Source organism: Zosterops lateralis (genome assembly GCF_965231275.1).
Source record: "Zosterops lateralis genome assembly, chromosome: 13".
Lineage (NCBI taxonomy): Eukaryota > Metazoa > Chordata > Aves > Passeriformes > Zosteropidae > Zosterops > Zosterops lateralis.
Window position 1 is genome coordinate 12,185,217 of NC_139773.1, and position 127,116 is coordinate 12,312,332.

General features: G+C 41.0%; 1 protein-coding gene across 2 annotated transcripts; it reads right to left on the bottom strand.

Annotated features, from left to right (window-relative positions):
• Window positions 1-3,999: 3,999 nt before the first annotated feature.
• Window positions 4,000-101,659, bottom strand: ARNT2 (aryl hydrocarbon receptor nuclear translocator 2). Of its 2 annotated transcripts, XM_083871174.1 has the most exons (20): window positions 101,551-101,659; window positions 76,744-76,855; window positions 71,036-71,083; window positions 67,994-68,038; window positions 65,229-65,442; window positions 63,132-63,345; window positions 45,799-45,901; window positions 43,742-43,807; window positions 43,258-43,343; window positions 36,076-36,152; window positions 33,993-34,127; window positions 33,133-33,207; window positions 29,123-29,274; window positions 23,272-23,344; window positions 22,990-23,113; window positions 18,797-18,896; window positions 16,099-16,237; window positions 13,530-13,695; window positions 10,797-10,933; window positions 4,000-8,500 (listed from the first exon to the last, which is right to left on the bottom strand). In XM_083871174.1, the coding sequence occupies exons 1-20, from the start codon at window positions 101,579-101,581 to the stop codon at window positions 8,402-8,404; spliced, it is 2,196 nt and encodes a 731-aa protein (XP_083727300.1). In that variant the 5' UTR covers window positions 101,582-101,659; the 3' UTR covers window positions 4,000-8,401. The 2 variants fall into 2 exon arrangements, with proteins under 2 accessions (XP_083727300.1, XP_083727301.1); XM_083871175.1 differs by lacking the exon at window positions 67,994-68,038.
• Between the last annotated feature and the right edge of the window lie 25,457 nt (window positions 101,660-127,116).

Below are 127,116 nucleotides of genomic sequence, written 5' to 3' on the forward strand. Positions count from 1 at the left end.
TAGCCTTATTTATGTAATTGACACTTCCTTCAGTGGGTTTGCTCCAGTATTTTGTTGCCAGCTGATGTATCCAGGTCAGTCTTGGCAGGTTAGTGCAGAACCCCACTCCCTCAGCAGGATCTGAAAATTTAGGTCAATTCCCATAACTTTGATGAACCTTTAGAATTACAATGATTAAAGTGACAACTTCCACTGACTCCCTGCTGAGGTCTCTGACCTTAAATCATAGAGGTCAGAAAAAAAATGTGAAGAATCTGAATAAACTCCAATTCAGAACTCCATTAGATTAAGCATCTCTGTTGCAGTGGGGGTATCAATATGGCTTAAAAGAAGTGCACAATGCCTTATAGTTTTTCAATAATTAAAATCTTTCATAGGAATTACATAAATTTAAATGAATACTTTTTTCTCAACCCCATCAAATGCAGTTTTTAAACAGAAAAATGGAAAGATAAGCACTTCAAGTTACCAAAGTATCAATTCTGCAAATTTTTCACAAAACTGCAAAAATGCTTTCAGGGTTTCATAGATTGAAACCCAAACTTTGTTTAGTCAGAGGGTTTTGGCAGTTTTCTGTGCCAAATCAGAATGGATGCAAACGTTCAGTGTTTAAATTTTGTGGGTACAATGACAAAGATCCCTTCCTACGTCACCAAATAAATCATCGGGCAGGAACTTTTCCTGACTGCACAAGACAACCACGATGACACATGGGCTTGGTATGGAAGAGGCCATGACTCCTTGACACTGCACAAAATCACTGTCCAAACCTGGACTTTCTTTCACTGTGGCATAATTTGTTCCATTTTGGAACAGGAGCCAGGCAGGAGCTCTGGAGGGCTGAGCAGTCACATACTGGAGAGCACTTTGGGGAGGCCCAGGAATGCAATCCCACCTCTGCAAGGGGACACTGTGGGGAGGTCACGAGCTGGTGTTTCCAGGTACCTCTTACACAAGGGAGCTCCATGTCACTCCCATTTCCCAGAGCAGAGCATGCTGGAGCAAGCTGACTCCATCTGTCCCTCACATCCAGGGACCAGCCCTAAATGTTCAGAGTTCTCTGCACTCTCTTGGTGGCTGGAGAAGGCAGCAGCAGGTAACAGAAGAAGGATGAGACATATCATTAACAGTCCCATTTTAAAATGAAATGTAATTTAATTCAGCAGCAGCAGCACTGTACAGTGTTGCCTCCTGATGACTTTTGCTCCGAATTATGTGAACCAGAAACAATGTAACATTTGTTTGATTTGTGTGATTTACATGAAGGAAGGAATCCCACAACATTTACAAGGACTCTGTGAGTCAGGCTTTGCTATGTCCATCACATCCAGGAGGTGTTGAAATGACATGCAGGGAGAGAAGGGCTGCTTCTGAGATAATTCCACTGGACAAACTCCTTCCCTGAGTGGGAAGTATTCTTATTCTTATCTTTGCCCCCTGCTACATGCACTGCAGTGAAGGCAGTGGGCTGTGTTCACAAGTGTCAGAGCAGCATCTTCTCTTGTGTGTTCATTTAGCAAATTGGAGGCCTCAGACAACAAGGCAAACAGCAACTCGAGTGTTCAAAATCCTTCCTCCTCAGTGGCAATGGATCCATCAGGTCAGTAATTCCAGTGCTAAATGGAAAATAACTGTCCTGTGATTTTATTTTGTAGACTGAAGCCGCTTCCCATCAGGCCACACACAGAACTGCACTGAGCTCCAAGAGAAGGGTCATCCCACAGCACAGCCAGGGATGGGCAGTGACTGGGGAAAGGCTCTGAGAGCCACCCAAAACATGTTTGGGATGACAGAGTGCACCAAAGTAGTTCAACCTTGCATTGCTGCTTGTTTTTAAAAACGTTCCAAGTATTTAAAACCTCACCTTCCTAACTGAATAGAGGCACTATCTTTAACAGGCAGCAGGACAAAGTCTTGGGGGGATCTCTATCAAGGGGTGTGTGTACTGGGGAAAGCTGCAGCTGGGGATGTCTCCTGTCCCCAGGCTCTGTCTGCACAGTTGTCATTGCAGTGGTGTGTGTACAGCCCTTACACTTTTGTCTGCAAAAGCCATGGCAATGCACTTCTGCACTGTTCAGGGTGAGCCTCACAGTGATATTTTTTTCAACTGGGTCCCAAATGGCACATTTTGTATATTAGTATTTAGTGCCAGTCTATAATTAGAAGATAATTTTTTCCAGGGCTAATGAAAAGATGCCCTAGCAACCCCTGGATATGATCCCAAGTCCATTAATACAGCTCAAGCAATTCCATTTCATTTTATGTGGGACAGACCACAAAGTTTGAAGAAAGATGCTGCCAAGTATTTTCAACCAGGAATATGTTGAAACTTGGTAAAAAAGGATGGAAGAATTCATCCTGTATCTGTCCCTGTTATATACAACTTGGAGAGAAACAGGGAAAATGAAATGAGTAACACTTCCTGAACCATGATGGTATTTTGATAGAAATGTGGCTAAGAAATAGCTCCCATGGAAAAATAAAGGAAAATGTATTTCTATCATCATAATGAAGACTCAACCTGTTGTTATGAATCATTAGTGCCATTTGATAGAGGCAAAGATGGTGAGTGTGGCAGCACAGTGAGCCTTAGCTGCATTTTTTCCCTTCATGCCAGCCTGGATGCATTTCTAGCCCGGTGTCCTGCTGAGACCATCAGTGACCATCAGTCACCAAACACGTGGCTCCATTCCACAGCCAGCACCTCCAAACCCAGATTCCAAAACAAGATCAGTATCTCCCAGCACTCCCACACCCAGCTGTCACCACGGTGCCCAAGAGTACACTTGATTTAGCACGTGAGAGCACAGCTAATGATGACCCACATGAAAGGAGTGCAAGGAGGGATCTTAAAACAGCCCAACCACACCGTACCCTGCTTGGCATGGGTGCAACACTCATTCTCTGTGTGCCTTTCTGTTTGGATAATGTTCTTCAAAAGCAACTACAAGCCTATTAAAAAGCACCGGAAAAGCAGCAAAGAGCTGCCAGGATTAAAGTGGCTGCATTTCCAAACGGGGCTCAAGGTCCAGCACATGCCCATTCATCAAAGGTGCTCACCAGCACCTGAGCAATTGCCAGAAGAACTTCACTTCATTGAAAACCCAATTTTCACAGCAAACCAGCAGGAATGGCCCATTTTCACTGACCAACCTGTGTCTCTGGGATGGGCACACAGAGAGCAGAGCCCAGCAGAGCAGGGGGGGCTGGTGGCTGCATTAATCCCATCCCAGTGCCCCAGTTCCCCACCAGGTCCCAGCAGAGCCCACACCTGCTCTCCACAGGCAGAGCCCTAAAAATGGAGTATGAGCTGTGGAAACACCACCGACCCTGTGCCAGGAATGTAAGTCCTGGAGCACAGTGTCCTCAGCTCCTGCCATGGCACACTCACCAGCTTTTTGGATTTATGAGTAAGGTAAATCCCGCTCACAAAGTGTCAAGTCGACAAAGAAGTAACACTATAAATGCAATGAAGACCCACAGTGAAAAAGACAAATGTGCCTTACATAGGCAATCTGAAAAGGTCACCAGAATGTTTGTGGCAAGGATACAAGTATTTCTAACTTTGAACAATGAGACTAAAAAGTAGACAAGGAAACCACTGTCATAACACCCCAAGGAGTGAATAAATACTGCCCCATGAATTAGCTCTAAACCAATTGTGTTCTAATGAAACCCTCTACAATACAGATAGCAATTCACCTCAGCATCATCAGTAGAACAGGCTGTTAATTAATGTTTTTCTGGAGCACTTTTAAAAGCTGAGCTCTTAAACTATCTTTCTTCACCTGCTCCCTCTGGAAAGGCTTTACAAGACAGATAAAAGGGGAACATCCTGTCCCCAGCCACACAGCACCGGAGATTTCAAAGACAAAGATCAATGCCTCATCATCTGATTTTTGGCATGGATCTTAGAATTCAGGGCTATTTCTTACTTGACAATTCCCAACAGCATATTTTACTTATTTACAGAAAGACAGGAATTAACAACAGCTCATGACATTTTTATTTTAATGAAATTTAAAAAGGCAGTTATTAGTTATACATACACACAACTGATTCTGTACTTGTTAGTCATAAATATAGAACATTCAGAAGTACAAAATACACTTTATCCACAGCACAATTTCACATCAATATGAAGAGTTTAAACAGATACGTAACCAAGTGCCTAACAATGACAGAAGCCCATTTTTGGAGTTGTTTTCTTTTTTTTTTTTTTCTTTCCCTTTTTTTTTAAAGACCATTAATCTACACAAAGTAATCAGTGCCCACAGTCATCAGTTTCATGAAATGCACTCTGGTTTAGAGTAGGAAAAGACTGAAAAGACTGACCTTTTAAAGACAATTAAATGCCATCACCTTTTCTTTGCTCCATTAACAGCAACACACCCAAGCCCACATTCTCTTCTTCTCACAGTTAACAACTGTGAAAAATGGGGCTCTGGCAAAAATCACCTGAAGCCAAACTTGAGCACTGCCAGAAAAAGTGAAAATATCTGAACTAGAAATTAGTCCACTCGATACCTTGCAAACAAAGAGCAACAGCAGTATGACACCAGTAAGGCATTAATGACAAAATGGCTGTATTATTCTCGAAAAAAGAGTACACCTATGTATAAAAATATATGTCATAGCAATTGGGTAAATCCAACACTATTTAACACTGTGCCAAAAGTAATTAAGAGTTAAAAAGGCAGTTCTGCAAGAAGTATTTACAGTTTCATACTGTACTTCAAAAGAAAAGAAAAGGCAACAAAGCTACAAATGGAACTATCTGGTTAAAGCATCACTGTAGGTACTGCCAGTAGCACTTGTACAAGTAATGTGATGAAGTCTTGGATTGTTTGACTGAATAAATGAATATAAACATTTTAGTATCTAAAACTGTCTCAGCCTACATGTCTGCTCCTTGAAATAACTCACCCAGACCATCTTTTGCAGTTTCTTGCTCCATTAGTTTGAAACCTGAAAGATTCAGTTTCAAGAATCACCATGTTTGCAACAATTCCATCAGAAATCACAGCTTTATTTCCAGCTCAGGAAAAAAAAAGCCACAAAAGGAATGAGAAATCCACCACCTATGAAATTCTGGAAGCTGGAAGCCGAAGTGCCAAGAAAGCTACACCGACAGCACGTAACAATAAAAACATCAGCATTCCCAATGCACCTTATAACTGCAGCTAGAGGATAAGTTAAGTGGCTTTAGTAACCAAACACGAGATACAGCACAGCCAAGGCTACACGGAGCTCTGTCAGCCACGAGGCTGTTTGGGAGTAGCAGCACCAGCAAAGCCTCACCTGCAGCACCCGCCGGATCACAAGCACAAAGTTGCCAAACTCCTCGAGTTAATTGCTCCCTCCTCGATGGCTCGGGCAGGGCAGCCCAAGGCTTCCCCACCCGGGCTGGGGGAGATGGGATGGCCAGGAACGGGAGAGGAGCAGGGCAATGGGGGGAAATGCCAGGAATAAAGCACTGGCTTGGGATGGCACAACAAAAACTGACAGGGAAAACCCAAACCTGGCGCTATCCAGGCTGCCCTTAAGAGAGCAACCATCACCTTCCCCAACCAGAAATGGCAGGAGGAGTTCACAAGGTGAGAAGCAGTCCATGCTCTGATCCCTCAGGTGTACTGACTTCAAAAAAAACAACAAGAAAAAGAGATGTGCTTAAATTTCTTCTAACAGTGCATTTTGAACTGCATGACCAGAAATCTGTACACGGGAAGCCTTTTCCAGTAGTAAAAAACCCACAACACACTAAGGAAGTTATCGTTGCTGATGTCAGGAGAAAGAAAATTACTTTAAAAACCTGATTTTTAAATTGAATTCAGGAAGTAAAATAAACTATAAATATACCTAGAGCAGATTGTTGGGTAAAATAAAACACAGAAACAGCACTTTTTTGCTGAATTCATTATTCGCTTTATGGAAAAATGTATAAAAATTTCAGAAAAACTGTCATTTATCATGTCAAGAGTCTTCTGTGCAGAGACATAAACTGCTCACCTACTGCTCCCTCCCTCATAAGCAGCTCCTTTCAAAGCCCTGCACAGCCACTGAACACCTCACTCATCCAGGCACCTCTTAGAGACACCAGTGAACTTTGCTCTGAGGCTGCAGAGCTTTGCCTCTCCAATTCCATGAGCAGTCATTCATTTGAGCAGTGTGAGGGGAAAGGGAGATGGCTCCAAGAGAATAAACATCCATGTATTTAAAAGGAAAGTGCATAAGCACATGGCTTGCTCACCCAAGATGGTATTTTCCTGATCTCTGGGGGAGAAGAGATAGGAGGTTTTTTGTTTGTTCTCAGTGTGGTTTGGTGAGGCAAGTGCAGACCAGGAGATCTGAGGCCTCTCTAATACCATATCTAGAGATATACAAAACTGTCCTAAAAAAAAAAGACTCCCTAGCCCCACTTGCACATAGGGTAAGAGATTGGTCCCAGATTTAGTAAGAGAAATAGTAAGAAGGACTCTTCCTGGCTACTGAACACTACATGCTGATCTGGGAGAAGGCTGGGACAACAGTGTCAGATGGGCACAGCCCCACCTGTGCCAGCTGTGTCCCTGGGCCACGCTCACCTGAAACCTGCATGGCCAGAGGGGGCTCTGCAGGATGTTATCCCAAAAATATGGACTGTGGTGATGTGCACCGTGTCCCCACTCTCAGACACCCCAGAATTCAAGAGGGGCTATGAGAAGGCAGAGCTTAAACCTGTGAAGGATAAGCATTGCTGCCCACACTGAGATCTTCTGGATGGGGACCATGCCCTGGGGCTGCTCTTTCAAGGTCCATGACGGCCCCTGAATGTCCAAAAGCTGAGGGAAGCTGCCCCTTCCTCCTCTGCCTACCAAAACCCAACCTCAAAGGTTATGAACAACCTGCATGCAGGACCCTTGGGGTTTTGTGAGTGATTCCTTCTCCTCCCATCCCAGAAGAAACGATCAGGATAAAATCCTTACAATCCAATTTCCGTAACTCATCATGCATATGAAATACTGAAAAGAAAAGATTCCTACCACATCTCTGATGAAGAGATATGGCAGGTGACTCGCCCAAGAGGAAGGTGATTAACTTACCTCTGTGGAAAAGCAAAATGCAACGTGGCATTCAGAGCAGTCAAGAGTCCTCGACAAACTTGGTAAGCTGAAAATCCCATATTTAACAGAACAGGGTTAACAGGGTTTACCAGAAGCATTTGCTTGGGAATCCAAGCAAAAATTCAAGTTATCACTGTGTATGCAGTGGACAATAGTCCAATCAATATCTATTACCAACTCACTCTAAAAAAATTATGCACTACAAAACCAACTCACTGCTTGCAGCAAATGAGCTCGAATGATTTTCTAGTAACAGGCCACCACCTTGCACTGTTAAAACGTGAGGTTTCACAGTATAAAAAAGTACTTCGCAGAAAGGTAATGCAGCTAATATAGAAAATGCAATCTCGATGTGTTTACAGTCATTTTTTAAGAGGCAATATTTTTGGGAAAGCAAGAACAATAATAATTAAAGCAGCCAGTGAGAAATGTACAAGGTTATAGGCCTCAATTCAGTGCAAAACCAGACTAATAGCTTATGTAAGTAAATGTTTGTTCTGAATAGAGAACCACCTGAATTAAAAGTAAGAACATCTATGTGAAGTGATGGAGACTCCCACGATACTCAAATCCTTCACATACATCATCAACCTTTTCAGTACACTCCAGAATGGACCCTTTGTAAAGGCAAAAGAAACTAGTACAGGAAATCACTTCATACAGCACAAGATATACATAAAGTACCAAAATGTACACACATTCAAGTTTAAGTTAGAAAAGGCAGAGCTGAATCTTCTGGTGAGAGAGGCCTACATTATGTTGCGTAATCTCAACATTTAAAGTGACCTAAAACCTACAAGAATCAAAGAAAACAGAATATTGTGTCTGCTTTCAGAAACTTAAGCTTAAAGCAAGGCATCGAAATTGCGCGGTAGGCACTGTAACGAGACATGACCTTACCTTTTCTCTGTTAGTCTTTGTTACTTTATCTATTGAAAAATTACCATTCAAAGGAAATATTATGTACCATTCACATTCAAATATCTGAGACTCAGAGATTTAAAAAAAAAAACAAAAACCAAGCAAAATTTTTATCTCTGAGGTAGATGACAATAAAATAAAAAAAAAAACCAAACAAACAATGGAGCTGTCAATGAACACTAACAAGTGCTGGAGCTCCTCTGTCGGCACTGACGCACCCCAAGGAGGAGAGAGCAAGCCCTACACCACTACCTGAAACGTGAGAAATGTGTCTTCTGGTTTAGTAGCTTCTACAGAAATGCAACACAGAAAAAGCAGCGCCAAAATTACACCAAAATGGCCTCGGAGAAGAAGAACTTCCATTTCTGCTTTGCGAGTTACTCGGAAAATGGTGGAAACATGCCCAGGTCAGCAAAATCTTCAATGTTGTAATTGCCAGTTCCCTGTGTCGGATCCCCTGGCATTGGCAGCATGTCCTGCATGATAAGGAAAAATCAAAGTGAAGTCTCACTTGCCAACACATTATCCAGACACAAACTGTTTCCTGTTCATCTTTTCAGTGTAAAACCAGAGAAGGCCAAGTTTAGATAAATAAAGTGGAAACCAGGCCTGTGCAGGGGGCTGGGCTAAGGTTTATGTGCTACTTATGTTTTGCTGGAGTGTTTCTGAACACTGAAGAGGTGGGATTTAAGCAAGGGAGAAGTTTTGGATTGCTCCTCTGAAATAAAACACTTCTGAGCTGCCTCCCACTCCTCCCAGACTGAAACAGCTCCTCTTGGAACAGGAGCTACATATGGAAAGAAGCAAACTCTCTAGTTTCACTGCATGAGAGTATACAACATCTGACACACTGGAGCTCCAGCTGTGGCAGGACGGGTTTGGGCAAGGTCTCACCCCCTTGCCAGCACTCTCTAGGTGAACACTGCTGTGCAGAACACTCAAGACTGGACATCCACCCCAGCTAACAAGGTGCTCAAGCAGCTGTCATGAATGAACAGAGACAGAGGAAACAGCAAGAACTTCTCAGGAGAAATGGGATTTCTTGGTAATTGCTCTCATGTGTCTTGAGCCAAGTGAGGTCTCTGCAGGAGGCTTCAAAAAACACTCAACCTTTCCTCTCAGTGGAGACTGAAGCCACAGGGAAAATATATCCCTTGCTGGGAAAACCAGAGTTTATGCTTGCTTTTCCTGTCAGTCCTTACAATAATAAGCTCTTACCACAAAGCCAAGTCTTGCCAGGGATGGCTCATTATCCTCACAAGAAAACAAAACCAAAAAACAAATAAGAAAGCTCACGGGATCTGCTCTGTGAAAGAACTGAGAGCTGCTGCATACTGGGAAGTTCCTCTGAAATCTTCACAGCATCCTTGTCAACGTGGTGAGAGACACTGTGAACACAACTGGCAGTGTCTGAGCTGCCAGGGTTAGCCTTCATTTTCTGATGAAAACTTGGACTTACCAGATATTTTCCCACATTCTCTCCCAGCCAAAGGGAAGTGTAGCTGCCCCCTCCTGTCTACATTTCCATCTCTGAAGGCATTTCTGCTGCTGGGGCCTCTGTGGCAGAGCCTCCTCAGGCACAGATCCAGCAAAGTCTCCTCTTGAGTCTGTCTCTTTCCTTAAGCACAGCTAACCCAGGGCTGACTTTGGGCACAATCCAAGCAACTTCTTGGAGGCCTTTAAACTCATCCAAGTTTCTTAATTCCCTCCAAATGCACGCTCACCTCCAAGAGCTCTGATCTCCTTTTATCCCATGGTCCTCCTTTCCACTAACTTCATGAGTAGTTTGTTAAGAAACAAGCAAGACACTGCTTGGAGCCCCAAGTCTCTGCTGGCCATCAAACCATGCTGTCATCAGCTCCACTGGAATTACCCTGAATATCCTCTTGGATAGCAATTAACCTTTGCTAGCACAAAGAGATGCAACAGACCAATCTTGCCTGGGCCGTGGGCTAAGAGCATGCAGACAGGCAGTTATTCCAGATGAAGTGCTGTTGTTTGATCTTGTGTGAAAGCCATGGTTCATCCACACAGGAGTATTCCCATGCTCACAGCTCTTCTGCAGCATTCTTGCGAGCAGCCGCGCACGAGCCCAGTCCTGCAGGTGAACTTACTTTCCAAAAGACAAGGTGCCCCACTTTTAAACCTTGCTTGGGGCTTGAACTGTCTCTCCTGCATTTATCTGCATTGTTTTCTTGTAAACTGTATTCTTCATCTAAGTTAAAAACCAGTTATACAAGGACAGATATGTTATTAGGCAACTTGACTTTGCTATCTGCTCAAGACTCAGAATTATAGTTCATTAGGTAGTTGAAGATGATCATTTACCACCTGATATCTGACTGGGTTTAATCTCAAAAAATTATTGTCCACTATCTTCTATGCAGTATCAGACTCCTTTCCTGCTTGAACAGTTAAAGAGAATGACATTGATATCTAACTGAACTTGAGATGTCAGAAGCCAGCACCAGGGTAAGAAAGACACTCCACTTGAGAATACTTCATGGGTTCTCTACAGAAGACGAAAGCCCTAAGAAGAGGATGCAGGGAGAAGGGAAAACAGTGTTTTACATCAGCAAAGATGCTGTTGTGTGGCAGAAACCCAAACCACCTACCTAAGGGCAGCTAAAAGCAGTGCAGGCCTATGGGAGCACACAGCAGCAGCAGGGAAGTGCTCCAGATCCTGCTGCACCCTGATCCTCAAAGGCCACAGCTCTAAGTCAGAACTGAGGGCTTCTCAGAGGGACTGTGGGCTCACTGACCACTGCTCACCTGGAACACCTCGGTCTGGTTGGGCTGTGGGTGTGAGTGCTGGTCGCTGCTCTGCTGGTTGTGGTGTTGGCTCTGCCACTGCGACCACACCTCGGAGGGTCTCCCCTGGAACTGCCCACTGCTCTGGCCACCTTCAGCTGCATGGGGAAAGAAAAGGCAGAAGTCAGAGAGCAGCTCCTCCAAAACATCTGCCTGCTTTGGGGTGGCATCCATCAGTGCCTGGATTTGCAAAGGAGCCTTGAGGAAAGGCCCTGAGTGACACCAGCCCTGGGAGGAGGAAGCTGGAGAGAGTTTCAGCCCCAGAGCAAAGCTCAGGGCCATGTCTGCACGGCCATGAACTGCCCAGAGCAAAACGCAGTGACACTGTGAGCCAGGCACTGGAAGATAATTTTCAAGCATCCCCCCCTCCATTATTTTTTAATCAATAAAAAACAAAGAGTGTTTTTCATTTCACTTAAAAACCAAACTTCACCATCTGAATGCTGTTTCTCTTCCAAACACTGAATTCTTGTGGAGCAGTGGCTGCAGAGTTTGCTACTCATCTAAGAAGCATGTAAGCAGATCCAAGATTTTTTTAAGCAGATGTAGAAACCATATGATCAACAGACAACAGCCTTGCTGATTAAACACAGGCATTGCTGGAGTGTCTTGTCCTCCAGTGATACGTATGCAAAGTGACTGATTTAATATGCAGTTCATAGCAAATTATTATCCTGTCAATATGGTGATACTTTCCTAAAAGTCTCAGGCCATTTACATTTGACAGAGTAACATGAATAGCAAGGCTTTATTGTAAATACACTTAAAACAATTATTTCAAAGAGATTAATTTCTTCTAAGTGGCCTACCAGGAAAAAAGCATGTTGCCACACAATAATTTGGTTCCCTATTACACATACATTTTTCATGAGTACAGTAACAGATTACACTTAAGCTGGACTCATTTTACCCTGCATTTCTACTGACTGCCACTGAATTATAATATTTTTGGATAACTTTCCATTCATTAGTTACAGCATCTCTTTCTAAGAATTAGCATTTTAGAAAGCTTGCCACCAGGCTTATGCTTTTCCTCCAAACATTTCTTTCTCTTTCTCCTTGTTAATGTTTTTCTCTGTAACCGCTCCAGCTATTTTTGCCTATTTCCCTCTCACAGCAGAGGACCAAGCTGTGCATGTCTGGTTCTTCCCGATCACCAGCATCCTCTGCCAAGGGTGCCAAATTTCCTGTGCCTAACTTCCATACCTGTGCTATGCCAAGTCTTTGATAGCCAGACTCAATCATGCCAAATGCCAAATCAGCCACTACTCACAGTCATGACTTCAGAAAATACAGACACATATTTAACCCAATCCCTTTGGCTACCAGCTAAGCCATGCAAAACAGATAAAGGAAAGGTTTTACAGGAAAGTAAACGGGCTGCAGTGATGCATTTCTATCACATCTGAAGTAGATGATTACAGTTCATCCCTTACTGACATTACTACAACCAGTAATACAGCTGACTCAAAAACCTCGCGGACATTTTAAGAGCCAAAATAAAATTCATCTAAGTTATCCTATAAAAGCAAGCTGCAAGTTTGTTTTGTTTTTGGTTTGGTTTATTTTTCCCCTCAGAACAACACATTGGAATTAACTGAGTGAAGCAAATGATGCTTCTTTTCAGCAGAACAGCTCCTGCCAGCCGGCGGCCGAAGCCGTTCCTCTCCATCAAGGCTGGGTTATTAATAGCACCCAAACTGATGTAGGTCAGGAGATGTTTCTCATTAAGTGAAAGGGTTCTTGCCAAGTAGCTTAAGCCTGAAATACAAGGCTGTCTCATAAACAAATGTACAATGCCTGGTGGAAATGGAAATGGAGGGAGGAATAAGCTGTGTGGGAAGAGCTCCACCTCAGTGCCCTGTTTCTAGGCACAGGTCTGCGCTGGTGGGGCCCGTCTGCCACAGGTCTGTGCCAGAGCTGTTCCCTGGGGACAGCAGCAAACAACACCCATGAGCACACTGCTAGCCCTGCTTTTTGGGATTGCACATTATTATCACCCCATGACATTTTTCATGGAATCCATTATGTTTTTAACTCCTAAATATTATTCTTCTGGTGGAGTACAGAAAACTTACCAAGGGGTTACCTACAGGGTCACGGTCTGAAAACCATCAAATTAGCATGTAATAGAAAAAGAAAACCATTTCAAAACACGGCACCTACTCTGATTAGGTTAGTAACACTGGGTGTACAAAATAAATCCTGTTTTCAGCCAAACTCAAACATAAAATCTCAGTGCAAGGGGACACCACCATGAAGAGGAAGATAAATGAAAAAAAAAAAAAGGCAAATTTGTGCCTTTTGGGTGTTCTCCTGAGAAGTAAAAAGAAATTGAACCAGCTGACCACAATTTGGGAGGATGGTTACTGGTGATATAAGCAAATTTTGACTCTTTCAGGACACCATTTGCTGGGAAAAAATAGAGAAGTTTCCTCATATCATAAAATGACAATATTTTGAAGTGTGTTGGATGTGGAGGAGATGCAGCATGGAGGGAATGGGTCAGTTCTCCCCTCTCTAAGCAGTAGCAGAAAACAAAATCCTTTCACCACCAGGGCTTCCCAACTGACCCACTGAAAGAACAATAAAAACTGATTTTTACTGATTAAATATTAAAATATTTTTAATGAAGTTAATGTCGAAGACTTTAATTTCTATGTGTATTTCTGTGTTACACCATTTAAAACTCACCAAAGCCTGCACTTCGGTTTGCTAAGCTGGAGTAGGCATTCCCACTTGGAGAAGAGGTGGCAGGGCTGGACAGGGGGCTGTATGATGATGGATCAGCTGGGTAGGTGTGACTTGTTCCAATGCCAAAGGGAGATGACTGAGCCTTGCCAGACTGAGATGGAATTTGCTGAGGAATAAAGCATAAAAGAAGGGAAAAGTTTTATTGTTGGAGAACAGCACAGCAGAATCACTTTTTACAACATAAAGCAAAGACTAAATAAACTGTGGATGCCAACAGGCACGTTTCTCCTGTCTCAGCCATATTTCATTTTTGCCCAAGCCAGCTTACGGCTGCAAAAGGAATACAGCAGACTATAAACCAACACTAACAGCTCTCCTGCTGATTAGCTCACATGCACCCTGTATCAGAGTTATTTGGAAAACCAGGATTTCCTTCCCACTACTATGAGGATTCATTTCAAACTCAATAGGTATGAAGAATTCATCTTTATTTTCCAGGTGTACTGATTTTGGAGTGCCACAGCAAAATCAGTTATCTGAATGTCTTGCAGGGGTCAGATGAGCAGAGTCTCTAGTGCTTGGGACTAAACGGCCAAGGAAGTTTCAAAGCTAATGAGCTGCTTTCTCCCCCTGCCTGTAAAGTATAGGCAGCAGTTATTTTGCTTTGTAAAAGGCTTGGAAGGGTGAATCACCAAGTTCTGGCAGAAGGGAAGAAACAGTCTAACACTGCTTTAACTGGGCAGCTGAGTTAATTCAAAGGTACTAAAACCCAGCTTGCTGTCATTTCACCTACATAATGGCTCTGTCACAGGATCTCCCAGAATGTTACACAAATGATTAAACACTGCAGAGGCTGCTTTGAGAAACATACAGTGGGTACACTGAGACTCAAGGGAGTGAAGTGTTCCATCCAAAGTCATGTGCTAATGTATGGTGCACAGACAGAATCTGATTATAAACCATATCCCACACTATGAGTCAGTCCAGCAGTCCCAAGAAAAATCCACTGGCTAACCAACCCCGCAAACAGAAATTGAAGGTGATTACATCTCTGGATACCTGAAATGATGTGTTACTGGCAATCAATGCATGCAAAGGAAGTTATTCTTTCCTGGAGGAGAGGAACAGGGAGCAGAATGAAGCTCCCACAATCCAAGGGGAAAAGGTCAATGACCTGCTACACCACTCAGACACACACAGGTCCATGGGTTGGGCAGGATCCACCCAAGGGCACTGCGGTAGCTGGCAGAAGTGCTCACTGAGCCACTTCCAATCACTTCTCAGCAGGAAAAATTCCTTCATCAAAAGGGTTGTCAAGAACAGAAAGAGGCTGCCCAAGGAAGAGATTGAGTCACCATCCCTAGAGGTGTTTAAAAGATGTGTAGATGTGGCACCTGGGGATGTGGATTAGTGGTGAAATTGGCAGCAGTGGGTTAATGGTTTGACTTGATGACCATAAAGGTCTTTTTCAAACGTAATGATTCTATGATTTTTGGGCAAATGCAGGGGAGCTGGGGGAGGAAAACAGATCCCAACAGGCATATAACATGTGGAAGATGCTATTAAGTCTTCAGTTCAGTTCCAAACTAAGAAATTGTACATTTCTGAAGGTTTCCACAATGGCAGTGGGAGCTTGGCATGTAACTTTTGCAAGGCTTAGCTCCATTCTACTTTATTTAAGATGGAAGAATTAATTCCAATTTCCTTACACTCACATACAAACTCAGTTGACTTGGACAGCATTTGTGCAGTAAGAGGGATGAGTAATTTGTTTTAGTCATTTTCAGCACCTTCCACATAATTTGGAGAAATGAGTTAATGTTGCAACTGGATTTCATTAACCAGGTGTGAGAGATAACCATGACACCCTGGGGGCTGGGAATAATCAATGATTAATGTAGAAGCAATTCACTTATTGAAAATTTATTTAGTGACCTCCCCAACATGCCATTCCAGCCTGCCAAACAACGGGAAATCAGGATTAAGAGCAGCACTATTAAGATCGAACTTGATTATTTCATATTATTGTCTTTTAATAGAGTTTTAAACCATTTTTAACTGCTACACAGAACAAGAGGTGATTCCTGGGCTAACACTGACAAGCACAGTGCGTCTGATGGAGGTATGTGCTGTTTCCTCCAGCACACAACAGTGTGAGCTACACTGGGCAGTGCTAATGGAGGGGCAACAGGCTGAGCAGCTCTGCTCTCTGTCCATGACTGGATTTGTAGCTGCCCCCTCTGCCCACCCTGACAATGGTGGGTAACACTGCTGGGTGCAAAGCCCTGGTCCAAGAAAGATTTAATTCACAAGCTTAATACTAAAGCAGAAGATCTGTCCTTTTTCCTTCATCCAGTGCACACATGGAACAAATGCAGGACAAAACCTTCCAGTGGGGTTTGGATCAGTGCAGCCACTGCCACTCCAATGACCTCCATCCCAAAGTGCTCACACAGCTTCTCCCCAACCACAAATTAATTACATAAATGGGTTTACTAACACTCCTGTAAAAAGCACAGAGAGTGGAAATCTTTTATGACCATGAAAATGAAGCCCTTGGGATCAATACCTGTCCTGGAAAAGGAGGGCGATTTCCTGTCCAGGCCACCTGACTCTGGTTGAGCTGCCGGGAAATCTGTGTCAGGTTCTGGCCTGTTGAGGAGGAAGACTGGATGTCGTTGACACCAGGCACGTGCACCACAGATGAGCTAAGGGTTCAGAACAGACACAGAGCCTCATTTGTAGGGCGTATTCTCAATGCACAAATTGTATCCCAGATAAAGAAATATTGACAATACATTAAAACTAATTATTCAATCTGTCTTGATAAGAAAAATGAGTGAAAATCATCACAAAACTATGAAACGTACTGACATTCTAAATGTCAGTCCTAATAGACACAGGAGGCAAAATTATTTTGAATTAGACTCCAGTAATCTCTTGGAAAGGGCTTCTGAGAATAAAAACAGTCTCACACATGGTGCATACGCACTTAGCCTCACACCAGTTTAACACTGAATGCATTAAAAATCCGGCTTGCAGAGAGCATTCAAGCAGGTACTTCATCACAAATTTGTGCTTCAAGACAACAGTATTTAAGCATTTAAGTATTTAAGCATGCTTAAATGCCATTCTAAATGAAGATGGGCACAAAGTATGATACTTATAAGCACTTCCTTATTTGTTTCCTGCCTGGGAAATGAAGGATCACTTGCTACATATTAAAAATAAGGGCTTTTAATTCCTTTTTTTTCACCAATTGATGCTAAAGAAGAACAGGCAGTTATATACACAGGCAAAAGAATAGTCAAGACAGAAAAGTTGAACTCATGTAGTAACTGTGGAACGCTAACAATAATAAAAAAAAGTATTTTAAAGGAACTTTTTTATATGTGAGCTGTTTTCTACTTACTTACTGAATTTCATTATAGAGAAATACCCAGAAACTCCTAATTATAAGAAAAGTTTTATGAAGGAACTGCTCCACTTCACCATTTTATTCTCATGGAAATCTACAGCCACACATTTTGAATGTACTTTTGTATATAAAACCGTATTTTTTACATGTCACATATAAATGGATAGAAATGAAGACAGTACACAAAACCACTTTTGTGGATCCACTGAAACAGCTTGTTCTTTTTTCCCAATCCCTTCCCTATTGTTTATTTTCACAATCTTACAGAGAGAGAAGAGGGCAGAATGGGGAAAGAAGTAAACAAGGCTGAGCAGAGAGAAAGCAGGAATCTGAATCCTTGGAAAAGGCTGACAGAATCCCTCCCAGAGTGTAAGCAAAACGTGGCAGGCATTTGAATATGGGAATTGTTATTCTGGATTTCTTACTTTGCGTAAAAGCAAAGTGTATGTTTAGAAATTCTTTGTAGAGCTTTCTAATTTTTTAAGAATCTGTTTTATTTTTATTTTATGCTATCAAAGAGTTTCCAAAGAGGGAAATGTAGACCAGAAAGTCCATCTAAATCTGGCTGGAGCAAACAGCAGCTGCTGGGGAGGGCTGGCCCTACTGCCAACACCTTCTCAGCTGGACTGGCAAGTCCCATCATCTAAGGAGCTTGGACTGCATGTGGAGCTGTACTTTGAAAGGAGGATTCTGCACAACAGTGCCTAGAGGCTGCCAGGCTGTGACTGAATGGGGCAGGCTGGAGACTGTACAGAGGTCAGTTCACTGAGAGTGGAAGTGCTGGCAGAAATGCAAACTATCACTTGATGTAACAGAATAGCAGTAGGAAAAAAGCTATAGTTAAACATCAGGAACTAGCAAAGGAAATGAACAGAACACAAGCCAAACCCCCTGATGGCAAATCAGTCATCCAGCAATACACAATATCCAATTAAAAGACATTTTAATTTTACTGTCATATCTCCCCAAGTTATACTTGGGTTTAATTTGACCACTTTCAAAAACACACTCACATGGATCTTATTTCTCTTCATTGAGATTATTAGCAATTACGACTTTAAGAGCACATTCGTTTAAATAAAATCAGTGTTGGCCAATGTCTTCTGTCAGAACTGTCAGATTCTGAGTGGCTGTTCCTTCACTTTCACAGTCTTGGTTGGTGTGAACAGGAGAATGAAACTCCAGTAAGACAATGGTGATATCATAAGGCACTAAGGTAAATACAATTGCTGTTATCACTCTCCAAAAGCAACTGGAACTTGTATTGCCAGCTGGCAGGCAATGACACACGCTTAGAATAACTCACAAATGCCTTGGAACATGCCAGACCACCACCTTACATGTATTTGGAAGCTGCCTTAGAAGAGTATTCATGCCCCTGTTCCCGTTCCCACCTGGACTATGGAGGCAGCATCCCTCAGTTCCCTTTGATACCCACATCAGTGCCCTTCAAGGCAGCCTGCAGTAGTGACAGCTCTAAGTGCAAAACAAATCTTTGCACCTTCCTAGCTTGGTTGAATGTTCCTCAGATCTCTGACCCTGTCCTGTCACCTCTCAGAGTTATTTCCCTTCAGAATTTGTTGCTGCTTCTTTGTTTTTTTTTCCAATTACAGTATCACAGCAATATTTACAAGCCAATATTTTTAGGAGAGATACCCAAATCATCAGAGCTTGTAAACCCTGTGTAAATGCTGAAATATCACCAGCAGTGAAGTGTACAGGAAGTAAAACTCATTAATGTAAGGAAAGCTCTTGCACCTTGGGTTGGTTTTGTTTCCACCACACTGAAGGGGGACAGTCCCCCCCGCCTCAGACAGAAACTGATACATTCAGGATCTGCACCAAATACCTGAAAGTCTTTCCCGAGTGTCCTGGCTGAAATGGGCTTCCCTGTGAGTAAAGCTGCTGGTTTCCTGCTGTGGATGCAGAGGCCATCATTTTTTTATCTGCTACAAGAGAAAAACAAATCACACAAAAAGAATTAATCTAGGGGATGAGATAATGAAGGAAAAAATATTTAAAGACAATTGTAATATATGTTTTCTTCCCTCCTTCAAGCTTCATGAAGGAGCCCTGTGGAACACATTAGGAATGAGACTAAATGACAAATCAGTGTGAAACCAGAGGCACAGCTGGTTTGTGTCTCCTCCATACTCTCCCCACAGGCTGTGCCTCCTTAATGTCATTGTTTGCATGGAATATTGTGCTGGTTGTGCCCTCTGGCCACAGAGCCCAGACCTGCTGGAAGCTGCTCCTGACTGGACAGAGCACAGCTCCAGCGAGGTGGGGAGTGAGGGGTGTGCCCAGGCACAGACTGGAGAGGGGAACAAAACTTTTCTGCAAGAAAGGTGTGAGGGTCTGCCCAGGGGATGGAGGGATGGCACATGAAACAAGCCTGGCCAAAGAAGATGTGATGCACGTACACCTCTGTGGCTCAGCTGAGGGCACATTTCTGGCACCAGGAAAAGTCCTCCAGCCCCACTGCTGTCAGCACGGACTGTCTGCACTGAGGTGGCAGCTGAGGGCTCCCACCCTGCTGGGTTTAAGAATCCAAGGAAAGGTGTCCAAGAGCTCTCTCCTATCCAGGTGACAATCTGCTTCCAGGGACAGCCCAAGGAGCACCCACCTCCCCAGCAGCCTGGTGGCATTGCCTGCTCATCTTGGGGTGACAACCTGCAGCCCCAACTGCATCACAAGCACTTTGCTTCTGAGTGTCACCAGAGCTGCACACCTGAGCTGTGGCAAGGCAAAACACAGCTCTGTTGGGGAATTTTCTGTCCTCAATAGCTTGGAGGAGCCATGAAATGGGATGGAAGCACCTCAGAGGGGTGGAAGACAAATGAGCATACTGAATAACTTGCACAAAGAGATGCCATTAGCTTTGATAGCCTACCTTTAATGTGGCAACTGGAGATCAATCTCTAATGGAATGAAATGAACAGCACCATTTGGTCCCTTAATTTACTTTTCTGCTACTGGATTATTCTAAAGCCCAGGGAAATCTCACTACTACTTCTCTTAAAATAATTTACAGGTCTGCTACACCACTCTTTTTTCACTTTCTCCATTTCCCCTCTAAGTGTGAAACACCCTGCAACTCACTGATGGTTTTGTAACCATTTGTTGCTATGTACCTGACAGGCCTAGAAATCAAGTCTGCCCCCTCACTTTCCCCTTTGCTCTTTTCAGATTCCCACTCATTTCACAAGATGCTCTCTTGGACAAAAGGCCCACTCAACTCACAAGTAACAAGTATTTTTTAGGTGTTGGAAATTTTTTTAGCTCTCCCTAGCTTTTAGAGACCTCCTGAGTGTGACTCACCAAAGGCCTCCAACACACACCAGCTCTTCTCTGTTACCTAAGTTGTTCTTACATTATGTTCCTATCAAGAACCTAAGCTTGAAAGCTAAGAAAAAAGTCACCTCAAAATCCCTCACAGGAGCCTCAGAGAGGGAGTGTGGATGCCACTGATGCAAGCTGGCATTGCTTGTCCTCTGTAATGCAGAAATTTGTAGAAATTCCTCCCTGGCTACCTACTGCTCAGCACAGAAACCAAGGCTGGGCTGCAAAACTCATATTTAAAAAAAAAACAACAGGGAGAAATTGGGACAAGGTGTAGAGAAGGCTGTGTATATACTAGGAAGAATTGAGAATGGGTTGGCTTATATCTAAGAAGGACAGATGAATTTGTCTTTTTCTGCAATAATGTCATTCTTGCATGAGATGCCCCATTTTCTAAGGCCACCCTTTGCAGGGACACCAAATTCTCAGGGCTGGAAGAGACTGAGCCCAAATCCTGCGGGTGCTTTAGATATTTGGAACAACTCACCAGAAAAATTGAGAGTGCCCCAAATGAACTGGAATTCCTCAAGTGCAGCAGAGTTGCCATGGCAGCTACCAGGGTCTGTGCCACAGGATGAGGCCAAGACAAAGGGAATAGCTCAACTAATAGCAAGCAGCTAATTCTCCTTCCTGAGTTACCCTGAATGCTCTTTAGCCTCTGAATCTGGCCCACATCTCTCCCAGCTGTATTCCTGCTTAGGATTTTTCACACAATTCTCTCCTCTTACCTTTGGTAAAAGCACTGGCTTTTTTTTTTTTTTTTTTTTTTTTTTTTTTTTTTTTTTTTGTTTTGTTTTGTTTTGTTTTTTGGTTTTTTGGGGGGTTTTTTTGGGGTTTTTTTTGGTCAATTTTACCTATTTCTCTCTAAACTCTACCACTGTACTGGTCAATTATGTCCCTTCCCCCAGCAGGAGCAGGATTTCCAACATTTCCCCCTCTTGACTGAATCTCTCTCTAAGAACTGCATCATCCCATGCTTCAAATCACTTGCATGAACCAGTAAAGCCAGGCTTTCCCTCTCAACTTTTGGGGTTTTAATTAAGTGTGGCCACTGCATGCAATTATAGCAGCAATCTCCCTGTGTCAGCCCATGTTCTTACAGAATGAGATCGGGTATCAACATAACACAAATGTCTGGCAGGCAGCACGCAGGCTTGTCAATATTGGTTTTGGACAGGGTACCTCATCCCTAACTGGGAACCATCCTTTACCATTCAGAGGAGACCTTGATCACAGCTCCCATGAGAAATTCAGAGAGGGAGAATGTCCCAAAAAAAGCACAGCCTGTAAATTGATAAGAATGAAAAGAGAAATGGCATTTCCAAGAACATAACCTCCCAGCTACCTCACAGCTTGCAACACCCTTAACCCTAACCCCTCCCCACAAACAGCTGAGAGCTGCCTGAAAAAGAGCCAGCAAGGCAGCAAAAAAGCAAGATGTTCTTGCCTGGAAAAACATATTCTGGTGTTCAGGGTTGGAGTCTTGCTACCTTCTAATGGACCCCTTTTATGGCCTCAGCTGTTGACTCCACTGTTCAAGTAAACAGACAAGGATGAACAGGAATAGCAGAGAAGTCCCATCAACAGCAGGACAGAATATCAAGTATATATTGCAGTTACAGTGTCTTCTCCAATTGAAAAAGCCAATCCAGACATAAGCAACCAACAGTGAGGTCACCTTCCAACATCCCTGGAGTCAAACCCTGTGGGTCGTTTCCTCCCTGCACTGCAGGACACTTGCACATTGATTTATTTAAAACAAATGTAAAAATTCCTCTTTTTCAGTGAGGACAGTTAAGAACAATAAACAATCAATGAGCTCTTCCACAAGCCATGGCATTAACGAGTCTGGTTTACTACAGATATATTTCAGATGATCCCTTCAGCTGCCAGTCTTAGTGGTTTCTGTCTGTTTGGGCAACAGGCAGCACAGGCTGGGGTTACTCTGAGACAGCTCCATCTCTCTGACTGACAAGTTGGCTGTTACCTCTTAGAACAGGGCTGAGAAATCCTTTGGTGAGGGCATCAGTATGGACTCTGTCCTCACTGTAATTTCCAAGGAATATAGAATAACATATTGTTTCTGAGACTTCTATCACTCTCAGAAGAACTTGCTAACAAATTTAAAAGTTGTGGGAAAAAGAGCAAGGACTCCTGACAACCAAGTAACATGAGTGGAGATGCCTCAACTGACCAGAGAACAAATACATTGCTGGCAGCATATGACTCTGAAAGCATTGATACAAAAGCGGGTGATTTGATAAAAAACTGCAGCCTATCTTAAGACTATATAATAACTTTCTTGTCCCTTTTCAGAGAAATAGGTCCCTATTTAGAGAAATAAATTTACATATGCTGTTTAAGAAAAAAAATATACACTTAGAAATGGAATGTTCTGCTCAGTATATTTAAGATCTAGGAGCACTGCCTAAGGTGCCCCTGTGAAATGAAAAGAGAATCAAAACCAGGCAGTTTCTGGTGACACAAAAGCCATTCTTCCCTCTTTGAATTTATTCCTATCATCTTTAGGGGAAACACCAACTAATGACACATGCTAGGAAGTGCCCCAAAGACTGATGCTGCTTAGAAAATTCTCTACCACACAGCAGTTCCTCTTCATTCTCTTGAAGCTGTGCTCTACATCATGTAACCAAGCTTTAACACAGTATTATAAATTAAACATCGGGGACATTCACTTACAAGCAGTTATTCCAGCAAACATCTCAGCAAATCTAGGATCTCTCTCTTGGGAGAAGATAGCATCAGGCTTTTCCACAGACTTTCCACCCTCGTGAACATTAGCTGATATACTTGGAACAGGCACCTGTGGAGATACACAGAGGAAGGTAATTCCCTCTACTGTATTTGATAAAAAGGAATTCAGGGACAGTCACTATGTACTTTTAGTTTTGCTGAAATCTGCTGTTGTTTTACATCTTAAATGATCAGAGGCACAAAAAAGAAAAATCTGAGAAATTTCACCTGAGATAAGTCATAGGATGACAGCCCATCTCTTTGATGTACTTCAAGTTCTGCTTGCTGTTGCTGAAGTTGTCTGCAAGGGAGACAAAATGACTTTCTTACAAAAAACAATTAAGATACAAAAAGGAATAGTCATGGTCTCCTATTTTACACTCCCAGTGAAACACGTCTCAGATGATTTACCAAATCCTTTCCTGTGAGATCCATCTGTTTTTACAGCTTTTTATATTGAGAAAACCTGCACCACAGGAATGCAACAGGGCACAGGAAGAATTCTGCTGGGATATCACAGAAGGGTAAGTGGGTGGGTAAGTAATGGAGGATGGAACACAATCTCTTTATAAACTATTTAAAAATTCACTGTTCTTAACTCCTCGTCTTCTTCATGTTGATGATGAACAGACCAGACCCCCCACCTCTGATTCTGCTGAAGGGAACAGTAAGCCTGCTCTCCAGGAAGATCTCTAATGACAGAACACTTCAGCAAATAGAAAGTTATCCAGATGTTTTGCACCTCTGATTAACAGTCACTTTCTGTTGCTTGGTCACAATAAGCAAGAAGACTTCTGGCCTGGAGATGCACAGGGAGAACACTCATATTCATAGGGCTCTTGGCTCAGTTAGAAAAGAAGATATAAACCCTCACAATTATGCTAGAGCTCAGAGATTAGGAGAGGATTTGAGCTGAACTGACAAAATACTTGGATTTGATACTTGTAAATGATCCTTGACAGTGCTCACAGTTTTTGTATATTTCTGGCTTCCTTCTGAAGGAAGAATCACCCAGAAAACGGGAATTACACACCATGTGTGTCTTTACTCAGAGAGATGATACTTGGACAGGCAAGAATAGATGAGATTTTGCAAACCAGCAAGATCATGGATCTGAAACGCTGGAAAACTACAATATATTTTTAGCCACAGTCTTAAATTTTAGGTTTTCATCCAAATCTTCTTTTAAATTTTGAAATAGATTCAAACGCCAAGGGACTGAGAGACAAACTTGCAGACAAAGTCAAATGACAAACGAGACACAAACTGGTGGAAATGTGAGGAATCACTCAAACAAGCTACTGAAATAAGTAAAACATTTTGCTACTCCTTGAAGCTCTTCCAGACGACACTTTGGTCAGTTTTTATGCTCCACAGCAAAAATCTTTCTCCTGCAACAAACAGCAGGTCAGAGTAAGTGACCAAAAGCCTTCTACAAGCCTTAAGGTGTGAGAACACATAATACAGGGAATAACTTTTGTCCTAGCAAGTTACATGGGAAAAAAGTCAGTCTTCCATGCCATTAGAGAGCCGTGGATTTTCCCTATTATTTTTGGGAACAGAAAATTCCTAAAAATTGCCTCTGGAATGCAAAGACATTCTTTGTTCCCAAGCACAAAATGCAAACTTTTTCCAAAAGAACTACGGGAGGCAATTTAATCGTGGGGAATCGATGGGGAAGTTTCTAAATACCACCCCATGGACAATAAACACCCATTAAATCCCGTTGTTAACGTGAAAGCTAATTACACTGTTTCATTTGTTTTTATTACCACCGACTTGGTGCGTGTGTCAATAAACAGCACATTAGGTTCTCCTCTGTTCCTTATAAAGAATGTTTTCTTGATTCAGCCATATACATAAATATGAGCCAAACCAAACAGCACATTCACTCATTATTTGTTTTGTAGGCACTTCTCTAGCTTAGTGCTCCTTTACCCCTCTCTATCTTTCATCTCTAATACTCATTAAGCTGCAGTGCAATATAAACACCACATCGTGTTAACAGCACTGAACTTTGGGAACAACCTCCCAAAATCCATCTCCTATAAGATCCAAATAGTTGCGTGTATCTTTATTGAACTCCGTGCAAGCTATGCTGCACTTAATTAGGATTGAAATGCAAAGCCAGGGTAGCATCTTCTGTTGCTGTTGGCTGCTACTGCATAAATGGTTTAAATGGTGCTTGAAACCTGAAAGAAACTGTGCAGCAATTCATGGAGCAGCCGACCAGGGAGAGCTCAGTGCTGCTGCTGTGGCTGCTTCACTCCCTGCCATCTCACCAGCCCCTCTGCAGCCAATACAAGCAGGTCCCCTCAGTCACCCAACTGCTGCACAGCAAAAATTAAACACAACAAGGGATTATCATCAGTTAAGGCAAAGCTCAGAGTTGCCTTCTAGCTTTGAACCCCAAACCTGTCCTTAGTTTCACTTTTAGTTTCAGGGGTTCAAGGAGCAAATGAACAATTTCTTGGCTCTACAGGATACCCAACACAGCAAGTGAGGCATTGTCTGGGTCAACAGTGGATTCTGTCTGTACTGACCCATAGGTTCAGTATGAAACTGGGAAAGCACTTGGCTTGAACAAGGAATGGTTCAGCAAATCTGAAGGCTTGGACTGTTACTCCAAATTTACTTTAGTAAACACACATGGAGGAAAAAGGAAGATAGAGTGGAAGTTCTTCTGACATTCAAGAGGATGTTAAGCTCTCTCTATGAAAACTGAAGTCACGGATTCCCTTTCCAGGCATCAGAGTAAACAAAAAATGATCTGAACTTTAAAATTAACAGGCTCTTTAGTGGGAGAGAAACAACAGTACTGCACCCCTACCAAGCTATTTTTATATAATACAGGCACACGTGCTTCCTGTGTCTGGTTTGGACAAAAGCAGACCAGTAAAAGCCTTGGGCTGTGGTTGTAAAACCCTCTTTCAGAAATTCTCAATATCTCCCTCTTTTAGCCTAGAGCTTCAACTCAGCCCTGCAAAAGGGTCTGTCTAACCATTATCAGACAGACCACAGATGACAGGACAGCACGAGAAAGTCTTTACCACCACTTCCACCAGCTGGAATTTTATCAGGATAGTTGATCTCGTTAGTGTTTTGGCCCAGGAGCATCCAGAGCAGAAAGCATCTCTCCCACAGGCTGACTCATGCAGCACGCTGCTTCCAGCAGTGACCTGTGCCAGCTCCCTGCAACACGAAAAGTCTCGAGACTCAGGACAACCACAGGACTCATAAATTCACACAGTGCAGCACAGGATTTGTGGCTTCCAAAAATGAAACATCAGATATTCCACACAGGTCAGAAAAAGACCTCTCTTCTTTATTTTGATGTATATGTATATATATATAAACATATATACATACAAGACCTTTATATAACCTGTCACCACAACATTCTTTTATTCAAATACTGCTCTATCTGTGTAATAAACAAACACTGATAACAATTATTTTTTTCTCTTTGGAAATCAAACAGTCCCAACTACACAGGAAGACGTGGTCAAACAGGGGACTCTTCTTTTCAGCCCAACACAGCACAAAAATGAAATGTTAAATGCTTCATTTCTCCAGGAAGTTTCTCTTGGATGACTACACCCAAGTGAAACTGAGAGAAGTTTTCTTTTCTTTTTTTTTTTTTTTTTTTTTTTTTTTTTTTTTTTGCAAAGAACTAAGTGAACATTTGAACCTAATGTTTCCTTATCCTTCTGTACCTAGTGCAAGTTTGGACATTTGACTGTTTGAAGCTCCAAAGGAGTATCTTTATTTAAAAAAAAAAAAAAAAAAAAAAAAAAGAAACAGTACAACCAAATCAAGTCAACAAATAATATAAAAATCAATGAATCCTTCGACAACTGGAATCATCACTGCCCTCTACAGTCCTTTGGGAAAATGCTGTTCACTGACCAACTTGAGCTATTCTATTAACAGATGCACACGGTGGCTTTAAACGATCCTCAGTTACAAACTGATTTAAACCCAGATTTTTTGGCTACACTGCCTTTACAATTTCATACTGAATTTTTAACTACTTCAAGCCTGTTTTTTATGGGGCTGCCTAGGTTACCACAGTGACAGGCAGATCAAATCTGTCTCTGTGCCTTCAGCTGGGCAGAGCAAGTCATCCCTGCCTGGTCTCCATGGGAAGCACCTTGCTGGAGCCAGAGCACCTTCCAGGAACACGTAAGGATGGCCACATACACCAGGGCTGCTGCCAAACCACCAGTCCCAGCAGCAGCTTAATGAGGAGTTGGAAATCACCAGCTACACATGACATACAACTCTTCAGGGCAGCTAGGAAATCAGAAGTCAAAACATGACCCTAAAAAAAAAGAAGCCAGGAACAGGCAGGAACTGCAGTACTTTACAGTAAGTCCTCTTTGGAAATCTGAGAACTGGGAGAGAATAAGGAGAAAAACAAAACCAGTCTAAATAATACATTCTTTCTACTATTCAAAAGCAGGAGTATAATGGGCTGTATCTTGCCCATTTCAGAACATTTTCAACATGACAGGAAAGAGGGAACATCCTCTGTCAAAGTAGCAGCAGGCAACTTCCATATTAGGTCAGTATTTCTGGGTTGCTATTCAAACCTAGCAAGAGGGATGGAAGCAGAGCCAGGAGCTGGCACAGTCCTGCTCATCACAGTGGTGCCAAGCTGAACTGTACAGTGCAGGCTCAGAAAAAAGCATTCCCAGAGTCAACACAACATAAGCTCCAGCCCCACTTTTTCATCCGTGGCCTCTTGGGAACAAAGCACAATTAAATCAGCCTGGGACAAACCTCAGAAGATGTTTTTTACTTTGCAGGCCTGTTTTTGCATATACAAATTATTTGGAAAAGTATTGTGGGACAGCAGAAATGTGGAAACAGCTATTTTGATGCACAGTGCAGACAAACTGTCTGATTTCAAGACACACTTGCCTGTTTTCAATGAGCTTAACTATTCAGTTTAAGCCCAACTTTTTGGGTAAGCAGAAAAAAAAACAAAGAAGAGGAAAACAATTGTGATGCTGGGTTTCATGTAAGTGAATGCACAGCCTTTCCAGGTACGTGCCATGTCCAAAGAAGCAAGACAAGGAACACCCAGAGGCACTTCCAAACTCCAATGCCAAAGCCCCAGGGGTTTGGTTTTGCAGTGGAGCTCTCAGCAGGCACCTCCAGGAGCAAACTGCTCATTCAGCATTTCCGATACACGGTCTAACGGGCTGACATCTCAAACCCAGTCATTTCCTCTCAGATAAAGACTTGGCAAAAAATCTCTGGTCAGACCAGAAGCAGATTTAGTTTTAAGAATAGATTAAGTTTATATTGAAAAAGAAAGATTTATTAAAAAAACTCACAATATAAAGCAATCAAGCCAGATTAGGTTCTGCAGTTACTGGTTGAGAACTGAGCAGGCTCCAAAAGCATCTCTGCTCAGTCCACAGAGATCAACCTCCATCACTGTGACCTCCTCCTAAGAAGCCAAATGAAAGATTTTTAAAAATATTAATTCCAAGACAAGATGATTTAATTTCCCTCTTAAGATAAGAAGTTGGATCACCCCCATACTTGGGGATATTCTATCAAATCCAAACTATCAGGAACCCTTCCCAATCAAACCTACTAGGAAATAATTCTGCCAGCTTCATTAGATCGTAAGAGTAGACACAGCTCAAGCAGAAGAGCCCAGAACTACAGAATGGTATGATCACAATGAACATGGACACGGAATTCTCTTTTGGCTCAGGAGTCAGGCTAACCTTCCTCCAGTATCAGGACAGCTGTTGTGCTGCTGGAAGCTCTGCATTAGTTCAAGGCAGCCTGGACTGAGATCAATGGCCTTGTCTAATGACATAACAGATAAGTGACATTTCCCCCCTGTGCAGCCAGGCCCTGGAAGCATCACAGGATAATGACACAGAGGAACAGCTACACTGGGAGATCTCCTGATGCAGCAAAACCCTTTTACAGCCCGCACTGTTACAGAGAAACAAAAGGTATCTGTTAAAAAACCAGGACATGCTTTACAGGGAAAAAGAATGGTTACAATTCCTTCAAAACCACCGAGGTGAGCACCCAGAAAGGCACATACTTTACGTTAGTGTTGGTGCAGATGATGTACTCGATCTCATCAGAGTAAGGATTCTGAAATGTGAAGCTGCTGGTTCTGATCAGCATCCACTCCCGGTTTTTGGTGCGAAAACGATACATCACAGACAGGACTTGACCTTTCAGCTTCACCACCTGCAAAGCCATTTGGAAAGGTTAATAACAGGAGATTGCTATCTGCTGTGCAAATGAATAGTCAACAGCAGCAACTGGTGCATTTTAAACCTGAATTCCAGAAAGCTAGGGGCACAGCAGAGCAATTTTTAATTTGGAGAGAATATGCAAAATCCTATCCATGTTTACAGCTATCTCTTACAGAATGAAATCCTCAAGCTTTGTCATATAAAATGTCAATTTCCAGCCTGCTTATAGAAATAATACAGATTCAGGACAATCATCAGGTTGTGCTGTCATCCCAACACAGAAACTTTAAGAACATTTGACAGAAACCAAACTGAGGATCTTTTAAATGCTTATATGTAAACCATAAACCAATCACTGCAGCTAAACAAAAGCCTACAAGAAAAGCCATTTTGAGGATCACTGCTTTTCTGCTTGGATACCCAGCTATACAATTAATACATGTAGTAACCAGGATCAAAATATAGGACAGTGCTTAAACACAATGGTATTTATTTTTTGGTTTTTTTAGAAACCACCAGGGGTTGGTTCCCCCCCACCCGAGACATACTAAAAGACTCTCTAGGATGGGAAATTGCTAACAAGAAACACTTGCTTCTGGATTTCAGAAGGAAAAAAGAGCGAGCCAGTGTTTGGAGAGAATGCCACTGTCCACTTTAATAGTATAAATTCCGTGCTTGCACAGGCTATTTGTTTGTTAACTACAAATTCAGATGTCTGGGTTTGGTAGCTGAAGTTTTGTTCAAGTCAACAGTTGGGCACCAAGTGAGGATTAAGAAGTAGCCAACTAAAGTACATTCAAAGCAATCTTCTCACACTGCATTTCATGTGTTACCCAACAATCTGGGGTTAAGCCAAAGGAAACTTTCATGGTTTTAAATCATTCAGCTGGCACTTACCTGGCCTATCCCTGTTTATATTTTACAGCTTTTCCACCAGACTATCTCAGGGTTGCTTCAAGGAAGGAAAGGGAAGGTCTACTGCAAATAAATGCACCATCTTGTGGATTCTTAATCATTAACATCTGGAATTTACTTTTTATTAGCTATCTGCAGCCTGTATTCTCTGAAAGTAGAAGTCCCACTATGGGACCACTTTATTGACAAGAAGTTAGATTAAGAAAAATGTTCCAATCCTGTTTTTTTCAGAGATTTGCACTTCAAATTAATCAACTGGACATAGGAATAAATGGAAAGAATGCAAATAGAAGACACAACAAGCTTTAACAAAGCCCAGGAAAGTTCAAAATCCTCCTGAAGTAAATGACTTTTGGTTGGTTTTGTTGGGGGTTTTTAAATGTTTTTACAGGGTTTTTCTGAGCTCAGTGAGCAACATTCTTTTATCAGCTATTTTCTACTACCACACCCAGGCTAGAAACCAGAGAACTGGTGTAGAGTGTGCAATCTGAATAGTATCCTACTTGGTATCCAACAGCTGTATACTGGACCCTTTGATATTAACCTGTCTTTGTTGGTCTTAGCCTTCAGGCTATCTTATTCTGGCCTGATTTTTCCCACCCTGATGAATGAATTTATCTTCCCAAGGAAATAAAGCTCTGAGATAGATACTGGCAATTAACCAAAAATTGCAAAACCCCTCCCTCCCCCTCCCTCTCTCCTCTGTTATGCACCAGCCTGGTTCTGATACTGTCAGCAAATCACAAGTGTCAAGTTTTCAAGTTTTAGGAAAAAAAAAAAGAAAAAGGAGTTTATTTAAAATCACAGTTACCTTTTTAATTAAGAGATTTCTAAGTCCAAACTAACAATAATAAAACAAATGGCAGTGATCTATTACCCTGAAACACTGATTAAGCAAACAGTAATTCTGTAATAATATATAAAGCAGAGAGATTGCTGGTGGGAAAATCCTGAACTGTCTTAAGACAGAGCACACAAACAAACCAGCACAAAAAATTTCAGAGCTAATGATTAAACTTTACTTTCTTATATTCTTTGGAAATAAAAACCACCTGGTGCAAAGCTGAACTGTTTACTTCAGTCTTTCATTGCATGATGGGAATAACAGCCCCAATCACACTGCTACTGTACTGAACAAAAACACTCCCAAGAAGGCATTGCCTGCTAAGGAAAAAACACAGTATTTTCATAGACTGGACATAGATTGAGTGAGCAGGAACTTTCACTTCTGATTGCATTTTTCCTGCTGTCTTTCTGTATGACCTTAAGCAAATCACGCAGGTCCCTGATCCAGCAAATCACTTATGCACATGCCTAGCAGTGAGTGGTGACAGTGGAGTCCCCAGCAGGTGAGTTCAGGGACACACTGGCAGCCTCCCACAGCCTGATCTCCCTCCAGTGAACACAGGCAGGACCAAGCCATTAACTGCAATGTTCATCAGTCAGCCCTGCTGAGATCCAGGCAATCCCTGGATGGATTCACTGCACACAGATCTTTGACGGGCCATTATCCAGCAGCTCTCTGTCACTGTCTCTTGGACAGATGAGTGGAATCAATCATTTGGGCACCACTGAAAAACAGCATCTGTGTTCTCACTGCTCCTGCGCCGCTGACACCATCAGGCACCAGTTCAGGGAGCTGAACCAGCCCCAGGCTGGAGGTTCCATGGAAAAGGAATTAGTGCCTCAGCCTTCCCAGCAAGTCCAACCGTGCCAGCCCCACGGCAGCAGGAAGGTGGGGAGGAGGGCAGGCAGGAGAGAGGAGGGGAAGCAGGAACTGACTCCTGGTGACAGATCCCTATCAGGAGGATTCAGCTGTATCATCACATCCCCAGCCAAGGTGGGGCAGAGGAGATATTCTGGGTGTGGTGACCTGTTTAAAGCAGTGAACCCTCACACCCTGTGAATCAACATCTTGAATTTAAAAAGGCTGCTGTTTGCACTCAGTCTGTGCAAGGGAGGTACAGCTGACCAGAGGGGGGATGGTGAGAAACAGCTCAGGAGGACTGATATCTTACACTATCTCCAACACTTCTGCACAGACCATAACCTCAGTTTCACAATCTGTTCTAGGGACACAGCATTTAGTTGTTTTCCCCAGAGGCTCTGTCTGTGCGTGCTATGCCTGAACAAACACTTGGCTATACAAATTATTTAGAAGTCACCTCATATCCACATTTCACAGCTGAAAATACATCTCAGCATCCAATGCAAGATGGATCAACACAACTTGGTTGAGCTACTGGCTGTTGTTAGAAAATCTGTAACCACTTAGATCAACTGAGCCCCAGCAATTGGTTAAACATCCTGTGCTGGGTGTTCTGGTACAGCAGCAAAGGCATTGAAAAGTCCAGCAATAAATGTCACTGATTCAGCTGATGTAAATACGGCCCACAGTAAAAATGAATCCAAACCAGTAACTCTTCCTTTCATTACTTCCCTGGACATTTCATTTTCTAATAGAGAAAAAGGGCCAAATTACATGTTGATGTGAAGTGGTGTAACTCCATTAAAGTACATGAAAAAGCAAATCATCTAGGCTAGCACAGAACTCAGTTACAAACAATCCAGCGTCACAGAGGGCTGTGAGAGCCCATCTTGGAAGGTAAATCATTTTGGTTATCACTTAACATAGTGGGATCAATACAGGCATCTTCAAAACAGTTCACCCTGTTCAGTGAAAACAAAACAAAACAAATATATATAAAACTAGATTATTTATTTCTGAAAATACTATCAACCCATGCTGCAGTTTAAGCCACCATTTATTATGCAGCTTAACTGACTGATAACTGACCAACAAATTTTTTCATATCTGGCCACTCCTTCCCCTGCATAACGGAAAAAAATACCTTGAACTATAAAATAAAAACTACTGTGGTCAAAATAATAACAAAATAATGAAGTGTGGAACAAAAGAAGCAGGACACAGCACCTGTTGGAAACTCTCTCGCAAATGGCTTTGATCTTCAGGATGGCAGAATTCTAAAATATCTTTCCCCAGAAGATCCTAGAATAAAACATAAAGCCATGTAAAAAACCCAAAGCACAACACAAATCCACGTGCAGACCTGCAAGTAATTCTTGCAAACACAAGATCTATCCCACTTAATGGGACTACTCAGTTAATCAGGGATGAATCACACAAACAAGGTTTGTAGGCACCATGCCCCATGTTTTTACAAAAAAGTGGAAGTGATTTTCTAATACCTGTGAAATAGTGTCTTGAAAAGACTGATATTTGCTTCTAGAGCTCATTTTAATGGCACTAATTTTTGTAAAAATAGTTATTATAAAGAAATTCAAAATAAAAAGATATTAGTAAGAAAATGAACAAGGGACTACTTTTGCCTCTAAATTACAACTGTTGGGAGTTATCTGAGGGAGCTGTGGTTCATTTACTATTCTACTCAGTTCTGTACTAGCCTCCTGTTCAGAGGAGCAGATGTAAGCCTAAAGGAAAATAGATGCTGCAAATTATGTTTGCTTACTGTTCAAGAGATTGGCAGAATCAAAAGTATAGAGGACTGAAACTCTCTCCAAGCACTGTTAACTTTCTATCATAGAAATGTCTTTACTGGAAAGCTGTGCAAAGATCAGAGCACTCTGCTGTTAGAATTTTAATCAGATCTAAAGGTATAAAAAGACACCCCACACAGACGCATGGACAGCAAAGAAAAACAAACAGCATTTCGTGCATGATGTACGAATTATCAGCTACAAATACTTCATGCTTGCAAATGGGATTTTCTGCATTAGCTCGACCCATTGTCCCCATTCCCAGTGGCCACAGACCTGGGGCTGGTAGCCAATGACACTGATGCACCTTGGGTCCACAAAGGTGATGACTCCATCGGAGTTGTGCCTGGACAGGAACTCCGTGGGGACCGACATGCCGTTCATGTCCATGCACACAGGAGAGCTGGTCACCTAGGGACAAGCAAGCCCACACCACAGTCACCTTGGGCCAAATCTGAGCCCACAGCTGAAGAGCAGGATCTGCTGGTAGACTGCTAATGACTGAAGGAAGTAAAATAAAACAACAGCACAGAGAGATGACAGAACAGCCTTTAGTCCAGTTTGCAAGGCAAATATCTCACCCCATGGCATCTATTAAGGCTTAACAGCACAGCAGAGAAACAAACACACAGAAGTTCCCAAGAAGGGGGGATATAGTGACGAGGTAAGTCCAGCTGGATTCATCTCACTTTGCAGCACATCAGGCATTTTGGTTCCTATCTCTGTCAACCAGGAACGAATGACTTACAGAGGACAACATAGTCCACTCATTTTAGGATAGGAAACCAACCCATTCTCTGTAGACCTAACCAACAGGACTGCTCAGACTGAACACTCATGTTTCAGGTGACATGAACCTCACCTGAAGCACCTATAGAACCTGAACCAAGTCCTCCAGAGACTGAGGTAGTGGATATTAGACCAGCAAGCAGCTGCTCATAATGAAAAATATAGTTCTCTAAATATTTCTCAAATCTCACCAGAGAGAACTGTGTTTTCAGCTCTCTGCCTGAAATCTGTACTATCAGGCCACTTCATATCCATTCTTTCCCACTGGAGGCGCAAAGGAGACCACTGATTTTCTTACAACTTCCAGAGCTATCTCTGCTAACAACGCCAAATGAGCAAAATCTCACTTTTTTGCTAACTTGGAGCTGGTTAGCCAGCTACTATGGCAAGATTTCAACTTGCTGTTACAGAGCAAGAGCTTTTCATTTGTGCACTCTGACTCCTTTCTGAATTAACCCACCACAGAGCTTCCTCCTGCCCTCCCTCACATACCACAATGGCTCTTCTCATGCAACAGGTGTTTTAACACTACTTGGAAATCATCTTTCTTTGGAAGCTGTAACACATGAACCCCCTAAACTTCCTTCTTTCCATTATTGGAATGTATTACTCTTGATTGCAAAAGCACGATTAACCTAAACCCCATCCTGCAGTACTTCTGCAGCTCTGCCATGGCCATGGAGAGTCTGCAGACGTGCTGACACTTGCAGGCTGCTCACCTTGGGTAAGATGGGTTTGGCACCTGTGAAAGGATCATTCCACCTTCTCAGGAGGAGTGATCCCCTCCTAGCAGATGGCAGCGAGTGCAGGGGATCATGCAAGAGGCTCAAACATGTTTCACCCATGGCAGAATTCCCAGACCAGGAAGATAAAAACTGTCCTCCCTGCTGTGGTGAAGGAGATTCACCACGACTGCTTTAGCTCAGAGCTCTGAACTCTGTTCAGCAATGCACAAAGGAGGAAATGCACTACAATTGCAACTCTCTGCACAAAAAGGAAGGAAAATTTTATTCTCCCTGTTCCTTCAGCTCACATCTCATCTGAATGCATAACATAACACATGCTGAGAATAAAGCTATGATTTCTGAAGTGCCTCTTGACTGCTTTATCTTTACCATTTTCAAAACAAATCCTGCAATCACAGTTTTTTAAGCAGTTGATTAGTCAGAGAGTGAATGACTGGAAAAATGGCAGGGAGCATTATCACTGGCTTTGGGGATAACTTTAATCCATACCTGCAGCATCTCTACTGCCACATTTCTCACCAGCTCCAACAGCCCAGCCCTACACAACCTAAAGAATGGCAGGTCTGTGCACACTCATCTTCAGGAGCATCTCTGCTGTTGTTACTGGATTAAGTACACATATGCACAAAATCACAGTTTCATATTGCTCTGCTGACAAGTTCTAGACGAGTCACTGACTGCACAGACATCAAGGCACTTTATAAACTGGAGGCATGTCAAAAATTATGCTTTAGTAGCAAAACAGTGTGCAAATCATTTGTAACCACACCAGAACAATGACCATGCTTTCAAAAACAGTTTGTATACGGAAAGACTGGCATTACCTGAAGCCTTCCTATTGCCACGAGGCAGTATTTACTACCTTGTCCCACATCAGCATCTTCTTCTGGTATAGTCATTCCTGGAGTAAATGATAACAAATACTGTTATAATTAGGAAATTTGGATTAACAGAGATGCTGCTGTCCTGGCTCTGTACTCTTCCAGATGCTCTAAATCTTACAAAATAACCTCATTTTCTTCTCCAATATTCAGTCACTGTTTCTGGGTTCAGATCAGATGATCTTTCTCAGTTGTGCTCAATCCCACATACCTCACATGCATACATTGTACCCATAGCAGCAATTTTGGCTGCTGAACACAAAGCAGGTACTAAAATTCCATTATACCACAAGATGGACAGTAACATTTCCTCAAGTTCTGCTCCACCAGCATGTTAGGGAACCATTGGGTCACCTAATTTGGTCAGTGAATGTTCAGTTTTCTTTGTGAATAATATTTTATAAATGACCCTTATAAACAATCCCCAGCCTAAATTAATCACTAATTCTGTGCTCATATTTAACAGCTGGTTTTAATTTTTTTCTATAATGGACTAAACCTGCGTCATTACGTTGAAAGACTGAAAAAAATACGGATGCTTTGCTAACACTGCTCCTTCCACTTGTGTAACCGGAGTGACTACTATAAACACAGGAATAGTTTCAAAACATACATGTGTACTGTTTTCCATCTCAGTGTTTCATAAATAGGAACATTCAGATTAGCATTGTTTACTTGCTTGTTGGCTAAGCCTTGAGTTAAGGCTGTTTCCCAACTCCAGTACTGAGATATCAAGTTCCTATAAAACACTCGACAAAACGTCTTCCAGGAGTGACACCACTGACCTATTTTAAGTGACCTGTAAACTCTTTCACAAGGATTTTTAAGGAATTCAGTCATAGCAGGCAGTGAATCATTTAAGAGGCACTTAAAAGCATTAATGAAAATAATTTCAAAGCAGCTACCATTTCTGAAATGACAGCCACTTTATTTTTTAAATTTATAATCCCCAATGTAAGTCAATCTTTGGACAGTCCAGAGGATGACAGCACACCACTTTCTTAAATGACACCTCTGCAAAACAACTAAAAATGCTGCTGAATGAACTGGACTCATCTCTAAGGATGTTATTTTGTATCAAAACAGCTGAATCTTATCTGACAATCCATTTCCAAACAGCACTTTACGGGCATTTTTTGGCCCTCACTGAACTAGATGATAAAATAAAAATATGAAACACCCCCCACCCCCTCCATGTTTTTGTATAATATATTGGAACTTGTTCTATAATAATTTCACAGTCTGGGGTGTACACATTATTTGAAGCTCCCTACTGATAACTAGAACTTTATCAAGAGCTTTACAAAGGAGGAACATCATTGTCTCATCTAAAGTGCTGTTTCAAGGACATAATTCCAAGCATTCTAGTTGTTAGTTGGATAACCTTAACCAAAAGGTCCCTTTCAAATGGAGTTTTGCATTTGAGAAGGACACATTTGAAGTATATTCTCCCGACTTCAAAAGCTTTTCCAATCATTTCCTTAGTGGCACAGAGTATTGCAAAGGACAGCAAAGATACAGCTGGACAGCTTCCACTTTGCATAATCTTTTCTTCTCCAGAGCTTTCAACAACGTTTTCCTTTTTAGGAACTTGGTCCATGTGTGCTACTGCTCAAATAAAATCAAAGTAACATAAACAACCTCCAAAATTAAACCTAGCTAAGAAACATTGTTTCTGATGTCACTCTGTTAACAAAGGGAGGCTGTTGTTCTAATTTTCATCTTTTTTTCTCCCCTTTTGCCCAAGATGGATCACATTTGGTCTGTATAGCACGATGGAAAACGTCTTATTTGGGTTATGCCACAAGACACTGTCAATAAAAACCAATTTGCCTGGAATTAATCAATATATGACACAGTGGATTGTTACCCCCTTCCCAAAGTTCCTAGAGCAAAAATATGACAAAAAGAGTGTCTGTTTCTCTGCAATGCAGGTGCTATTACTGGCAGCATTCTATAGAGAGAAATTATTTTCTTTATTTTTCAGCTGATATTTCCAAAGATTCAGCTCTGGCTGTCTTTATATGGGAGGGTGCATCTGTAGACGAGATTTACTTTTGCTTTGAACACATTCCAGTATGGACAGGTAAATGAAGATGTGCACTGCATTTTCTACCAGTTTTTCCAGCTCTTAACACAATGTAATATTGCTCCTTAATATTGCTCCTTAATGTCACCAAGCGCCATCATTATATCTAAAAAAAAATTGTAAGAGCTTGGAGGAAAGCAGCCACGAAACTGATCTTTAGGGGGCATCAACAAAATAAACATACTTCAGTCATTCACATGCTTTATGTGTAACCCTGGGAGAGGGTTTATTTCTCAACATCAAATATACACCCCTCTCAAATAATAAATACAGTGCTGTGCTTGCCTGAGTTCATATCAACAATTGGCACAGCTAAGCTGCAACTGAGCATCACAAATAGAATGCTGTGCCGTCAGAGGTTATATTTAATTTCCAAGTGTCCTTTATACCAGCAAACAGTTTCCCACAGGGCAATAGCATGTGTTGGTGTGGACATAAGGAACTTTTTAGTTTTCCCAACAAGCTTCCAGTTGGCTCTGGCAACAGAAAAGCTTCATTTTCTGTTTTTTTTTCTCTGCCCTTCTGCCCTGCATTTTCTGCGAGACACAGAACAGCGTTAGTGGATTTATGGTTTTATTTCATTACACCAAAAAATAAATTATTTATAATTCTCTGGAAAGATGGAATTTAGGTGTCCAGTGGTCACTAGCAATCCCCTGATAATGCCTGTCTCCACTAGAACCATTTCTGATAGTTACTTGCCAGGGAAGGAACTACACTGCGTGACTTTATCTCATACAAAACAATGGAAAAAGGCTTTCACAAAGGAGGCTGTGGATAGCATACTAAGGATAAAAATCTCATGAAAAATCCCAATAAAAACTAAATTAAACATTATTTTAAAAAAATAAATAAAGCCTTAAAGATGTCAGCACTGCAAGGAATATTCAAGCAACTATTTTGTTTTGTATTGGAAGAGGGAGTACTTTGCACAAACGTCCACATTCTGGCCAAAACTTTAAAATAACCTAACAGCTTTGGCATGCTGTGGTTAAGATGTTACCGTAAGTCTGACTTGGAAGACTAAAATGTTTCTTTTTTAACTCAAGAGAAAAAGAAGATTTCAACATTATCTGAATTTAACATCATTTTGTGACACTTTATTTGAAGTTTTCGAAACACATATCTATCTCTTTCCTTCACTATGTGCTTTTCTGCAGATCCTGGCTTTGATTTACAGAAAACTACCAACATCCTGACAGACTTTATCTTCTCTCTCCACCAAATCTTATGGCATGAAAAAAAGCAAAACAAACCTATTAGGAAAATATCAAATGGACCACAGAAGACTCATTTCCTTCCAGGAATGAGATATTCAGAGGGGAAAAAAATAGAAGAAAAGCAAATCTTGCTTAAGTTGAAAACGGGAAACAAACCCGTCAGCACTTCTCAGCTTTATGAGTGGCTATGAACCTGAAGCACTGTCTAGGCTGAGGATCACAAGTTCCATCTGTGCTGCTTTGCTGAGAACAAGGCTGGGATTGCTGCTCAGCCCATTTCAAACAAGGGATCCTTTTACCTCATTCAAAATAACCCAACACCATGCTCTCATTATTTAACCAAACATGGCTGGAACTTCCATCTGAAATATCTGACTCCTTCTTCCTTTGACTTCCACACCAAGTTTACACCCTGATTACTTGAGGCCAGCACATAACCCATGGGGATAGAAGTGTGCAGGTGTCCCACGCCTGGTTCTGCACTTGATCTTAATTTTACCTGTCTTTTTAGGCATAATGGAGGAAAATGAACAGACCATTAACAGACAGCCTGAAGAGAGGGTGAGGCGTGATGCTTCCTCTGATTTCCCTCCCCTTTCTCAGTGAAGAAAGGGCTGAAGACAGTCAGAATGTGAGCCTTGCTGCTCCACACAAGTGAGAAAACCCACAAAGGTAGGCTGGATGCGCCAAAGTGTTCTCACACTGAACACAGACCTGAGCCATAACACAACAAACCCAGTCCTTAAAATATGCCACCAGCTGTCTGTAGTTTATTCATTTTCACCTGTTTGAAGTACTCAGATTACTTCAGATTTGCAGACTCCTCCCTGTCAAATACTCTATCACACCAATAATGATCACAAAGCAATTCTTCTCTCAATGCTTCTGTATCAACACTAATCGTTTTATTCAGTGTGAGACTAAAAAAACTGAACAGTGGCCACAGACAATGCAATTCAACCCAGAAAGAGAAAATACCAAATGCTAAACAAATGAGACTAAGTAGAGATTAAGGGCATCTGATAATATTGCTTCTTTTGCTTGTGAAAGTACACTTTGTATGGTATATTAGCTGTATAATGCACATGCCACACTGCATGCTTTGAAAGAAAAGGATCTGGAGTTTATACCAGTGTCCACTTGGCAACTGAAAAATAAATGAAAATTATCTTTAACTGCTGAATTTTTTAACAGCTGTGATTTAGCACGAGCCCATTTATTCCCAAAAATCCAGAGACCATGCAGAGCTTGCTGATTTGAACAAAGTAATTTTATTACAGGGTAGAGAAGCCTTGGCATATTCCATTAGTGCTGTGGTTATCTCATTTGCTTTGCAGATTATGGTCGGATTACCACTGGAGATGAGAACAAATAGAGTGATGTTGTCACTTATTTACTCAAACATATAGGGGAACAATTCAGCCCATGGATATTCCCTTTCAAGTTTCAAATGGATATATGGATACATGTATACAATGGATACATGACAATCACCAACACAAAGTGGGGATGACTAGAAGGACAAATAAACACTCATGAAAAAGGCCTCAAATCAGTTCTGTGTGCCCTGAAAAAGGCACTCAGACATGACTAATAGGAGTAACAATTTGGATGGTAACATAAAAGACCAATGAAATTCCACATAAGGCTGTCAAAATCAAAAACATCCCTCAGGATTGTGCTATAGTTTGGAGACACTAACATTGTGGAGGAGCACTGGGATATCATAAGGGAGTACCATGTGATTTTGAGGAGTGGAGTAATAGAAATAGGATGAAATCCAACATTACTAAATGCATAAGCATGTACTTGGGGAACAGTAACAGTCATAAGCTAAAGCAACAGAAATAGAATGGAACTTGATATTACTAATTGAAACATCACACAATTCAAAGCAAGTCAAAGCAAGATTTGCAGCTGACAAGTGAGAAAAAGGCAACCTGGAAGACATAAATTTGTATCAGATGTCTTAGGATGCCTGCAGAATGCACCACACAAAAGAGAAAGATGCTGTATCCTACATGGCCAGGCAAGACAGGTAATATTGTTTGCGTTATCCATCACTACAATCTCATCTGAAATAAGAATGCATAGTGCCAGTGACCTACATTTTGAGAAGTGAAGTGAAAACATGAACAATTGCAGAGAAAACTCACAAGGGTAAAGAGAATGCATTGTGAGAATGGAAGGCATTGTCTTTGTCTGGATTGTCTTTGCAAAGTCCAGGCTGATAGGATATAACCTCCTTCTGGAAACACACCAGAACACTGGAGAGACACAGAGGCACAAGGCAGGAAAGCTGCCATTTGACCTTCAGTGAAATAAAAATGTCCCATAAAGTAATGAGGACTGAAAACTAAAGAAGATGTTAGGCATGGGAAAGCATCAAGGCTTTGGAAGAGCTGAGATGGGGAAAAGACCTCACGAATGACAACTGGGATTTGCAATGTGATTGATACTTGGCCACTGGGCACTCAAAGACCCAGAAGATCCTTTTAATCCCACGCTGCTGTCCTGCAGAACTGGTGGCTGAAGGGCACACACGGCCAACATCAGGACCTAGTGCTGATATCAGTTCATGCATCTGTAGCTCTGCATAGCAACACACACCCCCTGAAGAGTCAGATCTCTTTAAACACCCCATAACATGCAGCAAGATTCTCATTCAAGCTAAACAAAATCTTATTTGACCTACACCTTCTTGAGGAGACAGCCCATATATCAAGGTCCAATTCAATTACATTTAGAATTACCACTAGAAAAGTAAATCTCTTTGTAGAAGAAAACAAAACAGGAAAAAACATCCGTTTTCAGAGCACTTTATAGACACTGTGCTCTCACACAAAGATATACACAGATTGAGATAGAAGCAAAATTGAAACATCTTGACTTCTATTAAATCCTATTAGTAACAAGAGGGGGAGTTTTCCTCTGCTTCCAAAACCACATTTTAGCAGAAAACCAACAAGAAGTTCACATCTGCATGCTGATGTCTGCACACATTTGGTACAAATCACCTCTTAGGACTCATAATCCCCAAATCAATGTGATTTATGGCCGTGGCATACAACCACAAAAGGGCAGGACAGCTCCTGGTTTGATTTGTGCCAGCAGGCGCTGTCACATTGCAAACAACTTCTTCAACGCCAAGGTCAAGTCACCCCGCTCATAATGAGGTCTGGATGAGCTCCACTGTCTCCTCTTGGAATTTTTCAAAGGTAAATATTCCCATATGTAACACTGAGTTCCAGCAGGTAAATGTTTTTCTCTGCAGATCAAAGTGATATGCCAAGACTTGATTCCCAGAAAAACAGCCCCAAAACAGAATTTATCACAAATACTGAACATTCTCAAGTAACCATTACTGAGATCATCCATGTGTCTAAAGTGAAGTTACACGTTTTAGGTGCTTGCAATTCGGTACTTAAGTGTAAAAGCATTAATTGGTGTTTTCTAGAGGTACACAATCCTTTGCATCCACATTTATTGCTTCTTAAAATCAGACAATTTTTATGTTGGTTTATCAATATAAGTTGGAAACTTTTGGCCCCTGTTTCCAGAATCCTGTATTACTGGCAATTCCTACAAGTCCTCTGTGACAACAGAATGGAGAAGGGTGTCACACAGAACCCCGGGGATGTCCTGAGTGAGTAACAGCAGCTGATTTCTTCTTATCAAAAGCTTCTCAAGTTGAGCTTTAATCAGTTACCCCACTACAATTCTCCCTGTTTTTCCAGCAGCAAAGAAACCTGAGCCAGGTTTTCAGCAGCCCTAAGGACAGTTTGGTGTACACCACCTTCCACAAGGGATACAAACCTGCTGGTGGCCAAGCCTTGATATAGCCAGTGCAATGGACAACAGCATATTGTGCTTCACCTTCTTTCACTGGGCCCAGGCCATTCCTGAATGAACAAGAAACACAAAAACACCACATTGACTGACATGCAGAATAGCTTCATGCTTTCAAACTATGACTACTAATGATTTACCAGTATTTGTAAGTTATGCTGTAAACCCAAGAATCAGCCTAAGGCTCTGGACACTGCCAGCTCTGTTATGTTGCTATTCAAGCTGTACCTGTTTTCTGTAGTTTCTCTCTGAGAAAGATATTGAAGATTGATTCAGAGATGGAGCTGGTGTAAGACAAAGAATCTGAGTGACACATGCAAAGAGATTTTGTTTGTAAAGGATCCAGAGTGTGCAGGACCAGGTAACATTCCTGAAATGAGCATTAACCCAGTGGCAAATGAGAGGGCTTAGGGCAACCACAGCTGTTTTGTGGTAAATCAAGTAATAGTACCTGTATCTTTTCCTCATGGTGGTTATTCTGTTCAGGGGTAAATGATCCAGAGGAGCATTTCCACACCTAAAAGTAAATTAATATTTTAAAGGGCTCAAAAACGAATATAAATACACATGATGAAAACGCATTTTGACATCTTTACTACCATATGTAAGTAGACAATAATGGATACTTATTTTTGGCAAAAAGTTTGCATATTCATATTTATTTAAGAACGTGCTGCTTCCACAGGCTGAGCTTTTTAGATGTGCTATAAAAATCTTCTTTATTTTAGAAAAATAAAAGAGACAAGAAAAATATTCCTTTCCATACTCCCCCAGTACAGAGACCGTTTGAAATTGATATCCCAAGGGTGGCAAAAGAATAGACACACTTCAAAATGCCATAAAACAGGGGTGAAAACTAGAGAAAAATATGTTAGGCCCCCAAATATCCACACAAACCAATCTCAGTGTCCCTGTAGCTTCCCTGGACAGAAAAATTCCACTGCCATACACCAGCTACAATGTCTGTAGACATTAAGATAATGTTTGCAAGATCGAACTATTTACACTGTCAAGTAACTTTGTTTAACACTTGTTCATGTGTATTTTGTGATATTTATAAGTATGCCTAACTGTAAAATTTCAACAATCCATCTGAAGCTGAGTAAATAGTTTGAAGGGTAAAAGCAGTTCATTTTTAATGGAAAAATAATAACAACAATGAAAGAAGGAACCACAAGGAAAGTTCACGTTATCTGAGGCTCATCCTTCCCAGAAGGTTTTCTTTTTATTCCCTTAATATTTTTTTTTAATCAGTCACTGCCAAGGAGAAGAAACGAACAACTAAAAGAAGATTTAGAAATACAAAAACAGTGGGGTTACAGTCATGTGTAAAATCACTGTCATGCACGGGAGTTTAGAGAATCAGGGTGCCAGGAAATAACTGCAATCTGAACTGTTTTGAAAGCTGGGGAAGAACTGCAAACTGGACACTAGGCCTGGTTTTCTTTGCATAAACAAGTCCTCCTAACACGACGTGCATCTTGGGAGGAAGATAAAGCCATGTTCTCAGTGCTGCTCTGCTGGGCTGTATTTCTTCCCTCCCAGTAAAGGGGAGAAAAGGTTCTATAGCTCTGAAGTCTGACCTTGCAGGTATAAAGACTAAAAACACCTTACAAAGGCACCCAAGAGCCATACATTCAGCACCCTCACAGGACTGGAGAAAATCCACCACCTTCCCAAAGTACAGGTATCTGTACTTTAATATGTCAAATACTGTGCTTTATGTCTTTCATTCTGTAATGAATTTTGTGTGCTGTTACCAGCATTTATAATGGATATCACCTACAGATGCAATTATGTACTTTCCCCTCCTAACCACAGACAAAAATTTATTGCAATAGCAACAGGCATTTTAGCCTGTTAGCACTAAAACAAGAGAAGTGCTCACAAGCCCCAGAAAAGAACTGGGCAGACAGATCTCTTTAAAGAAGCCCAAACAATGCAAAAGAAGTTGGAAAACTGCAAATCAAAAACCCTCTAACAATTGCTCATTTATCTAGCATCAGCCAGCTGACATCTGGTTAATTCATACCAGGCTTAGGTTAATTCCTACATAGCTGGCAGGTTTGCAACTGAATTCTTGTTTATTTTCAAGATTCCTTTAATATTCTTGGTTTGCTGAAAAAATACACAGAGCTGGATGTTCATTACACTTGCGAAAGTTTTGTTCCCAAAGTATCGATTTGAGTAATCTCACTAGAAAAGACAACGGCTAAAATTCCAGGGATGAAGCTGTCATGAAGTTCTCTGGAAAAAGGAACCTACACTCCAGACTGGTAAGAATAACAACAACAGAAATGAGCTCCTGTTTTGTCACTAACTGTTAAGGAAGACTTAAGTTTCAGTTTTGCTTCAGCTTCCTTCCTAAAGCAAGGATTCTAGAAATACTTCACGGGAGTGTGTGTCATTACAGCTTTAGTTTGTAATCAAGGCCAAATGCAACAAAATGTCTGAGGTCTAAGCTGAGACAGGACTGGAACCATTATGGGAATACAGGGTAAATCATACCTCATCCTGCAAATGAAAGAGCGCCTGGATCCCATGCACATTCTCATTGAGGACTGCTGACCTTCCTTCTTTACTGTCCCCGTCTTCAAGTCCAGGATTCGCCCTAGAAATGCCAGGGAGAGCAACTGGTGTTCAGTACATTAATTCAATTCCATCTACTAGAAACTAAGATAACAAGAAATTCATGAGCTGAATGCCATTAGCCCAGTTAGGGGAGAAAACACCAACAAAAAAAATCTTGATGCTGGTCTCACAGGGGAGATCAGTTATGTGCTGGTTTAACCAAGGATTTCAGCAAAGCTGACTCTGACTCACAGAGTGATGGCTCTTTTCTTGGCTGGCCCAAGACCAACTTCCAGGGCAGAGTCAAATGCCTGGAGGAAAACAAGGCAATGACAGCAGGCATAGCTTTTGACTTGATCTGCTTGCTCCACTCTTTACCAGAACTGTGGATAAAGCAGTATTTATCAGTCCCGACAGCTGCTCCTCTTTCCCTGCTTGTGCCTGTCCAAAACACTCTCACCACAGCACCACCTCTGTCAGAGCTGTCAGGATGGGGAGATGCACAAAAGACCAAACTTTTCTCCTTGATGAGGAGATATAGGATTTGTCACAACAGCCCTTCTACTGGGGCCCTTTTAAAGTTGCTAAAAAACCTGACATGTCAAGAGCATTTCTAAAGGCTATTTTCAGACAGATCAGTGAGATGGTCTGATTCACCACAGAGCAACAAAAGCCAGTCCAAGGTCCAGGGCCAGACTCTGCTCCCTAAAACCCTCAGAGTCACACACCACAGGCACAGCTTGGAAAAGGGATGACAGACACCAAGCTAACTCAAAAGAGGACAGAGGGAATGCATGAAAAGATAGGAAGCGGGTAATAGATTAATTTTTTCATTTAAAACAGAAGACTCATTACTACACACAGGTTCAGATCAGGGATTTCAGGGCACTGGGTATCACCCAGAATCCTTCTGCTTATCACCAAAGAACTAACAGAATGGATTTTCACATCTACAGCTCAAGTGCTAAGAGATGACAACAAAACCTAGCACAGAAATGAATCACTGGACCAGATCCACAATGCTCAAGGGCTGGATGCAGCCACAGAAGTGACAGTGGGCCAGAGAAATCCAGTGTAACAGCTGCCAGGCAATTAAATGACAGCCACCAGTGCTGACAGGACATGGTCATGAACAGACCCGCATGTTTAAGGTCAGTATCTTTCAGTAACTGAAACTATAAAAGCCTAAGTCTTCACTGTGGTATAAGTAGCCAGGTTTACAGCAATATAAGGCACCTATTCTGTCTGTACTGAATTGAAGAAAACATGCAGAATACATTCAAAGTCTCCCTCACCAGACTGACCTAAAAGTCTCTGTCCAAAAATTAAGTTCTGAAATACACCTACTGCCAAACACTAAGTTTAGAGTTACTCTACCTCTAAATATTTTCTTCCATCCATGAATGGGAATGAAATCATTATATAACAGTTTTAAGATAAGGAACTAAGCAGCAGCATTTTAGTTTTAAGGAACACTCCAGATAACTCCTGGAAGAAAGCAACCCCTGCCAACAGAAGGCCAGACCTCAGTTGGTGTTATCTCCAAGGTGTATCTCAGATGGTTAAGAAGTCAGCAGGCTTGGGAAACAACTCCTAAAGGTGCTTCAATTTAAAGCACTGGGCTATATATTAATCTTGGTCTATGATTCAGGTGTGAGCTGGGAAGAAATCACACATTTCCTAGCTCAGCTGTGCTGACCCCACGATGGAGGATGGATGGGAAGTTCTAATACACTTCCCCTCCCTGCACTGGACAGTTTGTCACATTTTCTAAAGCCAAAGTCAAAGTCTATTTCCCTATCCCCTCAATCAATCAGACAATTTAAAGAAATAAAATACCATCAGGCAGGAGGCAAACTCATTCACAAATAAAGGCATTATACAATAAAGCACATAAAGACAGAATATATGTGCAGCATCCAATGGCAGTCCATGCCAACAGGACAGTCAAATCAAACCACTAATAGCAATTTTCTCTTAGGGCAAAATAACTTCGTCACACACACAGACAAAAAAAAAGTTGTTTTCTGTGCACTTTCTTTTTTCATTCCAGTACAAATTCTTGAAGATACATCAATATTCATCAAAAAGCACTGACAGTAAATGTAACTCGAACAGCTAATAGAAATTTCTCTGTTTTGATCATCCAAAAGCATCTCTTACAAGAAAAAAAAAAAAAAAAAAAGGACATTTCACAATTACGTGGCCACTAAGCCTAAAATTGCTGACACATGTTCCTTTGGCATGTCTGGAACCCCTGAAAAAGTCAGAGTCCTTAAATTTAGCTTTTTGTTTGGAAATTTCTTTGAAATATGTACCAGATAACAAATAGAGTTCTAAATTTTGCCCTGACTTACAAAATCGCTGCAGGGGGTTATGTGAGTCAGAGAAATGTTTGCTGTACTGATATTATGACAAAGCTCTCTCAGCAGCTTGTTTCAATAGTCCAGCATGCATATGTCAACCTTGTAGAGCTCTAACAACATACCACAGATTCTGAAATAGAACAAGCAGTTCATGTCTCATCTGTTAATAGAATCTTATGATCAAAAGAATTATAGGTTAATCACAGCTAACTATAAATATATAGAATTATAATTAATTATAGATTAATAGTAAAGTAAACTGGCATAAATTGCCCCTTAGTCACACTGGCAGCTCAGTTCAAGGAGGTGGCATGTCCTGATGATAGCTCTGTCATAGAATCATAAAGTATTCCTATCTCAGTTTGTTCCAGCATCCTCGGTGATAAATGCTCATTTAGGTTTCTCCAGGGGACAACCACAAAGCACATCTGATGTTAAACTTGGAAATTATATTCTTATTAATAAGAAATATTCCAGGATGCTCTGACAAGTTCTGTTAACTGAACTGTGCATGTGTGTATTTTTTTTTAATTTCTCCTTCTAGTTTCTTCAGAAGAGCCATTTAACAGCCCAGTGCCACCACCAGCTGGATCCTTTATGAGCTTCTCCATAAACTGTTAATTGCATGTGGCTCATTTTCGTGTTAAACTTTTCCCCTCTCCAGCTCCAGACACAACCCTGGGATGCAGTAAGAGCTGGAGCACTGCTGTGACTGCCACTGCTGTCTTATTGCCCTTTACAGCAGCTGCACAACCCAGAGGAAACCACAGTTTGCTCTGCTGAGAAAGGAGAAAGCAAACAAATGAGCACAATGCTGATTAAAATGGGCACATAAATCTCTCTGGCTGGTCTGGCTATAATTGGTAATTTGCTGAAATCTCCTCACTACAGTCCCCATCCAGAAGGCAGTATTGCTTCAACCTGTAATAAAACAGTTGTTTTCTGAGCAAGAAACCACTTTGTGATCCAGAAACCTGATATCAGGAAAGGGCTGGCACACAGGCATATGGAGCTGAGGACAATGGGCAAGTTCATTATTTGGATAGAATTAGAGAAGTCACATAAAGCTCTTACCAGTAAAGAGATAACAGATTCGAGTACTGAGGACACATGCCAGAAATTATTTCCTGTAGGATGTTTTCAAAGATGCTCTAAAAACATTCTCATGATGATCAAGGGGGCAAATGTTCATGTTGGCACTGATGTGCCCTTTGTGTGTGCAAACAGCAACTGGATTATGCAGAATAATGAGAATTTGGATCTCCAGTTGCTACTGGGAATGTTCAAACTTGTGATCTGTGCTTGCAATGTTCTGAGATGAACCTGAGCCAAGGATTGGCCTGGGCCTACTGAAGTTCATGGGGTTTCAAATCTGGGAATTTGGCTCAAATCCACTTTCACACAATAGCATCAGCCTGTCAGAAAATGTTCCTCCATGTTTATGCACTGCATGCTAAGGTTTATTGCCTGGTAATCAAACAGTCTGTTCTTTTTACTTTTTCAGGGTTATTTTGGGGGTTTTTGGGGCTTTTTTTTTGGGGGGGGGGTTGGTGGGTATTTGGGGGAGGGGGTGGTTTCAGGGGTTTTTTGTTGTTGTTGTTTGAAACTCCATAAACTTCAACACCTAATTCTACCACAAATACTTTCTCTGCCAGATTCCCAGTTCCTAAGAATGCTACAGTCTGTAACTAGAAAGAAGGGCTGTTACATAAGGGAGTTCTTAAATTTCAGCTCAAGTTGAAATGGTTTAGTCTAAAACAACCATACAGTGCCCACATCTAGTCTGCAGCATGGAAAAATCCAGCTCATAGATCTCAGAAGGAATTTGGTTTGGCCTCATGTGCACAAAAATACTGTTGGCAAAAGTACATTATACAATTTTCCATTTCCCTCTAACTCATCAGTAGATGGACTCCTGTCTTGCACAGAACCATGGACCTGACAGGGAAACAGTCTGAATTAATATATGGACTCTCACCTTGACCTCAATACCTTCAGCAACCCAACAAGTTTCACCTTCTAGATGATAATGTCTTGTCTTCCAAAGACAAAGCCAGATATTTCATAATTATTCTCAGCCACCGATTGTCCACGTATTTCTTTCCAGGCAAAATAAAATAAAGGATAAACTAAGTTTGGTTTGGACAAGATAACAAAAGATGACTTTGTGCTCATCAGAAATACTCCACAGGCTGCTCAAGGAAGACAAACAGAAAACAGGAATACTGCACCCAAAAATCCTTATGAAAACTAAAGCCATCTTTATCTTACTATAAAATTGGAAAAAGCAAGACCAGGATGGAGGAAAACAAGAGGAAATAATTAAAAATAAAAACAAAGAGATGGTCAAGGTACTGTTGCTGCTGAACACAGCTCCAAATGTAAGCTCACCCTCAAACTGAAGGGTCAGAGAACAAAGAATTTCTGTGGTGATGTTCTGTACTAGTACATTAAGTTTTGAGAAATTAGCAGAAAATATCAGCTTAAAAATCCTCGAGTGTTCTACAGTTTGTAGAGACTCAAGATCCAGGTCACTGTTGGGTATAAACAGTCAAGTTCAAGAAAACAAGGTGAAACTCTTCTTGAAACTGCCATTTATCAGTTTACACACATGCACTGACTAAAGCTGGGCATTCAGTTTTACACCAGCTGAGGTGGTCAGCTGAGAGAGCTCCTCTTCAAAGCAACAGATGCATTACAAATGCATAAACAAAATCTCTCCAATAAAACTAAATAGCCTAAATTTGATCAATTTTATTAAATTACTCTTGATAAGCTTATGCCAGAGCAATTATTCTACATTAATTCAACAATTAAACCAAAAAAATGCTTTACAATGTATGCCTCACAACTGCAAGGGATACAAGTTTATCTCATGTTTAGTGCAGCTCAGCAAGTGCTTTAAGCTCTATTAAGTGTAATAAATATACATCCACCCCGTGGATTCTAACATAAAAAAAATCACAGAACACATTAGGAGTCACAACTGCCTTGCAAACACAGTATTTGAAGACGCTCCTTCCAGGAACTCATATTTACATAAACCAGAACAAGTTTGCAATATACAAATAGAACAATATACAAATTAAAAAAAAAAAAAAAAAAAAAAAAAAAAAAAAAAAAAAAAAAAAAAAACCCACAAAACATGGGCAGCCTTTTTTTAGCATTCTGGCGTTTATCATTTACATAAAGGCAAGGCTCATAAAAGCAAAGACTTATCTACCATGCAGCCACCCATATCAGAGTACACACTAAACAATACAATCCTAATAAAGCTGTTCTGACAAAAAGTGCATCCCTCTGCCCCCTCATTGAGAGGAAAACAAACACATGAGCAATAGGAACAGCATCAATACTCAAAACGCAGGTGAACTTAAGACCATCCTAACTTAAAATTACAAACTAAGGGCAGAACCACAAGACTGGCATCAGTTTCCCTGTGCACCCAGAGCCAGTGCTGGTTTTTACAGCCTGCCTCTCTCGCTCACATCAAGGTTACAGTGCAGCTCCCAGGGCAATACCCACTGAGCTGCTGTCTACTGTAACATCCCTCCTTCATATCTGTCAGAAAGTGAATGGTCTGTTCTCTAGAGTGTCTCTCCCGTGGTGCAGGAGCCCCTGGTTCTGCCTGGAAGGTGTCTGGTAGCACAGGTCATCCCTTAGTGGTACCACAGCCTTTATGGACCACCATCAGCACCTCCATCCCTGGCTTAGGGGAAACTGAGCACATGGCAGGGGTGAGGTGGGGGACAATGACAAAAAGGGACACATTCCTATCATGTGGAGATGGTTGAGGCAATCTAAATCTTCTATCATATTAAAATCACGATCCTTTCAGAAGTTTCAAGCACCAAGAAGCACTGCAGGTGGAAATAAGGTCACTCCATATACTTTCCACTCTTGCTTCCCAGCTGGCCTGACTCTACAGAGGATGGGACCTGCCCCCATGGGACTGCACCCTACCAGCCTGCTGTACAGCAGGACAACACTTACACCTCTCCTGTGCCATACAGGATTGTGTGCCTGGCAAGTTCTCCACAAGAACAAAGTCAAGAGGACAAATATCCCTTGAGAATACAGTAGAACTGTAAAATCAGTCAGCTCACACAGCCTGGAACAACATGAGGGACCACACAGGATTTCCCAGCTGTGATTATACTGCACACATACCAACCAAGAAACTTGTGGGATGGCAGGGATAAAACGCAGTTGCTCTTGCTCTTTGGCTCTTGCTCTAAAGCTGGCACTGCCTTCTACCCAGATGTTATGAGACTGCTTTAGATCTCCCAGGCTGGGGCTTCCCTGGCCTCACATGCTTGTTTTATCCTGCAGCAGGAAGCTGCCCCACAGCCCTGCCCCAGTGCACACACCACCACATTGCAATACACTGATAAATAAATGTATCGGCATACAAACTAAATAACTGCCTTGGAGCACCTATTTGCTGTTTGCAGACATCAAAGCAACTTCTTCAAAGGACTTCTACACCTTTATTGTTATTTTAAAGGTGAGGACACTGAGCCCAAAGGAATGATTTCTCCTGCCTGCAGTCAGTCAGCAGCAGAGGTGCAGCCAGAACAGGGTCCAAGCTCACACGACTAACAAGAGTTCTCAGCATGCTGTAGCTGTAGATAAAAATACTCAATAATACAATGCATAGTGATTCTCAGTAAGTCCATTTAAATCTCATGACACCTATATGCTTAACAGGGCACAATCAGATTAAATTTATGCTTCCAGGAGACAACTACAGGCTGAGTGTCCTATTTATATGCAGTGGTAATCTCTGGATATATCAGTATAAAACCTGAAACAATGATGCTCAGAGGGCAGGACCACCTTTGCCATAGAGACAGGCTGGGAGAGCTGGATTGTTGAGCCTGCAGAAGAGAAGGCTCTGGTGGAACCTTAGAGCCCCTTCCAGCACCTGAAGGGAGCTTCCAAGACAGACGGAGAGAGATTCTTTATAAGGGCATGGAGTAAAAGGACAAGTGGCCTTACGCTGAAGAAGGGCAGGTTTAGATTAGGCATGAGGAAGAAATTCTTCACTCTGAGGGTAGTGAGGCCCTGGCACAGGTTGCCCAGAGAAGCTGTGAATGCCCCTTCCCTGGAAGTGTTCAAGGCCAGGTTGGATGGAGCTCTAAGAAACTTGGTCTAGTGGAAGGTGTCCTTGCCCATGGCAGGGGGAGCGTGGAACGAGATGATTTTTAAGGTCCTTTCCAAGCAAAACTATTCCATGATTATAAATATAAACCATCAAAGCTCACTCTCCTCACTAGCCTAGCTTCTCAGGGGGATTACTTGAACCTCTCTAAATATGTTAAGGTTTACATCATCTAATTGCAAAAGGCGTTGTATAAGCATTAGAGTCAAGTTATGACATTCCTACAATAGAATGAAGAGTTGATCCAATCAACAGCAAAGTAAAAAAAAAAAAAGTTTAAAAGAAGTAATGCAATTGAAATGCACCTATTTTTAAATATCTGTCTGTTCCCTACTTACCAACTGGAGACACTGACCCACAAGGGGGAAATTGAAAAGCTTTCTCACCCCCTCTTGTTTTTCAATAAGAAACCCTTCATGTTACACAGTTGTTTGCTTAATACAACTTGTTATTATAAAAGCTCACTAGGCCAAAAGGTCCCTGCTGTGCCTGCCTTCATGTTTGACTAACCAGCCTGCATCATGTCATTCTCCACAGTGCTGGGCAAATATGCATCATTTTAATTAAATTAAAAAGGAAACTATGTGGGATTTGAGCCTTGCTATTCAGTTAATTTTAAGGGACTATCTGAAGGGATAGTGTTACAGATCACATGCAAGTCTCTCTGCTGATGGACCTGGAAAAACTGGACTTGAAACTAGAGCAAATAATTCAAAGCATATGTTGAAAGTTAATAACACCAAAAAAACCTAAAAAAATCAACCCATAAAACATTTTAACAAAATGTATTTTGAACTCTCAAGAATGGTTACTGAAAGTATGGGGCATATTCAGAATACTAAGTAAAATGGCTTATTGAAGCCCATACAGATGTGTAAGCTCTCTGTAGACATAAATACACAGCATCTATCTGTGATCTCTGCAGGCGTTTTGATTCCCAAAACAAGTACCTACAATGAAGTCCATGGCTCCATGATTTGGGCAGCTGGGGGAGTCCTTCTGTCGCAAGTATCAGATGTACCTGAAGGAAAAACTGAGCTGGAAAAAACTATACAGTAACACCTGCCAGTGATCCAAGGTACAAACAGCTCCTCAAAAGACACCTGGACTTTCCAGAAAAAGGGATGGAAACCCCAGAAACTCCAAAGCACCATCAGCAGATACTCCCAGGATAGAACAGCTATTCAAAATAACATTGGAATACATAATTTATTCTTTTACCATTCGCAGCTGCATAATAAATCAATACATTAAGGTTGTAAGTAGCTTCTAAACTAACCTATTTGTTTCACTTGGATGCTCAGCAAGAAGCTTCACTGAAAAGGCCTTTTGCCAAAAAAGCTTCAACTCCTGGCATTTTATGTTATTTGTATTTCATTATCAAACTCAAGTAATCGGGATTTATGCTTTGTTAGTAAATACTAGTATTGTCTGGTTCTGAAATGTGGCTGTGGTGACACACCATGGAATAGCTCATTAGAGGAAAAAATGACCCCAAGATGACCTTGTAAGATACTTTGCTGTGGACAGAATTAAATTTAAACACATGAGAAGGGAAAGAGAGGGAGGAGAGAAAGGCCCCAGGATGCTGTCTGGCTGTTTTTACAGGCTACTTCTTTAGCTCAATTAAAATAAGGTGGGTCAGGCAAAACATCCATTATAGGCTTTAATTCTCTTTTTGAAACACCTAAAAATCACATGCAAAATATGAAAAAACACTATGAAAATAGAAAGAAGAATGTCTGAAGATATAAGTTCACATCCCAGGGACTGCATAAAACAGACCAAACTAAAGAACACTGCCTCTGGGCCATGCTCCCACTGCGGCTGTGAGCTGCCACAGGGAGGCTTTTCCCTCCCCACAGCTCTGTGCAGGGAATTAGAGAGGAGCAAGTGAGAGCTGTGGTCTCAGCAAACTGGTGGGAGGCCAAGGAAGGATCAAACACCAAGAAGTGCTGTCTTTGCTGCCAGAGCTGAGCCTCAGCTAAGGATGGAGAGAAGACAGCAGCAGGGGATAAATCAATTATGGGTGGAATAGTAGTGCACACAAGGCACCCCTCCTCCCCATGCCTCCCTAGGCTGCTACTGCAACTCATCACCAATAATAAAATATTTTAGTGCCTTGTATTGACTTCACTGAGGCAACACAACGTTCAAAGCTCCTGTTCCACAGGCAGATGTTAAGGCTGCATTCTCCCAGCATCTGTTGCCATCAAAGCACTGAACCACCTGAGAGGGTCACACGTTTGACAGTGCCAAAACCCTCCAGGCACACTTGGACTGTTTTATTGCCAATGTGTTAACCAAAGAAGTTGTTCAGGTATTTGTAAAACAGCAGTATTTTTGAAAGGGGAGAAAACCCCACTAACTCCATATATCTCATCGTGTTTAACAAAACAGAAGAGGTTGAACAAATATTGAACATTAAAGAAGTACCCACCACCCTTGAAACCCAGCAAGTGAAAGTGATCTGGTCCAACATCTGTGATAACAGACCCAAGAATGCAGCAGTTTCCCAATGGGAAACTCAAGGTGGAGACTGAATAGAAACAGCAACCACAAAACCCACTTGCATGTGCATGTCCAAACACCTGAAAATTCACCCTAAAAGCATTCCCTAATGCTAATCGGGTGTAGTAAGTTTGTCTCAGGAGTACTAGGCTAAAACTGTTTCCTTGTTTTGGTAAAAGCATGTACTGACCCTCTTTAAACCACCATTATAATTACCAAAGTAATTTTCAAAAAATGCACTTTATTATCACTGCTTTTCCCTCCAGTACTATCCACCCAAATGGAATGTGTCAGCAGCAGGGAGACCACTGGGTCACTGTGTTTGTGTAGGAGTTGCTTTTGAACTGCTTTATACATAGTTGGCTTCTCCCAATATTTTGCATTTTTTCCCCCCCAGAAACAGTCCTACAGACCAAAGGAAAACAAAATTCTCTTGGAATGTTTGAGAGATTAAATGTACCATACATTTAAAATATCATCATTTGAAAATACCATTTTTTTGAGAGCAGACTGTGTTTTTTCTTATTTCTGTGTTACTGTCTAGTGTGTCAAAGGGCAGGAATGGCACTCTAGGATGCCCTACAGTCACAGGTTGCTTGTTTCTGCACTAATTCACTTACTTGCAAACACAATGGGTATGGGAAAAGCAGGACATTCATTTCCTCCATCCTGCATGTAAAAATCCTGCAGGCTAAACAGACTAAAGCTGAAAATCCACAAATTCCTATGCTTGACACTGCCCAAGTTCTAAGGCCATCTCTGGCTGGCACTGTGACCTTCCTGCCATGAGAAGAAGCAGTTCACAAAAATGTGGGCAGGTCTTTTTCTCTGGAACAACGGCATAGCCATGGGCTGGTGTGGATGGAAAGTCTCACATCTGAAACACCCTCTTCACTCTCCACAATGCCAGTGGGACCACATAACTCTACTGAAAAACAGGTATCACATGATGATTTGGTAGTTGTCAACAACAAGGCAAATCTCTCTCCAGATTTCACACTTAAAAGACAAAAAGATGCCTTGCCAAAATGGGCTTTTTCTACAGTAAAAACAGCCTGGAACCTGAAATATGCTGTTCACATCAATCACTCCTATACATTCTATACATGGCAGTATGTTTCAAGAATTCTTTCTTCTTTCTCAGGGCAACCACAGTGTCAAAGCATCTATTTTCAGAAATCTCTCTGTTACCTTCCACTGCAGGTACAATAATCCTGACACAGCTGTCTCCAGCCTCCAGCCCTCCAAGGAATAAAGTGGGGGCTGTGTGGGTATGTGTGGGTGGGTGGAAAATCCCATAAAAAATTGAGTCAAGTCTTGGACAGTTCTGCAGAGACATAAAAGAATTCGGGACATATCATGTCTATGGAAACTTCCTCTCCTCCCCACCCCACCAGCTTTGCTGTGTGTTGTGTACTGGGTGCCTGCTTGTCTTCAACTCTACAGGTTGTGATGCTTCGTGGACACTCAACGAAAACCTCTGTTTTATCCTGGGATAAAAAGCACAAGTAGCTATTAACTCTCTATAAACAAAGTATTATACAACTCATTCCCCACCTGCCCAGAGGCAACAGTCTTACTGGGTCAGTCATTCTGTACTAAGATGTTAAAATCAAAAATGCTGGGATCTGGTTTTAATTCTCTGTTCTCTGACTCCCTAATCTGCAGGGCTGGGCACGTTTCAGAGACAGATGGTTCTTTAGGGTTCATGTACTTAAAAGAGCTCACAGACAGAAGTAAAAAAAAAAAAAAAAATAAAGAAATCAAGTGCTGTCAGTTGAAACAGCCCTTCACATGCAGAGTACCTTTCTGATGCATAAACCTCTAACAAATGTGCTCTTCAGAACCAAAGGCTACAGAACAAAGTCCCAAAGGAGCTCTATGACAGCTTCTTGTTTAGTCAACTATCTCAGCAAAAATATGCTTCCCTGAAAAAAGGAATTTTTTATTTCTCTTCATTTTTTTTCCAGGGAGTTTTAAAAGCTCTGAGAAGAAAAGTATCAATCTTTGACAAGTATTTTAATGTCTACAAAAGAGAGAAGAAAGACAGACTTTCTGACAATATATTTTTGGTATAGAACTTCTGGCACAAATACCGCCAATAGATTTTTTACTCTTTTTTTAATAAATAGGCTGATTCAATTTTTAAGTGGATATGGGGAAACTAATACAGTGGTTTGCCAACAGAGTGCAGAACTCAACCCATTCATTGTTTAGATAATATATTACTTTTCCATTAGACATGAGTTTTACTATCACTGATGATGACGTTTAAGGCAGAACACGATTGTATTTGCCAGTACTGTGTTTCTGCTCATGCCTCAACTCAGTCTTTGAATTTCTTTGGAGAATTTTATATGTGAAGCCAAATAGGAGTCCCATCCAACTCTTCTCAGTATCAGCTGGAGCTCTAAATAATTCATGGAAAGTCAGAGTTCAAAATATTTGCATTCACTTGGCTGGTTGTCAATATGAGAACCGCCCCCTCCCTTCTAAGAAAGATCATGCAGAAATCAGAGCTGGAAAACAGACATGGCACTATAAGGCAGCTCACAGCACAAAAAATCCTGTGCTGATTTTCAGGAAGATTATGTGTTGAGGAGAAAAATTATGCCTAATCTTCTCTTTCACATGGTTATTTATCATCTGTTCAGTGCTGTGGAATGCCTTACTCTGCTCCTGCACTGGTGAGCCCCTGGTTGCTGGCACTTCCCTCTTTCGAGCTGAACACTAGTTTTCTCAATTTTTACAATTTGACTCTATCTACAACATCTGGATTTTGTGGCTGTGTCTACAAATTGCTTGGTAACAAGGGTTTGCAGCTGCATAGAAAACTGCCTAAGCTGAAATCATCACTGCAAGACGACATGTTATTATAAGGTTCTGGGAGACAGGTTCCCCAGTCCAAATCTATGCTCGTATGACATGGAGTGATGCTTCCATAATATACACAAACCACAGAAAATTGTCACACAATGCTCTTTTCTTCTCAAGGGATACCTATCAGCTCCACTTTTGCTGTGGTCAGTCACCATTTCCATCATAAAGTTCTACTTTGTCACACTTAGAAAATATGGCAATAAAAGATCATGCCAAGACTAAACTTGGCACACAAGTTCTGTCCAGAAGTAACCTCAACTAATCTTTGTCAGCTAGCAAGTGAAATGACTAAGTCATTTTTAAATCACTTGAAAATGAAAGCTGTAGAGGTTCTGGTTCTCATCATTTTCTTGTAGTCACTGCCCTGCACTTTCAGCACCCTTTAACTGTGCAGATGGAACAGTGTGGAAGGACTCCTGGGGAACCCAGCTGTCCTGAGGAGCCTTTGTGACATGAGTGGGATGGCATATGCTGCTCCCTGCCTTGCCTAAGCAGAGAGGGGGAGGTTGAAGGGAGGTGTTATAGCTGATTTCTACGTGCCCTGCTGCCTGCAGCCCAGCATTGAAGATACCAAACCTGGGTGTTTCCCATTTGCACCACTGGAGATGCTGGGTGCAGGAACAGGGATCTTACAGCCCTGACAGGCACATCTCAGACACATCAGGGAATCACTGGGAGGCAACCATACAGAGGTGTCTGTATTCATCACTCTATTCTTTCATGAACTGCTTATGGAGAATTAGATTTGTAGAAATCAGTCTTGCAAAGTGCTCTGGAGCACTGTATTTTAACAGGACAGCCTACTACAATACTTGCTCAGTCATTTTTTTGAAAGCTAATGTAGCAGAGGAATTCTTCAGAAGTGGTTTTCCTCTGCACTTCAATCTAAGTTCTGTCTGTCCCCTGTACCATTAGAGATTTGCTGTCTGCAGCAGACAGGCTCTCACTTGCACTGGGACTGAGCCTGCACCTGAACCCAACATCCACCAAGTTCCACCACTGCACCCTAAGCACAAAGAAGTCTTTGCTAAGGGATTCTCCCATGGCATCTGATCTTCATCCATATTTGAAGTGATTTACTTTGACATCTGCAGATTTTCAAGAACAAAGAGGAAAAATGAATTATCACTCTGAGTATCTGCCCCATTCTGATTAATCATGCACATGACGCACATAAAGAATTCTTGGGAGCTCAATTTTTGCCATCATCAGGGCTCAGCTGCTCTTTTCTAGATCATTTCTAACCATTCATACACTTCACAGATCAGCTTTCCTGTTGCTACAATGTGTTAGCAATTAATGCACAATAAACAAGCACACAATTGTTCCATTCCCAGGGAATAAAATCTCCAAGGACACAAAATTAAATAGAAACTATCCAACCTTCCCCATATCCTAAGATTTCAAGGAAGAGCAAGCAATTAACTCCCCAAACACATCACATGGTTGAGGCCATAGTTAACAGGCACTTCAATTTGACATACATTTTACAGCTCCTTAAGTCCTGTCTCCTCCTAACTATTCACTTCCTGCTTCTCCTTGGTGTTGGCACTCAGAAGAGTTTGAGAAACCCCATGATAAGGTGTGTCAAAGAGTTGTCTCTACCAAAACCAAGGGATTTTAGCTTAGTTTAGCTTTCAGCAGGTCAACCCCTTGATGTGACTCATATGTAGTACCACAGAAATGCCAGAGGAGGAGAGGGTGAAATAAGGTGAGGATTGCATAAGCCGTGTGACTGCCAAAGAAATGCTCATGTGAGCAAAGTCCCAGTCCCAGCCTTACTCCTGGGGGCAGAAATGTGAGCGGGAGTCTGCTTCCTCCACTGGCTTGTTCTCTGTCCCTTCCCACTGGCAGTGGCAGCCTCCCAAGTTCTCAGGGTCTGGAGCAGCATCTCTGGGTAGCAGGATTGCTAAGAGGTGCTGGAAAAATCCCAGCAATACCACACTAATGATCAGCACTCACAACAAGACAATTACAACCAAAGGACACTGCTCAGATCTGCTGCAGGGCAAGTGAAGTTTCTCCTTGGTCAAAATGCTGTCACTGCTTTCCCAGCTCAAGGGCTGAAGGGGGAGGTTATAGCATTGAGAAAATGGACCCTGAGAAAATGAGGAAGAGAGCAAAATTAAAAATCGTAACACACTGCTACACTTTCACTTGAAAATCTCTTCCCTAAGCAGATCCTCTGCTCAACAGCCAGATGTCACTAAAAGATGAGTATGTTCCTACTGCCTGAAATGAACTTCACTTTGACCAAAAAATATCGCAGATGCAGCTGACTGGCTTGTGGTTTCCACCACTTTCAAACTCGACATTGCCCTTTGCTCTGCATGAAACATGCCTTTGGAAAGCCAAGGAAAACTTGGTTTAATAAACACCACATTAGAGGAAGTGCATTTGCCTCCTTGACATCTTTTAAAATGTCACCAAGACACATTATTTCGGGTCACTGCAGGATTTCATTCAGTACTTGTTACAAAGCTGCTGCTCCCAATGTGGCCTGTGTTACAGCAAGGGAAATGTACCTGGCTGAATGGACTCTAGAATCACTTTTATTCTAAAAAGGTATCTCAAAAGAGCAAGAGTGATGGTGCTGAAGTCCTGCTGCCCCCTGCTTATAAACAAATTGAGGCTGGACTGACAGTCCTTATAGAAGACTGCTTCTCTTATTCAATGGTATCTTCTGGAGTTGAGGAAACAGAAGTTTAAAATAATAAATCTAGAACTTTCTGGTTATCTATATGCTCCACAAACTGTCAGAACCACTTGCACACAAAATTACTGTACTTCACCAGCCACACCTTTAAAACAAAAGTACTTAAAAAGCTGAGCAGGCGACCCTGCTTTCCTCATGCTGGGAAAATGTTCAGCTGTCCATGTACACCAGATTTACAGGCCTTCTGTGTCAATCTGACTACTCCAAAAGATTCAGGCAGGGAAAAGATTTAGCTCTATAAATACTATTGAACTTCTCTTTCCACTGGCTACAGATCAATTCCGTGCAGAAGAAAAGCCCATGGCTATGGCTGGAAAAAATACAGAGTTGGGTTTTCAGAAGTGCTCTGCATTTGTCTAGTCCAGCTCTAGTTTGAGCAGGTTAAGCCCCATAACTGAGCACTTCTGGAAGTCAAAACATGACTGTTCACTGAGGCTCTGGAGTAATTGCTTCTTGGACAAGAAGGTTTGTATGTTAAAATGTATTACAGGCTACATAATAAAAACAGAGGTTGTGTTATTTTGCAAGTCTCGTGGTATGACACTCAGCTGTTTTGCCCTGCACAGGTTCCCCTAACTGTTCACTTGGTTTCTATCCATCTGGATTTTCACCACAGAATTTTGCTTTGAGCTTCCAATTTGAATACATAAAAGCTCTGCCAAAACCACATCACATTCAAACCACAGGAAATCATGAATTTGGCACTGTTTTGACATGGAAGCTGTAAACAGTGTGCAGGTTCACTCAAAACTGGATCACTGTCCTCTGAGTTATGAAACACAACAAAACTTCCAGCAAACCAGGTCAGAAATCTTAACTACTAAAGCAAAGAGAAATTGTGATTTTTGCAAGGATCAGGGTTTTTTTTTAATATTATCCCCTACATTTTCTCCTTCAGCTATAAACATAATATGTTAAGAATAAAAAGAGAAGTTAAGCTTCCTCCTTTCCAAGTTTGAGTTACAACAGGATTTAGCTAATTCTCACAGCTCTAACATACACATATCCTATTAAAGACAAGGCAGTTTCCTATTGGCAGCTTTAAGCATGAATAACTGTAAAAGCCAGAGCTGTAGAGGAAATATTAATATAGTTTAGTTTTATGTGCAACATGATAGGGAATCAACTTACAGGTAACTTACACTACTGCACAGCAGCCTCATGATTAAAATCCAATATATTTTCAGTTGCCAAACACTGGATTTTTTCCCCTCAAGATTCCAATTAGCAAACCACAAGGAACTTGTATGAAAACAGAAAAGTCTAAAGTACGACTTTTGACTTCAAATTAAACACTGCCCTAAAGAAACACATACTTGTAAAGAAGTCACAAGTTCATTGAAGATGAAATGAAAACAATCTAGATTTCCAGATCAAGCCTGAGAACAGTCCAGATTCCAAACCAGAGTCTGAATGCAGAACTACATGAAGGTGGTTTGACTGAAGTCAAATGAGTAAGAAAATGCAGTCATTCAAAAGAAGATTTATATTACTGTACTGCCTGCAAGAAAACATAATTTAATCTTGCTGAGTTTCACTTTAACCAGACTTTTACACCATGCATTCTGAATGTCAGGAAAAGCTCTCCAGGGATCCTGAACACACAGAACCATACACATCAGACATATCTGACCTGTCATAGAGTTTTCAGATGTACACAGTTGCTCTCGCAGCTTCTCCACATCGTCTGGATGAACCTGCTCGTACAAAGTGCTGCCAAACCATTCAGACTGGGGCTGGTTCAGCACAGGAGTCACAGAGTCTGATACGTAGATCACTCTTCCCGTCTCAGCTGCAACTACAAACAGGAACCCATCTGCCGCCTCCAGGATAAGGTGTTTCAGCTCCTTCCAAAGAAAGGATTGGATTATAATGCCAGCAAGGAAAAGGAATTAAATATAATGTCTGTGGCTGTCAGAGAACATTGTTTTCTTGTGATCTTAGTAGCTGATCAAAATATAGACAGAAATTTTCACTGATGTAACAATACAACTAAACTTGCAGCAAGGAATAAATTTGCCATCTCAATAACAAACAACGTTTTATTTTTTCTTGTTGCCTTTCATCTGGTGATTTCTGTGCACTTTAGGAAAATAAACAACTAATACTCACTGCATATTCTGTGATAGGCATCTAACATTTCAAAATAAAAAGATATTTTAGAGTACAAACAGAGGAAATGAACAGCTCTAACTCATGGCAAACTCATCCTTTAATTAAATGCTCTGAATAATTTAATTGGAAAGAAACCAATAAGACTTTCTAGTTTGGTTCCTCCTTGCCTTGCTCAGAATGAGATCTGTTTGTGAATTAAACAGTCACTGGATAAACGCAGAAATGTAATGGGAACAAGGAAAGAATACCCAGCCTCTTCTTCCATTAGTAGCCACTACACATGAAAGTTCTATTGCTTTTTGCTTTCTTTTCCCAGCCTGTGACTATGAAGCCTCAGCATTGCCCAGAAATGCTCCCTTTCCTTACGAGAGCCTGAAAACCTCTCATGGCAAAGGGTGACAACTATCACTCCAATTCCTAGAAAAGAAGCTTGAACAGCCTTTGGTGGCTCCAGAGACCACCAGAGCTAAAGATACTCCACCTGGAACTCAAACCCAGAGCTCTGGACAACCTGAGTCCCATTCCAGGTGAGACAGCTCAGTAGGGTTAGTGTGTGAGTGGTAGATATTTGCTGATGAGGTGAGGATAAAAAAAAATCTGGCCAACTACTAAGAAATGGATAACTCATCTCAAGAAACACTCAACAGACTGTCAACTTCTGCTGCTTTTTTACAGAGAAAGCACATTGATCCTGAACTATTGACTAAACAAAAAACCTCAAAGCATAGCTGGCCACACTATACTGAGGAGAATATAACCAGTTCTGCACATTATTAAAAAGATGAAAACAAACTCTGTAACTCTGCAAGATTAAAAATAAAAATAAAAATTGCCATGAGAAGTGACTCTGGTGTGGCACCAGCAGGATGGCACAGTCCCTCCAGAAACACACTCCAGGAGATCTGGAATAAGCAGTTGTGAGCACTGAGGGGTCAGCAGCAGCTGCTGTTTACCTAAGAGAAAGAAGTATTGCCTCCAGCCATAACTTTCATGTGCTTCAATCACTTCAGACCACAAAAATGAACATTACACCCATAGGAATTCGAAAACAATGGAGGTGGTAGGAATTTTCAATGTGCTCAGTAAACAGAGTTTTCTTTCAAGCACTGGGTGCATCTTCTTTCTTCCATCAAATATGTAACCAAGGAAGTACCTCAGCCAGTACAGATGGGATTCATCTCTGCCCAGTTCAGCTACTGGGAACTCCAGCATTAAGACTAATTATGTTTTTAAACTTCCTCTAATCCCCAGAGAGAGAGGCAGATCTTTCCAGACTCATTTTCACTTATTTTAGAGAATCTGTGTTAGGATGGGAAGAACCCAGATCTGGAGGTGAAAATTCCTTTCCGCGAGGCAATGAGTGACTTGTTTTTCAGGTGGCCAGACCTCAATTGTGAGAATGCCAATTTGCTTCTCCAAAAATAAAGATCTGTCATAGTGTTAAGATCAAGTCCAGTCACAAAAAACTGTCTGTATTCACACCTTGGATATGTAACTCGTACGAGCTGCTGCACTGCAGTGAAGGATCGAGCTGAGGCTCTACTCCTCTCAGCGTTTTCTCACACCTTTTAAGACCAAAAAACCCAGGGAAAACCAACATTTTTGTAAAATCTACCTGTTCTGTAAGAAAGGAAGGCTTGTAAGCTCCATCAGTAGATTTGTTGCCAGTGCCCCTCATGGATTTCATGTGGGAAACAGCCATGCGCAGAATGGTCAGCTTGTCGGGTTTCCGAGCCAGGGCGCTGCACGTGGGCACCATGTCTGACAGCTCCGTGATGTACTGGGTCATCTTATTCCTCCTGCGCCTCTCAATCTCACTGTGATTCTCCCTGAGCATTTAAAGAAACACCAAAGCAACAGAAAAGAGATGTGAGCGGTGCAAGAATCTGAATTGGAGGCAATGAATCAAAATACTTTGCACTTGTTTTGCTGTTTGCTTCACCCCAGGAGAGCAAAGTGCTTTACAAAGCCAAACCACTGTTATCCCTCAGTTTACAGACAGAAAATCCAGGCCACAGACAGATAAATATGATTTGCCCATAGCTGTGAAAAGAACCTGTATTTCTACTTATTGGCTTGTGGCCTTAATCTCTTAACCAGTTTAATCTCCTTTGGTTTAAGCACAAAAATGAAGTAGAAATATGCGAGGAGCTAACATCTGCCAACTCCAGTCAAGCTCCCAAATTTGCTGTGATGCATCTCTCTGCTTATGAAAGGTGTCCTTTAGAGGAAACCTCTCACTAACAACTGGATCAGGTCAGCAGGAAATGTCAGCACTGGCTTATTAAAAAAAATCCACTCAGTGACAACACAGATCCCAAACAATGCTGTTTGGAACACCCCACATCCCTGCAGGGAGTCACAACATGCCTGCAGGATCAGACTGCAGCACTGGGACCATATATGGGATAACAGCACATACCAAAAAATAAATCCCAATAAATAAATAAAATGAGTACAAAAGACAGCAAGTAAACATCTGGCTTGTCAGACATAGACTGGAATTTATGTTCAGGGACAATTTAGCACAGCAGGGAAGCAACAATGACAGTACTTGATGCTGCCCCAAGTTGGGCTAGGCTGCTATGTTTTCATCCTTTAGAGGAATCCTAAGGCTGAGGTGCTGAGTCAAATTTGAGAAATCCCAAAATGGACACCCACCAGAGTCTTTCAGAAATAAACATCTCAGAGTTCAGTTTTCCCATTCAGGAAATCACCATGGCTTGATTGGCATTAAGGAATCACACCAATATATACATCTGAAATGGTCCAAATGGACCCAGAATGCTTCAGTGCCCAGCACTTATTCTTCTCATACTGTACCTGTCAGGTGGCAGCTAAATACAAGTACACGAGAGGTAGATGATGCTTCAGTTGTCAAAGCAGCATCTTCCACTGATTTCAATGAGCTGTGCATGGCATTGTCTTGTGGGATCGCTGGCTGATCCAACAAGATGTGAGAGGTGATCACTTGGAGACTCCACCAGCATTGACTGATGTGATAACACAACATTAAAAGAAACTGCAACATTCTTTGGAGCTGACTGCTATGAAGACTGACCATGAAAGCAGAAGCTAGGCTTGGCACACTTTTTGGATGCTTTTAGGTACTAAGTCTCTTTTTTTAAATGCAGGAAAGAATTGTGTGCTGCTCCCTGAAATACAGGAATGCAAGGGCTTGTCCTGCTTTGGGTATCTTCCCCCTGCACATATAGGTGTTAGATGCATGAGGCACTGTCTGCACAAACACCACCTGCTAGGGCTACATGCAGAGTTATTATTCCTATGCTTACTGTGTGATATGCAGAAAACCCAGCTATGAGAGCCCATGGGCTGCTCAGTAAATTACAGCCAAGCCTTGCCTGAGGTCACTGTCTAGGACACTGTAATAGTGAACCTTTCCCTTCACCTGGCTGAGGCCCAGCCCTTGTGTGGGTCTGCACAGATGTAGGAGGGAACAGGGGGAGTTGGATCATACACACACCAAGCAGAACAGCTGGTGTGACAGTGCACATGTACACAGAGCACAGTGTGTACATGCCAGCTGGTACATGCAGGTAAATATGGACACAGGGAAGATAAAAGCACTTTTACATGATGAAAGCTTGCTCTAAGTTCAGCACTTTCACAGAAGCGGTGGTTAAGAAAAAAAGAGAGACAAAGAACAGACATGTTCAACATACATTTCACACTTATAAGTACATAATACATTGTCTACCACTCAAGTATTTTAGTACTTATGGACATTGAAAACAGCCATTATAGAGACAAAACAAAGAGACTGTAAAACCTCCTGAGAGAAAAAGAGTATCTCAACAGTCCATTCCATTTATGATCTTAAAAGTTGGAGAGTAATAGCATGTTTATCTACTGGCTGTGGAAATGTTCAAGCAGACAATACCCCAAAAGTTTCCTGAAACTAGTTCAAATTTAAATCCTTAAAAGAAAAAGAGGGCCTGTGCTCCTCTTCCAAAGCATGTGTCCTAGGAACCCTGGCATTCACAAACTTGTACAGAATGATGTCCTAATTCTGTCATTTCTAACTTGTTTTTTATACAGAAATAATGAAGGGACATTAAATTTTGGGATAAGGGGGGGAGCTGATCCAAAACCACTAAAGGTTTGTATTTCTGACTTCAATCAGTTTTGGAACAGCCAAAAGATCAGTATGAACAGCATCATATAAAAGAAAAATGAGGGCAAACCATATTTGACTTCCCTTTTTCCTACCTTTCCCTTCTGTGTCAGCAGTACTTTGATCATCATCCACCTAATAAAAATAACCATCTCTCTAAGCTAAGGCACACGTACTGAGATTTTTTTGGACACGAACATCCCCCTCTTTTCTCTCAGCAGAAGAGCTCTACAGGACACGCCTACCTTGCAAACTTTTCCTTATCACCAGTGATTTGATCACCATCATACCTAGAAACAAAAGATAGTACATCAATCAAGAGGCGTTAGACATTGCATGAGAGCCAACACACAGCAGAAAGCAAAAAAATTCACAACTGCAATCCATTACAAGTAACAGCAAGGAAAACAAGGGAATGAGAATGCTACAGCAAAGAAAACACAGAGTCTGATGATACTTCCAAGCCATGCTGATTCAGAAACTTCATTTGTGTATTTAAAAAAATAGAAGACACATTTCAGCGGATTTAAGCAAACACTTTGACATACACTGATTTCTTGGGAAACTTAACAAGCAGCACCAGTACAGAAAACACCAGTGAGCTTTTATCCATAGCAGGGCATGAAATATTCATTGCTGTGCTGGAAGTGAATGGAATGTATCTGTTCCAGCTTGCAACCACAGCTCCCTCCATTCAGCAGAGGGCACTGATGGTCTACAGATAACACGGGAGGGCAGAGACACGGCTGAAGGGCGATGCCTTATGTGAGGGAGCCTTCAGGAAAAAGTTCTGTAGGTACAGACACTGTCTGTACTGACTGTCATGGAGGCTGGCAAAAGGCAAGCAAGGCAGGTGAAACTGCTGGCTACATAGAAGTGAAATTTAAACTGGCTTAATTCCCTAGAAGTAAACAGGTACCTCGTTTCTACTCAAATCAACAGAAGTTGGATGCCCAGCCAGGTATGTGTGGTGTTTGAGCAGCACCTTTATGGAGGAAATCCAGACCAATGGGGCTTTTGTCCTGTGGGACTAAAGCTTCAGTGTTTCTGAAGCATTGTCCCAAAGGCAGCAATGTGACATTTCAGTAAAAAATTACACACTGCTCCTCCTTCTCTTTCCTAAAAAATGCACTAATCGTTTGAAATTGGATTTTGCTTGCAGAGTTATGGAAAGACTCATTTGTTTGAAACCAAACTGCTAGTTCCAAACCACAAAATGTATGTTTTGGAAAACACAAAAATAAGGTAATGGCTTTTCTAGAAGTGAAGATTATAACTGCTCAAGAACAGTTAAATGAGATTTTGTATTAGAATTACACCTTTCCAAAATGATGTAATTTATTACAACAGACAGCCTATGAAGGTCCCATGTATTAACTAAAAAAGTAATACAGCCTAAATAAACATGTTTCTTCTAACAAATCAATAATGAACTTTTTCTTTTTTTCTGTCTGAAATGAATTAAAACTAATTTTAAGTAATTCACCTATGCAAGTTCCTCATTCTAACAGGGAAGACTAAGCTTAAGCAAGTCTTGAGCTGTATTTCTTTATTTTGTGTTCAACACCAGCACCCTCAAAACATTCAAGTGACACCACTTTATTCCCCTTGACTCTGCCCGGAGAACAGACAGAGTCCAAGTAATTTTCAGCAAAAAGGAGGAATGGGCACATTACAGGGGAAGCACATGCACAGGCTCCATGTGAGGATGAGTCGTCATGCAGGGATACCTGAGCTGGAAGCCCTGAGCAGCAGAATGTGTCACCTCCCATGGAGCACTGTGCTAACACCACTACTCCTGTGCTCCCACCAGCCTGAGGCTTTGTCTACTCATCCTTCTCTGCTTGACTGGGCTGAAGATGTTACTGCCTCCAACCACTGGTTTTTCCCTTCCAGTCCCCCAGCTGACCTCTGCACACATGCTCCTTCAAGCACTTCAGTCAAAGCCAGCTGGGTTAGCTTCAACATTTTAAACAGCAACTCTTTGATAACTAAATCATTTTGAACCAAAACAAGCTAGGAATAAGTTGTGTGAGCAATCTGGAAAAGGGAACAGCTAGAAGAGGATGTCTGAATATAGCCCTGGGTGTCTCTGCATGTTTTTTCTGTACTCTCTAAAAGCAGAACAATCTGGGATCTATACAGCATTTAAGACTTAAATATCAGATTTTGATCTGACACCGAAAATTAACTGAGTCTAAGCACAGCACAGTGTACCTCTCCATTAAAAGCAATGGAATTATTGGCTCAACCCACCACTAGACTTTGATAGGCCAAAACCAAAATGGGGGAAGCAACAACACGTGTATCAGTATACCCAGAAACCCTGATGCTTGTGCAGGAACAAATCAGGTCCCATTCCTCACAAATCTTGTTCCTTTAACATGCATCTTCTAGCAAATATTATAACTAAGCCCTCAAATCACCAGTTTTGACGTGAGGGAGTGGTTCTGTAAATGACATCAACCAAACAGGAGTGCTGCTGGTCTTATGATATGGTGTCACAGTGTATCTTCAGCACACTTCTCTTTGGACTGACTGGAATAACCCTGTTAAACCCTACAGTGGCAGCTGTGTTTCAACATGGCTGCTGCTCCAGAGCTGCAATTACATTTTGGATAATCAGCAGTTACCCACAGGCCTCAAAGCATCTACACCCCTCACTGCAGCTGCTTGGTTTCTAATGAAAAAATGCAAACAGTGTGACTAGAAAAGAAAAAGGAAAAGTGAAAAAATGGCAATGAGGCTTTACTGTTTATTTGTAGCTTTGAATATTCCACGTTAATTAACTTTTTTTTTGTCAAATTTTACTATTCAGTTACACCTAATGGTACATAATGTAAAGCTCATTAACTTTAAAAAGCAATCCACCTCTAGGATCTGTCATATTGTCTTCACAAGAAATTAACATCTGAAAAATTCAAAATGAAATTTCATTTTCAGTGGCCGAAAGATAACTTCAGCAATGTCAAATAACCGAAGTTCACCTACAGCAGATGAAATAATAAGCTAACAATCACAATTTTTCTCATTTGATATAGCTGCAGAGTGAAATTGTGACACACACACTGTCAGCTTTATAAGCCAATAACTACATTAGGCAGATTTCTGCCAGAAGCCCTGAGTTTCAGAGGAAACTGATAAAAAGAGTAACGAGTGTTTGGGTCAAGTTGTTGGCAAGTTCTTCACCCATATTTATATTGATTTTAAAACATCAGTAATGAGACAGCTGTCTTTCCTCACTGAAAGAAGTCAGTGATTTGGCCAACTCTTTTGTAAATGCTCACCTTGAAAATTTGCTGGGTCCCTCCCCATCTTCATCATCAAAGTCCATTCTGTAAAAGCAAGATTTCCAAGTCAGCAATCAAGGTGTTGGCAATGGTGGCATGAACATTCAAGCCAGGTGTTCTCAATATTGTTGGATCTGTGTTTTGCCTAGAGGTGTTAACGACTGAGGATTCCAGTCTTGCTCATCCTCTCCAGACTGAGGAGCAGCTCATCTCACAGCTGATTTATGTCCCAGACCTTCTTAGGGCTGTGGAAGAGCGGAGTTCTTCCTTGGGCCAAATCCCAACCCGCCAGTTTGGCTCCTCCAGGGAGCCACAATAACCAGGAACCTCTCTCTTCACTTCTTACACAGACAGACTAGGAGGATTATCTTCCTAATTTGGACATCTAAATTAGATTCCTGTATTAGCAGTGTGATTGTGTCATAGATATTATCACTATAAAGTTATACAATAATATAATTTACAAAGCATTTTAGACATTTTTATACCTCTGGATAAATATTTATATGCTCAATTATAAGGATGCAACTCTGCCATTAAATAATAGACAACAAGCAGATATAAAACTAGCATACACAATTATTTTATTAGTGCATTTACTTTAATAAAAAAAATAGTATGATATACGCACCTTGATCAATCACTTTTAATTTGTGTACATAGGAAATCAGAGTTTTGTTTTGCAACCATTTTTTCAGATGTCTTTAACATTCTAAGCTTTCTAACCTTTTGGTGTAGTAAAACTTCATAAAACTACAGATTCCATGTCTCTAACACTGTACATATTAACAGGTATAAGTCCTATAAAAGGCAAAAACCCTTCAAAGTGACAATGATATTTATCTCAGTATTAAAAGGATCCCTACCAATGACAAATTGAGATTTGTATGCTCAGAGTGTGGGAACAAAGATGCAAAAACAGTCTCTAAAACTACATCAGCATGGAGAAGTGGAAGTGCCAGTCAGGCACTTGCCTTCCTTCTTAAATTCTGACAACCAAGACAGACTGGCCCATAAAAGACATGTCTGAGTCACAGCAACCTCTGTACAACTGGAATGAGGGCAGCAAGTGAGCACAGGAATTGGACATGGCATTGGAAAAGTTACAATAATATTTTCCAGATGGTAACAGTGATTATTCATTTCTGGAGGAAGCAAAGAGAAAACCATTTTCCCCAAAGAGCTTTAAGAAAAGCTGTGTATTTAACTTGCTTAACTTCGATGCAATCGCTGTTTTCACTATAAATTACATCTTTGCTCACATAATTACCACCAAATCCGGTTCCAAGGTCTGTGATCGCTCAGCTGCCTCCTGCAGAACAGCACCGACCCCCAGTGGCCAGTGCCCTCACCTCTGCCACAGGGCTGCAGCCTGGCAGGACCTGCTGCTGCACCCCAAGTGCTGCTGGCCCCAAATCAGGGCTGGCACCAGCAGCCTGAATCCCCCTCATCTGCAGCACTCCCAGAAATTTAACATTTACACACCGTGGTACAGCCCAGGGTCTCCTCTCACCTACCTGCTCCCTCCCCACATGTGCCTGCGGTGACATTCCAGATAAACTTCCCCAGTAATTTGGATTGGAATGTTTCTACCTGCCCTGAAAATGTGACAGTCAGTGTTCCAGGAGAGCTGTTTGTTCACAAGTGAAGGGCAGCGCTGGGATGGCTCCACTTGACACCACTCACAAAAGCATCACATCAGGCACACTTATTTGGTTTAAATGAAACATATCTGAGAGAAACACCCAGTTTCAAACTGGGGCAAAAGGGCTGCAGAAAAAATTATACACCTGTGCGGGAAAGCCTTTCCTTCAGGGATTTTATGAGATACTGCTTTATTCTGGGACAGATTAACTTTGTAACTCTTTCCTTTCTGGTACACTGAGATGTCATGCCTTGGTGGATACAATTCTTTATTTATTTAGCCTCCAGCCAAATGCTCCAGCTGAGTGCTAAGGGATAGGTTTTCCCCAAAATCCCCAAATTTCCCCAAAATTACCTGTACTGCGTTTAATCTAGTTTATTATTACTGGAATACAATACAACACAATTAGAGATGATGATAACAGTTTAAGGCTTGATCTTGCTGCCTGCACTGTATCACCACCTCAGAGGGAGTAAGGGGGACTAACACCTATTCACTCAGATAATTGCATATCAGCTTCTTACTTCAGGAGATTCTTGATGGGTTAATATCCACAGGTAACATCTCCCACATTTACAGTGGGCTCATCACAGCAGAATCTGAATGCACAGGGTATATAACGTAAGTTTGCATCAGACTAAGTCCTTAAATAATGCCTTTGCTTTGTTAAACTACCCAAACTCCTTCATTTCATATGGAAATTGAACATAAATGTCATTAAAATATCAATACTTGTAAAAAAATGCAACACCAAATGTATGTCTGTGCCATCTTTGTTAATAACACATTTCCTAATTTCACTGTGCAAATTAAAAAAATCCTTTGAAACATTAAAAAAAAAACTCCTCAGGTATAAAGTCATTGATTCCAGTGTCCTGCCTGATCCACCGTGTCTGCTTTACAGCGAGGCAGAGGCAAAGACAGTGAATCAGTTGTAACCTTTAGTAGAACACAGCAGAACATGTAAAAATAATATTCCATCAACCTCCTCACACCCTGACAGATAAGATCTTCTGTTTAGATAGAATATACTGCGCATTAGCAAAACAGTAGAAGCAGCCTCCCAGAAGACAAATGACATCATTTCAGAAGATTCAGAAAGACTATCTTTTATCTTCATTTAAAATTCCCATTAAAAAGAGGCTTTAAAAAAGAGCTGCACTATGCTCTTTTGTTTTGAAGAGACAGCATAAATCTTGTTTTCCTCTTTCATACTGTTCACATCAATCCTGAAAAGGCCTGATGCATGAGGTACTTATTAAAATGTATTTTCCTTAGAAGATGTGGGGCTACCATAAATACAGCAATAAAAAATACTTTTTAAAATTTAATTATTTTCAATTAGAAACGTTTTCATTAAGAAAACCCAACAAACCAAAACGCCTCCAACAAGATGGACCTGCACAGATTTAAAGAATTGACACGTGAGAGGATTTCAACACTGCAACAAAATTACCGTGTAAAATTCCCAATGTCAAAAATGTCAAAAGATGCTTGCCATGATTACACAGTGTAGGAAGAGAGAAGGCAGGAATGGTCAGGACTAAATGCAGCTGAGAAACAGACAGGGATTTGTATTACATCCTTTTATTCAGCACAGTATTGGGGGGTAGAAGGGTTAGATGAGGTCTCTTTTCCCCAGATTTTGACAGTTCTGGTTCAGGGAAAAGGCAAGACTACACCATGAACCAAAACAAAACCAATGCAACCAAAACCAGCTCATCAAAATCCCCAACCCTCCCTACCCAAGTACAGATAATCCAGGAAGGTGAAGAAGCCACTTATCCTCTAACACAGCAAAGCCTAAATTAAAATCACATTAAATAAAGAACTGAGGGTGCATTAATCTAAAGTAGTCATTGGCCACTGCAGTGCATTATCTCACGCTGTGACTTTTTTCTATGAAGTAGTTGGTATAATTTATAGAAAGGAAAAATATTTTTCCGAGCTGTCAATGAAGCCAAATGCCGACACGGCAGAAACACTTTCTGGGTAGCCAACGACTTTAAACTGATCTATATTCAAGTCCACACAGCAATTATTCTGCCAGCTTGCCTCAGCAATTATGAAAAAAGAAACAATTTTCAGAGATAACCAAAACTGGGAAAGCAGGCTGTGTATGCCAGCTCCACTCCTTTATGTTTGACACAAAACACTCACTTCTAAAATGCCCAGGGATTGAGGTGTACCAAGATGTATCACCAGAACAGCAGTGAAAGGACCAAGTGTTAGTTGCAACTTTGTTCAAAGAGAAGCTCAGAGGAATTAGACACAGCAGGCATTCTTTCCCTCAAGGTCTGAATACACAGTGAACATTAAAAAAAAAAAAAAAAAAAAAAAGAAAAAAAGCACTCAGCTCAGGCTTGGAGAAAGGCTATTAGTTCAGAGCTGTGGTGCACAGATGAAATGCCACGATCCAGGCGTAAAAGTGAATCTATACTAATTTACTCACTGAATTAACATGTTAAAGACATTTAAAATAATTTGATTTTATGTTCCTCCCACCCTCCCCTCACTTCACCTTCTCACAAATGGATGACAATACTTAAAATGCAACAGTTAAAGCATTTCAATTAGTATCAAGTCAGTATTTAACATCAGAATATTTCACAGTCAGCAGCATCAAACCTTGGCAACAGTAAATTGCAAACTGATATTCAGAGCTGACATGGTTTATGATCAAAAAAGAGATCAAATATCCTGCAACTCAAGTACAAAACCTTATCTATATTAGGTAGCAATGAAAAGATGTTAATGCTTTGTCTTTTCTTTTGAGTGCAAGTTTAAAAAGGTTTGAGCAGCTTGAAAATAAAAATGTGATGCCTGTCAAAGACAGAATTTAGGAGTTTCTCAAACCAATTTCATAGTGTTAGCTCAGCATAAGAAGGGCACTCAGTGTGGGGAGATATTCAAACTGTTCTGTTCAAAGGACACTCCTCAGAACAACCATCCAGAGCGTTCACATCACAGCAACTCACTTTGCATTCAAGGCAAGGTCAACCTTTCCCCTTGTTAATTCACTCCAAGATTGAGACTCCAGCACTGTTACTGGAGCAGACACACAGAACTGGCAACATACCTTGGTGAAGAATCCCTAGGGTAGCTCTTGCAAGGAACAATGTCTTCCTTAGGCCAGTGAAGACTTTACTCACACTGTTGATCCTGTCAAGCCCCACCACTGCCTTATTTAGGACTAAATAGAAGACTAATCAATCTCTTCTGAAGAGACTCTCAGGTCAGTTATCTCTGAGAAAGAATCACCCAAAGGCCATTACTATTTGTGATCAACCTTTGATAAAAACAGGAGGGACTTGTCAACACTAGAGAGTTTTCTGTTCTTCTCAAGCTGTTGTTACACTTTCCCTGCAACACAGAGAATTACTACGAGTTGCCACAGAGCAATCTGATGTGGGCAATTACCCCTACACCACATCAGGCTCTGATGCTAGATAAAACAAATTTTCTTTTTTAGCAGAGCCCTCAAGCTTGTGTAAGGGCTGAATTTGATTCAGGCCTTTCTCCCAGAAGAAGACTCTGCTGTGTTTCCAGTGAGACCTGGAATATCGTGGTCCACACTATCTGAAGAGTGAGAGCTCATGCTATTTCTGTACCTAGAACTATAAAGAAAACATCTTTAACAGGCCTCTCTTTAAGAGATTCCAAGTCTAACCTTCAGATGAGGTTGAGTAAGTCTGCATGTGCAATCTTGCTACCTTTATTGACTTGATAAATCACTGTGAGATTAAACAGATGTAGGCAATACACATTCATTATATCTACAACAGCCACAGGATCCAAACTCCTTTCTGGATGCTTTGCCAAACCTGTAAATCTTTTGAAACCAGCAAAACAAGTCATACACTTATCAACAAGCTTGATCTTGCAGGAAGAACAGATGCATTCAAGAGAAAAACACAACATCAGTGACTAATGTCATAACGCAGTTTACATAAATACAACATTACATAATAAACACACACATATATTACAGGTGTATTTTGAGTTTTACAATACAAGTGATTTCCAGTTTCAGACCTGGAAAAAAAAGGAGGTGGCTTACCCAGAGCGACGCTTCCCTCCTCTGGAAGGCATGGATCCTGCCATCCTCACTTGTCCACTCGCCATCGGAGCCACTGGCAAGGCCACCGAGCCAGGAATATCTGATGCCATTTCTGTAGGGCAGAGGTAGGGGAAGAGGTGGGGAAAATCCCTTAATCCATCACCTTCAACGAGAAACCTCTGCAGATAACATTAGAGACAGGCCCTTCCCAAAACAAACAGAGAAAGCTTTTCTTTTTATTTCTAAGGAAAAGTAAAGCTCCCCTACTAAAACCCAGCAGATTCACAGATCCTTTAGAAAAAGCTCAGCTAGGTCAATAGACATTACAGTGCCTGGGAGACAGAGAAAATTGCAGGTATCTCTGTAATTCCACTGACCTAATGGTTCTCATTTTAAGTCTCAAAGAGGCTGTCAGATGAAGGCCAACAACCCTTTCCAACAGCTGAAGTGCCTTGTACAGAAATGCAGACCTGAATTCCCAAGGCAAATGAAGTGGTGATCATGGTACCAAGGTACCAAGAAAAATAAAAGTCCAAAAACTCAGTTTGCCAGAGAGGCCAAAAGCTGAGAGCAGAGATGAATTATCAGATGATACTGGTTTTTATTATTTATATTCTGGAGGCATTCAGAGGGCCAGACTGAATTTAGAAGAGCTCAAAGGCTTCCTGCATTTCTGTGTGGTGTCTTTCAGAGCAGAACTGAGCCCAAAATCTAGGCTGATATTCATCCCTCTGTCAGGGCTCCAGGTATAGCCACAGGTTAATGAGATCCTCAAACCTCAAAACTTTGATGTGAGAAACTGCAAAAGCTCACCTTATGCAATGGTTTTCAGACTGCTAGTGGCAAGTACTTCTAAAGTCTATTAATAACAGTTCATTACACTTCAAAAAAGAAAAGTGGAATATAACATATTTATACCCTTTTCTTCTATCCCACTATTAAGGATGCGATTAAGAATGTTTTTCCTCTGTATAGCTCTTATAAACTATATGAGCAATTAAAACTTCTTTTCTAATGCACATATACTTTATTCACTCTGGAGGCAAAATCTACAGTCAAAACATTTAATTATCTTGAAAGAAAATGCATCTTCCTTCCAACTTTTTTTTAAAAAAGCTTGGCAAGGTATGTGGAGCTACGGCTAAATATAATTACTAATGGAAAGCAAATCTGTTTAAAAAATCCTGCTATTTTTTCCCCCAACAGATAAGTATGAAATAACTTCAATTACGGAAACAGGAATCCATGTTCTTTCATTATGTCTGGAGAGCACTTCCATCTCTGCCACACTTTATACACATCCATTATGCAACATTATGCATTTCAAATAATAACATTTTATCTGTTCACTGATTTCATGAATTTCTTCTAGTACATTTAGTTTTATTAACTCCTTTTCAACTAAAAAGCAACAGAGCAATCCAGTATTTTTTAACAAAGTCTGCAAGGCCAAACAATGAGACCTATGCCTACACCCCCACAGCACAGGAAGTTGCACAGTGGCTAAAGCTGCAGCTATGTGGAAACACAACATTAATGCACATTAGCATACCTCCAGACAAATAAAAGCATCAGCATGCAAACAACTGGTAAATCACTATTTCCAGAATAAGTACCCTCAGCTGTCTCATGCCCATAATTCACTCATAATATTCAAACTCATCTCTCATGGATAGAACCGAAGGTCATTTTGGAAGGCTCTGCTCACTCCTTTATTAAAGCAGATGGTAAAGACCATAATAAATCTACCTGCAAAGTGTCCCCGTCACTCAGAAACACATTACAGTATAGATCATCAAGGAGATGAGATTTTTTTAAAGTAGTAACTGTAATACAATTTCAGATTGTCTCTGAGCAGTATTTTAAGAGTAAGAACAATACTGTATTGTGATGAGAAACTCCTGTAACCTCATCTTCCTCAATCTAAAGCAAAGATGATGAAAATCACACCAAGGGTTATATTCACCTACTTTTAAAACTCCAAAAGCCAAAACTAATTGTTTAAGGTAACTTTACAGCTCACCAAAAAAAGGAAACAAAGCTCTCCTTTATGCATTCCATGCTAAGAGGTGCATCCAAAACACGTTGAGCAAATCTCGTTCTGTAGAGCCCTTGCTCTCACCACTGACAAGTCAGGGAGACCCAGACAGATAGTTTTGATCATTGTACAATTCAGGTGGTTGTGGATAGGCAGAATGAGTTGTTCTTCTGCTCTTACATTCAGCCTTTTATGCATGAAAATACAGGAGGCAAGGGCAGCTAGCAAGATTCATGTAGGAATGGCAAACAGAACTGTGTACTTTTATGAGGGGAAAAAAAAAGATTAAAGGAATGGCCAAACCAGAGTTTCAGTTATGTCAGTGTCCAAAAACACATGAAAGAAAACATTTTACAACAAATAGATCTGTCTATCAGGGTATAAGATAAAGAATGACTGTGTAGGTATCTTAACTCCACAGAATTGCACATCAAAGATGGTGCAATACAGAAAGTAACTCCTTAGACAAATCAGCCTTCAGATATGTCATCACAGTCCTGGGAGAATGAAACCAAGCTCATTGTGCTGACTGCTCTAAAAAGAGATCTTCAAAAATTTCCATTTCCAAAATACGAGCACAAGAAGAAAAAAAAATTTCATCAGTGGACACATTGACACTCAATCACATGAAAGCTCAGCTAAGAGGGAGGAAAGGCTCAGGCCCTTCAAATCACAAGAATTTCCATTCTGAGAGTGTGGTGAAGTTGTGACCGACCTGCATGTGCAGCAAGTGTGTAAGACATACAATTTACCCTTCCATTTCAGAGCTTCCCATGTCACAGACATCACCCATGGTGTGAGCCATTGCAGCTCTCCTGAGGTGCTCGAGGTGCACATACACTGCTGACAAAAGCACTCAGCTTCCCAGGCTCCCTCTCCCAACACAACAGAATTAAGAGTTCTCCAGATGGAGAAACCAAGAGGCTTTGGTCTCTTTCAAACCACAGAGCAAAGAAAGCAACTGCAAGGGCAACAGCACCATGGAGCATGGGACACCCTGAACCTGACCCACCCAGGGCAGCAGTGGAGCTCCTCACACACTTCCTTGGTGAACCAACAATGACACCAGAGCACAACAGGACTTCAGGGACAGGGGTGACAGAGTGATCCCAGTGCTCAGCTGCAGCCAGCTGGGTGTCAGGAGCTCTATCCAAGCAGGATGGCTGTGCAGAAATGTAAACAATAGATTGTGGCTGTAATAACTTAACTCACAAAAGATGTGAAGGCTGCAAGAACATCTGGATAGAAGAAGGAATGGATCTGAACTGCTTCCCAAATTACTTTCATCTCTACTCGTTCATGAGAATATTAAAAAAAAAGCAGATCTTGATAATATTTTTATATTTATAAAGTATGCCTGGTGATAAAAGTAAAAACATGTTATCTCAAAAACAAGGGCCAACCTGGAAAGGCAGAGCCAAAAGCAAAATCTGATGGAACAATCAGCTACTTCTCTGACTAAACATCTGTGAAGTTACCTGTCTATGTATGCTGTGGAAAGAAAACAAGAGAGAGAAGAAAAATTACACTCATAAACTGAGTCTCAGATAGAAATACTGTAGTAGAGAAGCATTCCAAGGAGCCTATTAGCATAAACAAAACAAAAAAAAAGGAGAATGCATCAGACACAGACCAAAAAAGGAAATAACATAAGATAGTCTTAAGACTGTATAGTTACGTAAATTTAGAGCAGTCCCAGTTACTCTGTTGGAGCATAAATTAGTAGGGAAGCCCAGACCTGCAGCATTAAGTTGGTTACAGATATATTTTAAAAAATAAAACAAAAAGACATGCGAGATCAACAATCATAAAGATCCTGTTTCCAGGCTTATCTAAGCCCATGTCCAGGTACACATTAACAATGATGTTCACAGAAGTGTTTCAGCAGCAACAAGTGTTGGGAAGCAAGGTGTTCCCCTTCTGAGGTTCAGTGTTCAAAGAGTGGACTCCCCTTCTGCCAATGGAAATAAAACAAGTGTTGCTTACTCTACTCAAAATTAAAACATGAACATAGGAGTCTAATTCTCAGCAAGTGAAACAAGGTCAAGCTGAACATTCATGAAAATCATCTGTAACCATCAAGCCAGTGTTCTAAACAAATTTCTTTAAAATCTTTAAAAGGTGTTTCTTAGTGTCAAATAGAAATAATTTTTTTTTGCTGAAACAATGTGTGCAGTATTTCATTTGGAGGTTAGAGAGTTCCTAGGGTTCTGCCAAAGAACACAGAAATGTTATTAGAACAAAACCCAGCACAACACTCTCAATCTTTAGTGAACATTCCTCCAGCTAGACATTTAACAGCTCTTGTCTTATCACTGTCATATCTGGGAGCAGGCCAGATCCTGCCACTAATATTTATGTTTATCTTGGGGATCCCTGAGGAGCCACATTAATCCAAGAACAATGTAAAAGCAGAATTAGTCCCTCCATTTCTGTCCAGACTTAATTTCACTGCTGAACATTCAAAGTTCGGACATTACATTTTTACTTAGGTGCCACATTTAGGTCAATCCCAAAATATTCACGGATGTTTCTGAAATAAAAGGTAATCTGCAAATGCACATTGAAATACTGGGATAAAATACAGGGATTCATTCCCCCAAAAATCCACATTCATCTCAAGCTGTTACATAGATCTGCAAAAGAAATAGCTGCTGTGCATTTCACAAAGCAAAGCACAAAGAGCAAGCTAAATGCTGCACAAGGACACCATCAAAGTGCACAAGAACCCAAATCAGAGCAAGAATTACTGAAAAGTGCAGTGTGCCAGGATGAACCTGGACTTCTCTTTATTGCAAGGGAATTATTAAACCACAGCTCTCAAGCCCAAACTTTAAATCTTGAGCCCCACCCCAGATCCACTGCCTGAAATGCAGCTCTATCTTGTCTCTGACACCAATTTGTGAGTTGCTGAGATATCCCCCAGAGAAGGGCAGCTCTTTGGCCATGTATCCTCACAGGGAGCATCACACAGCTCAGGGATGGTGGCCCCTGCTCTGCTCCTCTCCACAAACCACAGCCATGCATCCTGCTGGGAAGCTTTGAAATGCTGTGCATGACAAGACTTTTTAAGTCTATCTTACAAAAGGTCCTGTTTATTACACTATTTTCAGCCACTTGAGCTATACCTCCCCCACCTAAATACAGCAGACATGAACAGGGCCAGGTTTAAACCCAAAGTCTACTGGAGAAATGGTTTTGCCAACTCCCAGAGACACTGAATCCCTGACATTAGCTGTGAGGATCAGTTCCAGGTTTGCTATTCCATGTCAGGTACCACAGAGCATGCTCTCCACAGAGCTCCTTTATCCTTCAGCATCTACTGCAACAAACACAACTGAAGTCAGATACCAATACCTGACTAAACGAGAGGAAATTCTACTTTTATCAATACAAATGTGACAGATTTCCAGCCAGTAATCCATAAAACGGCTGAGATGTCAATCACCTCCAAGTAAATGTGGATCTAAGGCTAAACACAGAATTATGAATGTGCCCAATCCCATCAACAGAATCATACACAGTGATTTCAAAATGTTCTTTTAAATATTCTAAGAAAGGAGATTTCAAAAACTTCTTTAGAAACTGTATTTTTCACTACCCTGAAGTCATACGGGAGTTAGATGCATCTCAGCTAAATGGTTTTGATTGCAGTCAATTGCAAGGGGGATTTTCTGCCTAGCACAGAGACATTTCAAAATAAACTATATATCATAGCACTTACTTTAGAATATGCCAACAAAAATACGAAGCCATCATGTAGTCAAAAATATTTCACAGAAACACTAATGCTAAAAATCTAGCTGTATATTCAGTCATTGCTTTTACGTGTTAACTACAGAGATTATAAAACAGAGCTCACTCCCAAAGAATATAAAATACCCCCGTTTTTCATTGTTCCTGATAACTCTGTTAATACTGTTTTACTTGCATTCCGTTGCCAGACACTTTAAATAGACTCCACATCAAAAACATCTACTGTACAGAGAGGAGATGCAGAAAAGCAAAAACATTCCTTGCCATGCTCTCGACAGAATTACGATTACAAATAAATCACAAAACACAAGAAATCCCACCTTTTAGGAAGACTCTTACAAAGATGCTATTTCTTTCCTGTGAACAAAACCTTCTTGGGAGAGAAATTTTATCCGCATATAAGAAGAGTCAGAAACCTCTGGGAAGAAATGTAGCAGCATTGGTATTCTGCTCAGAAAATGTCATCACAGATCTGTTTACCTTAACTGTGGACCATGATTCAGCCGGTGACAACCGTCTTGCATACTGATCAATTTATTTGCAGCAAAATTACTAACATTTTCTACTTTAACCATTTAGGTTCTGGAAAGAGCTACTAAGACAGGAATAATATAAAAATCCTAGTTAGCTAAAAATGTTCCTCTCTGCCACAATGCCCTGTGCTTTGGGGTGTGTGCGGGGAGCCCACCCCTAATCCTGAAGATAAATTAGGGCATGTGGTGAGCAGTTACTAGAGAAACGTTCTCTTTTTCGAAATGAAGATCAGAGCTTTATCCTCTGCCTGCATCACAGGTGAATGTTAAGCACACTCGAAGGGGGGGAGATGATGAGATTGAGCTGCTCAGTTGAAGGGGCACTGTCTGTTCAGCAGAGACTGGGAACAGGCATTTCAGAGTGGCCTAACTGGTGTTCCTGAGGCCAAATCCAGTTACCTCTCTCCCTGCCTTCTCTGCTGTGACTCTGGAGGAGATGCCACACCAGTGACACACTGTAAGAGGTGTTTACCATATACCCCACCAGCAGACTGGAAGAGCAAGTTTTGAAGTCAAAGAGGTGAAACCCTCTAGGGTGCCTCGAGACTTGATTGGTGTGTTCACACAAAGCCATCCACGTGGGGATCTCACTGCAATCCACACCCTTCTGTGTGCCCCACAGTTCAACAACACTACCTGGATGTGCAAAAGAAGGTGGGAAGCAGACAAAGAATTGGAAGTAAACTGTGACAAAAGAGAGTTTTGGTCAACTGTAGGGCAATTGTTGCTCAAGTGCTCAGCTTGAGGGATAATGTGAGACCAATCAGTGCAGGATGAGCAGCCAGTGCTATAAACCAGGATCCTCTGAAGCATCCGAAGTTAGACATCCCATGCAGAAACCACAGTACCCAAAAACCCCATTCTGGAAACATCAATCTTAGGATCTGCAAAACCAAGAAATTATTTCATATATTACCAGGTGATTGTGAATGCTATTTTGACAGTACTTCTTATTTTCATTTCCCATTTTCGTGTTAATCACCTTATTCATTCCAGTCATGTTGCTAATTCCATTCATCCATATCCACCCTGTGGGTCAAGGCACAAAGATTTCTAGAAACATCATGGAGTAAGGAAGGGATGTGGACCACATTCGTATTCGCTACCTGAATGACCAACACAAACCATATCCAACTGAACCAACTCAGAATGCCCTTTAGCACAGTCCAAAAGAAGACAGGAGTCACACCTCTGCACCTACTGCAGGGAATGTTACAGACTAAAAATTAAACTTGAAGCACAGACAGAAGATGCATTTGGCTACTTAAAGTTAGGCTGGAAAGAAGGAAAAGGGTGTCTGCTTCTTCATTCCTCCTATCTTCCTGAAAAATGGCATGGCACCTTATGCCCCTGCATTTTTCCCTGCTATTTTTCCACTTCTTCATAATGACCTATTCAGCCTCTGACTGAGGTGAACTATTTCTTGTACTCTCTTTAATAACCCAATACATCCAACTGCTGACAAGTCCTGCCCAACTATGACCATTTCCCTGAAAAGAGGTTGCTGAAATTCAAAACAGGGAGCAAAGGTTAAAAAAGAAGCCGTAATGGCTCCTGTTCTGAAAATATGTCTCTAGTCTTGGAAAACAATAAACTCTCTCAGAATTGAAACAAGGCTTGTATCTGCACTGCAGAATGAACGTGAAAACTGACCTGAACCTAAAGCACCTGGCCTGCCTCTAAAATGTGATAATCCTTCCCCCTGCAGAAGTGGGGGCTTTAACTCAAGAAGAGCAACCAGGTCTCCACCACGGTTATGATGGACTGACTCATTAGAAGAAAAGTATTTCTCACATCCAAAGTCTGCAAGTGCATGAAGGAGTGAGCCAGAAGCAAATCCAAGGACCTGGGGTAGACTCACACTGAAATCACAACCTGAACCTCCAACACTTGGCAAATGTCTCAGATATAAATAGTTACAAGTGGGAAAGTGCACAAGCAAATCGGGCAGGGAAGTAGGGCAGCTACTGTAAAAGGCCAGTTTGCAGCGGATGAAAATCTGACTTTGAAAGGCTGTTTCAGAATTGATGTAAACATTATTAAAAGAAGAGGGGCAGGTGCTTAGCTTACATGAAGGGTCACAGTAAAACAGCAGACAACACCAGCAGGACCATTTAAGGTGCTTGAATGTGACCCTACCTGATCTTCAGCCACTATAGACGTGATAATACAATCATACAACATAATTCCACATTTAATTGTCTCTGCATTCATTTGCCCTGGTTTTATTGGCATTATTTTGGCTGATATTACTGACATGTGGCAAAAGTACCAAGCAAATCACCAAAAAACAGGGCTCCCCAAACTGTGCATCATTTTAATTTGAAATGAATGGTGATTCTTCCTCCTTCTCTGACATTTTGTATTTGCCAAAAGTAACTGCATAATTATAAGTTATGTGCAAGAAACAGAAGGTAACATTCAATGTTATTTTCCATAATTTTTACTGAGTAGCAGACCTAGCAAATAGCATATATGGCTGTTCTGTTATGTACAACTACTCACAGCTGACCCATTAATGAACTCACAAAAACTGTGCAAGCACACACCCAGCCCGGGCAAACAAACATGAAGAAAAAATAATAAACTCTAAGGATTTTCTTTCAAGTTTCTCAGAGACAGATCATGCTCACTCCATTAATTCTTCATTTAACAAGTCTGTTTCATTTAGCTTGTTTTGGTTGGCATTCAATTAGAAATTCATGTACAGGACAATTTTTTCCCTTTTTAAAACAGAACACTTGCTGTATTTCATCCAGTAAAACATCAGGAGGTAAAGTGGAAGCTGCAAGACCAGCTAAAGCTACACTAAAGCCAGGCACAATAATCCTGAATTAGGCAAAACACCTGCATACAGCCCTATCCACAGTATTAGCACTAATTGTTAAAAGGGCCTGGTAAAATTTGTTGCTCAGTAAATAAGCAAAGAGAAGAAATTGAGAGTTTCCCAGTTGGCAAGTGCCAGGTTAAAAAAATAACCCACACGGCCATACTATCAGCTTCACTGTGATTTCAGTTATGGATGTGTTTTGTCATATCTGCCTCTACATCCTTAAGATTTACTGAGATTTGACTTCTGTATACACAGAAGGAAAAGCCCTCTCATCCAACCACTCCTCATCCCCTGCCTTGCACAGCATCCAGTTTTTGCTGGTCGCTCTCATGATTACAAATATATACATACAGACATCTATATATATACATACATAAATATATGCACACACACAGATACAGACATAGATATTTGTACACACATATATACATATATATACACACACATATATATACAAACCAGAAGAGTTAAGCCTGGGTTCCTCCTCCCACTGCATTGCTTGTCCCCTCTTGGGAGTCACCCCAAGCCAGCCCACTCCCCAAAGGCAATGCCAAAGTGTTTCAACCACTGTCACACTAATCCCACAACTTCCCCCTTCTAACCTTTCTTACCTTCCCACACCCTTTAGTATTTTTGCCAAACTTTCCTGACAACTATCTCTGGATGCCCCAAACCCCCTACAAGGGGCATCTGTGGATGCCATAAAAAACTACACAGGTTTTATGTAGAGCCTATCCAAAACTGTGGAAAAGAAATTCACTGAGCTCTATGAATCAAACATCACGGGTGGATCAAGAAGCCCCCGGGTCACACATGGCTGGAGGGTGGGATGGAAGCCAGGGGAAGGAAGCACCACACATCCTTCCTCTGATTTTATACTCCTTCAAGCACCTGCTTTTGGTCAGTGCTAGAAAAGATTTGCTGGGCTTGAAAATTTTTACTTTCAGGACAAGACAGCATGCTTTTACATCAGAAGCAGCAGACAGAGCATTTCTTAAGTGTTTTTCTTCTACAAAGGTAAGATAGGAAATAAGCCAATAACCGCTATTATTTTATTTCATTAACAACGAAATCAAGCATTTTCCATTGTATGTCCTTGCTCTGGATCACTGATTATTAGTTTTATACCATCACTGTTATTTGTTCTTTCCTAAACTCATCTTGTTTCTTTCCCTCCTCTATAATCATCAAAAAAATATTTGCAAGCAAATTTCCTATTATAAATTCCTCTGTAACTGTTTCATGATAAAGAAATAATAACAGCAGTAGCTGCTCAATAGTTCATCTGCACTATGTCATCATTTGAGGCTTCATTTTTGTTCATTCATCTTCAAACTATTTCTTTTAAAACAGTATTTCCACAGTCTTCTATCAAGTACTCTGGCTTCTTACTATGTATCTAGCAATTATTTTCCAGCCAGAGAAGCTGGTCTAGATTTCAAGCATTTTCAGTGTTTGATCACAAATCTATTTTGTTCACGTACAAGTTCAACAGCCAATTTGTGGAAATTATTTGAAGCTGCTATTAAAATACTTGCAGTGGTGTATGTAAGAAAAAAAACCTCACTGAGATCAATACTGTGGCTCTGCTGAGTTTACATCATAACAAGACAACAGCGATCTAAACTATCAATTACATAAAACATAGTCAATAACTGCATAAATGCAAAGAAATAAAGATAATTGGTAATAAATCTGTCCAGAACATTCACCAAAATGGATTTTAACTAAATGCCGATCAGTGGCAGCCTAGCTTTCCCAGAAATCCAATGTCTTCTCTCAATTATTTCATTTTTTCCTCTACCCAGAAATGCACAGAATTCACATGAAAGTCATTGCCAATATCACTTGTGCATATTTTCTGTTAATTACAGAAGAAATCAGCTATCAGATTTCACAAGCATGAGAGGCAGTATTTATGACTATACCTTTAGGTTCACATTTGAAGAAATTTAACAACATATTTCTTAGATAATGAGCAGAAACGTTCAAGTGAATTAATAAATTCTTGGTCTCCTCTTATAGTTGTTTCATAAAAATATTCTTATAATGAATTTTCAGAGTAGTTTATATAATTTATCCTAAATGTAAAAATTTGAAAATGCATGGAGGCAGACCAAAAGAGAATATTGACCTGCCTACAACAGAGCATGGGGCAATCACCTGCAGGAATCTCTGCTGAGCTTCACTGAGCCAACTCACCCCGGGGCTGGCAAGAAACACCACGAAGGCTTTGTACATCCTCTCCCTGAGGAAATGGTGACTGCCAAACTCCATCCCACCAAACCCACCACCACTGCTCTGGTGGTGGCCCACAAGCTGCCCTGCAAGCCCCTGACCACACTGGGGTGACAAACTGAGGTCTTTGTGCTGTTCCCACCACACCAGACCAAGACATTCATTCCCCATTCCAGGCAGAAAGCTCGGGAGCAACACAGTCCAGACAAAAATATAAAACATGGACCACCCTGATTCAAATTATTCATTGAAAATTACTGACTCGCGTCCTTCAAGTGCCTTTATTATTTATCACAAAGATTTTTAAGTGTGCCTCAGAAGGGTATGTTAATTTTAAATTTCATTCAGAACAGCAACTTGCATTACCAAATACTTAATTATCAGTAAATTTACGGTGTCCTTGGGCACTGTTGGGTAATCAGAATGCTATTGTTTTCATTAAACAGCATTTTATTGATAGCACTAATGACTTCAGTTCTGCTTGATCAACAAGCAAATGATGCTTATTTGATGTTATGATAATTAATTGGCCTTTCAGGTGTTTTCACACCCCAATTCATTACTAAGAATAAGAATTTTTATGTGAAACACCTTAAAAAGAATATCAGTACTTGTCAAAAACACATTCTAAAAATAGGGTGTGGTTTAATATTTCATCCTTTTCTCACGATTTCTAATACAATATTCTCTGCCTAAAAATTGCAGGGAAAAAACCCATATTTAACTCTCTCTCAAACACCCAGCCTGAGCACCAGCATTGTAAATACTCAGTTCATTTTATGCCTGTCTGAAATTCCTTTAAGTCAAAGGAGACCTTCTGATAATTTTTTTTTCTCTAAAAATTGAAAAAAATAGCCAACCTCACTTTCCCATAGTAGCAAGAAGGATCAAAAAATATGACTCAAACGGGGTGTACAAGTGAATAAGCTGCTCGTATGCTCCAGCCATTAATTCTCAAACTCCTTGCCCAGTTTATGAAATACTGCAGTCCAACCTTCAGACCATGGAAGCGGGCTATGGATAAGAAAATTCCAGATTCAAACTGAACTGAATCTTGAAAAGGCACCTGAAAAGAGTGCACCAGTCTTCCCACAATGTTCCTCTGGCACCTGTCCCCAATCTGGATGTGTTCAGTTTAAATTCCCAACACGGACAACCTCCAGAACATCTCCTGATGTCTTAACTAATATGATGCACCAACCCACACTGGCAGTTACCCTCCCCTTTGCAGATGAGTTTCCCAAACCCTAAATTTTTCTGCAAGCAAAAAAAAACCCCAACATTTCAAATAAAGGTCTTAAATGATTTTTCTACTTTTCCCTGCCCTTTCACTTCACTAAATGTTTTTCAGATCATTCTTCCTTTTAAGTAATTTCACATATTATATATTTCATGTCTGCAAATAACAAAAAAATAACAGAAGCTCACAAGCTTTTGGGTGCTCAAAGGTAACAGCATTTGCTGTTGTTGTTGTTACTTTCTAGAATTTTTCATTCCCATAAATGTTCTAAATGGCACACCCCAATGTTACAGCATAATGGAAACCTTCATGGGCATGTAGAAAATGCAAACACTACAAAGCTCTGCTGAAGAATATTCCTTAGTGTTCGTTTTAGCTTCCTACACTCCCAAGAATTTGTCATGAATTTTGAAACATCTTTTTTCTGCCTAACTTCTTCCCAGAGCTACTTCCTGAACATATTTCAAAAAAACTGAACCCCATGCTTTATTTTTAAATTACAAGTTTTAAGGTAAGAGAAAATGCTGTTTCCATGTAGGCTGTACTAGACTTTCTGAAGTGATCAGCTGTAATAGCCATGGCTCTTACTTGCTTTTTCAGAATTACAGAATACAAGATTTGCTGGATGTTCTATGAGTGAACCACTAAACAAGGAAAAAAAAAAAAAACATACAACGACAAAGCATTATTTTTCTATGTCCCCACATTCACATTAAACATGATTTGACATCCATTACAAGCCACTTGTTCCCAAAAGCAAAGAGACAGTTCCGTGCATATATCAAATGCAGAAGTGAAGAATGATACTGAAAAAACCCTCACTGTAAACAAACTGGATGTTTGTCAGAAAACAAGCTGATGTTTGTCTGTAAATATTGACCAAAGTAAGGTTTTAGCTTTGCTATTTGCTGACTGAAGAGCAGCCCAGGCAAGTACACAGGACACACAAGATTAGTCTGAATTCCAAACCTGGCAATCAGGTCCCAGCTACTACAGGGACTCTACACAACAAAGCAAACAACCAGTGGCAGCCACATGTATTTACCAAGAAATCACTACAAATACTTTATCCTAACATTTCAACATTAGAAAGAATCATGATTTCATTTCTGGAAATGTATTTACTTCCAGAAACAATTCACTGATTTGATTTAAAGAGCAGTTTGATTTAACTCACTAGCCAAATACCCCCATATAATACATTTTCCTACTTTTTAAATTTAACTTGCAAATGTACAATAAACACTTGAAAACTACCTCATAATTTTCATTCAGTGCACCTGTGTTTTTCATATAGTTTGATCACCTTTTTCGTGTATAAGCAATGTACATTTTGCTCTCAATCTTAATACAAACTGTAACTGCATGAGAATAAACTAATGCATTTTCAAAGGCAAATTTAAGTGCCAAAAGCAACCATAAGACAACAAGATATAGGTTGTAAAACCTATATTAATACTTTAAAGCCAGGTGGATTGTTGCTAGTTCAGCACTGAAATAACTATCTTTCACGTGTATATTCTGCCAAGACACTTAAAAAGTACATTATCCAAATATCCTACTTACTCTGTAAAGAAAATACAAATGAATGGTTATTCATGTGCCTGAAATAAATAATAACTGCTGTTTGCAGAGAGAAAGCTGTATATTTTCCTTTTCTCTCTCTGTTTCCTCCCAAAGGGGGGAAAATTTTTTTGCTAATCCAACATAAACATGGTTGAAATAAAAATCTATTAATAAAACATTATCAATTAGTACATCACAATGAAAGACATTCTCTGCTTGTCCCAGCACAGGCATCTTACAAATATGTCATTTTTACAACTGACACGTACGAAAAAAGCATCTCAAATTACACCGTCTTATAAACAGGACTTGCAAACTGCTGGTAAGATAAATGAAAACAAAAGTCAGACGACTTAATTGTGGCATGTGAATGTTATTTGTCAGGGATTCAGTAGGAAGCCTGTAGTAAACTTGAACCCCGTCCAGAGCCTGTACCACGAGCCTGCCTTCCTGCCCTGGTGGATCCTCAAGACACGCAGCAGCCAGTGGTACACGAGTGATGTGCAGCCAGGGATTCTCCTGCACAGCAACAATTTACTGGTCTCTGAAACTCTTTTTCATAATCACCACATTCATTTTAAATTCGGCAATGACGAAAGAGTATTCTGTCCTTAGGATCATCGTGAAAAACCAAGAGAGGTGTAGGTGGAGACACAACGAGCCCCAAAGCCAAACTTGGATACATCATCATTAACCTCCACACGGAACACTCAGAGATGGAGCCAAGGCTCCTCAAACCCTGAGCCACTTACCACATGCATGCCCTTCCTAGAGCAGAGTGGAGATTGGCATGCTGCCTGTGTCTCACTCAGCTCTGCCAAGGGCAGAAAGGCTTTTGCACATCAGTAGATGAGGCAGAACCAATCCCTTAATGTCATATCAACCTTTTCATCAAAGTCGTCAGATACTACTTTAGAGAAGGAATAAAGAGGCATGTGCCAGCTATGAGACTAATGAATAACTTTCCTCCAGCAAAACATAATTCAGCATGAACTCCACGTTACTGTTCTTTCCACCCACTCACACATCTCCAGCTGATAGTACTCAACCAAAATGCCAACAAGTAAAACCACACACCTTTTAATTCAGCTACTGCACACCAGCACTAAGATTTCATTTTACAGCGCCACCCTATAGCTGCCTAACCTCAAACATTATTTACATATTTACATGCCTCCTTCTTTAAAAACATGCATGGAACCTGGAGGGAGACAAAAGGGAACACTTTGGAGAGCAAAGGTACTGAGACTGGCAGCTTCCTCTAAAACACAAAAGACCATTACAAGCCTCAGTCCCATTTACAGTTCAGAACCGAAGAGTTCTGAAGCAGGAGGAAGACACCACTAAAACAAAATATGATTAAGCCTTGACTCAGGAATCATGTATAATGTTAGCTTATCTGAAGAGTATCAAGATACATTTAAGCAAAAGACTAATGCATCTCGGAAAGGCACATGTTCACTGAGTGTATCAGAAACAGATCAGAGAGTACAGAAAGTCCAGGAACACTCGGGTTTTATTTAGAAGAAAAACAATCCAACATCTGTGATCATTCAAGAACTAAATCTCAAGTATGAATAAACTACAAGAAGCCCAAAGACTCATATACATCCAAGTACTTCACAGTGATCATCAACAACAAAGAAGGAAGAAAAATTCCCTATTGCTGTCTTACTCTGTATCTATCCATAATGGAAATTTTATACCTAATTTTCAAGTGACAGTAACGGGGTATTTTTGGTAGGGGTTCCATGTAGTCTGATCTAGAACATTTTGTTCTTAGTGAGAATCCAGTTCCAGAGAAATAGTTTCACTTGGACCAACCCTAACTCACAGATGGCAGAGACTCCACAGAGACACTACACATTTTTAAGAACTTGTTTTGGAAAACTATAAAATTTGGATGCTGTAGGCCTCAACACTTGGCATTTGGGGAAGATTGTTATGCTCACTTAAGACATTCTTAATTCCAGTAGTACACTGTCCCCTTTGCTGGAAATGGAGCTAGAAAGTATTCTTATTTTCCAGTCCTCATAAGAGAGCTTGTAAATGATCCTATACTTTTCTTAATGATGGTTCATTTACTTTCATTTCAACAATGAAAATGCATATTTCAAACCTTCACTGGTAAGCAAAAATTCACTGCAACTTCTGTTCCCACAAACTCTACTGCACACCAAATAAATTTACTTTTTCTTTTTTTCCCTTAAACCAGAAAAATTGCCTGGTTTAAGATTTTAGATAAAAACATAAAAACTTAGCAGAAGAACTTTCATCTCTGAAACACTGAAATCTTGACATAGCTCCAATAATTTGCCATTATATTCCTATACACTGAAAATCTCATTACAATAAAAGGAAGTTCTAATTATACAGCCTTGTTTTCTACTGGTCAAACCATTGCTTATTACAGAAGGTGCAAAATATTTTCAGGGTGAGACATCTACATGCAGAGGGCCAGGGTATCTCTTAAAGGTGCTCAAAAAATTTTAAATTAAATCCAAGGAAAACACTGGTGTGCCATATACTATGACACAAATATGACTCACAGGAGTAGCCAACAGACCAACCATTCTTATCCCAAACTCTCACAGGGCAACCTCCATGGACTGGTGCTAAATGAGCCACCTCTCAGTGACTGGGAACACAAGAATTTATCATTTCAACCTCAGCTTTTCTAGCTATCACTACTTTAAGTGTTTAGAGCTGGGCTCAAAATGGAGCTAGGAGCTTTGCTGGCAACTTTACTGGACACAACACAATGGAAATCCAGCTCAGCCTGGCAGCACTAACAGCAACACAATTTTTTGTCCAAGGAAGGATGAAACATGAGGCAGAGGGCAGTGACACACAGTAGCCAGTGCCTTTTAATAGCTAATTTTATGGCCATAATCCACTTCCCACAGCTCCTATTACAATCAGCACCTCATTTCAGGGGCTGACTTCTGCCACCTGTGAGGATCACTGTGTGTTGGGCTGATTAACCACCTTCCAGGAGTGGCAGAAGCTCAGCAAATTAAAATACCAGCCTCATACTCACACAATGTATGCCTGGCCCTGTTCAGGACACTCACTACTGGATGACCTGGAGGCATCACAACCTGTTTTTACTTATTGCAATAGTCTGTAGAGATTGGGGAAGGAACTCTGCAAAGCACAGTCCAGAAAACAGGAGACAATCTTTGTTTTTAAAAGAATTAAACAGTAAATTGAGTAAGAACAGAGATTACTGCTGTGATCTATTCATAAGTTACTTTAACTCGTCTTGCATTCAAAATAATCAGTTCTATCCCAAGTTCTAAAAGCATTTCCAGTTCAGTTTGAGTTTTCCATCCAGATATTATAAGCAATACAGTTTTAAAATATATGCATTTCAAGGGCATCTAACAGCACCCAGATGTCCACCTACCTTCACTAATAGAAACAGCCAGCAGTAACAAGTTCCTAAAATTACCTACTTGTCTGGAATTGTGTTCTGGGTTAGTACTAGGAAAGTATTAGAGACCATCTTTCAAAATCAGGCCTGCAGGTTCCTCAGAAACAGGTTTTGCTTTTACCTCTGAGGAATACAAATATGCAGTGTTTTTGTTCTTTGCAGCTCAGTGATTTACTGGCATGCCTCTTCCCATAAAATATTTGCATATATCTGAGAGTCAAACTGTTCTGATACATTCTGTGTTTGCCAGGAAGTGAACGCTTCAGTTCAGTGTAACTGAACATTTAAAGAACGACAGGCACCAGGACAAATGGCAGCGTAATTAACATACCAATGAAGAGCCAGTTGTTAATTACTATCCATTTTAGGCATTTTGTATGAGCGACTTACCTGAAAAGCCTTTCCATCTGCATGCTGGCAAAGCCAGTAATAAACAATTCAACACCCCTTGTGCTTGATTAGAGAAAAAATTACAATTATTTTATATTATTCTACTTGTCACACGCGGTTGACATTTAGATGAGGAAAAACCTGCAGCAGCCCAGATCTAAGCATTTGAAATGAATACTGTGAGCTGTCCTTGAACAAAACAACGACACACACACATCCAGAGCAGATGCAAACTAATAGAGGTCCCTAATTTGACCCAGCTGATCACACCTCACAGTACCTTGCTGGGCTGCAGGGAAGGCAGCACAGTTGCTACTTGGAACAGAAAAAGTACCACTTTTCTCTAAGGGGGGCTTCAGATGCTCCCTACAGAACGGCATCTGAATTTATAAGCTGTTGAAAGACTTGGGAGTAGCACCAGCACAATGCCAGGATTCATTTACATTTCAACAACGCTGAGAAGTCAATACAAAGCTCAGCACAGAGAAAATATGGTAGTTACACGAGTTGCGAGAAAGGTAGAGAGACACAAGTGTGAAAAGCAGGATTGAAACTACAGGATAGAAATACCAAAGATAAGCAAAATGGAAACAAATGATGACGGAAAAAAGAGAGAGGAAGCAGAAAGTTTAGAAACATTCATCAATATGTAGAGTATCCAAAAGAAAGGATTTCTCTTTCTCCCTGTGCAGATGGCTTCGCTCAAGGAAGACCAGCGTGCTTTGGGTACAAAAAAAAGGAAATTACATCTATCTTGAAAACAGCTTCTAATTCGTTACACATCGCATGACTACGGCCACTAATCCATGCCAACAGCAAAAGTGAGATCCATTTGAAATTTTGACTATCCAAAATAAACTCTGAATCAGCTCTCACTAAAAAATTGTCATTCTCCCATTTCATCCTGCATTTTCAAACCATGTAATTTCTGCACATTAAAGGCCAGATCTTGCCAAAATCCTGTAACATTTTGTGACAAAGTAGTTCTTCCCTGGAGAGACAGAAAGTTCATGGTCCATGGAGCTTTATTCCATCAATTAATTTCCATGTGGATTTTTATTTGAAACAATGGAAGATGATGAAGGATTATTTTTCTGAAGTTTTTTCTTTGCATTTTATCTTACTTGGGTTATAATCAGAAGGCAAATAAAATGTACAAACGCAGCCTCACAGAATTTTTCTTTTCCTCACTTGACAGAATGATTGATACAGACGGGGAGACAGGAAATGCTTTCGAGCTGAACAAAGAAAACACTGTTAGCAAGAAGTAAACTGTACCAATGGTTTCTAGAGCAAGCACCCACCCACGATCTCTGGAATGTCACATTTTCGCCCGTGTCGTCCAGCAAATGAAATGTTTCACATGAAATATGTTGCAGAATGGTGAAGGAGCACCTCTGGCTTTGCAGATTTCCTTCCCACACCACCTTTACTGAGCACATCCCTACAGTCAGAGAAGAAGCTGGGGTTGGTATCTGCACACTTTTGCACCCAGGGGAGCATCTCTGCTCCCCCCAGAGCTGGTGAGACAGAACAGCTCATCCTGAGCTGATTCATCCACCTCTAAAGGCTGCTGGCCACAGCCAAAGACACTTTGCTATAGAGAGACTGGAAAATCTGCCAGAGATCTACAACAAGAGCCATGATCTAAACTCCCATCTCTTAAACTCAAGACCCCTCTTTCTCTTCTCTACTGCAAATTTTAATAGCACTGTAATTTCTGCAGGTAGCACTGAATTAACACATTTTCCATTCCTGCTTGTCAGTTATGAAGCAGTAAGCCCCCCAAAATTACTCTGAACGACACACATATCTGATCTTCACAACCATTTAAGCATAATCTCTGAATACATCTTCATAATGACAGCCCCATTTCTGTCCTCTTAATAACAATAATCACTACATCAACAGGGTTATTTTGCCTTGACTATTTTGAAAAGGACATTTTTTTTTTCTTTTCTACCTAATCTCTATTGCAATTTTCCTTACTGCTAAGAAATATCAGCAACACCATATGGTATTACAGAAATCAGCACTATCTCTTTTGTTTTGCATTCTTATTAGAGGAATAGGGAAACATTATTCTATTGGAAAAAATATTTGGAACTAACCACAAGCTACAAATACAAATTTTAAATAACTATTTTGTGACAGAAGAGATGAAATCTGTTGTATGCCCTATACCTATACAGTAGAAATATAAAAACAATGGCATTTCTTCAATGCCAGTTACTGTTCAGTACACAGTCCTGAAGGACAAAACATTATCACAGAACAATTCAAGAGGCATTGGCATCTCATACCATCTCATACCAGTTTGACTGAATTAAGGACCAATTCAGTACAAGAGCTATAAGAACACAAGAAGAAAAAGATCTGCAATGTAAACCTCCCATTAGCTAATGAGTGTTCTAATTTTGAAACCCTTTTTTTTTTAACTTTATCTTAGAATGATGACTACTTTTTTGCATACCAGAAACATCAGAGCTCATTACAACCTCCATCAGTACCACACTCCAGGATGCTGTTAAATTGATTTTTTAGTTTACTGGATAGTCTGTATTCTAATGAAGGGTAAAGCAGCAGAAATAAAAAACAACTTTTGGGCTTTGAGTTGAACGATTTTGAAATCTAAAACACTGAAGTAGATTCTTTTTTTTAATCATCAATTCCAAAGCTGTTTGAAATCCAAAGAAAAGAATGGCCAGAATGTCAGAAAGCCAGTTCTTTTTGAGAATATGAACTGGGCAGCATCAAAAAAATTCTTCCACCGCATTTAACATCTTAGTAACTTCAGCCCACATGTAGGACTGGGTAACAAATAATTTGGTTCTCAGAATACCTAGTTCAAATAGAAGAATAATTTATCCCACTAAACTCCCAAGTCAAACAAACACATAAAAACCAACATCACCTCCCAGAACCCAATGCACCTACCTAAAAACCAAGAACTCAGATGCAGGGCTGAGTTACAAGTCTTCATGAATATGACAGAAAAATCACTGTTAACTCATTACAAACTGCAAGTAAAGAAAGCTTATTTAATATTATTAAGTTAATTTTAAAATATATTTTTATATATTTTTGATTTTTAAATTTTTTTAAATCTATTTTGGATTAGCCATAGGCTGAAGGTACCCCTCATGAGCTGCTGTGGTTGCAGCAGTGATGTCCTAAGCTCCAGCAACTCCTCTCATGTCTCAACAGCTCTTTCTACACATTTCTAGTAGATGTCCTTTTGAGGATATGTTGTTCTCCATACCTTTGTATTTGGGGCTCTCTGCTTAAAAAGAAATCACTAACAGGAGTTTTAGGGATTACCTGAAAAACTCAAGCTACCTCTTTTTTTCAATTAAATATAAAAATACAGCCCTTAGGATTCATAAAATCGTAAAACCTAGCCAAAAATGCACCCTGTGGGCTCTTCCCTCTGAAGTAACTCTAGATAAACTCCAAAATCTCATTATTTTTTTTTGACTTGACTTATGAGTTAGTGGCATTTTGGCAATGCATCTGTGTGTACTACCTTCCATTCAGGGATACCTCACTGGGAAGAACTGAAGGGATGCCTTTCAGTCCTTTTCTCATCACTTGACCACAGCAGAAAGTTGCTGCTCACCCATCAGACTGAAGCAGACTGGAACTCATCACTCAAAACTAGGGGATGTCTCAGGAAAAAAAAAAAAAAAAATCCTAAACTCATTAAGAGTTTTATGTTTTCATCCCACTCTGGCTCATAGAAGAATCACCACTTCATGTATCACACTCAAGTTAAGTAAAATCTGAACCCAAAGTAGCAATAGTTATGGGTAAAGTTTGCTTTCCAAAAATAATGCATTTAAAACAGACAAGGCACTAAGTTACTTTGCTGCAAGCAGTAATTTACGAAATGCTTGTTACACCTCCACAGTTTTTTTGTTCTTAAATCCCATTTAATATGCCAATCTTATTTCAGGAGGAAATAAATTAACTGTGATGCTTTGTGCCAATGCAGATGAGCTTCCCACACACCTGTATTGTTTCACACTTCAGCTCGTCATCCAGAGTACGAGAAACCAACACAGCACTCCCAACCAGACCCGTCCCAAGGCTGAGCATGCAGCAAGAGGAAGCAGCTTATCCCACACAGCCCCTCAGCTGTGTCAGGCTGATGTCCAGCTATGCACAAACACCTTCACCAAAAAGAACTATCAGGGTACATCTAACACAGCCCAGGAAGCCCACAGAGCCAGCCTTACTCCCACCACAAATTTGGTCCCTGACACTGCAGTTCCCCCGAGCCTCAGATGGGAAAGGATGGAAACTGCTCCCACTCCTATGAACTCCTCTAAGTGAAACTCTCCATTAAAAAAAAGATCAGTGGGAAAAAGGGTAAATCTGCATGTAACACAAGAGAGAAGATGCTGCCACAGAGCAGTGCATGGTTCTGCAGCAGGAGATCCCACACTGAAGGATTTTCACGTGGTTAGAGAGCACCCAGCTTTTCTCTCTCCACTAATCCCCATTCCACTATCTGGAATATGACTAAAACCACATGTATTTGTATTGTGGTAGCTGCAAGTTAATGTCCTGCCTAAATTACCAACTGTTATTAGAACCCAAGACAATTGCTTAATAAAAATTTAATCATATTGTAATTTCTAATCATCATTAAAGAGGCTTAACAAGTTAATCTTCTATTGTGCTCCTCTAACATTGCAGATCAGAAAGTCAACTGGTGCAAGGTGGCACAGCTTCACCAATACTAACAGGGCTACTTTCATGTTACCCCAGCTGAGAATCTATCCCCAAGAGAAAACAACAGCATGAAAATAATTTCACTACAGATTTTTGACTGTTTCTCTGCATTGCTTTGCAGTTACTTATTGGAAAAAAAAAATAGAACAGCGACAAATTATGATTTTAAAAAGCCACAGTACAAGTCCAGGTATTTCACATAGCTTTATCTTCTGCTGTCTATGGTACAGCAAAAATGCTACAGATTGAGGGTCTCCTCTCCTCACAGCTCCCCAGTGTGACTTCACCCCAGTGTCTGACAACAACGCTCACGCACAGAAAACGTGGGAGGATCATTAACAGGCAGTGAGTTTGTCTTCCAGCTCAGATCAGCTCCAGCCGCCCAGACAGGAGCAGAACGATGCTCTGTAACCTCAGCCTTGCAGAAAGTGATCTCGGTTCACTTCAGGAAACCAACACATTTCCTTATCCTTCCCACGGACCAGCAATCTGTGCTGCAGAGAGTTTGAGGACCACACCGCAAACTAATTTTCACTGTGCCACATGCACAGAGATGCACAGAGACAACACACTCGGCTCTTCTTTCCGTTTTTTTATGTTTCCTCCATAATCCCATCACACTCCCTCAATTCACAGCGTGGTCACAGGAGAGCAATGGCGAAGCCCTACTCAGAGCTAGGAGCAGACCATGCATGCTGTACCTCCTGCACATCTTTTTGTGGGTTCAGCCACAGGCAGGTAGCTACAGAAAGTGGAAAAGGTTGGTGTGAAAGGGGCACTGGGCTCTGCTATAGCTCAGCAGTTTCAGCACTGACCTCTAAGGGACAGGGCTGTTCCTTCAGTTTGTAGCCTGGAGAGCCAATGGGACAATGGCAAACCCAACCCAAGTCAAAAAATGCTGTTTGTATCCTCCTCTGCCTGCAAAATTGATTGTAGCTGTGAGTGCAGGCAGTAAAACTCTTCTGTTGTTATGATGCACAACATGGTACCCTGGAAGCTAAATGGCATTAATTTCATAACCTTCCTTTAAATATTGATTTTCATTTCATATGTATAATTCTGATATTCAAATCTAATCTGACTGACAAATATCAGTTTCTGCTTACTGTACTGGCACTTACTGAACCAAATTCATTGTTTATATCATAATATTTACTTTCAGTATGACAACTACACTACCAACTACAGCACGTTTTAATCTAATGAACAAGCTTTAAACATTAGTTGGCATTTACTCAAGCAAGCCTTTAATTGTCAGAACTCAACCCAACTCTACAAAAAATGACACAATGCAAGCACATATTAAAACAAGTAAAACTGGAATTGACCTTTAATAGCAATATTCTTCCTTAGGACTGAGCCCAGTTCAAGATCCGTTGTCCCACTTATTTTTAATGTCAGATACTTGTTGATCCACACCAAGCTCACCCAAGTACATCTCCAAAATACTACTCTGTCCTTTCATCCAAACTCACTTTATTCCATCACTCAGTGAACAAAACAGATGTTACATCTCACAGACACGTCGGGGAATGCCTTCCTTTACGAAAAAAAAATTCAATGGGAGAATGTTTGTAAGTTTCTTTTGCCAACAACTTAAGTGCTAACAGCAAATGTTTACTGCATCCTTTGGAAAGAAAACAAACACCGGGCACACGCCGAGGTGCCTTTGGTCAGTTTCAACACCCTGTTCTGGCTCCACGAGCCGGCACCAAGGCTGACAAACCAGAGGCAGGGGAAGGCAATGTTCTCCTCATCCCCAGGGCGGGCAGGGCAGGGCAGGGCAGGCTCTGCAGGGCGCCGCGCCGCCCGTCCCCGCCACTCTGCTTATGCACAACTCTTCATTCCTGCGGGGCTGCCCCGAGCGCCGCCGTGTCCCCAGGAACCCCCAGGGGCTCCCGGCTGGGCTGGCCCGGCTCTGCCCGGCCCGGGGCCCCGCGGGAGGAGCGGCGGGAGCGCCCCGGGGCTGAGGGGCCTGGGGAGGGCCGGGCGGGGGCGGCCGGCGGCGGGGCCACTCGGGGCAAGACGGCAGCTACTCACCGGGAGGGTTTACCGCCGCCGGCGTTGCCATCTTGTCTCTGAGAAGAATTAAGACAAATGCAAGAGGGGCGGAGGGATGCTGAGAGCAGCCCGGGGAAGGCGCGGGAGGGGCGGGCAGCCGGCGCCAGGGCGGGCGGGCCGGGCGGGCGCGGGGGGCGGCGGCTGCTCCCGCCCCGGGACCGGCGGCGCTGCCCGCTCCGTGCGGGGCGGCCCAAGATGTCCGATGGCCCCGCGCCGCCTCTGCTCATGCGCCGCGCTCAGTGAGCATGTGCCGGGCGGCCGCACATGTGCGCTGGGCCCGCGGCCGCCGCTGCCCGGCCGGGACCCCCCGCCACAACCGGCGGGGGCGGCCCCCGACACCGCCCCGCACCGCCCGCCCCCCTCGGGACTCGAACCCGCGGCCCCGGGGCGCGAACTTCCCTGAGCCAGGGGCGGCCAGAGGAGCCCTCGGGCTGTGGGGGCGCGCGGCCGTGGGCGGGTGCGGCCCAACGGCCCCAAAAACGGCGGGACAATGGGGCGGTGTCCGTGGTGTCCGTGGTGTCCGTGGTGTCCGGGGCCGGGCGGGAGCGGTGGGGTGTCTGCATCGCCATTAAACTGAGGGAGAAGGTTGGGGTGCTGTCCATGACCTTTGGTACTGAGCGGGAACGTTGGGGTGCTCTGTGTTGCCCTTAAATTGAGGGAGAAGACTGTGGTGCTGTCCATCACTTCTGGCACTGGGTGGGAACGTTGGGGTGTCTGCATCACCATTAAATTGAGGGAGAAGGTTGTGATGCTGTCCATGACCTCTGGTACTGAGCAGGACCTTTGGGGCGCTCTGTATCACCATTAAACTGAGGGGGAAGACTGTGGTGTTGTCCATTACTTCTGGTACTCAATGGGAGCGTTGGGGTGCTCTGCAGGACCATTAAATTGAGGGAGAAGATTGTGGTTCTGTCCATGACTTCTGGTATTCAGCGGGAATATTGGGGTGCTCTGAAGCACCATTAAATTGAGGGGGAAGGTTGGGGTGCTGTCCATGACCTTTGGTACTGAGCAGGAACGCTGGGGTGTCTGCATCACCCTTAAATCAAGGGAGAGGATTGGAGAGCTGTCTGTCACTTCTGGCACTGGGCGGGAACGTTGGGGTGCTCTGTATCACCATTTAAACTGAGGGAGAAGGTTGGGGTGCTATCCATGACCTTTGGCACTGAGCAGGAACGCTGGCGTGCTCTGCAGCACCCTTAAATTGAGGGAAAAGGTTGGGATGCTGTCCGTCCCTTCTGGTACTGAGCAGGAATGTTGGGGTGCTCTGTATCACCATTAAATTGATGGAGAAGGTTGGGTTGCTGTCCATGACCTTTGGTACTGAGCAGGAGCGTTGGGGTGCTCTGTATCACCCTTCAATATGTGTGAAATACTGGGGAAAAGAAGAAGAATTTTGGTGGCTTTGTCATCCCTCTGGAATGCTGCAAAAGCCTGTTAATCTTTAAATGCCTGCCCATGGCTGTGCTCAGTTGTCCTGAACAGCCCTGCAGAAGTTGATGGGAGTAGTCAAAATGAAAAGTTGCAAATCAATCCCTTGCTTTGCTGAATGAGTAACCTGAACCGGTTTATCCATTAAGATGCAAATTGGCAGAAAGGCAGGGAAAGCATGGAGGCTGTGTTTACTCATTTCCTGTAGAGGAGTTTAATCAGAACGGCACTAAATGCTCCTGGTTATCTAGAAAGTTTATTTTATCTTTGATTTATTGTGCTTTTCCTTATCAGATGTGGAGCTGTTTTTCCAAGTGTCTTACTGCTTTAGTGCCTCCTGATGGTGGAGAGTTTTGGATGCTCAGCAGGCAATCTTAATTCTTATCTCAAGGCATTTACCCTGAAAATACTAGACTGCTAATATCAGCAATTTTGTAAATGCAACTTACTTCTGTTCAGATAAAGCATTGTGATTTGAGGGGATCCTGGTCACAGTTTTTCTAGACCCTTTTATGAGGAAGGCAAAATTTGGAGTGGCTTACCTTGTTGCAGAGCCATAGCTCAATTCCTTTAGGTTCTGCAAAGTCTGGTGTTCAGATTGCACAGGTAATGCTGGTCATGAAAGCTTTTCCATGAGCCTCCATTATGTCAGGTTACTTATGTGCATAAAGGTTAAAAGGTCAAATTCCTAATAGTCTAATTATAGTAAAATACTTTATAAAGCCAGAATTTATAGCATTAGGCACTTCCAAGTGTCCTCTGAAGACCTTTACAAGTGTTCAGAGGTTAAACCTTATCTCTCTCTTACCAGGACAGCACTAATATTTCTTATTTCGTTCCTATTTTAGAGATAAGGAAGCCACCCTAAAAAAACAGGAGAGATCTGACAGTGCACTGTCGTAGCTTTCAAGAGACAGATGGAATAAGTCCTACAAAGACTGAATATAAACCAAGGAAACCACTCAGCTGCCTGTGCTGTCCCCTTGCCTGATATCCCGTGAGATGTTAGATTAGCCCAGAAAAAACACATTACAGGGTATTTGATATTGTGCTCTGCCTAAATAAGACCTCGGGGCTTAGAATGGAACAGGTTCTGTCAAATCATCTGTGATTCAGACACAATTATGCAAAATAAAGCTGCTTTCCTTTTTTTGTTTGGTGTGAGCTTTTTGGATACGCTCTGTTCAGTTTCACATGCGATTTCTTTGTTCGCTTAAATAGATTGAGAAATGAATTCATTTTCTCTCCTCCCCATCTTCTCTATCTTAATAGCCAGTATTAGTGGAGTCTTTCAGAATCCCTGAAACAATCCATAAATGAATGGAATTATTCTCTGTTTATCTATAATATGCTGTTTCCTTGCTATCTCATCCTGAGCCTTTCCAGATCTGTGGGGAGATCCATAACACTGGCAACTGGAGGGAGAATCCATCGCTGCTTGTAAAACTGTGTTCTGGTCATGGTGGAAATGCACCCTCTGTGTTTTACTTTCCCTGTCATTTAAGGAGCACACAGCAAAGCAGGAAATCAATTTAGTTACTGAAGTAATTCATGTTTTGTTAAGTTCGTGCTGAGCTATGTACCTTGAAAGCCTAGACCCTACGGAATGGGGCTCCTCACAGCAAAAGCAGGGACAGGGCTGGACTCTACCCTGGCACCTGCAGAGAGATTAAGCAGGGCTGTATCAATATCAGACATAAAATATGATGGATATGCAAGAGAGCAATGTGCAAACTTTTCTCTGTTTCTGCATCACAACAGGGGGTACATCACCATTTTAATAAAATTACAAACAAGTGTTGACATCATGTGTAGCAACAGGAAAATAAACGAATTAAGAAAAGTGATTTTTATCTCAATCTTGTTATTATGTACCAGAGAATGCCTGTTAGGTGTCTGTACCATGATTGTTTCCAATTTAAAGGGCTATTACCACTGATAGCAGCGCTCAGCATTCATGTGTATTCTATCTCTTGGTGGGAGAGGCAGAAATAGATCAGCCGAGCACTGCAGCACACAGAAACTGCTCCCCATTAACACTTTTCCTTGGAAAGCTCAGCACTGCTCTGCCGGTTGGAAAAAACCTGGATTTTGTACATTTCTATGTGTTCATTCCATGACATGAACTAGTAATTTCTAAATTATTTTATTTCTTTTAAGTAGGGGAAAAGGTGTGTGGTTTTTTTTTTTTTTTTTTTAATTATTATTTCCTTTGAAAAACTGAAGTCTTTTGAAGATAGATGTGAATGGGTAAAAGCCAGAAACAAAAATAACAAACAAAAAAGGAAACAAATTGAAGCAAATAAGATTATATATTCAGTGTCAGAAGTTAATAAAAAAGATCCTTGGTGTTTTTTACCAATTTATGAAAAGTCCACTTTATTAACAACACTGAGAAACAAGGTCTGAAACCGTGAACTCAGAGTTACCCAGCAGAATTTTCTTTTCTGGGGACATGAAGAAGTTAAGTGAAATTTCAGACACTTTAATCCAGTATAATCAAAACCAGTGACATTTTAATGAAGTCTCATACTTTAATAAGACCTCCCAGCTACATTCTTTGATCTGTGTTTCCATTGTAATTGAGTTAATATATTGCACCCAATTCATCCAAAGGTCTTTGATAGCTTGGAAGAAAGAGTTTGATATATGTATATTAAGCAACCCCATCCACCCAAGTACTTGAAACTGGAACATTTATGTGCCCTTTTTAATTTGTTTCGTCACGTATGGGTGGCTACACTTGCCTAAATAAGCTATAGAGACAATGATGAAATTTAAAACATGAACTATCATAGGAAGGTCTTAAAAGCATTTGTTAAGGAAATTACAACATTGTTCTTTAAACCATCCCATATAATGTAAGAGAAAATTGTATTCTTCCTATAAAATGCAATAAAACTCCTCAATAGGAATGTGTAAGTTATATTAATCTCTATTCAGTCCTGCAGGTATAGAAATGTAATTTCTGTGATGTTCTCTACAGCTATTGCTGTTAAATTCTGCAGTGGTTTTCCTTGAGGGGAAATGACATTGAGTATTAGAGAAACCCTTCTAAAAGTGAAATGTGTGGCAGATGTCTCTTGCCTAAGAAATTCAACTGAGATCAGACAAGTGTTCCTATGCTAGTGGAAGTATGGACTAGGAGCTGAACACCTGACAGACATCTTTTATCTCTTAATTTCAGCTCTATCATTTTGAGCTTCTTCAAAGTTTGTATAAATTTAACCATGAATGAACAACCAAAATTTAAACAACAAAATCTTGAAAAGAAACCCTCAGAGAGGAATAGCTGGTGCAAGCACATTAACACATAACCTGTTTTCTTTGCAGTGTTTACTAAGCAGATTTTATTTTATTTCCTGACATTAACCTCACTCTGGGGCAGAAGCACTGCCAACAGTAGACATCATTAAGCTGAGAGAGGCTGTTGGTGGTTACCTCAGGCAGAACTGACCACAAAGCAGCTGGGAATACACTTTTCACACTGCATCCCTAATTATATCCCTGAAACCACTCTGTAAAGCAAATGGGTAAGAAACCAAAATGTTACAGGCAATACTGGTCTACTTACATAAACCTAAAACATGAGCAAAAAGATATATCCCAGAAACAGCACTGAATCAGCAACTGAGATCAGAACTATGCAAGTCAAGCCTTTTTTTCCCCAAATGCCATATATCTCAAGTTGAACTAAAAGCTTTTCTTCTGAGGGGATGTGTTGCTGGTATCCTTTAATCAGGATATAATGATTTGAAGCATGAAGACCTGTTGGATTGGAGACATAGAAATGGAGTTCCAGATCAGTAGAGAGTCTTGAACATCTTTATCTCTTTTGACCTTCAGAAATAAGAAACTGAGTTCTGCAGAAACAAAAGCATGCACATCACTAGTATCTCCAATAAGGTGAAGGCTTTTTCTTCAACAGTTTTGCCACTGTGTGACATCACCCTATTCACTAGTGCTATAATACTAGCTAGAGTAAAAGATCAGTCAGTTTAGTAAAAATGAGCAGTCAAACTAGAGCTGAGATTTTGCAGGGAAAAGTCCCTTTTTCTGTCACTGCTCAGTGTGGGACCAAAGTGCCATTTTCCCAGATTCCTGCTGCCTCATCTGTTCTATTGCAGAGTCTGTGAATGTAGTAAAATCTAAAGGTTCAAGTAATGCGACATCCACACTGCGCATCTTTAAAAAAGTATTTCATTTTTTGGTTTGTGATTTCTAGGTTTTTAATATTTCTAGACTTGACCTATTTGTAACCAACAAAAGATTGATACGTTCTGACATACAATAAAACCACTGGTAAGACCAGGGCACCTTTACATTTATGACAATGAAGTTTGGAAAACATACTTTAAAAACATAGTACATTAGAAAAATACTGCTGCTAAATTAAGAGACACCTTTGCCTTGTTTGAAATGAGAATTTATGGAGAATGTTTTGGTAAGTTTTATAAACAACATTCTATACTCTTTACAGGGTTTTCTTTATGTCATCAGAGAGATTTAATGAGTATCATAAGCTGCAAAGGGAGTGCAATGGCAGGAAATCTCTCACAGTTAATTGCAGCAAAACCATCTGAGTCCCATGAGACACAGAAAGCAACCTCTGTCCTAAGGAAAATAAGAAATTCTGAGGAATGTGGAGCATGCTGTGCTATTTCAGTTGAGCTCAGGACAGCTAGAAAAAACAAATATGTGGAGGAAGTGACTGTCTGATATTTGCCCTCTACTCTAATGCTAATTCTATTCTAATTCTTCTCTGCTTCCTTTAGTCCCTCTTTCTCCAGCTACACAAGATAATGATTTCCAAGAACCATAAAAGAGAACAGAAACACATGCATTTAATTGTCTTATAAATTGAATTATGATTTATGACAATTTTTACGTTTCATGAGTAGGATATTATGCAAATTTTCAGCAGACTCTTTTATTTAAAGAGCTTGCACAAAATATTTTTGGGAGCCCACTACTTGATTTTATTTCTGAAACAAATGAACTGAACACATGTACCTGTGTCTCAAAGACCGGGCAGTACATGCTTAATTATGTTCAAAAATCTAATCCCTGAATTATGGAATGCAGCATAATTAATTTCTGCATTAGCTGAAGTGTTCTTTAAAAGTGATGGAGCATCCCTTACCATATGCTTTATGGCTCTTGCAGTTGCATTAACAAGAAGGAGCAACCATCTTGAATAGCTGGATGTATAGCCATAAATAATTTTTCTTTCTTATCTCTTCTTCTAGATCACCTTGAATATAATAAAATTCTTTTCCCATACCTGCTCATATATATAAATAAGATTGTATCAGTATATACTTATATTAACAACAGTTGCAAACATATAACAACTAATCAGACCAAAGATCCAGCTGGCTGAGCATTTTGTTTCTGACAATGTCCACTAATTCTGCAACAATTGAGGAAAGAAGGCAGAGACAAGGCAAATACTGAGCTATACTTCCCTCTGCTGTACTTTTGCAGCTTCCAGCAAACTGCAACTACAAGAATTCATGCAGCAGGAGATTTCATTTGCAAAAGAAATCCACTCTTAGCATTAGCCCAGTGCTCCGTATTTATTGTCAAATGTCACATCGATTAATTCCTATCCATCCAGGCCAGATCATGTATTGATTCCCCTCAAACAGGACGCTGAGTGTCAGGATTTTAAACAGTGGAGTGATAGAGCTGGCACACAGATTCCTGCTTGGTAGCTGCATCTTTTGGGGTAGGAAGTAATAGTACAGTGCAAATAGCACTGCAAGGCAACTGAGATGAATGCTTATAAAGAAAAGATTATGGAATAGCAATGCCTGAGGTATGTGCTTTGAACTGGACAAAATAGTGAAGAAAATTGTCACTAAATATCCTGGATATCAGAGGTTGAAATGCATTTTTACTGTGTTCATCTCATCCAAATTCACAACATCAGTGTTCACAGCCACAGAGTTTTGGGCATAAGGCTCCCAGGCAAAATGAATTTCGGGTGTTTGGAAGCTGGAAAATCAACATCTTTTTTTCCCTCACATCCTGGTCTGAGAAAACAAGAATAAAAATTCACAATTGTCTCCATATTTTAAAATGGAATGTGACGAGGGCTGGAATATTATGCTGAGCCTCTCCTGTGTGGCTCATGGGACAATTCACATTTCTGGAAGAGCCACTTATTGCCACTCCAGAGCAACATTTTTTCCTGAGTGCACATGGATTTCACTGCAGGGCTGCATGCTCACAGCTAAGTTGGAAGGGACATAGCTTTAAAGCTTTATTGGCAAGGGGTAAGCAGGACACTAGTTTTTTCATACTGCCTCTTTCATGGTGTATTTTATTCTGCCCATTGGTGTGAAGCAGAAAGACAAAGCCAAAAAACCCAGAAGAATGGTGGGTTGGGGCCTGATTCCTCAGAGCCTGAGCTACCCTTTTGTAATGTGACGTTTACAGGTTTTGTCAGAGATTCCCCATTCTAAGCACGTTGTGCTTCACCTCAAAGTTACCATCTATCAATTAGAGTATTGAACGGTGATGGAAGGCAAAATCAGAGAAGAGGATTTTCCAGAAATGCCCTTGGTGCTTTGGAGCTACAGAGGACCACAGAGATTATGCTAATCCCCAACCCCCAGGAGGGAGGCTGTTAAGGCTCTGCAGCTCTGTCTGTGTGGACAGGACCACACTTTTCCCCCCCGTGTTACACTTAGATGGGCAGAGCCCGTGGCAGTGACTGTGCTCGATGGAGACAGAGCAGAGCACTGAGCAGGTGCAGGCAGGAGCTGGGAAATGTGCTTAGGCAGGGCATAAGCAATACCATGGGATCACAGGAATATACTTCATGCAGTGCTTCCAGCCAGAATGGTGCTGGTCTTTGTCTGAATTTGCCTTTACTCATGCTCAGCATCAGTCTAATGTTTCCTTCTGCTGCTCCCATTGCCTGAAACAGATTATTTCCATGGAGAACAGTGAGACTTCCCAGTCATTATCTGACTGCCCAAAAGCTGCTGAATGTTACAAAGACACGTGGCTGGAGTCACCTCTGGAACAACCAAGGTCTGGGAATGAGAAAGTTAGTATGGACATTTTCCAAGGCCAAAATGGAGTGGATTGGGTAAGTTCTGCATCCCCCTGTTGGACCCGCAGACACCTTACTGAATTTACAGTCTTCAAAAGGCCTGAGCAAATCAGGTCTTTGAGAAACTCCTCCTGAAATCAAAGACAGCTATTAAAAATGGGATTGAACACTCTGTGTCTCATTCCCAATTAACACATCCTTCAGTATGTGTTTGAGATATTTGTTGTACCTCTCGCTGCCTTACCCATGAGTACAGGTGATTAAATAGTAGCAAAATCCACAAAATGCATCATTTCTTGCAGTATTTCCCATGGAAAAAATATTGACACAATGTTATCATACTACCATGACTAATATCAAGGGCTGTTCTCAGACATTTTTCAAATACTTTTTAAAAAAGGAATGAACTTCTATTACTACCATATGGAATCAGATTAGCCCTGCTGTTAAGGTATTCACGAAGAAGGCAAATCCTTCTATTTTCTCCTGCCCAAAGCAACAGCAAAATAGAAATAAGCTGTGTGATTACCAGTCTGTGGGTGATGGAGGTCAAGGTCATGTTGTATTACTAATCATCTAAGCATCACTTGGAACACAAAGTTGCACATGCAAAGCCAAATCTGCTGAGTTGTGCTACAGCACAGTGGAGGTAACAGGGAAGAAAAAGAATTTCTTAAAATACCAGTGATTTTTCTGGCACTCACACTATATGTGCCCCACATTTTTATCTTCTGATAAACTTTAAATTTTTCTGGTTTTCTGTATTGTATCTTTAGAAACAAAACTCTGCCACAGTCAAATGAAAGTTTAAGTATAATTCAAAGGCATGATTCAGTGTTTTTAAATTCTTAAGTCTGATGATGTGGGTCATGTCACAGGATTTAAATAGAGGAGAACTCATCAGTAACTGCTCATTTATTCCTGTCTTCACTGCCAAGCAGCAGAAATAATACTCAGAAAATTCCTGTCTCTCCCTCACCGTGGGATCACAAGGGGTTGGAGCTTTGCTCCCAAATCACCTGACATCCATTGCAAAGCTCATCAGCATCATCATTTTCATCCTAAGGAGCACAGGAACATGTTCTCTACCCACCTGGGCTTTCTGCTAATGCTTGGGGCTGTTACAGTCTAAGATTAATGAACTCTGAGCTTCTGTTCTAGCAGGATTTGGATGTTGGACATGTGCCTCTCGCTAGCGAGGCGTGACCATCCTTAGGAATGGTTTTAAGGGACTCCTTTAGCATCCAGCCCTGCATGGAGCTGCCTTGGGTCCATCACTTTTCAGGCATACATGCTCACGTAAAGAATGAGAATTTGAGTGCCAATTAACAGCTAATATCAAGTACTTGGCATGGTGCCACGGACTCCTACAGTGTTAGAGTTCTAGTGTTTTCCAAAATTAATTTCCCTTTAAAAAAATGTATCACTAGTCCTTCTTGATTACAAGTGTTAGCTTTTGTATTCATTAAATTGCCTGAATGAGCCCCAAGATGGAGGTTGATGACATTTCTTCGCTGCAACAGCTTTTTCCAGAATCTGCAGTTTCATCAAAGTATTCCTTTGGAACATGCTGCCTTTTTTTTTTTTTTTCCTCCCAAAAAATGGGTTTTTGCAAAAAGGTGGAATCATTTTTTGCTCACAAATTTTATTTTAGTCCTATCAAAATCATTACTTTCAGAAGTCTGCATCAAATCTGTCTGTCCTGTTAAATGAAGCAAGTCATGAGAGCTTTCTGGACTTGAATGCATTTTTGCACACCAGCCCCTCACCCAAAATTAAGGGTTTTAAACTGATACTGAGGAAAGTCCTCGAGATGCTACAAGCCCTACGTAACTACAATTTTATTTTATGATCAGCTTTTTGAAAATAATGCTTTGGCTATCATTCCAAATGCCTGTATTTGGAATTGATAGTGTTATTGAATTGTTGACAATATTGACATTTTTAATTAGTGCCATTAGGTTTCAGAGTAAACAAGTAAGTTGCTGTTATTTTCAACAGGTTTACCTGGCTGCTCTGCTTGTCCAATGGTCCCAAGTGCCTCCAAACTCTGTCTAATTACAGAGAAACAGCAGACATTCCTGAGACAAAGGATCTACAAAAATTATCAATATGAAGACCTGAACAATAATGAGATGCTGAGATTGTGGCAACAGCAGTAAAACATTAAAAAAGTAAAATGGAAGTAAATACAAGTGCAGTATATGTATTACATCATTCATCTGCATTCAGTGAGATTCTCAGTTTTAAATATACATTAAGCTACTGCACAATTTCCTTTTTACCAGAGCAGATTGTGAAAGAACATCTAAATTCTTCCGCAAAATTTATGTTTCATTCTGCTGCAGAGCACAAAGTGCTCTAATGCACAGCACACAAATTGTCATGTTCTTGTCTGGGGAACAGTCTTGAACTCATTAGTCAATTGCCAGCATAAGGAACAGAACACAGAACCTGTGAGATGCATATGGTAACATCTTAGAGTCTTATGACCGATTTGGTTTTTGTAACAGTTTGTGAATACCTCTAAAGTGAATTAGATCTATTAATCTATCTGATTTTGGATGGTTTTTTTTAAATCTCATATCAAATGCTTTTTTGCAGATTTGGATGCTTTCCATTTTAAACGTATGTGCTGTGATTAAAGTACCAGAGTGATGAGGATCATTAAAAAACCATCATCTTAAACTGTTATTGTTGGGTTTGGTACATATCTGGCCATTTTAATGTGTTCTCCTTAAAGGGAAATACCTTATTTCATTTTCCTGGGATAGTCCAGTCTGGTTTGGAGAAAGCTTTGCTTCAAGGCTGCTTGTACTTGGTTCTCACAATGCTTGTCACTGCTGTGTTTTGGTTTGGCAGTGTCCATCTCCAGGAAGCAAATTTTGCCTCTGGAAGAAGGCTGACACGTGGCACACTGCAGGGAAATGTGCACCTTGCCAGAAAGGCTGAGTCCCACAAGAGAAATTGTTTATGTAAAAGTGTGTGCAGCACAGCTTTCATTTGCTCTAATTAAAGCATAAATGTCATTGTTCTCAGGTTCTTTAAATTAGGTTTATTAAGGTCTATGCCACATTTTGGAACACAATTAATGTATGCCTAAGCTTTCCATTTCCTTTAATGTCACAGGGGATGTATTTGATATAATAATGTTATTTAATATTTTAACAGAAGCTAAAGAAACTGAGATTAGGCAAGTTTGTTATAAATTAAAAGCCAAGTAGAACTCAGTGAATCAATCTTTTTTCTGGCAAGAGTAATTTATTCTGCATGTTATATTCCTTCTGTATATAACTTACATTTCAGAATCCTATCCCCAACATCAAGGATTTATACACAGTTCACTCAGTTTATAGGCAAGATAATTTTTGTTGGTAATTACATGAACACCAGCATTCACACAAGGGTCGTGGGAGGTTATTTAAATTATACAAGTGTCACACAGATGTAAATGAATGCCCAGATACTGCTTTCATTGTGCGTTTAGGCTGTTTATTAGTCCACCAGCTGAGCACTGGAATGGAGGGATTTCTCTGAACACCAGGTGTAAATGCTGAAGTAGAAGAATCAGGTCCCAGAAATTGTGTAGATTTGTCATTTTAAAGGGCTAACTAAGAAGACTTCACAGACCAGTTTTAAAGCAGGTCAGCACGAGTGCTTGCAGGATCCCATGCCATGAAATGCTGAAATGCTTTCATTAAAAATAAATGTAAAGATGAAATGCCAAACTGTCCCATGGCAGGCAGGAGTGTGGCTCTCCCAAAGTTCACACTCCCCTGTGGGCAGCAGCAGGATGGAATTGGAGTTCACAGCAGCACTGGACAGACCCAAAGTCCCTCACTGATGTGAACAAGGAGGCCTGCAGGATCAGTTCCTTTGGAATGCCAAGGGTTCTGAGAAAACCAAATTACCCAAAGATAGTAATACATCAATTTTTGTACCCTTGGTACAAAGGATGAATACAAGCCAAATAAAAGAATGAAGCTGCAAAGGTAAATACAGTCCCAGTGCAAAGATTTCTCACTGATCACTAATTCATATTTGTAATGTAAAAGAGTTTTGGATCCACAAAAGTAAATTCTGGCACTGGTTATGTCACCTCTCAAATGCTTCTTGGAGACAAATATCAGCCTGTTAGTAAGAGCTCACTGAACCAGTGATCCCTAAATGTGAGGAATGCACAGACAGTGGTATTGTTGTATCACTGTCTTATCTGGGAAAAGAAAGAAAGAATGTCTACCCAGACATGAATTTGGCTTTGACACAACTGCACAAATACAAAAAATATTTTTTTCAGTCCAGCAGAATTACATCTGACCAGCAGTTCCAGAAATGCCTTGTAAAAATCCCCTAATAAACTCAGTGGGTTATGAAGTAATGTTTGATAGTGGACACAGAACAGCAAGAAGTAATAATATTTGTTGTTGGATTTATTTACTTATCACACAAGATTACGGAAATATGTGCTGGGAGAAGAAAAGGCAGGGACAGATACAGAGACACCACGTTTCTATCCTGTGGATCATGTTAGAACAATTTGGGGATAAAACAGGGAGCCAGACTGTCAAAATTGTGTAAGTGGATGAAAGCAATTGCTTTCTGTGAGTACCTTCTCTGAGAATGACTGTCAGGAGACAAAGAAAATACAATTTTACCTTGATATTCAGTGACTGTGTGCATTATTAGGTAACTGTGAAAAGATATTTCAGAATTTCATGGGAGCAGCCTTCCATAGGCCAGCCTTCCCTCTGTCCTGAGGTAAAATTAGAACTTAAAATGAAATTTTTGTTTCATATATGATAAGGTGCTATGTTTAGTGAGGCAAAAAACCATAAAAGTAGATTGTCCTAATCATGTGCTTCTCCTGGACAATATTTTGTTCCTCTTGCAAAAATCTAAAATTGAATTTTTGAGTGGGTTGAGAGTTTTAAGTATCTTCAGCAAGCTGTTTTGAAGTTCCTGATAACTCATCTTACCTATTTAAGCATATTACTATTATTTTATCTATTCAGATAATTATTTAACCTTTATCTCCATCTCCCATGTTCTATGTCACTTCAACAAGGCCCGGATTAAAAAAAAAAAAGTATATTTAACTGTAATGCATAACTTCCTTTCCTTTATCCAGTTATAAATCATACCAGTGTCAATGGGAAGATTCCTAATGACATCAGTCAGAGCTGCTGAGCATTTTTGATGATTAAGAATGTTTCATTATTTGTTTGTAATTCCTTTTTTCCCCAAGGAAGAAGGTGGTGAGTTTGAACAGCTCATTGCTTTTGAAAATGAAATACAATGCTTGGTCCTGTTGTGCAGAATAAGAGTAGGAAAAAGCAAAAGAATTCATTGTAAAGGGTCAAGAGCTGGAGCCAAAGCAAAATTGCAGCAGAAATCCTGAAAATCACTCTTGGTAGAGCACAATGAACTGCCCTGACAGCAGATGTGCTGCTCCCCATTCCCAGAGCCCTGAAGTGACACCCACTGGTGCTGCAGGGGACATTCCCATGTTTGCAGAGATGTTCTGTCTTTGTGGGCAGAGGTCCCATGGCTGCTTCAGGGCATTTGGGTGTTAAAGTACCGAGGTCACAGGTGACCCACAGCCCCACCCACCCACTGCACAGGCTGGGCAGGTGTCACAGGAGGCTCTCTCCGGGCGCTGTGCAGAGCCACAACCTCTCAAACCATCCCTTTTTTTCAGTCACTCTTCAAGGCTAATTTTTTCCAAGACCACATTTCTTCCAGTGAGGATCCTGTTGAGTAACAAATCCAAGCTGTAAATAGTTGATGATTTAAGACCTGGCCTTCCCCTGGGTTTCAGGAGCTGTCAATGCCTGCACTGTGATGGCAGTTTCTTGGGAGCAGTCCTTGAGCCTTCCTTTTCCCTGGCCTGGGCTGAGAACATGCTTGGCCCTTAGCCAAGGTGCAGAGAGTTGCTCAGGTGGATGTTAATTCTGAGAAGGCAGATGAACAAGGATAATGCATTGCTCTGAAAACTCAGTGGCACAGGATTTCTGATAGACTTTATAATCCCCTGCTGCACGAGCTGCATAGTTTTATCATCAGTGGAAACATTAAGCTAGTTCTCTACAGAGATGGAAAAACCCAAGCTCCTGCACTGCTCAATATTCCAGACAAACATTAACCCTGGGTGGACCTGGGCATGGAGAGCACAGTGGCACAAACTGGGGCAGGTGTTTGGCTCTAACACAATGTCCCTTCCATGGAGGAGAAGGGGAATGGACTCAGCTACACCATAAGGGCCTGTGGGCAACTGCACAACTGGGCTATTGGCAAGGTCCACTGGCAGAATTTTAAGCACCCATAAAAATACAATATTTATTCCAATATTCATCAAATATTCAATATACAATGCTGATCATTTGACACAGTTTAGCAGCAGAACATGGAAGTCACTGTCTAGTAGCCCCTGTTCTGCTGTGGGCTATGGCTGTTTACTGCAGAGGAATTTCCTCTCAGAAAACGTAATATTTTCCTGAAGGTCTGAACAAGAAATTCCAAATTCAAAAGCAATAACTCAATACTAAAGTGAATACCACTTGGATGAGCTGTTATTATTGTTTTATAGCAAATACTTTTGTAGCATGTGGTGGCCAGCTCATTGAAACATGAAGATAATGACAATCCATGGAGCCTGAAGCTTGGCTGACAAGCCATAGCAGACAGACAACACAAATCTGTGGGATGGGGTGGGAGGCAGGCACGATGGGATTTCAAAAAAATCCCAAACAAACCCCAGTCAGGGGAACAGCTTCCAAAATATTTATTAAGGTTTTCAAGGCTTCAAAGATAAAAGAGTCATTCCAAACATAAACTCTCATCCCACACAGTGCTTGTACTTACATGCTGTTGTCTCAACAAGCTTTTGTTTTCAGTAGAAAACCTTATTGTTTCTGAATGTAACTGCCAGGAGATGAATTTGGAGACGTGACACTGACTGCGGGGAAGTGCTGCATGTTGATGATCACAATTTACCACAGGGCTGAGTGTGGCCTGTCTTGGCCTGTCTGGCATAGGAGCAGTGTTAGAGGAAGGAAAGAAGGAAAAAAGAGTATAAAGGGAGGGGAGAACAAAGTGTGTCACAGTCTTGTTCAAACAAAATATGTTATCCAGAGATGTTCAACTTAAAGGCATTCACTCCCTAGACAGATTCAATGAAATATATTCTTTTACTTACTTAATTTAGGCATATCTTGAAGACTTTTGTTTTTCCAATAATGGACAGAAACACCAGTTATTACTGCACCTCAGCCAACACATGGTGGTTGGTGAACATTCCTTGATGAACATAGATATTGGCACTCTACAAATCCTCTTCAGTAGACAAGAAATTTCTCCACTGTGTGGAAAGAACTGTCTCGCTAGTTCAGTGAAATATTAGCACAAAAAGGTGAATTCCAAACTACAAGGGAAATTCCACTCCAAAGTCCAGTTTTAGTTTGCCCTCGTCCTCTGAAAACCGAACTCCATCAAACCCCTGATTAGCAAATCCTTGTGGTAGTCAGGTACTTCTGACTATGTGTCCAGGTGTGCTAGGACTTACTTCCACCTGCTGCTGGGATAAGTTCTCTGCAGGAGTGAGGTTTCAGCCCACATTTTCCCTGTCTATTTAGTTATCTGTATCTTTGGGCTCAGTTCTATTCCCTTCCTTTTTCAGACTCTTCCTCTCATCCCTAGGCAGCTGCTCACAACTCACTCCTCCCTCTCTTGTTCCAACACAATCCTTTTAAGATTCCTACTCTTTTTGATCTCCAGGCTCTCAGACTTGGCAAGCCAGCTGTGTAACTGCCCGGGGCCTGGAAAACAGCATTTCCCCAACTGATTATTGAATTATTGTTATTTTAACTCCCTTGAAGTTGTTTACCCCAGGTATCATGTCTCGATCGCTGTTTTGTTGCCCATTGGTTTCCATCTTCTCCCAGACTAAACAGCTTTCTTGGACTTTACTCTGTAAATAATCTTCACATGCACAGGCTGAAGCACATAAACTCTTCATGAAAGCAGTACACTTAATTCTCCAGGTTCTCCAAACCACGGGAGTTAGGATTGGCAATCTGGAATGTTATACTGACAATTCCCAGATTTATAGGTTGGGTCAGTGGTGGAAAAGGCCTCTGTGCTGCAGAGTTTCCAACTGCTTAATTTGCTCTCCTCTGTAGGTTTTCTCAGCTATTCACAGGAATGGGAGGTGAGGGAGCAGGTGAGTTGCCACCTGAGGTATTGTATGAACAAGTCTTCCTTCCAAAAATTCCTGCTTTGTACATTCACTTGCTAAAATTGTCCCTTTGTTTAATATTTTCTAGTTTTATAACACTTCTGTTTCCTTATCTTTCTTTTCTCCTCCCCTCCAACTACTATTTTCATACCACTTATTTTTATAAACCATTTTGTACAGGGAATGTTTTTGCAACATAGCCTGAGGGTTTCTTAATTTGTTTGTATTCCTTTTAAAAAGTGGTGGGAACTCCTAAGAGAAAATGGAAAATATTTTTCAAGACTTCCTAAAATACACTCTGGGTAGAGCAATGCACTGAAAACAGAAAACACTGCATCTTATTTGTTTGTTTGCCTAATTTGCCACTTCTGCTAGTTACAATTAAGACAGCATACACTTAAAACCTAAAGAAATTACCATAAATGCCTGGAAGAAGAAGAAAAATAACTTACATCTCTATTTCCATTTTTCTGGAAAAATTTAGCTTTGATCAGTGTGTACATCATATTTATCAGCTGTCATTTATCAGCCAGCTCGTATGGTGAACACCTTTGATATGATCCTGCAGAAAGTTGCATTGCAAGTAAAAGAGGAGATAAGGCTACACCATCATTGATTCCACCCTGTCCAGGTCCACACAACACTGTATTAAAATCATTTGTGTCTTTGGAAACCTTTGGAAAACTATGCCTGTGCCCCCAGCCACTGCCAGCAGGGTGACACTGAGGGAAAGCCTTCCTTCAGTAGCCTGGATCCATCTGGAGTCAACTTTCTAATGCCTGGGGCTCTCTTCATACTTGATTCAAGGGTAACACTTTTCTCCAAATTTAGCACTGAGGTGGAATTGCAACAGCAGGAGTTTTGAGGCACTTTGGAGCTACTACAAAATCCACCCAGACAAAGCATCCAACTGCTGGATAAAATGCAGTATCCCATTGCAGGGTTAGGAAATGTCCCTTTGCAATGCAGGAAAAGCACTCAGCACGCTGGTGTTTGTGAACAGCCACACATCCCAGTCGTGAGCTTCTGGAGAACACATTGTTTCCAAGAGGAATGCCAGTGTTAATGCACTGAGGAGCAGGTGGGTGGGTGTGAGGCACGGTGTGAGGGTGAGACACAGTGTGTGTGAGCACAGCAGCGTTTGGAGGGCTGGAGCCTGACTCTCCTGGTGGAGAAGGAATGAAGTTTGGCTCCCACAGCTGCCAGGGTTTGCTCATCCTCTCCAGAGGTCCAGCACTGAACCCCTGGCACTGGTACAGCTGGAAGCCTGAGGTGTTTGATGAGCTGGGCTGTCTTGATACAAAAGAGATGGATGAGAACTGCAGCACTTGCAGGGTTCCAGGACCTTTTCTGTGCACTGTTGCTGGGGCAGGGGAAAGTCCTCTTCCAGCCTTTGAAGGCCTTTTCTTGAGAAACATTTGTGATAGGATGTGGAAACAGATTTTGGGATGCCCTTTAGTCTGTCCTATGTCTTCAGATTATCCTAGACAATGGGACTCATTGAGAGAAATTCATTCTATTTTCCCTGGAAGATGATGAAATAAATCCATCAGCGTGGGATGAGTAGCAGAAAGAAGGAAAAGTTGTTATTATCAATGGGAAGGGCTCCTCTGGAAAGGTCAGAACAAGCTCTGATTCCCTTTTTAGCTGAATAGTGAATGGGAAAGTCCATGAAGGGATTCCCATGAAGATTTCCATCAGTCACACTGGAATGGCTACAGTGGTGCAGACAGGCTCACACAAACTAAGATAGGACTCAGATTTTCTGGACTTCTATTTTCATTATACTGAAATATTTAGCAGCACTAAATAGATAGCAAACATCTCTTATATTTTCAGATGTGGGAAAAGGTTTCAGGTCACTAAAAACCAAAAAGTTCAGATGCCTAAAATTCATTGTATTAAAATAAAAAGCTAGGGGTTTTTTTCTGGTCTTTCAACTTGTGGCAGAGATCTAAAAGCTATTTTAGTAAAGGACAGATAATTCCAATATGAGCAAAAATTAAAAGAAATTTTTTCAGCACAGAGCCATTCACAGACACTTGGTCATAAAACAGCAAACAACTCATCATTCTTAATGTTATTTTCCTCTAGGGAACTGAGTTTTTTGTTTGCTGTAATGAACTGTTATAATTTAGCTCAGTTTTACTGGAGTAGACCTTTTATTCTAAAACACAAAAGAGAGATGGAGATTTATTTTGAATTAAAAAGATGGTTTCAACAGAATAAATATAGAGGCAATATAACCAGGACTTCCTAGGTCTGTAAAAAAACCTACATCAGTTAATTTTATTTCCTGTTTCATTTTTCAAGGAAAGGCATTTAATTTTCATTGCTGATATATGCTGGCATAGAAGATCAGCTGGCAGATATTATAATGAAGTGTTCTTTATTTACAGAAAAAAAATTGTGTCATGATTTTTTAATAATGTTTGACAGTCTCATCAGAAAGAAATGGAGGTCTCAACTGGAATTGTTGTTTGTGGTATGCCTGAGGCCTGAGGTTGATTTATTTTGTTCCTAAGCTGAGCAGATTTTATTTGAACTAATAACTGAAAGTTTTCTTGCATCTTTTGCTGTGGCAGTGCAATGAATGAAGTCCTAATGAACGAGCTGCATGTCTCAGAAAAGTCCTTGTTATCTTAGTGCAGCTTTTCCCTACACTGCCTGGTAATTTTTAAGGCTGTAATGTTTTACAAAAAGATATAGGTAGTAGGTAAATCAAGATACAGAGGTAACTTTGCTCTTCCTTCTACATCGGCAGCTCTAATCAGAGCTGATCATTTGTGCCAAATCAAGCACTGACTTATAGATCAGACTAATACATAATGGGTATAAGAGTGAAATAAAAATCCTATTCATGCAGCTTCATCTCAGGCCCACAGTGAGGTTTGTGGTGTGGCTGGATAATAAGCCCACAGGTGCAATTTAAGTATCTTACCAAGCACATCAGCTAGAAAACCTCAGAGATAATAGTTCTTATCTAAATTGGGCTTGGCATACTGTTTTACTGCACCCCTTGGAAATCACAGAGGATGAGCCTGGAAAATTATTTTTGTCTAATGAAAAAAGCTGGGAGCATTAAGAGCTGCCTTTTAGAGGACGAAAAAATGCTCTGCAGAAGAAATAGGACTATGACCATAAAACAGAGATGTGTCCCACCCAAATCCCATCACCTCTCAGCTCACTAACTCAAGGCCAGTTCTTGGCTTCATTCCACTTCCAGAGGAGCATCCCATCCACTGCAGGGCATTCCAAAACAACCAATCAGTTGGGGGTTTATGGTTTCACCATTTGGATCCTAGGTTGTTAGGTATTCCCTTCAACAATAGGACATACTTGAAGGTTTCTGATTGAAGATATTTTCCCTGTAGTTCTCTGAACTACATCAAATGCCTGCTTCCTGCACAAAAACCCCAAAGCATCCATGGCAGGAATGCATGCTTTGCTCTCTAGAAAAAAATCCAAAAAACAAACAGCTTGCATTTGGCATGATGAACCATTCTGTGTTCCAAGTTCATATTTCCAGTTTGGTTCTCCCAGCCATAAATGTCTTGTGATGCTGAGTAACAACAACATAATGTGAAAATTATACCCAGCTGAATGAGGTCGTTCATAGCTGTTATTCCTCATCTATGACTTTCACATTCCAGATATGATGCATTTTTTACCTGCATGCTGTTCCAAGGGACACATGCCATGGGCAATGGCAAACACTTGAAGGGAGCCTGGTGTAATATATGACCCTATTACCCACAGTCTTACCATCCATCCTTTAATAACCTATTTTTCGTTTGAGATTCTTCCCATCTCTTAAGAAGCTCTAACTTGTGTAATTATTTTTTGATTTAGTTTTGCTCCCTAGACATCTTAATTCACAAGTTTTAAGTTGTTGCTTAATACAAAGCATCAAAAACAGATTCACACCCAACTATTAACTACTTGGTGTATTCAGACATTGGCTAATAAGCTAAAATTCATGTGTTGAAACAAATTCTTATAGTCAGTGTCTGCCCACAGACGCCATCTGAGATGACAGATGAGTCCTTCCCATCTCTGAGCCATCAAGTCCCAGGTCACCAACCTCCCAGAGCAGGAACCACACTCATTTTGACTGTTCCACTGAGAGACTGAGCCCATTTTTTGCAAAGCAGCAGGAGCTCTCTCCTTTCATGGGGGCTCATTAACTCTCTGCTGAGCATTCCCAGCCCCACCACATTCAGGCTATAAAGACAGGAGCAGTCCAGCAGTCTGCCCTGGATCAACACTGGGCTGAGAATGTAACTCACATATTATATATATATATATACATATATTAAATAATATTATAATTTATTAATATTGTAATTATATATATATATATATATATATACACACATATATATAAATATAAGTATTTTTAGTAGACTCTTCAAAGCACTACTGGCACAAGACAACCATCAGCCATGTCAGACAGCTTCAGAGAGCATCACGGACCCTCAGACCTGAACTCCTCTCTCATCCCAGCTCCTGGCTAAATTAAGTTAGGAGAACGTTAATGGGACAGCACAGGCACTGCACTTGCCTTTTTCTTTGTAGAAGATGGATGCATAAAGACCCCATTTTTCTAACTGCTTCATTTTCAGCCAGATTGCTTTCTCTGCTATTGCAATTCTTTTGACCCAGGCTTTTGAATGTTTGACTTTAGCTCTGAGGAGAATAAGAATAAAGATGCACAGATAAAGAGCTCATCAGATCATACATTTCCCCAAAGACACAGGAGAAAGAGAACAAGAAAATCGGAAGATCACAATTTTTATTCTCTTGAGGGCTTTGGGGGACTGGCTACATAAAATAATTTGTTTTATTCCTCAGAATATTCAATACCAAAGGAAGCTTGATAGGTAGAATTAATACTGTTCAATTGGGAAAGAAACTTCATTTTCTCTCACTGCTGTGCAATGAATAACTATCCCAGGAGAACAGTAAGAGACCAGTGGCCTGTCCTGATTTCATCCCATGACCTGTATCAGGGCTGTGAATTTCCAGCCTCTGTCCTGGCATGGTCTGGGGTAGTTGGGGTTTGTTCACACACTTCAGGTCTGACTTTCCTTTTTATTTCAGCATATCCAAGGGCTAAACCACCCTCTTGCACACCCCCAGCCCTCTCCTCAGCAGCTCCAGGCTCTTGCCTCCACTGCCTCAAGTTCTCTTCCCCATGCTGGCAAAATCAAACCTGCACTATGTAACCCATCCTTCAGCCTATGGCTGTGTCTTTTCAAGTCAAAATCACCTCCAAAATGGACACATGAGCCTTCAGAGTCAGTCCCAAAAATTCCAGTGGCAAGATCCAAATGCAAAAATGTGTTTGGAGAAAAGGCATTCTGTGATCTCATGGACAATCAGGGCTGTCTGCATGCCTCTCTGTTCACATCATCTGCTTTCCTCAGTAACATTCTGCTCTTTTTCCTCTCATCCTGAAATACAAAACCACAGCTTCCCATGGCTCCAGAGCAAATCCTCTCAGAGCACATATCTTTGCCAAAATGAAGGATTTTTTAGGGCTGGGCCTGCCCTCTCATCAACTGTGCAGGATCTAATGCAGTTTTGGGCACAAAGACTACGATTTCTGTAAATTGATCTTAAATATTCCATTAGATCGGGTTCAAATTCCATGATCCCACTTTCAGTTTTACTGGGGACATACCTGGATTTGTGTGACAGGAGGGTTTCTCCTAATTACTGACCTGGGAGAGAGGAACTCTGTAGAAAGTGTAAAGAGAGTAAGGCTGAACTCATGGGTTTAACTGAAAAACATTATGGATAAGAAGTTGTGAATTGAGTAATACATTTTATTTGTACAGTAAGAGTAAGAGCACCCAGAGGAACTAAAGAAGAAAAGCTGAAACAGGTTATGGAAGAGTATGGAATCTGCTAATTTAAAAGAAAAATATAAGCTAATTAAGATATTGATGCCCACAGTTAAGTGTCCCATTAAATCAGAAAGCACGTCTCTAATTCAAATGAGATGCTTCATTGGCTAAATACTCAGTTCCTTTTTCTCCCCATCTTCAAGAACTGTAAAATCTCAAATGCAATACAATGAAATCAGTTTAAGAAGGATTTGGGAATGTCCTGCTAGAGGAGACAAGCATAATTCCCATAATTCACTTTTACAGATTTTGACTATGTAGAATATTCAGGAAAATTAATCTGAAATAAGTAGATTCCTAAATTACTAGTTTATATAGCTATATGCTTATGTTGAAAATTAAGGGGTTTGTCATTCATCTTAAATTATTCTGGAATAATAAAATAAAGATCATGAGTACTAAAAGTAGGAAATGGTGTCCCTCTCACGCATTAAACACAATTTAACTGTGACACGCTAATTCAGTGTGGATGCAAATCTGGTCTCACACATAACAGAAACTAATATTGTTCCAGCCCTTAATGTGCAAATATCTATTTTTTATAACTGTTTTTCTTTTAGGACACAACATCAGGCAGATTCTCCTCTAATTACTGTCACGAGATGTGTAGGAAGGAAGTCCTTATTCTAGTCCTTGATTTCTATAGGTTGCAGTGAGCAGCTGACCACAGAACCAGCTGAAAGATGACAAAGCAAGAGAATAACTCAAATTTGAATTACACAGTTTATTTAAATATCTAAGGAAAAAGGATGATCTTTTGCCTAACTTTGGAAGGAGTCACAGAACACTCTTGGCTTTTTCTAACCTGAAGTTGTGCTCTCTGAGTTCTCTGAGGGCTCAAGTGACTTGAGCAGCCTTTGCTGGCGTCTTTCTCCCCATTTTTCTCTTGCCCAGCTGAAAGAGGAGTGGCAAGGTGATCTTCCTGCAGACACTGGCCTGCAGCTCAGCTTCCCACTGTGCAGGCCATGCTCTTCACCCTGCTGTACAGTAACTACTACAAGTCATCCCAGGATATTCCTGGGGCTATTCCATGCAGCCACAATTAATCTGTAACACTCATTCAGACTGTTCCCAAATTTTTTCAAGTGTATAGAGCCTGTTCTTGACACAGCTATACTGTTACTATGTAGATTTTTATATATTTATGACAAATAAATGAATAAATTCACAACCAACATAAATTTCTACCTGAACTGGTTTATTTTTCCCATGGATAAGCACTATGCACGACATGGCTCTCTTCAATATTACGTGTCCAGAGTCAATTATAAACCCTTTATAGTTCTCTAGCAGGAAGGTTAAAACTCAATTCTCCTTTATTGCAGTTTGCAAATACAATATACTCTCCAGCTGCCTTGGAAAAGCTCCTCAGTTAAATCATCTTGTGCAACACTGCTTCTTAGTCACTGGTACCTCCCTACACAACAACACCCTGACAGCCCCACACTTCCAGGCTATTTATTGGTCTGTCCTTTGATGGGAGAGTTATTTTACAACATATTTGCTTTTTACTGAAATGACTGCAAAGACAGTTTTGTGTTTCTTTTTGTTTTGAGGGGTTTTTGGGTGAGAGCACAACCGTGCTTTTAGGTTTTCAGTGTCTCCTAGAGGCTTTGAGTCCATGCTGTCATCCTTTGTGCCTCCCCCAGTAAATCAGGTGCCTGGTTCTTTGTTTTCAGGGTATTTTAAACGCTCAGAGGTTTTAAACCAACAGAGAGTGAAGTGATGTGTTAGAATAGTAGAGTTCCTGCATTATTGAACTGAGCAAGGAGCTTCAGAAAACCAAAGGAAGATGCTCCACTGAAATCTATAATCTTTCCCTCACCACAGCTCCAGAACATGAGATTATTATGCTTATTAGACTAACTACTTATCTGCCCATGGCCAGGGCTGGAATGTTTCCTGGAATGTTGAGAAGGTCCACACCTAATTACAGTGCTGACTTGATTATTTTTGTTCAACTCATACTGTAAAGAAATCCATTATAGCTTATCCCCCAACCAGGGAAAGTAAATGGACTTGCTTGAAGGATCAATATGCTCCAAAAGGGTGAGGCAGGAATAAAGAGGAAAATTGGATCACCTTTCTACAGGGTCCTATAAAGGCTGAGAACCTTCAGTGTGAGTTAATTGTTTCTGCTACCAATAATGCAGCTCCCAGATGCATCCAGGCTTTCCTGCTTTGCTTGCAACAAGGCTGTCACCTGGCAATCCTGGTTGTTACATCTGCATCATTTTGTCTGACTTGGCTGGATACTCCCTGGGACAGGGACTGTGCCTTGTCTGCATTTTAAAAGTAAAGACACACACATAATACATAATTACTGTACAAAACAAACTTAAAATTCAAGGCAGCTTTGTTGGTGTTTGCTTTCTATGACTCAACAAATTTGTTACCTTGAGGTGCTAAACACAGTTGTGAGCACAAGAGTGACAAAAAAAGGTCAGATTTGCTACTATAGGATTGTCTTCTCATTTCAGTGGAATCCACTGGTGCTGACACTGATATGTGCTGGTTTCCCCTCTCCTCCAAGGTGTTATTTTTGTGAAAGTGCAAAGCAGCACCTTCCCAGCAACATCTGTCAGCCAGGAAGACTGAGTATTTTTGGCATTTTCACAGGCAGAAATTATAGCACAGAAAACAATAGGCATAGGACCAATGATGCTGACAGGTCTCATAGAAAGCTGCATTTTTATAGAAATTCCAGAAGAAATGGAAGTCCAGCTAATAAAACACTTTTCAAAGGGGAAATGGGCTCTTTCTACATGCCTGTCCTTGACTGCCCTTTTTCTAAAGAATCCAATTAATAATCCTGAAAAATTTATTAGCCGCACTGTTTTGGTGGCTGGGATTTCCCTGTGCTATCTTGAAAGGATAATCAACCCCTGGGGATACGCAAAGCC

Excerpts from the sequence above, each read along its gene's own strand:
- ARNT2 (XM_083871174.1), bottom strand. The coding sequence starts at position 101,581 with ATGGCAACGCCGGCGGCGGTAAACCCTCCCG. Across the intron at positions 76,856-101,550 it reads GGCGGCGGTAAACCCTCCCG|AAATGGCATCAGATATTCCT; the intron begins GTGAGTAGCTGC and ends TCTGCCCTACAG. Across the intron at positions 71,084-76,743 it reads GGAGGGAAGCGTCGCTCTGG|AATGGACTTTGATGATGAAG; the intron begins GTAAGCCACCTC and ends TTGCTTTTACAG.